Consider the following 139,378-nt stretch of genomic DNA (forward strand, 5'->3'; position numbering starts at 1 on the left):
GCCTTTCTGTTTATCCCGAGGTTTACTGTAGTCAACCGTATCCGGGCCATATTCAGGTGAGACCGAGGACCTGCGCCTTGACACGACCACAACGCAGCCCTGAAGTATCAGCAGAGATTGAGTCAACTAGATCATCCACTGTGAAGGCCTCATCAACACGACAGCCAGTGGCACAGATCCTCAACAAACCGTCCATACCGGCGTGATGAATACGATCCTCAACTGGATGGAACTGAAATAAATACTTTGAATGTTGCGATCCTATCGGACTTATGATAGCTGCCTGAATCATAACAAAGCATTGTTCGCCAGAGGAGAACTGGCCCCCGACTAAAGGTCCCGATATACTTCAAACAAAATCGAAGAACGAACTGATGTGACGTCATTTCGAACAAAATCAGGCCAAAACGAAGTTCGTTTGGTGTTCTTTTTGGAAGTTCGAAACGGCTTCCCAAAGCGAACTTTCAGGAAAACTTTGCTCCAGCTGCAAAACACCTTCGTACTACCATTGGTCAGTGACGATAACGTAACAGTAGGTGTGCGCCGAGGCTCCGCCTTCACTCGCGTGGGACGCGTCTTTGACTCATTTCGTGTGTTTGAGTTCGTGGAGGTAAGAGCTACGCGGGTGAAAACATGAACACCGTGGATAGCCGCTTTATAGTACAAAATGAAGTTGTACTTGTAAAAAATGAGGCACTAACACTATTTTTCATGTTTGATACTGTAAAGCTTTTGATTTTAAGCAATCTATTGAATAAAGTGCTATATAAATAAACGTGAAGTGACTGGAGTGCTAATTTGCAGAGCTCGTACTAACATTCTGTTATGATCAGACACTTTTCTTACAATTTCTATAATAAATGCTTGCTGTTTTCTCATTTTGTTGTGTTTATTTTGTTACTGAGAAGAAAGTGCATGGCACATATTTACATATTCATCTAAACGTCAATCTCAGCAGTGTGGGCGGCGTCAGATGTTCATTTACAGTATATCGCTGGTCACGCATTTCGAACTTCGTTTTACCCCTAAACGAAGAACGAAAAAGAACTTCATTTGAAGTATACCGGGGCCTTTAGCCTGGTTTCTCCCAAGTGTTTTTTCTCCTTCTTAACACCTATTTGCCACCAGTTTGCTACCTGATGTCACCTGTTGGTGTTTGGGTTCCTTGCCGCTGTCGCGTTTGATTTGCTTGGTTGGGGACAATTGACATTTGGCTTAAAAATTATTTACCAATTATCACTGTAAAGCTGCTTTGACACAATCTACATTGTAAAAAACGCTATATAAATAAAGGTGACTTGACTAGAAGAAAGTTGAATTATTTCGACATTTTATCTGGCGCGTTTTGTTCAGGTCAAATGGAATAACCCAGAGAAAACGTCTTGATATTTGTGATGCTCTAGCGTTCTAACTTACGCTTTTTAGAAAAAATATTGCGTTGTGTAGCTACTTTGACGTGCAAGACCATTTTAGCCTACCTGCTTGAAACACCATTTGAGATTTTTAGCGTCATTAAAATCAATTATTTGATTTAAATGACATCCTTAGTTCTTAATACAACCATGAAAAGTTCATAATATCGATGTTGAAAAAATTATTTAAATGACGAGACATTTCATTTCAATCAATAATTAATAACAACACAGTGCCATTACAGCAATGGCTTATAGTCTATCAGTTATCCCAATTAACCATCTTATTAATGAACCTTTCTTACAGCATGCAGCGCGATCAAGTCTGTTTGCGAGAGCTTCAAACAACAACCAATCGAGTGACGAGCCAAAGGTGCCCGTGAAATCTGCGCGCGAGGGGGAGGATGACACCAAATTCACATCCACGCAAAGTTTCCCAGCATTTCATCTCGACACTTTCTGCCCATCTGTACGCCTTAAGTCTCGTTCAGAGAATCAGACAGCTGCTGATGCTGTTACAGGGAGTTTCAGCATCCTCCTCCTCCGTCAGTAGTCGAGTTCGGGCTCTCCGCCGCACTGTGGGTATCAGCGCAGGAGAAAATACAGCATTACTGGTAAGATTGCTTTGTATGTCGTGGATATGTCGTGCTGTAGAGGTTCAGAAATAACAAAAACTCTGTTTTATGTATGATGTGTGTACATCTGAGCAGATTTGCGACATGGACACAGTTGAAAAACGTCTGGAATTTTTAGGATTCCTCGCATTTCTGTGTTGAGTAGTTATGCAACTGATTTTCATCATCTGAATCTTGGCATGTTATATGGAATGTGTGGTTTTTGACTTTTAGATAAAAAATAAGCCATGAATCTCTCAGAATCGATCAGTGATCCTTGAGGTATTTTAAAGAAACTTCTGCTTATGAAAAAAAAAGTCATTAAGAATGTAAGTGTCCAATAATCTAGTGAGCAATTTGCTCAAGTATCTGAGCATAATCTCAATTCAGGAAGCATTATGTGAAATGTTGATATCGGTTGATGGAAATTATAACTGAAAGGGGGTGAGAGCGTTTTCACCTTTTCCATCAAGTTGGAATTTGATAGAATGATCTGGTTGACAGCTGAACGTGATGGGGAAACAGTTGGAGCAAACAGTAATTCTGTGAAAGAATAATCACACAACCATACTAGAGATTTACACAAGTGGGATTTAAAATATAATATCTGGTATGTGCTTGTCAGGGTGCATTAAAAATCTATAATCTCAGAAAATAATGCTTTTTTTTTGTCAAGACTAGACACATGGATTGTTTTGGTTATGCAGCTTGAGAGATGTAAGATCATTGTGAGGATGAGAGGTATGTTATTGTACTTAATATAGACTAAGATTGCTTCCCGCCCTTGTGGAGTGTTTATTATGGTGTCTCCCTCACGGCGGTTTGATCGACAGGTGTGAAAGGATATCAAGGTGATGGTTATTACAGTGTCCTTTTCTCTTAAAATAGATCATTACCTTTTTCCTTGCAATATTCTCAAGACAATATCATGATTTAGACAGACCTTTCAGTCAAGACATTGTGTGGGGCAGCTGTGAGCAATAAGTCATGAGATTAGTTTTCAGACGGCACCACCCCTTGCATTATCCGGAGTTCAAGGGTTTGTACTTGACCATCGGGATTGTTCTGCTCGTAATCTTAGATGTCATTTCATATGAGCAGCACTTCACATTGAACTGCATTTCATAGATTATATGCACAAGATGGAAGAATGGTAATGGAAGAACATTATTTTAATCTCTTTTTGAATAAAAATCTGCACAGATAGAAACAATAACAGATGGTCATAGCAGTTTTAGTTCATGCAGCTTAAAAAGAAACCCTCATTTGGTGGGTTGACATAGAAATGGGGGGAAAATAATGCTAAACTCAAAAAATAAAATGCAACTAACCGTATAATCGTGTTTAGTTGGGGTAGCAAAATAAATAGACATGTCAACTTTTAAAAGGGAGAAGAAATGCCGCAAATATCTTTTGCTCAAAGGCTCAAATTTATGTCATTTGGTTTATGTTAAAGGTAATTAAGAAAATATAACATAGTAGAGTAAAATACATGTGGTGAAAGAAGTGATTTTGGGTTTGGTTCATACTTGATGTCCAGGGCCATAACTACCATAGTAATTAAGGGGGACAAGTCCCCCCAATAATTAGAAATGGCCAAATTGTCCCGCCTAATATTTAAAATTCTTGCACTGATCTGCTGCACTCCATTACACAGTATGTTGTTAGGATGACTTAAAAGTTTAAAACATTTTTAGTGTGGTCTGCCTCGGCGGTCTAACAGCGCTCGTCAACGTCAAACTGATTGTAATGGCCAATCAAATCAAAAGTAGGTTTACTGTTTACAGAAGCAGAGCATAAATTCCAGCGTTTAACATTGAAAGAGTGAGGTAAGATGTAAATGGCGAACGACAGAAATGTTAAACGACCGTCAGTAACATCAAGTGATGCAAACTACTCGATTTTTTTCTCAAATATGGCTGTTTTGAATTGAATTGTAATTCCCAACTGAGTGTTACGAGAAACCTTTTACATTTTTGACATATTAGGCATACAGATAAGTGCATGTGTGCATATTTTAATGCAAATTAATGCAAATATTATTTGCAAATAGTTCAAAATGATTATTTCTCACTTAGAATTTCCTTCACTGTTCTGTTTTATTTATGCTTTATAAAAAAAAAAAATTGTTTCCCCTAGTGTTCAAGGCATGGTTACGGCCTTGTTTATGTCCAATGTAAAATCTGCATCCTTCAGCAAAACCAGTTGAGAACCGGTGCAATGTACAATATAAGGTGTATTTCTATAGATCACTGATTGTTCATGTACCTTTCGTGTTTTTCTGCAGAGGACCAGGAGGTTCAAGGTTAAAAAAAAATAAAAGTCTTTACATGTGCTGTATTGAGGGTTTTCACAATGGGAAGAAATCATACATATGTCTGTCAGATGTGAAACCACATTAGCTAGTGAGGGGAAGCTTTCCCAACCTAAAAAGGTGCTGATGAAAATATTAAAGGTCAGTGAATGGATGTAATACATTTTGATGGATTGTCAAACTTCATCAGTCGAATGAAGATGAAGTGTCTAGAAAACACCATTCTTTTATGACACTTGTGTTATGCATAAGCCGTCCCCTGCTGCATTTTCAACACCCGTCTCTCAAGAACCAAGGTGACACCAGGAAATTCTTTAAAGGACACCCTGTGGCAATTAGTGGATGGGGTGAAGTTTGAGATAGTGGGTGGCCTGAGTTTTTACTACAGCCCGTGGCACAAAATCTGACATTTTAAGAAATGCTTGTCACAAATTTGGTTTTGTCACAATTTTTTGGCTAAAATGCATTTCAAAATGTAAAGGTTCAGTCAAAAATGAACGTCCAATTATTTACTCTTCCTCGTGTTGTTTAAAATCTGGAATATAATGGAATATTTATGTGCGTGTGTGTGCGTATATATATATATATATATATATTACTGTTCAAAAGTTTGGGGTCAGTAAAAGTTTTTCATGTTTTTGAAAGACTTTATTTGATCAAAAATATAGTAAATACAGTAATATTGTAAAATGTAAACTCACAATATTAAATATTTTTTCACAATTTAAAAGAATTGTTTTCTATTTTAACAAATTTTAAAATGTAATTTATTCCTGTGATCAAAGCTGAATTTTCAACATCATTACTCCAGCCTTCAGTGTCACTTGATCCTTCAGAAATCATTCTAATATGCCGATTTGCTGCTCAAGAAACATTTCTTGTTATTATCAATGTTGAAAACAGTTGTGCTGCTTAATAAATAATGGCATTTATAAGAAACATATTTTTTGTAACATTGTAAATGTGTTTACTGTTACTTCAATTTAATGTATTCTTCCTTGAATAAAAGTATTCACTTCTTTAACTGGTGCTGTTCGGTCTTTTTTGACCAAAAAACAATTTTTTACTTCATTGGAATGGTACAAATGTTTTGGCACTTGCTATGTGAACACACACACACACACACACACACACACACACACACACACACACACACACACACACATACACACACACACACACACACAAAAAATCATGGACATGATTCAAAAAGGTTAGATTGTCCTGAAAAAAATTAGTCACAATAGTCAAAAATGACCTCACTGGAAATGAATGGGAGACGAATTTCATCTAGTGAAAACTTTTGGTACTGCGGCCAAACAAAATCTTACTAAAAGCTCATTTTTTGAGATATTAAACTCAAATTTGTAACACAACTTGTTTAGATTTATGGCTTTGATTTTCTTGAAGTAAAACATGGTTTTGAAAATATATATTTCATATAAAAATTGAAAATTGTATTTTTGTGCATTTTCCATAACAAAAAATGTAAAATTCTGTAACTTTTTTAAGTTAACTTTTTAAAACTTTTTCACTTCAGCAATAATCTGCCAAGTGTCGTCCTTGAAAAGAGATCAAAATTAAAGGGATAGTTCACCCAAAAATGAAAATTATTCCATGATTTATTCACATTTTTTTTTGTCTTCAGAATTTGGGCAGCCATTCACAACCATTATAAACCTTGGAGGACTAAGGATATTTTTAAATATATCTCCGATTGTGTTCATTTGAAAAAAGATAGTCATATACACCTGGCTTGAGGGTGAGTAAATCATGGAATAATTTAATTTTTGTGTGAACTATCCCTTTAAGTCTGTGCTCTAAAGCGTTCAAGATTTATGACCATTTAAGATGGAAATTTAATTTTCAGGTCTGTGCTCAAAAAGTGAATACGGGGATTATAACTATAGCCTAAATATAATTTAGCACCATAAAATCCCCTAAAAATACAAATATTAAAATAAAAAAAACATTATTGGAAAAAATATTGCACATTAATTTCATTGAAAAATGTGCAACTCCGCCACGCGAAGAGCACCAGAGGGTTAAAAAAAATCGTACTGATCCCAAACTTATGAATGGTAGTGTTTGTGTGTATGCATGTACATAATATGCATATATACACATGTTTTGGGGATATATTGAAAGAGAATAGTGACCAGGTTTAAGTGTGAGTAAATTTCATCTTTGGGTGAACTGGAACTGTTCCTTTTTAAGGATTTTTGTCCCCCCCCCCACATAGCTTTATACTTTATATCCTGCTATTTTCATGTCCTCCCACATAATAGACTACGCTGGAGCTGTAGAGCTGCTGTTCTACAACCCTGATTTTCCGATAAATTGACTTGTCTCTGTGTAGTTGGCCTGCCCAGATGGATTTAAACCACATCGCCTCGGGCCACTGCGAGGTATTTCAGTAGGGTTATTGCCTTCAGTGTGCGTCCTATGTAGTAAATTGCCCTTCCACCATCCTATAGGGAGACTCATATTTATGGAAACTCAGCAGTGTTCCTCAGAACTGATGTAAATCCACTACAGCAGAGAGCCAGGCTCTTCCTCTTCAATCAGAGATGCTGAGGGCTGCTGAGGGCTTCTGTGGCCATGAACCCACATCCATAACACTGCTTTTCAGCTGCCATATGTGGCATGTCATTTTCCTTTTGCTGAAGGTCGAGAGAGCTCATTCCAAAGAAAGAGATAATATCCTGCTATCCAAGGTTGTTGAAATGTGTAATTGCCGTCTGTGTAAAGAACGTAATGAGTGGAAATGTGTTTGTATGTTTATCAGAATAGCTCAGGGATACACTTTTCAATCAAGATGTGATTCCATCCCTGACAGACTTTTTTTTTTTTTTTAAAGGTTTCTGCAAAGATTAGTTGAAAAAAAAAAAAAAAAAAAATACACACACACACACACACATATATATATATATATATATATATATATATATATATATATATATATATATATATATATATATACATATATATGCACACACATATATATATATATACACACACATATATGTATGTCTATATGTCTCTAGATATGATAGATATGATCTCTCCTTGAATGCAAATCTATGAATTTTGTTCATATATATCCCACATGTGAACATTGAAAACAAATTGCCAGATAATTTAGAAGCAATAGCACAATGTAGCTGTCATCAAACAAAAAAGTCAATATTTTTCTATGCTATTTGAGTGAATCAACCTAAATGGTTTACTTACGTTTGTCGGCCATGTCATTCCAAACCTCTCTGATTTTTTTCTTCTTCTGTGAAACACAAAAGAAGATATTTTCAAAGTCATTTGACATCACTGACATTGCAAAATAATAGCTGGTTTGGAACAACATAGACAGAATATTCATTTTTGGTGACATACTCCTTTAAGATTAGATAGGAGGAGAAAGTATTTTATCTGAGAAACATTTTAGACTGAAGGAATGGTTTGATTATGTTTGATCACTCCCATTACAATTTGTTGATTCAACAGTTCCATCAAGAGTCTGTTTAATCAGAGGTTGTGATAAGCCTGGCATAACTCAAGGTCATTATAAAGCTGTCAATTTCCCAAGTGACTCACAGCTGCTAATATGAGTCAAATATCTTTTTGATGCCGAGAGCACAATAAAGTACCAATAAAGGTTGGCGAAACAACATTAATGTTCCACTGGAGTTGGTCGTGCTGGAAGTAAAGGTAATGCTAGTTGTCTGACTAAAGTGTTTAATAGTGGTAGTTGTTGTTAAGCTTATTAGCTGCCCTTCATGAAAATAACAAGAAACATGCAGCTATGGTGAAAATGACAGGATTCAAATCATGAGGATTGGTCTAATGAACTACTAGTGCAGGGGTGTCCAATTCTTTTCCTGGAGATCTGCCTTCCTGCAGAATTCAGATCCAACCCTAATTCAACACACCTGTCTGTAATTATCAAGTGTCTTAATTAGCTGCATGGTTCAATTGCATTTGATCAGGGTTGGAGCTGAATTTTGCAGGAAGGTAGATGTTTGGAAACAGGATTGGACACCCCTGTAGAGCATCTGTCAAAATAGTCGAACTCTTCAAGGTTAATGGAAGCAGAAAGCACTTTGGCAAAATTCACTCTTTTGTTTTCTGACTGAATCTATTGGATCTGACCTTGTGGACAGTCAGCAGCTCACAAATAGTGATAAATGTCCTGTTGTGTTTTGGCTTCCTGTGAGAAGAGTTTTACATAAGCTTCAGTTAAATGGACAATTCATCATTTTCTCATGTTGTTTGGCTTTTTTTCTTGGAACACAAAAGGAGATTTTGTTGCCTTTAAAGGATTAGTTCACTTGTCCCCCATGTCATTCTAGATGTTTATGTCTTTCTTTCTTCAGTCAAAAAGAAATTAAGGTTTTTGAGGAAAACATTCCAGGATTTTTCTCCATATAGTGAACTTCAACAGTAACCAATGGGTTGAAGGTCCAAATTGCAGTTTCAGTGCAGCTTCAAAGGACTCCCAGACGATCCCAGATGAGGAATAAGGGTCTCGTCTAGCGAAACGATCGTCCCTTTGAAGCTGCACTGAAACTGCAATCTGGACCCTCAACCCGTTTGGTAACTGTTGAAGTCCACTATGTGGAGAAAAATCCTTTTTTCCTCAAAAACCATGGGGGTGAGTAAATTGTCAGGGTGTTATTTTAATTCTGAAGTGAACTAATCCTTTAATACAGTGAAAACGGATGGGCAGGGGCTATCAAGCTAATATATATATTAAAAATATATATCAACATAATAGTGCTTCATATGACTTTTATGCAATAATTCAGGTCTTCTTGTTTAGCAGTGGTGATCACCATTTACTTTCATTGTATGAAGCAGCTTTGTCATTCTGCTATAAATTTCTCCTTTTGTATTTAACAAAAGAAAGAAAGTCATACCGGTTTGGAAATGGCATGAGGGTGAATAAATAATGCCAAAATCTTCATTTTTGGGTGAATTATTCTCTTTAAAGTGTTATTTTTGACCTCAGCTTGATTTAGATAACTACTAATTTGCATTCACTTTTTGGTTTATTCATTTCTTCAATTCTTTTTCATCTCAAACGACAATGAGAATTTGATTTGCACAAGTAGCGAATCTCTGTGAGCGGTTATGAAAGCATGCCGCTCAGACTTGTCTGTGTGATATGAAAATTAGATGATTAATTTAGTTCTGCCTTATATAATTTCACACACTCCCTAAAATTCTTGAGTCACTCTCTCCACACACACAAACCTCCGATGCTGCTGCCTCTGATATATGCCATTATATTTCAGATAGACAGCATGTCAGTGCTGTGGAAAGACAATACTTTGTACCCTGTGAAGGACACATCTATCAGGGGTATCATATCACATATCAGATAAATGATATTGTCATATCTGACTTCCCGTCTTAGAATGTAGTGCTTTTCTGCTTGAAGGGATAGTTCACCCAAAAATGAAAATTTGATGTTTATCTGCTTACCCCCAGCGCATCCAAGATGTAGGTGTCTTTGTTTCTTCAGTAGAACACAATTGATGATTTTTAACTCCAACCGCTGCCGTCTGTCAGTGGTATAATGCAAGTCAGCGGGAACTTGGACTATAAGAGTAAATAAAACACGACAGACAAATCCAAATTAAACCCTGCGGCTCGTGACGACACATTGATGTCCTTAGACACGAAACGATCGGTTTGTGCGAGAAACCGAACAGTATTTATATAATTTTTAACCTCTAATACACCACTATGTCCAACTGCATTCATCACTCGATTCGTGAGGTCTGATCGCGCTCTGACAACGGCAGTGATGTCTCACGCACATACTTCAATGAGTGCGAGACATCACTGCCGTTGTCAGAGCGCGATCAGACCTCACGAATCGAGTGATGAATGCCGTTGGACATAGTGGTGTATAGAGGTAAAAAATTATATAAATACTGTTCCCGCTGACTTGCATTATACCACTGACAGACGGCAGCGGTTGCAGTTAAAAATCATCATTTGTGTTCTACTGAAGAAACAAAGACACCTACATCTTGGATGCGCTGGGGGTAAGCAGATAAACATCAAATTTTCATTTTTGGGTGAACTATCCCTTTAAGTGACTTAATTTTCATACACTGTATTTCAATATTTGCATAATGAATTGTGATGGTTTATTAATGTGAAACATTACTGAGGAGTATCAGTCCCATAGAGTGCAACAGTCATGTTCCGGAAGTAAAAAACTCAGACATTCAGTTTCTCCATAGGCAAACACATTTTTAATGACAGCTGGTAAACATTTAAAGACAGCCCTACTGTGAGCTACGAGGTTGTTAATAAACAGTATTTGCTTCCGTTAAAGCCGTTAGCAGGCATCTTCATTTGAAAATATTCTTGTTTAATAGCAGAATTTGTGGTGAAAACTACATTACCCATGATGCTGTACAGAAAATTCCACCAATCAGAGAGTTCCGCCCACTCCAAATGAAGCACTACAAATGACATAATCGAGTCGATCTCCCTACACACTCAGAAAACTTTAAATATTTGGATATATATGCATATTTTGAAATAAACTTAAAACATTGTTTTCATATATATATATAATCAACTTTAAATGAGTAGTTTTATATTTTTCCATCATTTTTAATTTGATTAGGCTGTTCGCAGTGCTTCATGGGATTATAGTTCTTTCAAGTCCGTACCTTTGTATTTTATCTGATTTTCAAATACTTTCTTGCTTCAGATCAAAGTTTGTAATATTGGGGTTCACCTCGTAGCTAGTTGGTTTGGTTCATGGTTTATAAAGCGAGGGTGTCCAAACTCGGTCCTGGAGGGCCACTGTCCTGCAGAGTTTAGCTCTAACTTACCACAACACACCTGTCTGGAAGTTTCTAATATGCCTAAAAATCTTGATTAGCTGGTTCAGGTGTGTTTAATTGGGGTCAGAGCTCAACTCTGCAGGACAGTGGCCCTCCAGGAGCAGGATTGGACACTCCTCTTATAAAGTTTTAACAAAGACTTTTATGAAATCTCTATGGGAGAAATTGATGGAAAAATACTTCCGGAACCAATGCCACTGAAAAAGTGGGCAGGCTCTAATGCACTCTATAGACTTGCATTGAAGGATAGATCTCATATATACAGAACAGAATAGAGATTTTTTAGACTAACCACCTAGCAACCACTGTGAGGACTTTAGCAACCACATAGCAATGCCCTGTCAACCCACTCTAGTAACCACCTGGCAAGCACCCAAAATATCTAGAAGCCACATAGCAACACCCTAGCAACCACTCAGGACTCCTTAGCTACCCCCCAATAATTAGAAATAGCCTAACTGTCCCCCTCAATATTTGATATTCTCGATGCTGCTCTGATGCACTCACTCTGTTTGTTGTTAGGATGACAAAAAGTTTTAAATGTTACATTTTTAGGCTTGTCTGCCTCAGCGGTCTAACAGCAATCGTCAATGTCAGAATGACTGAGATGACCAATCACATCAAGGCCGGGGCTTACTGTTCACAGAGGACCAGTGCGAATTACAACACAACACTTTAGTTTTAGTATTGAAAGAGTGCGTGGTGAGATGCAAGTAACTAATCATGTAGGCTAATATTTGACAGCCATTCGTTCACCGTTTTGAATTAAAAATATGCTATTATTTTCATGATTCATGTAACTGAATGTGTTGAGACAAGAAAGTTTTTGCATTTTTACATAAGCTATTAGACATACGAATAAGATCATTAAGGTTATTTTAAAAATATATATTATTTGCAAATAGTTTGAATTGATTACTTCATAACTTCAATAGACCTGAACCTTTTACCATTCTTATTTCTTTTTCTTTATTCCCTTAAATCCCTTTTAATCCTTTAATTATTTAATTCCTTTGAATAAAAAGACCAATATAACACCCCTCCCCTATGCAAAAAAAACAAACAAAAAAACTTTGGTCCCCCCAATGTTCAAGACATGGATACAGCCTTGCCCTAGTCTTGTGTTGGTTGGTTTTTATGGGTACCATAAAAAACTTATGGGTACTCATTTATTTTTCAAAATTGAAAAGTTTTTCCCAAAATTGAAGCACTCTTTTGCTGCCTTAAATGCATTGGTATTTCATTCGTGAAATGCAAATTTTAGAGTACTTCTAAAGATTATGTGTGATAAATTATGCTCTTTAGAGCTGTGAAGGATTGAAACTCTGGAGTAGATAATCTCAGTAAGGCATTCCCTGAATCAGCTTCCCACTCCATGTGAGATGAATGACGTAATAAGCTGGTGTGAAACTCCTGACAGTTGGTTTGGAGGAGAGAGAGGATATTAGCAGCAGCTTAATTACAACACTTACTCAATCCAGAAACTCAGAGTGGCCGGCGCAAGGAATAAATTAGCTAAAGTGACTGTGGGAGTAAAATATTTGATGCAATTGATACCAATCTATGCATTACAGAAGTCAAGTTAGATGCAGTGCTTATTCAAGTATGTGGAGTTATAGAATGAAGGAGGGAAGGGTGGAAATTTTTGTTTAGTGCTTTCGAGGAAGCATCCCTAATATGTACAATGCAAACATATTTAACAAAAACTGAATACTGTTTTAGGTAAAATATTGTAAATGAAGTACCATTTATAAAAACAAACCTTTTTGGTGTGTCCAAACAGCTAGGACAATGCAATAGAAAGATGTATTTTTTTTTATTTATGTCTGTATAATTTGACAGTGTCCAGTCTTTCTGGCTCATGTTCAATTCAGACTGCTAACTAAAGCTTAATTTCTTTTGCTCTGGCACTGTAGATTCAGTAGCATAGCTCAGACACATAAATATTCGGTTCTAGTATTTCACTGAAAAAGATTCTCTTATTCCAACCCTTCAGATTCACTGAGGTTGACAAGGTAAACCTGACAAATACTGTGTAGAAATGTGCTAATACATCGACAGCTTCTAAATCGGTAGTTCGTGATAAGATTATTTTTATCGCTTCATCACATAAAAGCAATATGAGGCCAAAGAAAAGAGAACTTGCAGATAAAAGGGATAAAGAGAGAATTCTCCTGAGAGAGACCTCCATCTGTCAGCTTAACAGACAGGATGACCTGTCAACATCCCGAGGGAGTTTTTGCAAAGAGTATTAGTTGAGTTTATGCCATTATTAGAGCAGAACGAATCATGTGTTTTGGTGTACATATGCATGAACTAATTTATGAAATGATAAGGTGAAAATACTTTAGAGAGATTTGCAGTGTTTTCTCCCTAAACAAGATATTTGTCCCCAGATTTCAAGTCCACAAACATCTGTTGGATTAAGGGGGCTTAACCTTTCCCAGAGATTCACTTGTTGAGTTAAATCCTTCCCCATTAAATCCCTCTCAACATATTGACCATTTTAATGTCAGCTAACGCTCTTTACATGCTCCTTTTCCTCCAGGTCAACCAATTGGCTACGAATACATGCAAGGATCTAAACAATGAGTCGACTTTCTTATGGTGTTTGAAGAGTGGACGCTTTTGTGAACTCCTAGCTGCTCCTCAACCAACTTTGAAACTTATGGAGGCCTCTCCGACCTCGTACAACATCAGCAACACCTCAACTGGGTTAGGCCAGAGAACATGGGTGGATTCCAATGTGTGCCCTCCCTCTGTGAGTGGCACGACCCTTCTGATCGTGGCCTACAGCACTGTTATGGCGGTGGGCTTGGTGGGCAACACTTGTCTGGTCTTCATCATATCCAGACAAAAAGAGATGAGAAACGTCACCAACATCCTCATCGCCAACCTCTCCTGCTCTGACATCCTCATGTGCGTGGTGTGCCTCCCTGTGACGGTCATCTACACGCTCATGGACCGCTGGATCTTGGGTGAGACGTTGTGCAAGGTCACGCCATTTGTGCAGTGCATGTCCGTCACGGTCTCCATCTTCTCGTTGGTCCTCATCGCGTTGGAGCGGCATCAACTCATCATCCACCCCACCGGCTGGACGCCCGCGCCTGGCCATTCGTACCTGGCCGTGGCCGTCACCTGGATGGTGGCCTGCTTCATTTCCCTACCCTTCCTGTCCTTTAATATCCTAACTAACGTCCCGTTCCAGAACCTCAGCCTGCCGTTCAACCCGTTCAGCGACCACGTCATTTGCATGGAGCTCTGGCCGTCCGAACGCAACCGTTTGGCGTACACCACCTCGCTTCTGCTTTTCCAGTACTGCCTACCCTTGCTTCTCATTTTAGTCTGTTACTTGCGCATATTCCTGCGTCTGCGCAGGCGGAAGGACATGGTGGAGCAGGCCACCGAGGCCCGGCAGAGAAAAGCGCGGAGCGCTCAGCGCATCAATGCCATGTTGGTCGTGATCGTAGTCGCTTTCGCTCTCTGCTGGCTCCCGCTCAATGTCTTCAACACCATCTTCGACTGGTACCACCAGGTGCTTCCTTCTTGCCAGCATGACGTCATCTTCTCCGCCTGCCACCTGACGGCCATGGCGTCTACCTGTGTGAACCCGGTGGTGTACGGCTTCCTCAACACCAACTTCCAGAAGGAGCTGAAGGCGACGCTTCAGCGTTGCCATTGTGGCTGGGGAGTTCCGGAGACCTATGAGAGCTTCCCGCTTTCGACGGTGGCCACCGATGTCACCAAGGTTTCGTCCATGCAGCAGGGCTCTCTGATCAGATCGGAACAGTGCGCTCACTGCTAAAGAGACTGCAGGAACTGAGAAGAGAACAAGGGAAGGGGTTGAGGATGAGCTGGCACTGTTTCCATGGAGATGTGGAATCGCTATGTGGGTTTCTACATCAGTTCATACCCAAGAGATCTAAAAACAACCTCTACCCACTGTTGCCGTGGTCCAGGTCTGCGTGTTCCTACGAGGAACGAGGCGTGATGTTTTGTTAAGGACAGCAAGGGTAGTCAGAGTGTCATTCCTGTCCTTGTATATGAGTTATATGGGATGAATATTCCATCAAGAATGTGATTATTCCTCTGATGACGCTTTCAAGCTGTCGTGTTATGAGAGGAAGGACTGATTTATGAGGCTGGATTGTTTTAGCGCTCATTGCGCGCCAGACGTTTCACATCAAACAGGAAGTTGTTATTGCTATAATGAAATCATGTATGATTCTTTCAGTTCTTTGTTAAAATCACTGTAGCAGTGAGTTGGTGCCCTCACCAAAGTATTTATTCTGTTCATGTCCAGTTTTGTTGTTGTAGTTGTTGTTGTTTAATGAAGTGTAACTATTACTATTTATTGTGTTGCTTTGGTGAGATCGCTTACGCTGCATTTGAACTATGAATTGTGCCTCTGTAATGTTGGGAAAAGTTTGAGCATCAGTGTTAACAACACACCCATCTTCTGCTACAATAGAAACATGACTGTGCCAATGCCAGTTTGGTATTACACATTTTCTTGATGATCAAAGCAAACAAAAGTGTTGTTTGTTGACGTTCTTGTTGCCTTATAAATGCTAGTTCTGAAAGTGCAAATAAATTTGGAAACATGACATCCATGTAATTCTCTTCTGTCACTTGTTGTTTCTCTTCGCCGGTAATTTAATTGAATGCTCATTCTTCTGCTCATTACTGAAGATGAAATCATTTGCATATATAGCAGGTGTGTCTGTATTTCCAATGCATGAGCCACTAAGTGCACATTTACAGTAATAAATCTTTTATGTAGGTAACATTCCACCTGAGGCATCGTCCTTTTGATGCCCGTCAAAGCACTAGTCGAGTTTGCCTCTTTGGAAACAGATTGCCATGTGAGAGGCAATTTGCCTGACTTGTAGTTTAAAAATGGCAACAACATAACAGCAGTTTCATCACAGATACAAGAGTAAACATTTTATAGCATTCCTGTGGTGATGAAAATATATGGGGAATATTAAATTTTATGATTTTCATTTTACAGATGCTTTAGTGACATTGCATTCAAGGTATAGCTTTTATCACCTCATCCATTCCCTGGGAAACAAACCCATGATTTTAGCATTGCTAGTGCCATGCTCTGTTCAAGCTACAGGTATGCTTTTCTATGAAGTTCACAGAAATGATTAAATGTCTTAAAAGTCATGGAAATGTAATCAAAATGTTCATAGTGAATATACAATTTGGTGGTATATATTTACTATCTAATAACGGTTATGTATGAGGAAGTCACACAAAATTGAGAAAAACTGGTCTTCCTCAAGGAGTCACATTCGAAACCTTATTTTGTCTTATTGGAGACAATTTCCAGTTTAAAAGTGTTTTGAATTCAGATGGTTGATTCTTAATTTATTCTCGATGATTCTCATTAAAGTCTTACTATTTCAATATTGTATATTTTAGGGGTGTAATGGTACACAATCAAGATGGTTTGGTAGGTACCTCAGTTTTGAAGTTTCGGTACAGGTTTGGTACAGCAGGGGGGAGAAAACTAAACATAAAATTGCTTCTTTTTTCACCTTTTTTCTCTTTAAATAAATCCAATTACAATTAACATTTTCTTAAGCAAAAAAAATCTATCTCAGCTAATGCTGTAAACTATATATAGGGAGCCCTTTCTTACACATTACTATAATAATAAAGGTTACAATTAACAACAGAGCCCAAACTATTAAATTCAGTTGCTATTTATTTGTATAAATAATAATTAACACTCAAATAAAAAAAGTAAATTGCACATAAGCCAGGTTTTGCCTTAACTAAAATCTAATTATAAAATTATTACTCCAATTCATTTTTGTAATATAATCATTTACACAGTTACTGTCATAACTTGTTTTTTATGACAACTTTATTTAAACATTAAATAATTAAAACATTACTAACAGGTAAAGTAAATATAATGAATATATAAGCTAATATACAGTAGTGCATATATTTAGTGAAACACTCCCCTCTAGAGTTCATTTCTCTAGTGAACTAACATGCTGTGGACACTGAATGACTTGCCTGAGGTAAATGTAATGCTACGTGAGATATTATTCTCAAGCTGTTTTATTGATGTCTTTCCGCAGATGAAACACTGGTTGAGAGATTACATGCATATCTAGAACATATGTTCTTCTTCTTCTGCTCTTTTTCCTGTTGTGTAGGTTAGCAAACAGCATTGCATTACCGCGCAAACCCCCTTCTGGATTGTGAATCGCCTGTGACTGACTATTCGTTGTCTGACTGCAGGAACAGAACTGTGATGTCCGTACCATCGGGACAAATGCATGTACTGTTACAAGCACCCCTACACTGCAAAAAATGCTGTTCTTACTTAGAGTTTTTGTCTTGTTTCTAGTCAAAATATCTTAAAGTTCTTGAATCAAGAAGCATTTTCTTGACAAGTAAAAATTATTTTCTTGTTTTCAGGAAAAATAAGTCAAAATTAAGTAAGTTTTTCCTTAAAACAAGCAAAATAATCTGTCAATGGGGTAAGCAAAATAATCTTATTTCAAACCAAGAATAAGATATATAATCTTGTTTTCAGTTTGGATTAAGATTATTTTACTTACTCCATTGGCAGATTATTTTACTTGTTTTAAGGAAAAACGTGCTTAATTTTGATTTATTTTTCCTGAAAACAAGAAAATAATTTGTTCTTGTCAAGAAAATGCTTCTTGATTTAAGAACTTTAAGATATTTTGACTAAAAACAAGACAACAATTCTAAGTAAGAACAGCATTTTTTTGCAGTGTATATATTTAAATAATTTAATTTTGTTTGTTTTTTATACTTTTGATTTTTTTTAGGTGAAATGTAACCTTAAGATGTTCATGCTGCTTAACGCACAAAATATTTTTTTGCAATCATAAACAGCTGTAAAAAACATATAAATGTCTTAGAAGTTCATTGGTCAAAACGACATCTTGCATTTTGTCATAGAGAGTTCAATTTATGCCAAATCATGCCGCTCTTCAATATGCTGTCCGTGACATGACATCCCAGGTGATAAAATCACAGCCATTCTTCCGTGAACGGTGTCCAGGTCAAGGAGTCCTGTTTAAAGGTGTTACTAATCTCAGGTCACTTGATTTGTTGTCTCACGTGTCCCATTTCTGTTTCACTGCTGCGCGCTTTCCTATTAGAGGAGATGAAACGTGTGGAACACAGATAAAAGCTTTTTGGCTAACCTTGTTTTCTCTTTCTTGATAAGATGCACTTATTTTAAATTGACATTGATTTCCAGCACGTCACTAACAATATCCGAAAGTGAAGTGTTTGAAGACAATCCTACATTGGTTCGTGTAGGATGTGTAGGCCGTAGCCTCAGGGGACGCACCAGCTAAAGAAAGCTTATAGAAAACGGATAATCATCACTTGTCCAGAGGGACTGTCACTTGCATCTCCTCTGTTTTATAATTCTCACCAGAGTTTATTAGCTCGCCGTGGGTTATCTGCAATACTCTAATCGAAAATGAGCCCCTCTTGTGTTATATTTATTCATACGCCACCTAAGGAAGCCCAGCAGCTTTGATGTGTACTGCTTGATATGACAGAATCTCCCCTATAGCCTTTCTGCAATCAGATTTACTTGCTAATGCAGCACATTTTGATAGTCTTTGATGTTTGAGGGCATTGCTCAAGCTATAGCACACTTTCTTGTTGTTGATTGGTTAAAATATTGAACTAAAAGTACCATTTTTTAAATTGGAAATCCTATTAACTTTTTTTTTTTTTTTATCATATTATCAGAGTTAGGTAAACATAGTGGGCAATCTATCCATTTAGTATCGTAATAACTAAAAAAACAATTCCTCAATGACATCATCCTTCAAGAAGTGACATCGTTTTGGTGGGAAAACAAAAGGCTTGTTCGACATGCATTTGGTGCTACGCTGACCGATCGATGTATGACTTCAAAGTACCGCAAGAGTGATGCATCTCGAACAAGCCTGGCTGGAGCCTACCTGGTGGCAGAAAATGACAGTTGTGCAGTAGCAGTCTGTGGAAGCCATGGAATAAAAGTATAAAAAAAGGTTAATTTCGAGTTTATGTCTCACAATTCTGACTTTTTTCCCCTCAGAATTGTGATATAAACTCACAATTCCGAGTTATTAAGTCGTAACTGTGAGATATAAACATGCAAATACAAGAAAAAAAGTCAGAATTGTGAGATAAAAATGTTATAGGCTATATTTAAAAGTTATCTATGTAAAATATTATTTCATGCTTTAACTGCTATGTATGTATGTCCCCTATGAACTGCAAATGTGAATATTACATATAGCCTACTTACTGTTTACATCACATTCATGCTTTAATAGTAGACTAATCATTGCAGGTTTCATCAGTCCAGTCTGTGACTTGCAATATAAACTTCTGCGTTTAGTTTCAAAGGGCGTCTTCAACATAAAGACATTTTTTGCATTCCGATTCTGACATCCAAAGGCACAACAAAACATTTTTCTCTTATTCTGTGGATTTTGCCCATTTTCCTCCACTTGTTACTGCTATTTTTCTGCCACCACGCGCACAGCTGTGAGTGACGTAACTGTGACGTCTGCTCCAAATTAATCTATTAGCAATGGATTTAATGAATTCTGCAATGAAAATGTAGGCCTATGTTATAATATCAAACCTGAAAAAAAGATAACACAAATCCTTATGCAACAGCTCTCAATCCCTGAGCATTGGCTAGCTGGATAAATGCCCATTCACAACAAGAATGATAACCATAAAGACATGCTAACTACATAGAGTACCTCAGAGATGACGTGTTTTTGTAGGCAAAACCTGGAAGCGAGTTAGCATTTAAGGACTTCCGGTTCCATCGCCCTAAAGTCAATGGGATTTTTGAATGGGTTTTTGCTAAATCGCCTGAAATAAGGTCTGTGGTTAACAAAGGCTCTAAATATTTTCACGTTTTGATCTATAACATAATGACGAGTTATAACCCGCTTGTGATTTTTTAACTTTTACTGTGTCTTAAAAATGGCGGTTGCTAACAAGTTGCTAAAAGGGATTACTTCCTTTGGCATCATCATGACAAACAGGACATTTGGACTGCATTTTTTCATGAAAAAGTGGATAAGTATTCATACAATCATAATCAGCGAGCATGTTTTTAAATACAGTTTGAGGAAGCTTGGTGGTGGTGATTTTGATCCATGGCCATGGTGTGCTGTAGTCCGTTTATAGCCTACTGTTAGCTTTTTATATCATCATATATCACCTTTATTTATATAATGCTTTTTACAATGTAGGTTGTGTCAAAGCAGCTTTACATTGATAACTGGTACATAATTTTAGCTGCTCTTAAAGAACAGTGTCAATGCAGGCAGATCAAAGCACTGTTGATTATCAAATGTCAAGTGTCCCCAACTAAGCAAGCCAAAGGCGACAGCGGCAAGGAACGATATATCGTTATATCTGACGACTTTATTTAGGCTTCAAAATGTATAAATGTTGTGTTAACTTGTAAAGATTATCTTGATAGACAAAACGTGTAAGTGTCATAACCCTTTGTTTAACACAGAGCTTATTTTTTGCGATTTTCCAAAAGTCTATGGGAAAAATGCATAGGCTTTCGATCGAGGGAACCCGTGCGCCACTAACTTCCGGGTTGGCCTACAAAAACACGTCATCTCGGAGGTACTCTATTAGCATCCACACCAACAAACGATATGGTTCTGTTTATAAGCACGCTGCAGTAAATGCTCGAGCTCTTTAAAGCAGGACGGATTCTGATTGGCTGTCAATGTTTTTATTGTTAACAGCTACAAAAAAATCATTCTGAAAGTGATTCCAATATCGTTCCTCTGTGTCATTATCATTATAGTTTTGGTATGGCTATTCTTTTACATTTAGAATGATTTTTAAAACTATAACATTATCGTTATAGCCTGGTTATCATCCTTGATGTGAATGGGCCTTTACTTTAGATTATTTCCATTCTGTTATTCTAGCAATTGTGTAAAATACCAAGCCATAAAATTCATAAAGTTTAAGTGACCAGAGCCTATTTCTGAAAGTAGCCTATGATATACTATTTTATAGAAATGCTTACTTAAAATACAACACAGGAATATGCTTTGAAAGTTACAGATTACAAAAGGTAGGCTACTGCAGAACAAAAATGATCCACTTATGAATTATAATGAGCCGTTGTTTTATAATACATTTTTTTGCTCTGGTTCTGCTGTTTATACATTTCCATTACCATAGACTACTATTTTATAAAGTAACATATGCCTATATTTCTATGATTCTAGTTTTGTTTTTGTTTTTTTAAGATCTAAATCTAAAGACACAGCCACATAATGTATTTCACAAAAAATTGTCTTTTATCTTTTTTTAATGTAGCAGCTGGATATTGCAGCACTATTTTATGCCATTCTTACAAATGGAGTGTCTCTTTTTATGTTCCTTTGCTCATTTTTATGTTCATTTTCTCACTTTTCATTATTGCTCAAAGTACATTTCTCTTCATCTGGAGCATGAAGATAAACCACTAAAATATATCAAAAAATAAAATGGTTTCTACTTCAAGGCTATGACATGAATTTCTGATGTAATTATGTTCTGCATTTTAGCCATCCAAATACTTTTATTTCATATTTGGCAAAAATACCTTAAAATTAAGGCATTTATTTACAGCTTTATGTAATGAAATAGGCTAATAATTGAAAACTTATTCGTAGTATTACATTGTAGCTCATGTTTATGGCCCGTACGTGACAGATGCATTGTGGGATTTAAGCTTTCCTGCGTCATGAACGATTACGTTCCACTGACTGTATTTTGGCAGCTATAACAAAGCCTGTCTGCCGTAGTAATACTTGGCAGAGATGTTTAAAAGTGGGCGAAAACAATCCCAGGGGACTGTTTTAGATGCCGTGCGCTGCTCCAGTTCTACAGCTCTGAGCAGGGGTGTATTTTTAAACCCAAATGAAGTCATCTTGGGTGAGCCGATTGCGCTCCCTCTGCTGTCTTTTCTCCCAGCCAGCCGTTTACCATCTGCAAACTTTTGCATTATTCATAGCTTTTTTTCTCCCCCGTTCTCGAAATAAAGAAATAAGAGATCAGAAGCAGAGCAGAATATTTATGGGGTGCCTTTCCTCAGCCTTGTCTTCACCCATTCCTTCAAAAGGGCTGCCGGAGTGCACACAGGAGGATGCGACGCCACTCGCTCTCAGCGTGAAGGGCTCTGCCCGCCAAACAGAGCGGCGGGGAGTGGGAAAATTCTGCACGTCACTTCGCCCCCCACAACTAGATAATTAAGACTCCTGTTTAAGATAAACATCATTATTCTGCGTTCCTTAAAATACACACGCATTTATTAGATCAACTCTGTATTTTCTTCTTATTTCAAAAGCAGTTTTCATGTGAATCTTATGAGCTCATGTCCAAGATTAGAGGTCATACTTTTTGACCACCAAATTAAGAGATTTTATATTTGGTTTATTGTGCACGCTTTTAAAAATTACTGTAAAAAATTTAAAGGTGCCATCGAATTGAAAATTGAATTTACCTCAGCATAGTTGAATAACAAGAGTTCAGTACATGGAAATGACATACAGTGAGTCTCAAACTCCATTGTTTCCTCCTTCTTATATAAATCTAATTTGTTTAAAAGACCTCCGAAGAACAGGCAAATGTCAACATAACACGCCCCCAATATTTGCATATGCCAGCTCATGTTCAAGGCATTAGACAAGGGCAGCCAGTATTAACATCTGGATCTGTGCACAGCTGAATCATCAGACTAGGTAAGTAAGCAAGAAAAATAGCAAAAAATGGCAGATGGAGCAATAATAACTGACATGATCCATGATATCATGATATTTTTTAGTGATATCTGTAAATTGTCTTTCTAAATGTTTCGTTAGCATGTTGCTAATGTATTGTTAAATGTGGTTAAAGTTACCATCGTTTCTTACTGTATTCACGGAGACAAGACTGTCGCTATTTTCATTTTTAAACACTTGCAGTCTGTATAATTCATAAACACAACTTCATTCTTTATAAATCTCTCCAACAGTGTAGCATTATAGCCACGGAGCACTATCAAACTCATTCAGAATCAAATGTAAACATCCAAATAAACACTGTACTTACGCGATTAGACATGCTGCATGACGAACACTTTGTAAAGATCCATTTTGAGGGTTATATTAGCTGTGTGAACTTTGTTTATGCTGGTTAAGGCAAGCGCGAGCTCCGTGGGCGGGGAGCGTGAGTATTTAAAGGGGCCGCAGCCTAAATCGGCTCATATTTAATGATGCCCCAAAATAGGCAGTTAAAAAAATGAATTCAAAAAAAATCTATGGTGTATTTTGAGCTGAAACTTCACAGACACATTCAGGGGACACCTTAGACTTATATTACATCTTTTAAAAAGACGTTCTACGGCACCTTTAAACAAAACATTGACACAGTAAAATACAGTTTTTCGTTGAAACAGTAATATACTATTAAAAAACAATGCATTCTGGGTAATATTTGTTGTTTTAAGAAAAGAGGCCTATGGGCTACTTTCTCGAAAACGACAAATAATATTACCCAGAATGCGTTGTAATATAAAGAAGTAATATACTGTAAAAACAATGCATTCTGGGTAATATTTGTCATTTTCAAGAAATTAGCCTAACGACTAATAATATTACCCATAGTGCATTGTTTTTACAGTATAGTACTGTTTCAATGGAAAGTTCAACTCTCTGTTTTTATCTTATTTCAAAAGCAGTTTTCATGTAAATCTTATGAGCTCATGTCCAAAAGCAGAGGTCATACTTCTTGACCCCAAAATCAAAAGAGATTTTATATTTGGTTTATATTGTGCACACTCTAAAAAATGACTGTAAAAAATGAAACAAATTGACACAGTAAAATACAGTTTTCCATTGAAACAGTAATATACCATAAAAACAATGCATTCTGGGTAATGTTTGTCGTTTTAAGAATAGAGGCCTATAGGCAAAGTCCCTTTAACACAAGTCATTTCACTCGGCGGCTTGTTTCTAAACACTTGAATCATGACAAAAAACTGTATTTTTCAGGCTGGATCAAGCTAATGCCATGCGCAGTCCTAATGGCGCGTCTCTATAGGAAGTGCTCGTCTGACTGTTTCTACAGGAACCGGAGCTTCTAACGGCCGCTGCAGTGACGCGATGACGTAACCAATCGGCGATTGGCTCTTATTTAGAAGGCGGCACTTATTCCGCCATATTGCGCGTTGCACTTTCTCCCATTCATAACAATACAAGTGACGTGTCTTGTGTTATTCTATAGTCTTTGCTATAGGCTACTTTCTCGAAAATGACAAATAATATTACAGAGAATGCATTGTAATATAAAGAAGTCATATATCGTAAAAGCAATGCATTCTGGGTAATATTTGTCATTTTTGAGAAAGTAGCCTATAGGTTACTTTCTTGAAAACGACTAATAATATTACCCAGAATGCATTGTTTTTACGGTATATTACTGTTTCAGTGGAAAACAGTATTTTACTGTGTGAATTTTTAGAGTGCATGTATTTTGCATAAAGAAAATAAAACCATTTTTTTAGGACCATTGAGACCATTATTTTCATGACAAAAATCTCATTCCACTGACAAATTCTCATTTTCACTACCGTAATGGTAAACTGTTTGAAATTTATTTCTGATTTAATATTGCATAGGCTACATCATCTTGTATACATCTTTTTTTACTACAGTTTTATTTGTATTGCAAAAATTGAATATTATCTTTCATTTAAATAAAAGGGCTTTTGTATTAACAGAATGAGAAACACTGAAAACCACAATTACAAAATATAATAATAATAATAATAATAATAATAGTAATAAAATCCAAGAGCACTACAGCTCATTTTAATTCAGGCAGAAAATACATTTATTTGTCATGAAAACAATGCCACAAATCAAATGCAAAGGGGAAAAAAATGCAATAGCCCTCTTTACGCAGAATATATATATATTTTTAACAATATATTTATTATTTTCACATCAGAATATAATTTCTTATTATTTCTTTCATTTTTGGAGTGAAATAAGCCAGATGTTTCTTTCCATGTTGTACCTCCTGGAAATAATGTAACAACACAATCAATCTTAATGGTCCTAAAATAGGTTTTATTTTCCTCATGCAAAATACATGCATAATATAAAACAAATATAAAATCTCTTTTGATTTTGGGGTCAAATATTATATTATCAAGATTTGCCCAGAATAGGCAAATTGATTTTTTTTTTTTCTCCAGGTTGTACCACCTTTATCGAAACCAATTACAGTAATGCATCAAAGTCAAAGTTTCTGGGTTTATTGTCCTTTATTTGTAATTACCTTTAAAGAGCAAGTGCGTATTGCCTTCAATTAGAATCAATCAACACATTCTCATTACATGACTCTGCTGGTACATTTGCAGCATAAATTATAATGTCTTTCTTCACAGACATCAGTGCACAGTGCAGTTTCCAGCTTTGCATTTGGCGCCATCCACAGGTGTATTTTGCTATTACAAGCACTTTAACACCCCAGCAAGACTTTCTCACAGATGAAAGAATTTCAGCCATCATTGCATTATAATAACACATAGCAAACGTGTTTGTGCTGAATTAGAGCCATGTGAAGCTGAAAAATTATGTCTTTAAACATCCGTAAATATGTATTTTTTATTCTGTGAATCCTATACTACAGTGCATTTGTTGATTTCCTCAAGTGCGTCATCTTCATTCATTGCCACCGTCACTGTCACCGTCCTCAACAGCGCCGTCTGCTCGTCCCTCGGCCTCAGGGTAATTCAGGATGTGTCTGTTGGCCTGGATGAGGTACTGCTGCTGTTTGAAATACACTTTCAGCACTCCTTTGATCACCACGAAGGCAATGCCACCCTGGAAGAGGAAAACACGGTTAGGCTTCGCACATGCTGATGTAATTCCAGGTCGTATGGTAGGCGCTCAGCCCTCTCGACTCTCACCAGGATGGTACGCTGCAGGTTTGATGTGACTCTGCGGAACAGGAGACGGCCCACCAGGCTGGCGATGGAGGGGAAGATGAGGGCACCGCACAGGGTGCGAGACACAGAGAGATGGTCTCCTCCGTAACTGCCTTCTGCTGGGACGCGGGGCAGAGAACGGCCCATCCCTGTGCAAACAAATGATATTTTGGGATTCAAAAATGGTTTATTATTATTAAAAGCTTATGGTATGATTATGACAGTAAATCATAAATTCTAAGATGCTTTAAAAGAACAGTTCACCCAAAAATTAGCTATCCACCACATGACAGGGTGAGTAAATGTCAAAATGTAAATTTTTGGACATTATTTTACTATTATGCATGTACTATTATGGTATTTATCAATATTTTGAATTAGCTTTTATTTAAAACAAAATTAGATTTTGCATTTTTTATTTCAGTTTAAGTCATTTTAGTACTTCAACAAATTAACTGAAAATATAAAAGTTAAAAGTGAAATTGTTGAAGTACCAAAATAACTAAAACTAATATAAAAAAGGGTAAATATAACTGATATATATATATATATAAGCAAATAAATCTCACAATATAAAAATAGCTTTCATTTTAATTTTAGTTAATGTTATGGTCATTTTGTTACAATTAAATTTAGCTTTAATTTATTTTTACATTACTTTTAATTTGATTAATTCAATGAATTAAGTGACAAATATAAAAATAAAAGTGAATTTGTTGAAGTGCTAAAAATACTAAACCTAAAAAATAAAGCAAAAAAAGTGACAAACTTCAACTAAAATAAATGAAAACTGAAAACTATCAATTTTAGTCATTTTGTTTTTTAAAAAACAATTATATTTAGCTTTAATTTATATAATTTCATTTTTGAGTAAGTTAAGTACTTCAAGTTAATTGAAAATATAAAATAAATTAAAGATAAATATAATTGTTTTTTAAAATAATAACAAAAGCAAATTTAAAAAATGACTAAAACAGAAGTAAAATCAAAATGAAAACATAAAAAATAAAATAATTTTAGCTTAGGTTTTAGTCATTTTATGTTTTTTTTAGTACTTCAAGGAATTAACTGAAAATATAAAAATAAATTAAAGCTAAATATAATTTTTATAAAACATAAAAATAAAAGCTTTATTTTTAATTGTACTTTAAGTTTATTCATTTTGTTATGTGCTTTTGTCTTTAATTTTAAAGTTAAATTTAGCTTTAAATTTCAATTAATGAAAATGATTTTTAATAGTTTTAAACAATGAAGCATTCCCCCGTTTAACCCCATCTTCCACATACCAGGTACAAGCCCGCTGAAGATCTGAAGCTTGGAAGAGTGTCGCTGCCAGAGCCGCACCACGTAATCCTCCCAGCGAATCATCTTCCCCAGTACCAGCATGACGGGGATGGTGGGTAAACCCATGAGCAAGAAGAGAGGATCCGCACGCTCCATCACATCCAGACCCTTCTTATGCCCCACCACCTAAAAACAGAGGAGAAAATGTGTTCAAAAGAGCCAAAAAGAGCCAAGCTCCTCTCTTCCTTCCGTCTTTAACGCACCTGCATAACGGTGACGGCACCATAGGTCACGGCTGACCAATAAACGGTGCCCACTACGACTCCAGCCGCAGCGAACGGACTGGCCCTGGACAGAGCTCGATCCACCTGCTGGAGGAAGTACACTAGAGGCCCTGGAAGAGAGACAAAACCACACATTTAACACTTCCCTGTTAAATCACCAAAATAACAGCCAAACAGAATGTCGGATTATTAGTCATTAGTAAGCCCACACAGCATCTGTGCACTATTGTCACATTCTCTGAGCTAATTTGTAAATTAAATACATGATAAAGTACTTAAATGGTAAGTGTAAATGAGCGCAAAACTGTTATAAAACAGTATTTAGTATTATTTATAAACTATTTAAATGCAGAGGACAAATTCAGAGTGTGGTTTATCATACTTGGCCTTCACGTCACATCACTTTTAAGAGTAATTTAATATCTAATTTATTTTGACAGTTTCAGTTTTAATTTCAGCTTGCTAATATTATGCCAAACTATATAAAATAATTTTGTTATGTGCTTGTGCCATTTATATGTTTGTTTTTTTATTTATTCTTTTTAGTTTTTTTTTTTTTTTTTTTAGTTTTTCAACTTACATTTATTTTATATTCAGTATTTTCATTTACATGCATTTTATTTGTTAAAAATTATTTGTAATTATTTTTAATAGTCTAGTTTTCATTTATTTTTATTTTATTTGAGTAAATTTAGTACTTCAACTTACACTTATTTTATTTCATATTTAAATTTTCATTTACATTTTTAAGTGTAAGTTTATCATCTTATATTTATATTTTAATTTATCTCAGCTTTTTTTCCAGTTAAAAATGATTTGTAATAGTTAAGTTTTAATTTATGTATATTTGAATTTTAGTAATTTTGGTATTTCAATTTACACTTATTTTAATTCAGTATTTCAATTTTTGTTTACATATTTAAATTTAAATTAATCTAATATTTACATTTCAATTGATCTCATCTTTATTTCAGTTAACAAAAATAATTATTAATAGTTTAATTTCTAACTTGTTTATTTGAACTTCAGTAATTTAGTATTTCAAATTACACTTATTTCAGTATTTCAATTTTCATTTTTTAAGTGTAAGTTTTTCATCTAATATTTATATTTGAATTTATCTCAGCTTTATTTCAGTTACCAAAAATTATTTTTGATAGTTTAGCTTTAATTTCTTTTTATTAGTAATTTTATTAGTAATTTTCAACTTACACTTTTTTATTTCAGTATTTCAATTTTCATTTGCATTTTTTTAACTTTAAGTTTTTCATCTAATATTATAATTTATCTCAGCTTTATTTCAATGTTTATTTGTGTTTTAGTTTTAGTAAATTTTTGTACTTCAACTTATACACTTATTACTTACTTATTTCAATTTCCATTTTTTGAGTTTGTTTTTCATTTAACATTTTTATTTTAATTCATTTTCTTTCAGTTAACAAAAATTATTTTTAAATATTTTAGTTTTAATTAATAACACTGGTGCAAAACAGAGCTGACAGTACTACACTTTTATCAGGAGAAAATGATCAAGAATATTAATAAACGTGCAGTGATTCGGTGCATTAAGAAAATTCATCAAAAATGTGAGGAATATTCATACACCAAAGAGGAAAAGTGTATCAGTAAGCCTCCCTTCAAAATAGGTGGTGCAAATACTTACCCATTTTGGGGAAAACTATATGATATTCAGTGCCACATTGCGGGCAGCTGACGGCTCCACCGCTGTTTCCCTTCTGTTTTTCGTCGAGCCATCGCTGTAAGCAAGACTGATGGATCCACTTAGTGCAGCCCTTACACCGGCACGGACTGACCCATTCTGCAGCTCGATCCTCCTTCTCCGTGGCAAAACACACCCAGCAATGCCTGTCGTTGGACGACATGTTAGTGAGCGCATAACTAAGAGTACCACTAACCGGTGCTGTGATTCACAACAGATGGAGAAACTCACTTCTCTGGAGGTTCATCACAGGCCATCTTGTGTCAGGTTTGATCCACGGTCTCCAGCTCAACCATGAGTGAGCCAGAGCAGGCTCAGTGTACAACACCTGTCAACTGAGGTCAATAGACTTTAGTGCAATACTTCAATACAAGAATATTTGCTATACTGCATTTTTATTCAATAAAACTTCTATTCAAAATAGATGGAGCTAAAAGCATTATATGATTGATCTTATATTAGGGTGGTCAGCACCATTTATATTACAGAAATGACAAAATAATTCAATAAAAATATAGTATAGGATATGGCACGATACATCCATGATAATTATTATATTATATTTAATCTTCTAACGTCTGTCTTCGTATGAAAGATGCGCTGTAAATATTTTTGTTATTACATTATCGTTCTTATTTGTGTTAATAAGGCCTTAATCACGTATGAATGTCAGGTCAGTGGACATTTCTCAATTTTAAATTCAACACAATTTTTATCAGTAATGACTCACTGTAAACCAACCTTAGCTCAACATTAGTTTTTACAGCTATAAACATACCAAAACTGGTCATTCAGCCAACATTGCTAACTGAATTCAAATGCAGATCCTCACCTGAAGATGTTTTGTAGATTTAATCTTTTCTAATAGGCGTTTAGTTTGGATCTCAGGCTGATTTGACACTTTCAATTTCTCGGAGGACAGAATAACAACCTTATGAAGAACAACTTCCGGATAAGCCACTTCCGTTTGTCAAAATAAAAGTCCCAAACGTGCTAAAATATCCGTTTGATGTTTATTTATAGTCTTACTTATTATAAGAGAATGCTTACAAATATGTATAATTGTTCAAAATGCAATATGCTAATTCAATATTTATTATGATTTTAAAATAGCTTCCATTCTGCTACTGCTGTAACGTTACGTTAGTGTCGGTTAGTCCTCTCCATTATTTTACACCTAAATAAATAAATTAAAGACAATGTATTTCCAATTACATATGAGCATAATATATAAATACATTTCTAAAAATACATACTTTCAAAAAAAATATATACATTATAATTTTTATTTTTGTGTACGTCTAGGAGGCAGCGCCTTCGGCTTCGAACAGAATGACTATTGGCTGAATTCGCTGTCAGGCATATCCTAGTTACGTGTGTTTGATTGGCTCCCTCCACACTGAGGTTCGGTTGACGCATCACTGCTCAGCCTGTGGTTTTACTGCCAAGCAGCGACGGTTATTTTTTATTTACATGAACAGAAAATCGTAATCGGTGCTTCTTGCGAAAGAGTTGACCGAAAAACGCACACAAGCGCAGGCTGAACATGGAGTCGTATGATATTATAGCCAACCAGCCGGTTGTGATTGATAATGTGAGTATGATGTCAGCAGCCCTCCACACCCAGTCTGTGCTAAGAGGCTAAAGCTAATGCCATTGTGCCGAAGCCTGCGCTAGCCGGCCAATGCTAAATGAGATGTGTTTACGATTTTATTTATTGTGCACAGTCTGAATCACATCTTAAGACTTCATCATGTAAGTCATAACAGTGTATCTGTCTTCATTGCGTTATCCTGAAGCATTCGCTGCTCTGTATGATGCATCGGTATAAAGCTGATTTGAATGGTGCTTTGAATTAATCTCTCAAATGTTTCATAAATGATTCCACGTTTTTCATTTTAATTAAATATTGCAAGATGCATGGTTGTCAAAGAATATCAATCAGATAAAAACCTATATTTTAGCTAGAGTTGTTATTGTTGCCAAGATGGCTGTCTGCGACCCCGCCTTGTATTTACAGCCACATTTCATAGTTTGAACTAATTTATATAAATTACAAAATTGATTATAGCAAAAGCCAAACGAGTGAAGCAATAGATGGAGAACTATTAAGCTTCAACTCTTAATCATATTTAAGGTGGGAGTTCTGTAACATCAAAGCCTGAATGTATGTCACTTTGACAGGTTGCTAAAATTATGAAAAGTTGGTAAATGTCAGTGATATTTAAGGGATGTTTTCTCACAGTGTGACTCTTTGCTGGTTGAGTTTCTTGTTGCTCCCTCCAGCTCTGTCTCATGACTCAAAATCAAACAAGGAAGGTTCAGTACATTAGATGATTCATTTTACAACACATCCACTGTTTGAGTTTTTATAGTTCAAGTTTATGTTGAACCACATCCCTGTAAAATTGTAGTTCATATTGTAGTTTCTTTTTCATTTTCTTCTTCTTCTCTTACAGGGGTCTGGAGTTATTAAGGCTGGCTTTGCTGGAGATCAGATCCCTAAATACTGTTTCCCAAATTAGTGAGTAACTTTATTGTATTATAGTAATTTTATTGGTATTACTACATTGAAATAACCTTCAAAGTTTTTGGGGTCGGTATTTTTTTTTTTTTTTTTTTTAAAGAAATTAATTTTATTCAGCAAAGTTGTGTTAAATTGATCAAATGTGACAGTAAAGACATTTATGAAGTTACAAAGAGTTCTATTTCAAATAAATGCTGTTCTTTTGAACTTTCTATTCATTAAATAATCGTGGAAATAAATGTATCAATGTTTCCACAAAAATATGAAGCAGCATAACTGTTTTCAACATTGATAATAAAAATAAATGTTTCTTGAGCATCAAATCAGCATATTAGAATGATTTCTGGAGGATCATGTGACACTGACGACTGGAGTAATGATCCTGAAAATTCAGCTTTGACATCACAGGAAAAAAATAATTTTTAAAATATATTCAAATAACAAACAGTTATTTTAAATTGTAAGAATATTTCACAATTTTGCTGTTTTTACTGGATTTTTGATCAAATAACTGCAACCTTGGTGAGCAAGAACAGACTTCTTAAAAGCATTTAAAAAATCTTGCCGACCCTAAACTTTTAAACTGCTGTTTGTGTGTGTGTGTCTGTGTGTGTGTTCGCGTGTGTGCGTGTGTGTGTGTGTGTATTATAATATAAATATATTTATCTGCATTATGTCATTGGCCATCCTGCTATAGATATTGCCACTGGTCATTAAAAATCCCTTATTATTATTTTTTTTATAAAGCTTTTAATAATGTAATGTGTTGTGAATGTGATGTTGTATTAACCAGAACGGTTTATTTCTAGTGTGGGGCGACCCAAGCATGTTCGGGTGATGGCTGGTGCCCTTGAGGGTGATCTCTTTATTGGACCCAAAGCTGAGGTAAAACTTTTTATTTTATTTGAAGTACATGTCTTTATTCAAAAAGGTGTTTTATCTTGATGTTCATTTTACATTCAGCTTCTGTAATGTGCAACAGTATTCAGTAAATGTTATATGGGGTGGGTCTTGATTTAATCCGTGATGCTACTGGTTAATAATTTTTGTCCATGTCATCAGAAGAGAAAAATTATTATAGCGTGCAAATTAGGCTACATCCACACGAAGCCAGAGCTTTCCTTATCCGAACTTTTTTTTTTCCTCGTCTCAAGAAATATCTGCGTACACATGAAACCACTGAAACCGACTCAAAACAATGTAGTGTACATGCCAGATCAGTATGTGGCTCTGTAATTCTGCCACAGAGATGACTTGGAGTATGTGCATAAACCTGCGCGCTGTATACAAACTTTAGTAAAGCTTAGTAATAAAGCTTTATTTTAATAAAGCTTTAGGCTCGGTAGCTTCTGCAGCACGAAAACAAGCATGTAGTACGCTGTTGTTGTTGCTGTTTTGTGCTGTTAGCGGTGTCTGACTAGGGTCGACACGTGGGGTGATGACATCATCGTTTCACAAAATATACGGATTGGCTGTCGAACGAAAACGCAAGGCCGTCGTTTTCAGATTTATCCACTCTGGGACCCGGTTTCAAAAAATAGAGGTTTCACCTTCTGAAAATGCCGGATCCGTGTGGACGAAAGGCCTATACGATACAAAATTTTTGCGCATACAGCTAAACTCGTCTCCGTGTGGACGGGCCCTTAAAGGGGCAGTTTTGATTTCTTGTTTTTTTTTAAGTTGCTTTTTAATAATGTAAAAATATAATGTGTTGTTTATATCTGTGGCGTATGCAGGAGCACAGGGGGCTGCTGTCTGTGCGCTATCCTATGGAACATGGTATTGTGAAAGACTGGAATGACATGGAGCGCATCTGGCAGTACGTGTACTCAAAGGAACAGCTGCAAACCTTCTCTGAGGAGGTGTGGATTGAATTTATCTTCATTTTATTGTATTAATCTTCACCAGAATTATTTATTTTTTTTAGTATTTATTAATTCTCTGAGGTATTTTTTATTTTATATTTCAGTTATCATATAAATTTTAGTTCTAGTAATTTTTTCAAATTTATTAGTTTTTGCTTATTAGAAATATTTCTATTTAGCTTTAATTTATTTTTATTTCAGTTTTAGTGATTTTCAACAACTTATTTGTAAGTTTAATTGTAAAGGAAACATCTTAAACTTTTTGATAAAATAATTAGGTTTGGATAATTAATAATTATTTTTTTTTAAAAATCATCTTTTTTCCCCTCATTTTTAAGTTGAACTTTTTCATCTAATATTTATATATTTTTAAACGGCTTTATTTTCTTATTTTTTTAAGTTTTAATTTTTTTAATCTATTTTTTATATTATTTTATATCAGCTTTTTTTCTCTAATTTTTAAGTTTTAACTTTTTACTTTATTTTATCTCAGCTTTTTTTTCCAGTTATTAAGTTTCATTTTTTTGGTCTAAATTTTTTAAATTGCTGGTTTATTTTCATTTTTTTATGCTTAACTTTTTCATCTAACATTTATATTTTTATCTCAGCTTTATTTTCTAGTATTTAAGTTTTAACTTTTTATTTCAGTTATCGAAAACAATTTTTATAGTTTGTTTTAGTTAACAACACTGTCTTGCGCTATATTTTTCATACGTTTATATTTTTTATGTATCTTTCAGCATCCTGTTCTGTTGACCGAAGCACCTCTGAACCCCAGTAAAAACCGTGAACGGGCGGCAGAGGTTTTCTTCGAGACCTTCAACGTGCCTGCGCTGTTCATCTCCATGCAGGCGGTGCTCAGTTTGTGAGTTCAGAGCTTTCAGTGTCCTTCTTCCTGATATCACGCCTCATATTCCCTCTCTCATGCAAACACATTTCCTGCCTGACAGATACGCCACAGGCCGAACCACAGGTGTGGTCCTGGATGCTGGTGATGGTGTGACACACGCTGTCCCCATATACGAGGGATTCGCCATTCCACATTCCATCATGCGTGTGGACATCGCCGGACGTGACGTCTCCCGATACCTCCGCCTCCTGCTGCGCAAGGAAGGCTACGATTTCCACACTTCTGCTGAGTTTGAGGTCGTTCGCACTATCAAGGAGGTACGAGACTCCACATCTGGATTTATTTGACATGTTCTTTGTGGTTCCTTCTTAATGACAATTATAATCTAGATGTTAGATGTTAAAGAATCTATGAAAAAATGCTGTTTTATTTGTTTTCCAGAGAGCCTGCTACCTTTCCCTCAACCCCCAGAAGGATGAAACTCTAGAAACTGAAAAAGCACAATACACCCTACCCGACGGAAGCACTCTAGATGTAAGAATGAAATTACTTGTAGATGTTAGTGTATGTTAAAATAGTCATAATATTATATATCATATCCTAGTTTTATTGAAATTGAGTGGAGGTTCAGTTCAGGTTCAAGTCAAAATTAAATGGTGTTCATAACCTTCCATTAATGTAGTTCACGTGCTCAACAGATATGTTTGTGATTGGCTACAATGATCAACGCTTCAAAAACATGTTGTAAATAGACATCTTTCAAACGCTCCCGTGTGTATCTGTGTAAGTGCTCTGTGAAGAGCATCAAAGATGTCTATTTACAACATGTTTTCGAAACGTTGATCATTGTAGCCAATCACAGACATATCTGCTGGGCACGTGAATACAATGGCCAATCAGAGGGGTTAAAGAATCCGCTCAACAGCCCGCAAAATGCTAGGGGGAACTGCTGGTATCGTCTTATTTTTAAAATGTAAGTACAAATTTGGTGCCAAAGTCAGTACTTTTGACAACCCTAGTATTAAGAAAGAAAATAGCATCAGTTTTAATTGACCCTTCGCTAAGCCACGCCCGAAAACCGCCACAGGCCAATCGTGGTTTAGCAACCGTTACTAGGCGCGGGAGGTCTGTCAAGCTTTCGAGCGAGGGAACATGCAGAAGCGTTGTGCTTATGCATTGTGTTAATCTGATACCCGGTATCCTAACAGTTTAAACGGGGTGGTGGATTTTTTTTTCCCTTCTCGAAACCTAAAACCCAAGGGGAGAAGTGCCGGTGTTCTGACAATTTGTGCTACCCTGTCAGATTTTACTAACGTTAACGTTACCTCGAATTGAAACAGTGGGTAACGTTAGCAAAATCTGAAAAATGCTAACGTTACCTATCAGATTGTGCTTCCAGCATGATATTAACGTGGTTTATGGCTTTATTAACATATACACCTACCCCAACCCTAAACCTACCCTTAACAATAATGCAAGTACAGTAATTGTGTGTTATTTATCATGACAACAATGATGTAATATTGATGTATGCATATGCAGTAAGCCCGGGTAACTAGCTAGCTAACTCAGCACATCATTGCTTGGAAATAATGACGGTTCTTTGTTCATAATGCATATATTTGAACGTGAAATAAAATGATTAAAGGCAAGACGGAGTTACGTTAGCCTGGCGTGCTAAAATTATAAGCGGGAGAATGTTATCATTGCAAAGTGGTCAGGCTAACATCTTGTGTTTATTCCACAAGACTTAAGGATAAGCTGTTTGATTTATAATTATTAGGTTATTTTCACAAATTTCACTTAACCTGCTGTGGATGAACAAAGCTTTTCCTCAAATTGTGTGTTTCCCATTTGAATGGTCAGCGTATGAGGCGGCTGCTGCTCGCGCTCGGAGCTTTAGCTTCAATTTTGATCAAATTATTTTCTAATCTGTTGCATATTATGTTGTGGATATATCGCTCGAATGCATACTGCAGTCCCTTTTGTCTTGCTCTCTCAGATATTTCACCTGTTCGCCAAAAATGACTAATTATCTCCTTGAAAATGTCTGACACCGGTGCATATGCACTGTAAATGACTAGCCAGGCTCGAAAGCTTGACAGGCGTAGCAACAGTAACTAAGGAGGGCGGGGCTTAGCGAAGGGTCCATTTCATATTGACTTTTACTAGTATTTACGTAAACCAATTGGTGTTACTCAAAGCCGTTTGTCTCTCACAGATCGGCCCAGCACGGTTCAGGGCTCCAGAGCTTCTCTTCAGGCCTGATCTGATTGGAGATGAGAGCGAGGGTATTCATGAAGTGCTGGCCTTCGCCATTCAGAAGTCAGATATGGATCTGCGACGCACCCTCTTCTCAAACATAGTGCTGTCTGGCGGCTCAACACTCCTCAAAGGTAGAGCAAACATATCAGTGGAGAGATTCTTTCAGTTCTCCATACAGTGACAAAACTGAAACTCTTGACTTTTTGTTCCTCGCAGGTTTTGGAGACCGGTTGTTAAGCGAAGTAAAGAAACTCGCACCCAAAGACGTTAAAATTAAGGTGACTCTTCCGCATCTAAGAAATGTTAGCTTGGTGTGAGAACTGTGTGTCACTTAATAATTTTTCTTCTTTTTTCAGATATCCGCACCACAGGAGAGACTTTATTCTACATGGATAGGGTAAGAACAAAGAATGTATTACTGTTCAAAATTTTGGGGTCAGTAAGATTTTTTTTTAATTAATACTTTTATTCAGTAAGGATGCATTAAATTTATCAAAAGTGACAGTAAAGACATGTATAATGTTACAAAAGATTCATATTGTGAATAAATGCTGTTCTTTTGAACTTTGTTCATCAAAGAATCATGAAAAAAGGATATCGGTTTCCACCAAAATATTAGCGGCTCAACTGTTGTTAACATTGATAATAAAAAGAAATGCAGTAAATCAGCATAATAGAATGATTTCTGAAGGATCATGTGACACTGAAGACTGGGGTAATGATGCTGACAATTCAGCTTTGCATCACAGGAATAAATTATATTTTAAATCAGGGCTGCACATTTAATCACATTTTTAATAGCGATTAGGATTACAGATTTCGTAATTGTTCAAAGGCGCGATTACAGCAAAAAATATCCATTTACATTATTCTGTGTGCTTAAGAGGTGTGTTTAGCGCATGTTACGTTGTGAAAGGCGAATCACGAGTGTAAAAGGTCTAACTCGGCACAAAAGGAACTACCAGTGATGTAAGTGTGCGCTGATTGGTCGAACGAACGCAAAACGCCAACACCCGCCGTGGACACACCCTATATCTTTATTCCACAAACTAACTCTACAATAATGGAAAACGGTGAGAGATGGACCTCTCAACCTTTACGCTAAGAAGAAAACCCAGCGCGACTGAGCGGACCAAGTGAAACATGATTATGTATTTCTGCTCAGCTAGTGACATTGGACCTCAACCACATGTCAAAATCCAATACTTGTTCTACTTGTCCAATACTGTCTAATTTCTTTGTAAAACAGTTCTATCTAATAACGTATTAGACAGGGCTGTTAAACATTTCGTAAACTAATGAAGACGGAGAATGTGAGCACTGTGTGCCGTCAAAATAAAAGTCAGTTTACATCACTCCAGAGAAATGGCCCTAGGGGAACATTAGTTCTCAGGGAACCACCCTGTTGGCTAGTTCCTATAACTAGTAAGTTCCTAGAACAACATGGTTCTATTATTATTACACACATATGTTTACTTTTTTTATTTAAAGAAGAATCCAAACCAATGTATAGTTGACGTTTGAGGTTTAATGCAATAGAAAAGCAATAAAAAAAAAATTCAGGAAGGAGTGTTTTCAGCTTGTTTTTTATTTTTACAGAAAAATATGGCATGCAGTTGCTTCAAACAGTGGTATAAAGCTATTCAAAGCATTATTCAGTGTAACTGTGATAATCGTAATTAATAATCACAATTACAGTTTCAAGGGAATAGTAGTTTAACAATTATGATTTTTGTCATTATCGTGCAGCCCTATTTTAAAATGTATTAAATTGTAATAATATTTCACAATATTACTGTTTTTACTGTACTTTTGATCAAACAAATACAGCCTTGGTGAGCATAGGAGATTTCTGTCAAAAGCATTAAAGGTGGTGGTTCTGTGTTTTTTTTTTTGTTTTTTTTTTTTTTTAGGCTTGATTGTGTTTTGGGGGCGCAGTTTAACATGTCTTAATGCTTCATTTTTTTTGAAAACGCTGTATTTTTCATATATTTTACGTTTATTCTACACCTCTGTTTCCACTCTCATATGAACAGCTCTTTTGACTTCCTGCTTCTATGAAGCCACTCCCTCCGAAATACGCAATGTGCTCAGATTGGTTGGCAGGTTGGCAGCTGGCCCAGTGTATCGTGATTCGCTGAAGCGTCCGGAAACGCCACGCCCCTTACCATTCGTAGTTACGCGCTAAGCTGGAAATGTAGATAATGGCGTCTATATTGCTGTATCAAATTGAGCCGAATCAGACCCAGATGAAGAGGGTCAAGCAGAACCTCTGCAATCGCAGCTTTTAAAGGACGTTTATGAATGGTATTTCATTTAGTATTTGTGTCAAAGTGTTTAGATGCTGTCCCTGCTGTTTGTTAGCTTTCAATATACAGTTGTATCCCGATTAAAGCTTTACTGTAGCCAAATACATGACTGAGTAGTCGCATTTTTGTAAAGGTAGCGTTTAATTTATAGCATGAACAACTGTTTGTCTATGAACATAGAAGTTTATTGGTGTTTGTTGCACTAGAACTTAGCTAACTGGCTAGCAAAAACGAGTTGCTCTTTGTATATGTCCTTGATGTATTAAAAATAGCAACAGAACTGTAAGTTTAAAAGACGTGTACAAACAATAAAACATACTTACAGTTTGAAGCCCATAAACAGCAGCTTCTGCTTTTAAAGTGGGACCTGCTTCATCTTTCAGTAATAGCTTTTGTGCAAATCCAGCATTGAACTTGTGTAGATTCCGGAAGCTGTCTTCAGCACCACATCCAGTGTAGAAAATATCACTCATTATAATGGGTTCGATTATCTTTTGACGCGTCGCGTCCGGTGTAAACAACTCTTCCACTTCCATTTTGCTGCGCCACATGGCCTCGCCCACTTTGTTGCGTGTTCCCGGGGGCATGTTTATGTTAAAGGTGCCCAAGAACGTTCTTTCACAAGATGTAATATAAGTCTAAGGTGTCTCCTGAATGTGTCTGTGAAGTTTCAGCTCTAAATACCCCATAGATTTTTTTTAATTAATTTTTTTTTAACTGCCTATTTTGGGGCTTCATTAACAATGCACTGATTTACACTCGGCGCCGCCCCCTTAAATGGCGTGCTCCCTGCCAGCTGTCGACTATATTACAGCGCATTTACAAAGTTCACACAGCTAATGTAACCCTCAAATGGATCTTTACAAGATGTTCGTCATGCATGCTGTATGCATGCTTCGAATTATGTGAGTAAAGTATTTATTTGGATGTTAAAGTTTTATTCTGAGTGAATTTGAGGCTGTTCTCCGTGGCTAACGGCTATTGCTACACTTTATAGAGAGATTTATAAAGAATGAAGTTGTGTTTATGGATTATACAGACTGCAAGTGTTTAAAAAATGAAAATAGCGACGGCTCTTGTCTCCGTGAATACAGTAAGAAACGATGGTAACTTTAACCTCATTTAACAGTACATTAGCAACATGCTAACGAAACTTTTAGAAAGACAATTTACAAATATCACTAAAAATAGCATGCTATCATGGATTATGTCAGTTATTATTGCTCCATCTGCCATTTTTCGCTGTTGTTCTTGCTTACCTAGTCTGATGATTCGGCTGTGTGCAGCTCCAGACGTTAACTGGCTGCCCTTGTCTAATGCCTTTTATATTGTTGGGAACATCATGGGCTGGTATATGCAAATATTGGGGCGTACACCCCGACTGTTACGTAACAGTCAGTGTTATGTTGAGATTCGCCTGTTCTTCGGAGGTCTTTTAAACAAATGAGATTTATATAAGAAGGAGGAAACAATGGAGTTTGAGACTCACTGTATGTCTTTTCCATGTACTGAACTCTTGTTATTTAACTATGCCGAGTTAAATTCAATTTTTGAATCAAGGGCACCTTTAATAGCAAGGGTTTATGATGTCACCAACCCAGGAAGAAACTCGTTGTAGTCCAAACCGCCCATTTTTGTGTGCAATAAACTGCCATAACTTTAAAAGACAATATCTCTGTTTGCATTAAACGTTCAGCGTTGTAACTTTGCAGATACTGTTTATGCTCAAGCAGCAACATTACACACTAAATAAAGTTAAAAAAAGTGAAATCGCATTGAACCACCCCTTTAAAAAAAATCTTACCAACCCCAAACTTTTGTATTTTTAAAATGTTTATTTATTTATTTTTTTTGTGTGTATTTTATGGTGTTTTCCCTTCTTGCTTTGTATAGGGGATCTATCCTGGCTTCACTCGACACCTTTAAGAAGATGTGGGTCTCCAAGAAAGAATACGAGGAAGATCGCGCCCGTGCCATCCACCGGAAGACTTTTTAATGGGGTTTAAGGCCACTAGCCTCCCTCATCTCTGCGGTTTCACATCCCTCTCCTCTCTCGCTTGGCCTCCCTCTGTTACCCTCCCTCCCTACCCACCCGTCCCGACAGGGAACCTGCCGGGCCTCCCATCTGCAGCTAAGGCATGCCTTCCGTGTCCCCTGCCCACAGCTCTTGTTCGGGACACCCGACAAGCGGGACTGGGGCAGGATGCGACCGGGCATCCCTTGCCCGTTCTGCACCCATCAAACACCCCGGCTTTTCAGGGCATCAGTCAATACTGTTAACTATTGTTTCATTTAAAGCCAATGCTTCAATCCCGCGCTTAGATATTTATTACACTATTTACCCTGCCCTGTATGATATTGTCATATCTATTCTAATGAAACATGAAGGTGAATGTTTTACTCTGTTGTAAGAATTTCATTCCAGAACCGAAGAGGTCGAAGTTGTCACAAAGTCAACATAGTATTTTTATTCTTTATTCATTTGACTGTTTTGCGGCGAAACGTATACGATAGAAAAGGCATCGCTCACCACTACAAGAATTCACTGTAATGGACACTACTGTGTTTCCTGTCTGTGTCCCTCCCCTTGACCGTCTCAAGGCTGAAACCACTCAAGGGAACTAAATAATGTATACTGAAATACATGTAAACGGTAGGTAGCTAAGTTTATCGCTGCTTGAAATGTCGACAAGTGTTATAGTTAGTATACAGCGCATTTTAATGTGGAATCATCGGTTTATGAAAAGGGGAGGCTGTAAAGAACCTTTTTGAGTTGTTTACTGTCTTTTTGTTGTTTTGCTCTCCGAATTATGTTTTTCAGCTTTAAGTTGTAGAGCATAATTGTCTCCGCACAGAAATTGACTTGATGCGAGCATTAGCCCTTTTCGAGTTGAGTTTTTCCATTTTCCATTTCCCACGATTCTCATATTGTTAACTCCAGAGCTGTTGACTGAAGCTTTAATGAAGTCGTCCAGTAAGTTTAATGTTGCCATAAGACGTCTCATCTTTGTGGCACGATTTCGATGTAAATTCAGACTCTCCCCGAATTCCAGATTAGTGCATGAATTCAACAGGACGATTGAGATTGTGTGTTATTTCATTGTAAATCTCATTGACGTGGATCTAGAAGGCAGAGGGTGGCCGAATGGATTTAGAAGCTCTTCTGGCACTAGTATTTCTGTAGTGTTTGTTGAAAGAGAGCTGCTCTCTATTGGGATGATGGGTAGCAGGGTTGCGTTTAAGTCCAGTTTGTCCAACCTAAGATTCGCCTTACTCCAGTGTCATCATTGGGAAGTCAGAGCATCTTGGTTGTTTTTCTTTTTAAAGATTTAGAAATATCATCATAAGCCTTGTGTACAGTGGATTGCTATTCAAAACTGTTAAAAAAAACAAAAAAATAAATGACAAAAAGGACTAAAATGTACAAACCTGTTTCTTCAATTGTTGCTTTTTTCTTTTAATTTTGTAAATTCAGTATGATAAATAAATTAATGATGTCTGAAATGAGCTTCTCTCCGTTCTGTAAACGAAACCACACACTTTTCCGCTTGTGCATTGTTGCTGATGTTGTTAACAGTGGTTTTCAAGACTGCTGACTTTTGTCACATTTGAGTGGTTTGACTTAGTATGACATTTTTAATGCACCCAAAACTCATCTTTCTTGAGGTCCCTAAATCTACAAGTCTAAAAGTATATAACATGACATTTTGGAGTTAGTTGCTGTTATTTATAGTCAACACTGAATTTGACTTGTTTTATAAAGGTGTAATTATCACAAGTTCTACATGATCAGGTCATCCATGTGTTGCTTCATCAGCAGCCTTGACAATATGTTTTTCTTGAATAACCGTACAAGAGAAAGGTAAGTAGTCACTGAAATGTGAATTTACAGTGTGAAACAAATGTTTAGACACATCGTACCTGGCCAATCAGAGACGTCGTTCGGCCCTCTAACCACGCCTACATTGATATGTATACGTGGGTTCTGAATGCAACCGCTCCAGACACGTCGGAGCGGCCGCCATCTTGGAACGGTCAGTGTGTTGTCACTCACCGTGAAATCAGAGATGCCACAACATTGCGCAGCTTCTGGTCGTGAATCCGCCGAGATTTAAGTTCCCGAATAAATGGAATAACCTCGCACAGGTGAGAATGTGTTGGTTTGAGTTTTTATAAGTATTAACTCAATATTACAGTTTTTTTAATGTTTAATTTTTTTATGTTTTTAATTTTACTATGGTAACGTCTTCTTCTTGTGTTACTTTAGCAAAATCATCTGCTGTCTATTGCAGATAGATATTCATACACAAGTCTAACCACGGACAAAGAATATACACTAACTATATACTATAACAATATAGCTGCTACGGACCAGCTTTGACCGTTCCAATATGGCGGACGGCTTACGTAGTGCGCAAAGAAACAGTTGATAATGTGCTTTCTATGTATATATATCTATGACTGCCCTGCCCTACTGCGGTCCGTTTTTAAGTCTCTGATTGGCTGCATTCATTACGGAAGTAAATAGTCTTCTGCAATAGTCGGAAATGCTTTGATGTTTTAAAGTAACGTGGAGTTTAAACAATATAAATAGACACTGAAGAGTCACATAACAACTTCAGATATGAGAAGAGTCACGCTGTTTGTAAATGGAACCTCACACAATGGGAAGGTGTGTATGCTTGCTTTGTTATCTATTGTCCTTTCAAATATATAATACAATACATTGCTGAATAAATAGCATGGTGTTGCTCCATTCATGGCTTTTATCAGGTGGTAGCCGTTTATGGATCTCTAGCTGATCTACTGTCAGTTGCAAGCACAAAATTTGGAATAAAAGCTGCAAACATTTACAATGGGAAAGGAGGACTTATTGATGATATAGCTCTCATCAGGTAAGAACAACCAATTCTCTTATTTATATTTACTAGTGCTGTCAAATCGATTAATACCATCTAACACAAATTATATATATTCAGTAAACATGATCAAATACTGGTAAAAACTGCTATGGGTGGGTTGGTACACTTTCCATGTCAGGTGGTACAACTACAATATATACATATACAACTATTTGCTTGAACCGCCTGACATAAAAACTCAAAAAATGAATTTAAACACTTCACAATGTCATTTAACAACTGAAACTTGTTTAAACACATTGTTCATGACACCTTTTTTGAAGCTTTATTTGTCAATGACCCATTTACAAACTTTTATATTAAATGTGATTAATCACGATTAAATGAATTGACAGCACTAATATTTACATGTGTACATTTTCATAAACATAAAACATTTGGTGTTACATCTGTTAACAGAGATGATGATGTCTTGTATATATCGGAGGGAGACTCTTTTGTTGGTGAGTTTTAAAATATAACATTGTTTTGGTCTTAGATCTGTTTGCAATTGGTTTAACCTGTCTTCATTTAATCATGTCCTACAGATCCACCAAATAACCCAGACAGTCCACATGAGTTTCATTCCTGGGCGCACACAGATTGGATCACCCTCAATGTGGGAGGCCGGCGGTTCACAACCACACGGTGATGTCACTCTACAAAACAGATCACACTAATGATCTCATTAACTGTAATCCATAATCCAAATCCATCTTTTTTGCATTATTTTCATGACAATTAACAAGCATTTTATTCTTGTTACAGTAATGTGAAATAAAATATATTGAAAGTATTGAAAATAATATTACTATTTTTAAATTAATAGCTATAAATAATATAAAGTTAATTATTCTGATTCAAATAAAAAGTAATTGTCTTTTAACTTTTATAGTGTTGAGCATAACTGCTTATAATCATCACTGAGAATAATGGAAATTAATATTTTATTTTTTATTTTTAAAAAAAAAAGGAAAATGTCTGAATGCATTACAGTAATGAGAGTTTAATCTGCTCTACAGCTGCTCTGAATAATGAATTGAACACTTTTACACTTTTCTTTAATCGTTAGGAGCACTTTGGTCAAAGAACCGGAGAGCATGTTGGCTCACATGTTCAGAGACAAGGGTAAGGAAGGACTGATGTTTTTTTTCTTCTTCTATGATTTCTAACATTCAATCTCATTTATTCATACTGCAGTTTTTTCGTTTCCTGGCAGATGTTTGGGGAAACAAACAGGACGAGCAAGGGGCGTATCTCATCGATCGGAGTCCAGACTACTTTGAGCCCATATTGAATTACCTGAGGCACGGACAGCTGATTATCAATGACGGCATCAATCTGCTGGGTAAGTAAGAGGCAGGAAAATGAAAGAAGAAACATTCTCCTCCCTTTTTATAGCATTTTATGTGTTTCCTGATGTCCACTTATAATGTTAGGCAAGGTTTCTTGTGGCAAACAACATAATTTCGTTTTCCATGAGCTTTTTCCACCCTCTTTCTGACCCTTACGCTGAGTCCGTTATCGAATACTTGTATATAGTGTCGTGGCAAATTCGATGTCTCAGCGTCTCTTCAGTTCTGGTTTCAAAGAAAGCTCTCAGAGTTGAAGTTCCAGGTCTCAGAAGATAAAATTTCACTGAAAAGCAACAAAGTGAGATTCCAGCTGTTCATCTGACTCATTTGATGCAGAATTCCATTTCTTATCTCTATACATCCAATGGGGAATCTCCCAGCTATCTTTTTCTTTTAGCTCCACTTTATAGTTCTGCCACATTTAGATACAAATCCTTATATGTCTTCTTTTTATTGGTGGAAAGTCCCCAACTGTATTATTTAAAAAAAAAAAAAAAAAAAAAAAAAAAAAAAAAAAACTTTATATAATGATATTTTTTGGCACTTTCCAGCATCTGTTTTATTCCCATACATCAAATGTACATCTTTTGGGTATTTTTCCAAGCAGCAGACCTGTTTTTTTCAATGCACTAACACACAGACTACTTTTACTGTTATTCTTCAAAGGATAAATAAGATTCTCCAATAATAGTAGGCAAAAGCTTACTTCTATTACTTCTGCCAAGATGTGCTTATTTAATAGATGCTTTACTATCCCATGAGGCCACAGGAGAGAATTTGTGAATGGTGGTAGTTCTGATGCTGGGAGGTCATATGACAGTAACAACATGGTGGATGTAGTATGTCCGAATTGCATTAATACTATACACATTCATACAATATAGAACATACTTTTTTAATGTTCAAATTCAAATGTAGCACCTACTCAGATAGTATGCAATTTTGGACGCAGCATTATATATAACCACACTGTTTTTGCTACTGTACCTTTAAGATTTTATGTAAACGTTATGTGACATTCTAAGATGTAAATGAGCTCCGTTATGATTGGCTAGCCTCTTTGCATGTTAAATGAGAACACTATATTTATACAGGTGTGCTTGAAGAAGCTCGTTTCTTTGGAATCGAACGTCTTGCTGAGCAGCTTGAAGGAGTTATTAAGGTAAAAAAAAAAAAAGAGAAATGCTAAAGAAAGTACATAAAGTTAAGCTGAATTAAATAACGAATAACTTTCCTCCTGCTTTAGAATTCCCAGCCTCCTGACGATCACTCGCCCATCTCCCGCAAAGAGTTTGTGCGATTTCTGCTTGCCACTCCAACGAAATCAGAGCTTCGATGTCAGGTAGGAAGCCACTGAATATTTGCACTGGTTTTATATTTTTATTCTGTGCATTATTTCAGTCTCTCAGATGTGTGAACTGTTTCTCCTAGGGTCTGAATTTCAGTGGGGCGGATCTCTCTCGTCTTGACCTACGTTACATCAACTTCAAGATGGCCAACCTCAGCCGCTGTAACCTCACACACGCCAACCTCTGTGGTACCAACCTGGAGAGGGCAGACCTCTCCAACGCCAATCTAGACGTAAGGATCTACCATGCCCGTGTCATATTTCACTCCAAAAACAAAAGAAAAAAGAAAATGAGGCCTATATTTTGAACCATTTTTTGCATTATTTTAATGACAATTTAGGACAGATTCATTACTGTAATAACTAAAATAAAATTTGATTTTTAAGTAATATTTAAAATATTTACACTACTGTTCATGTTTGGGGTTGGAAAGATTTTTTAAATGTTTTTAAAAGAAGTCTCTTTAAATTCACCAAGGCTGCATTTATCTGATCAAAAATACATAAAAACAATAATGAAATATTATTACAATTTACTGTTTTCTATATATTTCTAAGAAAACAAATAAAAAAAAGAAAATGAGGCCTATTATTTGGAATATTAAGATTTTTTTGCATTATTTTAATGACAATTTAGACTGTAATAACTGAAATAAAAGACTTAAAATTAGATTTTTAAATAATATATTTAATATTATAATATTTAAAGTATTTATACTACCATTCTACTGTTTTCTTTGTATTCTATACAGTTTAGTATATTATTAAAATATAATTTAATCCTGTGATGCAAAGCTGAATTTTCAGCATCATTACTCCAGTCTTCAGTGTCACATGATCCTTCAGAAATCATTCTGATATGCTGATTTGTTGCTCAAACGTTTATTATTATCAATGTTGAAAACAGTTGTGCTGCGTCATATTTTTGTGGAAACCATGATACATTTTTTCAGGATCAAAAGTATCATTAAAAGTAACATTTGTAACATGATAAATTCATTTACTGTCATGTAATCAATTTAATGCATTCATGCTGAATAGAAGTATTAATTAAAAATAATAATACTGACCCCAAACTTTTGAACAGTAGTGTATTTATCATGCTATTTGTTGTCATGCCTTTAATTGCTAACTTAAATCTTTTACTATATTACAGTGCTGAGAATCAAATCAAATGTATATAAACTATTGATAATCATCACAGAGAATAATGGAAACTATTAACCACGAAAGTGTCCAAATGCATTACAGTAATGAGAATTTTGAATGGAAATGCACTTAATTTCACAATTGTTCAATATAGCCTTTTTATTGATACAAAATATTGTTTATTTTAATGTATGTATTTTTGATGTTTTTGTGACATTCAGCCACTCTCACTCCCTCTCCTTTCACTGCAGTATTTATCCTGCCGTGTCTATCAGTGACTGATTTGGTCTTTTTTGCATGCATTCTTCCAGGGTGCCAATTTACAGGGCGTGAAAATGCTTTGCACCAATGCAGAAGGGGCGTCTCTTAAAGGCTGTAATTTTGAAGATCCCGCAGGACTCAAAGCAAATCTAGAGGGTAAAATGAGCACACTTGACTTCTGAACGGCTTCTCTTGGATCTCATATTCCTAGTATGTAATGTGTGTCATTTCCTCACAGGTGCCAATCTAAAGGGGGTGGATATGGAGGGCAGTCAAATGACGGGTATAAACCTCCGCGTGGCCACGCTGAAGAACGCCAAACTCAAGAACTGTAACTTGCGGGGCGCCACTTTGGCAGGAACCGACCTGGAGGTGAAAAACCATTAGGTTTCAGAATCATTCTGTAGTTTGGCACGATGTGTTTTTCACTTTGATGTTTTTGTCACACAGAACTGTGACCTGTCCGGCTGTGACCTTCAGGAGGCGAACCTGCGGGGCTCCAACGTGAAGGGGGCCATTTTTGAGGAGATGCTGACGCCACTGCACATGTCCCAGAGTGTCAGATAGCCAGCCGCTGATGTCCTCCTTCAGTAAGACTGCAGCCTCTTCACGGAGCAGCTTTAATTAAAAACCTACCTGCAAACCTAATGACTGTCATGTGACCTTAAGCCTGTTGATATTATTTGGTCATGTGTTGCCTCAAGAACATTTATTTTGCATTATTGTTGATGGTGTTTACTGTATTTCTCAATGCAAGATTTTTTTTTCATGTTGTGACTTTATGCATTACATTTGTCCAAAGCTTCTACATGTGTCACTGCTGGTCTGTGAACTGAACAACGGGAATTTGTGTTACTGCATTTGATTCAGATTTAGGAATGTGGCTTTTCTGTGAATGTGCAATTTTATACCTTTTCATACTTGCTGGTTTTACACTGTTTTGCTCGTTTCACTGTTTACATGGCTTTTTCTGGACTGTGTCTGCATGCAAAAAACGTAAACATCAGCCAGAAACCTGCTAGATTGATGTCACCAGCCCTGTCATGATCCAATAAAGTCAAACACTGGAGATTCAAAGAGAAGTTTGGCTTTTTAGTTTTTGCTAACTCTTACAGACACTTTATTTATTGCAAGAGAAAAATTATTTTCATTATATAAGATTATTAGCTGTAAGATTAGCAGATGCTGTGCAGCTGAAATACTAGAACATTTTGTTATAGATTGTTTTTTTACATTATTTTTATGACGAGCACAGAAATTTCAGTCTCATTTCTGTAATGTGAAATAAAAATTATATTATTTATATTTAATTTTTAAAACCAATATTATGGTATTTTTGTGATGCCTTTATGCTGATTTAAACAAAAAAATCGTTTTGCAAAAATCATTTACTATATACAAATATCCTGCTAAAGCATCAAGCCGCCAGCAGGGGCAGCAGTGTCTCTACAACACCTAAAAAGTTGGTTGATGGGACGTGTTGTCAGCTACACCTTCTGGGAAGAGCCTCAGCTCAGCCATGACGGTCAGTAGCTCATCACAACAGATGAGTGCAGATGAGCAGACCGTGAAATCTGTTCACCAGGATGCACTGCCAGAGTGATTGATTGGACCTGAGTGTGTGGGAAAACCATCTACAGGAGCACATGAGTCCCAGTAGTAATGAACATCTGCCCAGCACTTGGGTATAAATATTATGTACACATGTCCAACACAGGTGTCATTTATACAAATATTTGGTTTTAAATATTTTAGAGTTTTCGGAAAAATGTAAATAGTCCCGGATGGACAAGCCAAATCACTTCGAGTTCCATATTAATCCGCCAAAGTGCACCGCAACCCTAAAAAAAACCCTGATTATTTGGCGGAAGAATTGTTTATTGTGATTATTAGTGCGCATAAATGTTCATAAATCAAAAGTATTTTTGCTGTTGCTGCTGTTTTTAAAAGCAATATATGCTTATGATAGCATATAGTATCTAACAACACCACTTAAAGAAACAGTTCATCCAAAAATAAACATTCTGTAATACTGTCAATTCCAAAAGGACTAAAAACACACTAGCTAATCTATATAACTTGTATGCTATTCTGTGGTCATTTCCAGGTTTTTGGGCCTACAAAAATACATAATTCCTGCACTCTATTAACAGGGTACTTGAAAGAATACGGAATTAACATGGTACATATCTGATAAATCTAACCAAAATGTTGTTTTAATAATATCAAGGTTAAAATAGTAGGCCTATTTATTTAACGTTGTATGAGTTAGCATTTGAGCTATTCTGGTTCCATTTTTGTTTAAACATCTAAGCTTGTGGTTTCTTCACATTTTATTCTGTGACATAAAATACATCAGTAGTACCTCTTTGGGATTTTTTAAAAAGCTTTTACTTGTCTTGAAAAAGGTCCCTGTTGAAAAAAACAGTATATGCTAGTTAGGTATGTTTTGAAGCTGGTTTGAGCTGGTTAATGCTGGTCAAGTGCTGGTCCTCCTAAGCTGGTCCTGAGCTGGAGCTAGTTGCTTAGGACCAGCATAAACCAGCTCAAACCAGCTTCCATGCTTCAAAACATACCTAAACAGCATATGCTGTTTTTTCAAAGGGGTGGTTGTTAACAAGAGGCTAAATGGGACTACAGAGGTTGTCTGGGACATTAAACATCATCACACCTCATCTACTCACTAGTTGGTTTTACAGCCTCATTGTGTTTATATTTGCGCTCTTCCAATCTATTTTTGCTCAAACTTTCAGGGAAAATGTTTTTAAATAAAGACTGAAAGAGTTGACTGAAGTGTAAAGGTGGTGATGTTGAAGTCATGTGACAGAGGTGTAGTTTTTTTTTTTTTTTACTTCTGGCCATTGAATTATGCTTTAAAATTCCTAAAAGTTTTGTTTGTGAAAATTGTCATGATGAACAAAACGTGTAAGAATCATGAATTTTTGCTGGTCACAGAGATTATTTTCGGCAATATTCCAAAAGCCAATGGAAAAATCCTGTTGGGTTTTGTCAAGGAAACCAGGGTGATGCGAACGGGTTGTCCTGGAAAAATACATCATCGCTGCTGCTGCACACCATGGTATATGAATATGGTAATCATTCAGTCAGCACTGCTATTATTTCAGCAGGTGCTGGACTTTTGGGAAACTTGCTTGGTTTGGACAAGATAAGACGATATGGTGGTTTGAGGTTTGGGTTTGCATGTTTTCAAGTTATTTTAGCGCCATATTTCCAAGTAACTTCCAAGAGGTGAAAGGAATATCCTGCATTTTGCAGTTAAATCGTTTTTACAGTGCATCTCTTAGTAAAGTACAAGGCATGTTCAATAAGCAAAGTAAACTTGCATATCCTGTCACATTGCACTTGTGAAAGAGAAAAGCTCTTGATTCTTGAAGACTCACTTGCTGTTTAAATATTTTCTTTGGCTTTCCGACTAAAGTTGCGACCTCAGAAATTGTGCATGGCCAACCGTTCCTGTTTTAAAAAGCGCCCACACGTTGACCTCCTCTCTTCCATTCCCTCAGTGTCGTGTGTGAAGGTATGAGTGTGTGTTTGTCCTCCTCACATGGACGGTCCTCACAACTGGCTGCAGTAGCGTCCCACACTCGCCCACACACACATGTGGCCTTTCCACCCGCCCACTTCCTCTACCCACAGGCCCGCCAGCGTCCGGCCCAGGGACGTTCTGACCGAGAGCTCCCCACTCCTTTTCCTGTGAGCCCCAGCGGGGACGACCGCAAAGTTATTAGGCCTAATGGCCATCTGGGTTCCATTAAAGACGGCCTGTGTTGTATGTTGGCTGCAGAAAAGACCTACCACTGTTTCTGTTTTTAAGTCACCAGGGAGCATTTTCACAAACCCCAGAATGATGCAACAACACTTCATTTATCATCCATGTACAGTTGGGCTTTCTGTGGTATCAGAGCATTAGAAAATGTGTGAAATGCCAGCAGGAATTAAACGCAGGTCAGTTCATACTTGTGGTTGTGATGTTTGGTTATGCTAATACAGAAGTAAAGGTGCCTATTTAGTAGCACAAGAAAACCTTGATCTACATCCACTGCCCTTCTGTGTAAAACTAACTCCCCAAAGGTCACAATTTACCCAGTTTACACCATACTGTTCAAAAGTCTGGGATTGGTAAGATTTTAAAAAATGTTTTTGAAGGATGTCACGCTCACCGATGCTGCATTTATTTGATCAAATATACAGTAAAAACAGTAATAGTAGTAATAAGTTTAATACAACTGTTTTCTATTATTTATATATTTTAAAATGTATTTTATTCCTGTGATCAAATCTGAATTTTTAGCATCATTACTCTAGTCTTCAGTGTCACATGATCCTTCAGAAATCATTGATATGCTGATTTGCTCAATTTAAAAAAATCTTACTGACAGCAAATTTTGTTTAGTTTTGCAGCTATAAAAACTTTTTTTTTCCTTTAATGATAAAAAATTGAAAAATCAAAAATATTTTTTTATAAATAATGTTTTATTTATAAAAAATAATGTGCAAGCATTAATACTTAACCATTTAAATGTACAATTTTATGTTATATTAATATTTTATTAATTAATTATTTTAATAATTTATTATTGCAATTTTTTATTACAATAATAACATTTTATGTGCTTTTGCTTTATCATAATGATAATTTGGGGAGTAAAATGTGCTAATTTGTTAGGAAATGTTGCTGTGCAAATTATTTATTGTTCCTAAAAAAGGGGCTTCATTTTCTTTATGCAAAATTTCATTTTTTTTTTTTTCTTTTGATTGGCATACGACCTTGACATGTTTTTGGGTTTCATGAGATTCACCCACAAACTCTCACCAGCACACGAGGCCCGCGATGTGCCATTGGGCAAAATTACACAATCCTTGGTTTAATAAAAGAACATCATAAACCCACCCATTGTTTCTCTAACTGTGGCCACAGTTGCATAATTTGCTAAATATACACCTTCTTTTTGTTGTTTGGTTGTTTAAAAAGATTCTACACTAGAAAAACTGGCCAGTTAGGCCCTGCTGGTGTATGCTGTAGCTACATCATCCGGACCAAAAAGCATCTTTCTCTATTGGCATCCATTCAAATGTAGCTGTGTACTCTGACTACATAAATTTATGGCAAGATGTAAAGATACTTTTTCAGATCTTTCAGGTATTAATAAAAGTGCTGGAGAAAGTTACGGTTAAATTTAATGCCTCACAATATTGCGTTGCTCCCTAATCAAGTAACTAATTACATTACGTAGTTACTTTTAATGGAAAGTAATGCTTTTGCAAAACTTTGTTTTGTCTCTTCCAGGCCTTGCAGATTTTAAAATTATTATTATTTTTTTTTACTGAGAACAACTTCTTCTTTGCAAGTGTTTACACATTAAAGGTGCAATGTGTACATTTTAGCGGCATCTAGCAGTGAGGCTGCGAACGAACGGAGCTCACCCCTCCCTTTACGGAGAAGCTACGATGGCCGTCTGGCCAACACAAGTCAAAGATGTTGTCGTTTGAGACAGCAGAGATTACAAGCAATGAGGTTTCTTCTTACTTTTAACAAAGGATGGTCTCTGCTTCTAATAAACCAGACAACTACTACTAAGTGTGTATTCAATGTACTGATGATGCAAGCTGCCTTTAAAAACATGAATGATTTAGAAGAAGAACAACATGGTGACTAAACGCACTCTGTAGAGCAGTTTGTCCGTTTAGGTCTACTGTAGAAGCATGCAGGCGCAAAATGACGACTTGACATGGAGGGGTGTTTTTTTTTCTGTTCAAGCTTGAAAGAGAACTCAATGCGGCCAGTGTTAGTAGGTATCACAGCAGCTCCTCAACATACCGTCCATACTGGCGTGATGAATATGATCCTCAACTGGATGGAACTGAAATAAATACTTTGAATGTTGCGATCCTATCGGACCTATGATAGCAACATGAATCGTAACAAAGCACTGTTCGCCAGAGGAGAACTGGCCCCCCGACTAAGCCTGGTTTCTCCATTTTAACACCTATTTGCCACTTGTTTGCCACCTGATGTCACCTGTTGGAGTTTGGGTTCCTTGCCGCTGTCACCTTTGGCTTGCTTAGTTGGGGACACTTGACATTTGACTTGACATTTGATATTCAACAGTGCTTTGATCTGCCTGCATTGACACTATTCTTTTAGAGCTTCTGTGCAGCCAAAAATATATACCAGTTATCAATGTAAAGCTGCTTTAACAATCTGCATTGTAAAAAGCGCTATATAAATGAAGGTGACTTGACTTGACTATCACAGTAATCATATGATGTTACGCTAGCTAAAGGATGACAAAATGGATGCTGTGTTAAATATTTTTAATGTGTTAAACTGTTCATTTTGACAGCACTAGTAGCTTTATAAAGTAAAACATGAAAAAGTAATCTGATTACTTAATGCACATTGCTTGTAATGCACTACCTCTAGCACCAATTATGAATCTCACACATCAGAGCTGAAAAAAACCATGTAGAGAGTTGTATGTGTGTGTGTTCACTTTAATGGGTGAGACTGATCAATCTTGCTGAGGAAACCGCACACGTGTATCTTTTCAGATACAGAGGCGTGGTGGAACGCCGGCAGTCCTTTTGTTGGCACCTGGAGCCCATCCAGACGTGTGGTCGTGGGGGTACAGTGAGGAGAAAAGAAAGAAACACATCTGGAGCTCATGGCAGCCGGCGCCACATTGGGCCTCAGAGACGAGATGAGAGGGCAGGGCTTCTGAAACATGCTTTTATTAAAGAAACATTCATAAATCATCTCTGATTAATTCAGACAATGCTGAATTTAACATGCAATTCTTTTGCAGAGCAACAGCCTGATTGATGCCAGACTTTTCCTGGAAAACCTCATCACAGTCTCAAAGGGGCTTTATGGCATCTCTTATTATCAGAAATTAAGATCATGGATGAATATGGCAGAGTGGCTATATGGATGCTTTTGTTTATTCTTATACAGTCATGACCAAGTGTGTTCTGACAGTTAGTAAATGACAGTATATAACTTTGAATATGGCACAAAAGTCTTATGGACCACTTTTATGATGCATTTTTGTCCTTTATGGAGTTTGATAGCCACTTTCATTGAAAAACAGCATGAATATTATGCTAAAGTTTGAATTTCTTAGCCCAGGGAAAGTCATTTTATGTAATGAAATGCCACTCACCGGCAATCTTGGTGACAATCTGTTTTCTATAGTCATAGGCGTACAAGTACAGCTCATATCTACTTGAATAAAGAAAGAAACAAAGTTGTGATAGTCTTTTCTTCCCTATTCTGATGTAAGTGAAACGGCTTCTCAAATAAGAAAAAATGTTCGACGGGACTTGATTTTGTCCATGGGGAATTGATTGGATGGTTGTGGTTTGCTATTGCCGTGATGTCATGTGAGTTGGTATAGGGTTGCCCCACCTTATACAACACATTATCAAGATCACATTTTACATGAATACATTTGTCAGATGCTTTTATTCAAAGTGACTTTCTTTGCATTCAAGGTATGCACTTTATCATTTCATATTTTCCATGGAAATCAAACCCATGGCCTTGGCATTGCTAGCGCTAAAAATGAATTTTGACTGTCCTTCTGGCTATAATCGTGTTTATGACTGCATTATCCTAAAATGTTTCTTCGTAAGTTGAATATGGAAGGTGGACTGGTGGAAGCTAGATATTTTACTTTATAACTTGTTACATATGGATATTTTTCTTCCACAAATGCATCGATTCGCTTCAAAAGGCCTTTATTAACCCCCCGGAGCCGTGTGGAGTATGTTTGGCTTTGGATGGATGCACTTTCCTGAGCTTTATACTCGTTGGTCCTGTTCACTGCTATTATAAAGCTTAGATGCGTCAGGATATTTATTAATATAACTCCAATTGTGATCATCTGACAGAAGAAATTCATATACTCCTAGGATGGCTTGAGGGTGAGTAAAGCTTGGGGTAATTTTCATTTTAAAGTGAACTAATCCTTTAAATGCATGAATGTTTCATTATTACATATTTGGGTCTTTAGAGACCCGGATCTAACATGGATGGATCTCTACCTGTCACGATAATATAAAACTACTCTATTTGAGTAACAATTACGGAAGAATAAAATAAAGCATATTTTGTTACCTTTTGGAGCTTGGAAGGGTTCAGTTTAAGTAGATGTTTTATATCATCATCACTGTCCTCATCAGAGCTCATTTCTCAGTACATATTCGCAATCTCAAACATTTTCTCAAAACTATAATTTTCAACATCTTCAAAATCAATATTTTGATTGCTGACAGCTTCTTCACCATCTAGTGACAGTAACACTAATATTTGATTGTGTTTGGTATTTGCTCTGCAATAAATCGCTGAGCCATTTCAAGTTTTGCTAATGATACTTCCTATTCTTTTGTTTTCTGCCTGCGGTAACTATGAGTGAAACGTCACTTCATCATTGTGAATCAGACATTGCGGAATAAAGGTGAATTGCACTTAGTCATCAAAGATTCAATTATTGTTGTGCAGAAAAAATATACTTACACTGTTACACACCTCGGGCCGTTAGCGACCCTATACTTTTTTTTTTTTACAAAAAATGAAAGGGAAAACAGGAATTCTTTTATAATGAATTTTTTTTTTCTTGTTATATTGTTTATAATGAATTGAATGAGGAAGGTTGATGTCTAAATTTAAAAAAATGAATTAGGAGGGTTGTGAATGATGTCCCGGGTCACAAAAGACCCAAGGTATACATTTAAGGGTTAAATGTGCAGAAATCTTACTGGTTTGTTTCATTTATGTATGACTGGCAAATGTGCATGTTGAGGAAATGAAGTCCACCACTTCGGATATCCTGAATTTGACACATATATGTGGCTGTGAGTGTTGACGTTGCGTGGCATGTGTGTTTTCAGCTGTCCCATCAGGAGAGGGAGAGCTGCTTCCTGTGTGGAGGGCGAGGGGGGCTGCCAGTGTTTATGCCCTGCGGCGTATTTGTTTGCTCCAGGATCCCGCAGAGCATTCGCTCACTCCTTGAACAATAAACATTGTTGATTGCTGACGAAGGCACTGGTCCCTGTTTCTCCGAACTCCGGTGATTTAGAGGTGCCCGGCGGTTTACCCATGTATCCCCGGGGCCCTGCCTGTGCCACAGAGACCGTAAGTGTAAATACTCTCGGTTAGGACTTCATATACACACACGTCGTAACATCAAACTGGATGCGAGCGGCGGTGAACGGAGCTTGATTTGTGTCGGGTGATCACAGGCGCCGTTATGACCTGTTTGCACACAGATGAATCATATGGGGCGTCCCACAGTGGAGAAAACACCCACATAATGGATTTATTTGATCAGCGAGCCTTAGTGTTTAAAACAGGATGCTCTGTAATATATAGTGTGTGTATATAGTTGTGTTGCTTTCAAACTGCATTAATAAAAAATAAACAATTAACTGACAGCAAAAATTTGTTGTTGTTGTTGTTTTTAGGAAAGATGGGAAAGAAATTGACAAATAAGTTATGTTTAATATCTCAAATGTTTCTTCTAGAGCAAATTGAGACTTTCCATCTCAAAAAAGACTTGAATTTCTCATCTAAAGTTGTAGAAGAAATCTCAGCGATGTCTCTCAAACTGAACTCAGATTTGAAAAAAATGCAATCAAAATTGAGACATTTTAATATGATCTCAAAAAATGTCTTCTTTCAAGACGAAACTATCTGACCTGCTATCCACATCAACATCTGCAGTAAATTTGATACTTAACCCTCTGGCTGCATTCCGGTCATTCTGACCTGGAGGGGATTTTCTGTTCCCCCCAAAAGTGCAAGATGTTATCGCATTTGACAAAAACTTACTGATTTGCTCGCGCCAGGTATAACAACACAAATTTTTGTGTTTTTTTGGGGGGTTACTTTTGACCTTATTACACTTGTGGTGTCAAAAATGACTGGCCTACAAACAACTGCTTATAAATTGCTTTCGTTTTGCTATATGTTATTGCCAAATATTGGATTCAATCTTTTTATCAACTTGTTTTCTTTCAGTTAGGACAGGTTTTGTATTTCTTTTTTGAAGTGATTGATCATAGGCCCATGGATCTGAATGTCAATTTGTTTGGTGAGAAGACTGAATCCAATATTTGGTGATAACAGGCTGGCAATTTTTGACTGGGGAACACCAATTGGGTAAAGAGTGAAAAACACAAAATAGTTTCCACTTGTTAATCAAATTAACCAGTGCTATTACTGTTTTTATTGATGTGCAACCTGTATATATCTGTTAACATCTAACCTAAAATCAGTGTTTAGGTTATCATAACCCTTTAAATAAAACTCAACTGAGAACTTTTAGTCTCCTGAGCATTGAAAGCAACCTCTATACAATAATATTTTCCTCTGGGGATTTTCAGAATGAGTCATGCTTTCTTTTCTTTAACTAATCTAAACTTTCACTTCTTCAGCTCAAATCCCACTAAAACCATGTTTTCAGGCTTTCTTTAACTAATCTACACTTCTTTGACAGATTTTCCACTCCATCAGCAGCGGTTGAGCTCATGTGTGCAGTGCACAGCAGCCTCGGGATGTGACCGATGGCACTCGCCACAGAATGGGGCAAGGTTAAAAATAAGGAAATGCGGACGGCTCCACGGCAAGCAGCCCGCACGCCAGCTGCTCTCCCAGCAAAGCAGCGTCTCCAAACCTCAGCCCCAGACCCTGCCACGAACTCCAGCGGCAGCCCAGAAACACCCCCCGACCGGCCTGTGTTATTCACAACAACTCCTGTCTGCCTGTTACCATCCATCTCATGATCAAAAATGACTGGGAGCTGAAAAATACAGAGGCAGATTACAGCAATCTTCCCTCACACCACAAGGAACTCCTGAATGGCTATAGGACGAAGAACATGTGCTAAAGAAATATCATGATCTTCATGTAACCTAAATCTGGGTAAACCAAAATTATGTGCTTTGTCACTATTTGCGATCTGGCTCAATATGACTGCCGTCGCATCATCGAGGAGGATGCTGCAACATTGGTGGTTGAAGGTTGAGGAGATTCCCCCTTCCATATGTAAAGTGCTTTGAGTGCCCAGAAAAGCACTATATAAATGTAATGAATTATTATTATTTTTATTATAAACTATGAACACTACAAAAATGGCTGTTACTAATGAGTTTTTTTAACTAATGAGTCTAATTTTCTTGTTTCAAGGATTTTATATACATTTTAACTATTTTGTAAAAAATAAATCTATCTATCTATCTATCTATCTATCTATCTATCTATCTATCTATCTATCTATCTATCTATCTATCTATCTATCTATCTGTCTGTCTGTCTGTCTGTCTGTCTGTCAAAATGTGTATTTGCTAATATAGCCAGGAGAAATTGGAAGCACAGAAGTTGGTTTAATTTTCCAGTTAAGATATCTAAAAATTCTTGAAACAGGGTAAATTTACTTGTGAAGCAACACTGCATAAGATATCAAAGGTGCCATAGAATGGAAAATCGAATTGACCTCGGCATAGTTGAATAACAAGAGTTATGTGCATGGAAATGACATACAGTGAGTTTCCTCCTTCTTGTGTAATTCTCATTTGTTTAAAAGACAAAATCTCAACGTAACACCGACTGTTACGTAACAGTCGGGATCATTAATATGTACGCCCCCAATATTTGCATATGCCAGCTCATGTTCAAGGCATTACACAAGGGCAGCCAGTATTAACGTCTGGATCTGTGCACAGCTGAATCATCAGACTAGGTAAGCAAGCAAAGACAATAGCGAAAAAAGGCAGAAGGAGCAACTGACATGATCCATGATAACATGATATTTTTAGTGATATTTGTGAATTGTCTTTCTAAATGTTTCGTTAGCATGTTGCTAATGTACTGTTAAATGTGGTTAAAGTTACCATCGTTTCTTACTGTATTCACGGAGACAAGAGCCGTCGCTATTTTCATTTTTAAACACTTGCAGTCTGTATAATTCATAAACACAACTTCATTCTTTATAAATCTCTCCAACAGTGTAGAATTAGCCTGTTAGTCACGGAACACCATCAAACTTATTCAGAATCAAACGTAAACATCCAAATAAATACAATACTCACATGATCCGAAGCATGCATGCAGCATGCATGACGAACACTTTGTAAAGAGGGTTATATTAGCTGTGTGAACTTTGTTTATGCAATGTATATAGAGTCGAGAGCTCGGGGGCGGGGAGCGCGAGCAATTAAAGGGGCAGCAGCCTGAATCGGCACATTTCTAATGATGCCCCAAAATAGCCAGTTAAAAAAATTAATTAAAAAAAAAAAAAAAACTATGTGGTATTTTGAACTGAAACTTCACAGACACATTCAGGGGACACCTTAGACTTATATTACATCTTGTAAAAAAAACGTTCTAGGGCACCTCTAAGGCTTGTTTAAGTATATACAAGTTTATACACTGCAGAGCCAGTAGATGGAGCTTCACGTCCAGCTCCCCCTTTATGGAACGTAATAGGTGGAGCTTGAAGGTCCAGCCACACCCTAACCCTACCCATTACCCATAATTAGGTCAAGCTCCACCCATTAGGTGCACAGAGGGGCTGGACATCATTTAGCTCTGCAGTGAGTTCCACTTGTATTTTTAGACTCCTGTGAATCTCTCAGCATGACTGAATGCAAGGTCAGAGAAAGAACTAGGCAACCTAAACCATAGAGAGCACAAAGCCACACTTTGGCCATGGTCAGAAAGTACCAAAACAGGCTGGTTTTGGTTGAACCGTGTCTCGTCTGTGCTGAATTCACAGCGCGACCGCAAACCTAGGTATTCCTTCTCCCTTTGTTCTTTAAGGTCCTCGTTTCATTTGTTGGTGCACCACAGAGGGTTGTGAATATGCAATGATGCTAAACCACGCAAGCATGTAATTTTCAGAAAATCTGCAACCCTTGTGAACTTTGCAAGTAATGACAGGCTCTCAGATACTGAAAATACTGGATGCATTTCCCATTTAATGGACAATCCTGACAGAAGTGGCAACCGTTTACCACATGACCTCACCATTACTGCATTTCTAGCTGTGTGGCCGCACACTGTGACCTCAAATGTTTGCAGTGATCATGCATCTACATTAATCTTCATGCAGATTGGTTTACTGTAAATAATAGCATCTTGCACCATTCTGTGCTTTCCGTTGGAATTGCCTGTCTCTCGCAGCTCTTTGCCGAATTGCTCCTTGTGGCGATCTGGGTGTGGCGATGCTCGGCCCGACAAAACCGCATTTTGCTTTCCTCGGCATCCATCACTGCCACTGTGGCATAAAGTTGGGCTAACACTTCCTAAATGCTGAAAGGACTAAACCAGACACATTTATACAGTTCTCTTCTCTTCAGAACATCCAGATTCGTTCAAAATACAAAAGAATAAAACAGCTAACAGACACCACAAACCTTGGAATTTGGATGTCATGTTGCGAAAGGAATGTCGCAGTAGCTTCCAAAACCATGTTTCCTCCATAAAGAAAGAAAAGTTTAGAAGAACCTGATGGTCTAGCGGTGAGCGTGAAATGGTTGCTGAACTTTCAAAAATACATTTTGTTTGCAAAGAACAACATAAAGCTCTAAGTCTCCAAGCGCTAATCATTCACAGGTGATAAAGTCTTTGATCAGTTTCATGCAATACCACCAACACTTCTTTCTCTGGCCAGCACTGCTAACATGTGTGATGCACATTGTGCCTGATTAAAAACAAATTTATTTGAGGCTTTTTATTAAACTCTACTCTAATTCTGATTCTGATTGATTGTGAATGTGATTCAGCATACTGGCCATGTGTAAATCACTCACACATCTGTATGTCAAGATGACTTCCACAGATCTGCTCTGATCAAAGCAGCAGCTGGCGCCAGCGCATCTGTTCACTTTCATTAGAAATTAAAGATAACTCGGACAATATATATAAATGCAGCTGTATCAATAAACAGAACACCTCCTCATCCATACAGAATATCATCCCTATTAGAAATGATGACAGGTCATTTAAGGTCAAATGAGAAGATTCTTATGTGAGTCATTCTATGGAACAATGTTTCCCTCATATATATTCTAAATGTAAAAATGAATTTAATGAACAATAAATAGCCAATGTCAGCTTTTACAATATGTTAAGGTAGTCATTTATTTAATTATTATTTTGTACATTTTAATAATATATCTGTAATTCTGTATTATATTTTAATAATATTTTTACTTTATAATAATATTGTAAAGAATATTTTTTAGATTTTAAAAATATTTGTTCTATTATTATTATTTGCAATTTAACATAAAAATGGAAGAGAAGTCTCTTCTCACTAAGGCTGCAATTATTTTGTCAAATATAAAACAATATTTCAAAATATTACTACAATTTTAAAGAACTGTTTTCTGTTAGAATATATTTAAAAATGTAATTTATTCCTGTGATCAAATCTGAATTTTCAGCATTATTACTCCAGTCTTTAGTGTCACATGATCCTTCAGAAATCATTCTAATATGCTGATTTGCTGCTCAAGAAACATTATTATTATTATTATCAATTTTGTTCTGCTTAATAGTTTTGTGTAATACATATATTACCAGTCAAGTTTGGAATAATTATGTTTTATATATATATATATATATATCTATTATGATATATTTTTATAATAAATATTATATATATATTATATTATATTATATTATATTATATTATATTATATTATATTATATATAGCAATTTGTTTTCTAGGAAGTAAAGAACTCTTCCATAAAATAAACAAATATTTGTTTTAATGACAGAATTACATCAGCAAGTGAACTTATATTCATATGTATATATTTTGCTTAATGTTTGCCAGTAGGGGGCGATCTTAAAATGTCAACACTGTTACCATGATTTTGTATAGTAAACAAAGTTTATATTTGTGGAAATATCAGCATTCAGTTCTCTGATAAGCACCTTGTAGTTTCATAACATTGAGAGGTCAGTGTTGGTGGCAAAACAGGGACAGAAGCGATAGCAAAAACAAGTCCATGAAGACCATAAACCATGAAGACTCTGTGTCATTATGAAAAATCTTAGGGTGGCAACCCACTCCCAGCCTGTCATTTTCACCATAATGATTGCCTGTTATTATGGATGAGCAGAGCAAAATGACCATAGTTTCCAGGAGAAATTATGCCAATAAACAAACTGCCTAACCTTTTTGTATTCTAATTCTAATGTACTTGGCAAACTATATTATTAAAGTACAATAGTGTACAGTGTATCATCTGCTAAAACTACAAAGTGCCAACAGTTTCATTTTTTAACCTGTAATGCACAACTTGAACCCCAACCCCAAAATTACGGTTTTAGCCTTGTGTAAAAGTAAAATGCAGTGGGGTTAAACAAATGTTGCAAAAAAATTCAAATTTGACAGACCTGAGGCAATCTGGACTTTTTTAACTACTTAAAGAATATCTGAATCTTTCTCCAGGGTTAAAGTCAGCATGAAACGGAAGTTGTGGCAGTCTTTTCTTCCCTATTTTAACGTATATCTAAGTGAAACGGCTCTCAGACAAGAAAAATGTAGGGCGGGACTTGATTTTGTTAATCAGCAATTGATTGGATGGTTGTGGTTTGCTATTGGTGGATCTCATGTGAGTGACAGGTTGCCCCGCCCTCACGCCAGTAAACACATCATCAGAGAAGGATGTCGCTGAAGAGGGAGGGGAAGTTATTTTGATTAATGAATTTTAAAAAATGATATGCACTGATAAATCATTTATAATAAACAGTGATTTTATGGTGACTTTTAACAACAGTGTCACCATATAAATACTGCTGCACTCTGAAACAATAACCAAACCTCTTGGGCTTGGACGTTAGTTTGGTACAAATGTTATTACCTAATGTCTATAGAATTATACTGTCACTTTTTGGAGTCAATATAAAGATATCTTTCCTTATTGAGCATGCCTTAATCCGAACTCTCGAGGTCATTCCAGGGGATGCCCAGTAAAACTGCCACATTTAAAACTTTGGAGTGTTTACTGAGAGCAGCGTGTTCCTGTCCGGCTGCGGTGTGAGAGTACAGACACAGACGGCCTGTTTTAGAGGGTAACAGTGGTTGAATTTAAATGCTGGAATCTAGTGAGAGGAATGTGTCTAATGTGCCAATAGCTAAATAAATGTTTAAAAATCAAATTTTTTTTTTTTTTTTAAATTGACCCTATTTACTTTTTAAATGTATTCTGTACTTATTCTGTACTATTCCTGTACTTATTGTGCACCATACTATGGAAGCTTGTATCCACCATGGAATTAAAAAATAAAAAAGTTAATTGCAACTTTATAACGCAGCTCGTAAGTATGTTTACAAGCTGCTTAATTAAAAAAAAAAAAAAGATAAAAAATAAATTAAAACAAAATCAATTAATTGAAATTAAATTGATAAATTATGATCCCATAAAATGATCCCATGATGGAACCCAAAGGTTTGTATCATATGCCTGACAGCACCCTTTAAAGGGATAGTTCACCCAAAAATGAAAATTTGTTGTTTATCTGCTTACCCCCAGGGCATCCGAGATGTAGGTGACTTTGTTTCTTCAGTAGAACACAAATGATGATTTTTAACTCCAACCGTTGCAGTTTGTCAGTCTTATAATGCATGGCAATGGTAACAAAATCTATGAGAGTAAAAAAAACATGCACAGACAAATCCAAATTAAACCCTGTGGATCGTGACGACACATTGATGTCCTAAGACACGAAACGATCGGTTTGTGCAAGAAGTTTGAAAAATGTTTTTACCTCTAATACACCACTATGTCCAACTGCCTTGGGCGTGCACACGCCATCCGGTGCGTGAGGTGTGTACGCGCTCTGGCGTAGTTTACGCAAGCGCCGGAAGTGATCTCTCACACGTATACATCACTCATTGTTTACACATAGCACAAACATTGTAGGTACGATGGCTAATCAAAATGGTACTTACTTGCACTTATCTGGATTGTTCAAACCGACTTAAACTAAAAGATTACGCTCTCTCGTGGAACTCATTCAGGAGTGGTGACTTTCCACGTATTCCCAACTTCTGAGCCTGCTCGCCTGAAGTTATGGTTGATTGCTCTTCGGCTGGATATCAACACACCCATTAATGTACTAAAGTTGTTAAGGGTCTGCAGATTATTTTACATACCCAGGAGAGGATCACATACGACTTAAACCATCAGCTGTGCCTTTTTCCACATCCAACTGAGGTATGTGAACAAAATCTTTGTATGTAAAGTAAAGTAACAAAATAAAATGTTTTGATGTAAGTTTTGATGTAATAAAACCATGTTTTTAGTGGTTTAGTTCCATTTGTATAAAAACTGTTGTACTACAGGCGCCATGTTTAAACTACGCCAGAAGCCATACACACCTCACGCACCAGATGGCGTAGTTGTTGGACACAGTGGTGTATCAGAGTTAAAAAATGATATAAATACTGTTCGGTTTCTTGCACAAACCGATCGTTTCGTGTCTTAGGACATCAATGTGTCATCACGAGCCGCAGGGTTTAATTTGGATTTGTCTGTGCATATTTTTTTTTACTCTCATAGATTTTGTTACCATTGCCATGCATTATAAGACTGACAGACCGCAACGGTTGGAGTTAAAAATCATCATTTGTGTTCTACTGAAGAAACAAAGTCACCTACATCTTGGATGCGCTGGGGGTAAGCAGATAAACATCAGACTTTCATTTTTGGGTGAACTATCCCTTTAAAGGGATTAATTACTTACCCTCATGCCATTCCACACCTGTGAGACCTTCCTTAATCTTCTGAACACTAATTAAGATATTTTAGTTGAAATCCGATGGCTCCGTGAGGCCTCCATAGGGAGCAATGGACACTTCCTCTCTCAAGATCCATAAAGGTACTAAAAACATATTTAAATCGGTTCATGTGAGTACAGTGGTTCAATATTAATATTATAAAGCGACGAGAGTATTTTTGGTGCGCCAAAAAAAACCCAAATTACGACTTATATAGAGATGGCCGATTTCAAAACACTGCTTCATGAAGCATCGGAGCGTTATGAATCAGTCTATCGAATCATGATTCAGATCGCGTGTCAAACTGCCAACGGCTGAAATCACGTGACTTTGGCGCTCCGAACAGCAGATTCGATACACGGATTCATTTATGCACCGACTCTTCCTGAAGCAGTGTTTTGAAATCGGCCATCACTTTATAAGTCATTATTTTGTTTTTTTTGGCGCACCAAAAATATTCTTGTTGCTTTATAATATTAATATTGAACCACTGTACTCACATTAACCGATTTAAAAATGTTTTTAGTACCTTAATGCATCTTCAGAGAGGAAATGCATGGCCTCACGGAGCCATCGGATTTCAACTAAAATATCTTAATTTGTGTTCCGAAGATGAACGAAGGTCTTACAGGTGTGGAACGGCATGAGGGTAAGTAATAAATGACAGAATTTTCATTTTTGGGTGAACTAACCCTTTAAGGTTCTATATAGAACCTTTTCTTCTAGTGTGTGTATGCCAGAGAAACAAGTGTGCAGCCATCTTTAGAATTTTGTGTTTGAACTTCCGTTTTTGCGTTAGCTCTTTGACATCGCTGACAAAGAGTAATTAGACGGTTAGAAGTGGATTTACTTATTGTAGAGTTAACGAAAGCTATCACGAGCATTGTAATGTTTGAAGCAGATGTCATAACAAATATCAGCAGACAGAGAAGTTTTTAAAACGAGTTGTTCACTCATAAATCTATTAGCTCTTATGCTAAATGTCTAAATGACAACACGTGACGTTATATTCAGAGCTGTTCACGTCCTTTTGGTCCTTGGACTGGGAATTATGCGTTTCCATGGCACCACTATCAACGCCTAAATTAATCTACAGCGGCCAGGTGGTACAGCGGCCACGTGGTACATTTGGGAAACTCCCAGCTTACAAGCTGTAATTATGAGCTCTGGGAGGACGTGAGCGCTTCTTACAAGCTAGAATCTACAGGAATTACGAGGCCGCGTGAACGCACCTTTACCTTCATGCTGTGGAAATACAATCCGGAAGACTCAGCATAACGAGCGCGCCGCGCTGAAAAGGGGCGGGGCTACATACGGTCTAGTATTGTCTTTCGCACAAATTTGCTGCTATTGTTCACCACTTTCTGAAAGGTCAGATAAAAATTTTTAGATACAAAATACAATTCCAGCCACTCCCTGATAAATGAGATGAAAATAAGCAAATGAGACCACTGTTGTGAGGAAATCAATACTTCTGACAAAATGGTAGCATCTCCCTCCAGCGTCATTTTGAGACGAATGACCTTCTCATTTAGTCCTGTGTACTATTCATATTGCAGGGGGAAAAAAGTTTAAAATATCACTTTTGTTGCAATACTCATTTCCACGGTTTGTGACAAACATTCAAAGACTTACGTTCATTGTGGATATCTACTGTTAGATTGATGAAAACTGTATATATCGATTGTTTTAACAATCTACTATCAATCACTCCCCAAATTATTCCAAATCCCTCTCAATTATGGCATCAATCAATGTGTTAGTGTGAGCAGAACAGCTGAAATGATAGTTCTAGCATTCCAGATTGTACTGCATTGATTCTGCTGCCAGTTACAGTGATACTGTGGAAATGTCACCTCATTGTTTGTGATTTAACCAATGTTTGACCCTTCCAGTTACAGCAGTAATCATCCATCCACTTGAGTGCTTATAATGTAATGCAGGACCGTGTCCAAACAAAATGGAAGTGTTGCTCGGGTTATTGATTGGAACAAATTAAAATCTGAATATTGCACTTTTATTTTATAAAAAATAATTCATATTTTAGCTGTTGGAATGCCAATGATGATCGTTCCTTTTGTGTTCAGCAGAACAAAGAAATGTATACAGGTTTGGAACAACTTGAGTAAATAATGGCAGAGTTTTAATTTTTTGGTGAACTATCCTTTTAAAGGGGTCCTTGATTATGATTTCACTTTTTGAACTTTAGTTAGTGTGTAATGTTGCTGTTTGAGCATAAACAACATCTGCAAAGTTACGACGCTTGAAGTTCAGTGCAAAGGGAGATATTTTCTTTTACAGAAATCGCTTTTTAAGGACTACAACAAATGGCTGGTAGGGACTACAACATGCTTCTTCCCGGGTTGGTGACATCACAAACCCCAAAATTTACATAAACCCTGCCCCTGAGAACACACAACAAAGAGCAATGTTGGGCTGCTTTAGAGAAGAGGAAGAGTTGTTGTAGAGTGTTGTTGCCATGCCGTCATTTTACACCGGACTGCTTCACAAACGAGGGTCAATTCAACACTGGATTTGCACAAAAGATTAACATGACGGCACATCCTAGTCGATTAGTTGAATCAACTCCACAGCAACTACATAAATTTATCATCTAACCATTCAGAAACATCCAGTTTCATTCTAAAAGTTGTAACTTCTTCCTGAGTCTCTCCATCAGTGTCGACTCCGGTTTGAACAATGTAAGGCTGAACACAGTTACTGACAATCATCATTTTGGCTGCGTGAGATTCTCCAGCTTTGTTGTTGTTGAGCAACTGAAGCACCCACTGTTAAAGCTCCGCCCTCTTCTGGGAAGGGGGCCGGGAGCAGCAGCTCATTTGCATTTAAAGGGACACACATAAAAACGATGTGTTTTTGCTCATACCCAAATAGAGGCAAATTTGACAAGCTATAATAAATGATCTGTGGGGTATTTTGAGCTAAAACTTCATATACATTCTGTTAGGGACACCAGAGACTTTTGAAAAGGGGCATTATAGGTCTCCTTTAAGTACATGCAGTCATATATTGGTGTGGGGGAAACAATTCCATTAGATTGAATTTATTTATTTTGCTTTGTTGAAGTACAAAATCCATACCCAAACCTTTTGGAATATTTTTTTTTTATCTCTGAGTATAGACAGACGTATCGGACATCTCTCTTCATTTTTCCCTATAGAAATCAATGTGGTAACCAATAAGCTATATCACACCCCACAGTATATGACATGTATCTGACTCTATCTATGTTTGTATCAATGTCACTTCAATGACGAGTCATTTTTTTTCATACACATTGAACACAAAACATGTAATTGTAACCAATAACCTGTTTCTTGAGTTCAGACTTCTAAAACACAGCACACATACACGCTGCTTTGGAAAACCCTGTAAATGGATCTCCAGATGTTAATGCTGTGAGACCTAGTCCCGAACTAGGTGGTTTTTCTATGATCCACGTCGTCCGCTTACCACATCAGACGTTCATAAATAAAGCAGGTGGCTCTTGCGATGTGGTGTGTGTATTGAGAGAGTTGGATTGTTTCACCAGATGGAGATACATTCACTCTGAAAGGAAGTGAGCAAATGGACTTGAATGTTGATGTAAAGCACTTCATGGGGAGCTGTTTGAAAAATACAACACTGTTGAGGTAAAAAGGTAATTAATCTGTTAATTGTAATCAGATTTTCTGTTTTACTTCTTGGTTTATCATCAGAGATTTTGTGTGACCAAATCGTAAATGCTCACTCTAATGTTTAAAAAAATGACCATAAAAAAGTAAGAGATTCTTTACCACCATGATGCTAAGAAGCTGTGACAAAACACAAACTCACACAAAAAGGACAAAACATTGCTTTAAAAGATCTCTACGAAAGTATTGCTTAGAGACAATACTTGAAGTAGGCTATTGAATACAAGAAACAATGTATAAATGTCCATTATCAAATTACGGACTTCACGGGACACTGATGAATACAGTTGACTGGGTAATTATTGACTTTAACAGTAAATGGAGTCTTTATTTGTTTTTGCAGTTCATATTTTCAACCAACTCTGACATTAAGTGCTGCTGTTGACCACATCTGTGATCAACTGCTCCAAAGAATCCAATTAGGAGCTGAGACTGATACAATGACCAACTCATTGTCTATCTATCTATCTATCTATCTATCTATCTATCTATCTATCTATCTATCTATCTATCTATCTATCTATCTATCTATCTATCTATCTATCTATCTATCTATCTATCTATCTATCTATCTGTCTGTCTGTCTGTCTGTCTGTCTGTCTGTCTGTGTGTCTATATATTTATCTAAATATCTGTCTGTCTATCTATCTATCTATCTATCTATCTATCTATCTATCTATCTATGTCTGTCTGTCTGTCTGTCTGTCTGTCTGTCTGTCTGTCTGTCTGTCTATCTATCTATCTGTTTGTCTCTATCTATCTATCTATCTATCTATCTATCGTCTATCTATCTATCTATCGTCTGTCTGTCTGTCTATCTATCTGTTTGTCTCTATCTATCTATCTATATATCTGTCTGTCTGTATCTATCTGTCTGTCTGTCTGTCTATCTGTTTGTTTCTGTCTATCTATCTATCTGTTTGTCTCTGTCTATCTATCTATCTATCTGTCTGTCTGTCTGTCTGTCTGTCTGTCTGTCTGTCTGTCTATCTATCTATCTATCGTCTGTTTATCTATCTATCTATCTATCTATCTATCTATCTATCTATCTATCTATCTATATCTATCTATCTATCTATCTATCTATCTATCTATCTATCTATCTATCTATCTATCTATCTATCTATCTATCTATCTATCTATCTGTCTGTCTGTCTGTCTGTCTGTCTGTCTGTCTGTCTATCTGTTTGTCTGTCTATCTATCTATCGTCTGTTTATCTATCTATCTATCTATCTATCTATCTATCTATCTATCTATCTATCGTCTGTTTATCTATCTATCTATCTATCTATCTATCTATCTATCTGTCTGTCTGTCTGTCTGTCTGTCTGTCTGTCTGTCTGTCTGTCTATCTGTCTATCTGTTTGTCTCTGTCTATCTATCTACCGTCTGTTTATCTATCTATCTATCTATCTATCTATCTATCTATCTATCTATCTATCTATCTATCTATCTATCTATCTATCTATCTATCTATCTATCTATCTATCTATCTATCTATCTATCTATCTATCTAAAATAGTAAGTGAATTGGTAACGAGCAGCAGTGTATCTGCATTGAGTTTCAGAGGTGAATGGGAGGGGGGGTTGGTGAAGGGGGCAGTGGAATTCTTGAATCCTCAAATCCTGGAAGTGGGAGGTACGAAGAAAAAAACCTCCTTCATATTCCTTTCGAGAGGAAGAAGCGCTGCTGTGAGCGACAGAGAAAGCGCAAGACAAACACGCACATTTGCAGCAGTTTACTTCGCTGTGACTCGTAAATCTTCGTATGCCGCGAGACTCCTGCAACGAGTTTATGAATGAAAAACTTCACAAACAGCAAAGTCGTGGACATTTTCTCACGGTTCCTCTGCTCACCTGGACCAAAACCTTTTGTTTGGTTCAACTGGTTTAAACGTGACTCTGTTTTCCCCTCGCTACTTTTGCAAAAACAGACGCGTCGCACGAGAGAAATCTGGCTGAGTGGCTTGTTTTGATTCACTTCAGCGTGGGACATTTTCTTCGGAGATCGCTTGTTGTGGAGTAATGCTTTACAACCCTAAATAACTCCCACAAGAAGTGCACTTCAACACAACCCAGTGCTCAGAATAACATCCAGAGGTGAGTGTTTTTAACTTTGGGAAGAACATCTTAGGCTACGTGTTACCTGATGCTTGTAATGTTATTTTTTGTGTATATGAATGATAACATAGTTTGCAAGCCATAGTTATAGAAAAAAAAAGACTACAGAAGACTCTTATATCTGAATAAGACGTGTTTTGCAAATTTTAAATAGAGATGTGAATACAGAAGTATTCTTATAGCCTATGTATAGGAAGAAACCTCATATACATATATGTATAGTTGTATTTTTTTTTAAGTAAATCATTCTCATTTCCATTGTGTTTGCACATTCATGAAGAAACAAACCTTGAATAGGTGCTCACAGCAGGAGTAGAATAAGAATGCTACATTGTGTTCCCTTCATTTGCATATCAATGAATATGAAAAGTGACCTATTTTGAGCTGTAAAACCCTAGGTGGCATTGTCTGTCCAGTGTTTATTATGGATGAATTGTGTTCCTTGAGGAAACAAACCTTTCCAGGGTGATCTGTTTCTGTGTTCATGATAAATCAGGGGTTTTTGTGACACTTGAGGGAGTAAGATACATCCATTGAGTCAGTCTAAACATCTTAGTCAGAAACCCAAATGAGTCAGTCCCATCCTCTACATGTTATGCTAATTAACCTTTAGGGCCACTTTCTGATCAAGAGTGAATCATTGAATTGGTTTTCTAACATGTGTCAGCATTTCTGAGGATGACTACAAGCATTTGTTTCAGAGATGATTCATAAATTAAACTGTTATTTTCTAAAACCACAACCCCCCTCCCCTAGCATCCCATCTTGACTTATCGTGGCACTCATGCTGAGTTACAACCGAATCTCACAGTCGACCGTGTCAGCTGGAGTCCATCCAAATTGAATGTGTAATATTGGATGCGCTGAAAGACAAGCTGCGTCCATGCACCTGGTCAGAGCGCTTCTGAATCACCCACTGTGACTGGTTTCGTCTTAGTAATCTTCTCAATATCACTTTCAGCATAACTGCAGCTGAAGCTTTATATTCAGAGTTTTAGATATTCCACGATTCCATCTCATTTGCTGCACAGCACATAGCCTTTATCGTCATTCTCATTTTTTGGGGGAGTTTTTGGTGTGCGTCAGGGATTATGCAAAACGAAGGCAACGGAGGTGTGGATAGGAAGGGAAATGGGGAAAATAATTCACTTGGATTTCCTTTCCTAATCTATACAATTACAGGTGTAAAGCCTGATAACTACCCAGGCGGTCGAGAGCAGGGGGTTGGTCCCGGTTGGTGGGGTCCTGGGGTGGATTGCATGACTATCTCCCAAAACAAATACAGAGTCCAGGAATGTCATGCATGGATGAAGCAGCATAGTAATTAAGGGTCCGGGCTGGACTCTCAGGGGGGTAGGGAACACAGCAAACCCCAACCTTTAATTATCACAATGGGCTTTTCAAATGCTTCTCATGCATTACTGTGGAGAGCTCTGAAAGGACTGATGGTTTCAATGCTGTTTTCCACTTTTGGTAGTGATAGTTGAGTAGAAGTTTCTTCATTTGCTTTTGTCCATTTAGAAGATGCTTTTGTCTAAAGCAGCTTGCAAAAGAGAATAGTACAAGTATAAGCAGTTACTCCAAGGTTATTTAGGGCCAAATATGAAAAGAAATAAAACTGTTTATCATTTTATTATATAGATATATTTTATTATATACAATATATATTTATTGTTTATTACATTTATATTATAGTTTTTTTTTTCAGAATATACATTTAAACTTTCCATTTATTTATTTGCTTATATGTAATTTGCATGCGTTATTTTTTTATTTAACATTTTTTACATGTTATTTTTAATTTTAGTTTCATAAGTATGGAAGTTTGTTTCTTTTTTTTCGCAATTGCAAGTTATCATCTCAATTCTGACTTTATAACGTGCAATTCCGAGTTTATATCTCACAATTCTGAGAAAAAAGTCAGATTTGCAAGATAAAAACTCGCAATTCAGACGTTTTTCTCGCAATTGAGTTTATGTCCCGGAATTCTGACTTTCTTTCTAGCAATTGCGAGTTTACATAAACTCAGAATTGTGATATAAATTTGCAATTCTGATGTTTTTCTCACAATTGAAAGTTTATATCCCGCAATTCTGACTTACTTTCTAGCAATTGCGAGTTTGCATATAAACTCAGAATTGTGATATAAACTCGCAATTCTGAGAAAAAAGTTTTTTTTGTGAGATATGAATTCAGAATTGCAAGAAAAATTTGTAAAATTGCACTATAGTTGCAATTAGCTTTTTTTAAAAAAAAAAAAAATTATTACAAGGTGGAAATAAGTTTCCATACATTAGAGAGTAGTAGGGCTCTTTCTTTCTTTCTTTTTCTTTTTGTGTGGTGGTAGAAATTGGAAATTGCTTGTTTCCTGTACATCAAGTATCAAAAAGCACAAGCAATGAAGCGTGAGCAGCACTTTTTGCAAAGTCCTTCAGACTGCTGGTAGAACTGTGTAACGTGTTAGCTATTATCCCTCTAGAACTTCACACGTTTTTTATACGGTTTCGTGACTGTTGTTGCAAAACACTTTTATAGCTTATCCAATAACATTTCTTTGAATCTCGCCAGCGTGCCACAGTTTCATGTGTGAAAAGTACCACAAATAACTCTACATTCTCATCAGTTTAAGAGATTCTTAAATTTTACTACTTTGACATGGTTATGGACAGCGCCTGTGAGGTAAATGAACTGCGTTTATGGGCTTATCATAAACCCGCTGCACACCAGCATTTAGGATTTTTCATTCAGGTTCGCCACCCACCACAGAGCGACCGTCTCTTCATGTAGCCAAGAGGTCGCACTTTAGCTGAATTACTTTGGCATGAAGACCATAGGACAGCTCTTAGTAATGGATGGACATCCCTCGTTTATCATTCTAATGAGGTGATCACAATTAACACAATGGGATGTTGCTGTATTGTAACTCCTCCTAGATGAAAACGGATCATGGTCTGGTATTCTAAACGCCGAAAGCTGAGCCATGCGACGAAGGTGCTAATGCTGCCACGCTGCAAATCTATCACTTGAAACAACTTTGTCTTTGTTTGCATTCACTAATACTCTAATTCCCCTCACTCTTATAGTAATGAGAGCAGAACATATGGCAACAAATTGTGTTGTATCAGATTGGAAATTGTGGGTAGAGTTGAAGGTGTGAGAGCAAATGGTTTGCCGTGTGATTATTGGAGGAGGGGATACAAAAACAACCGCCAGATTACGGGGCTTTTGTTGGGTAATGTTTGGCAGGGATAGAGGCGTGACTGGGGTCCCGAGGAAAGCCAAGTGTCAAGTGGTGAGTCTTAGGGGGGCATAGCATTAACAGATGTGTTTCACACCACCGGGATGGCCTCTCTACATGTACTCAGGGGGGCAGCTGCTGTCGGGTGAGGGGTCGAGAGGTTTTGGGGCCTCTGTTTTCTTCATACTTGTGGGAAAAAACTATGTTTAAATTAGTTTTTGATTTGCGATGTTCTCTTGTCTGAAAGTTAGAGTCTTACCTAGTCTAGCGTCTTTTCCTTACAGCTAAATTAACTTTTTATGTCAACAGATGCTTGTTGCATTAAAATAAGGAGAATTGTTTTTAATTGTTTATCTGCTGGTGTTGGTCAGTTGTTGCATAAACAGTTGTCAGTGCTAATCAAACTTAATATTTAAGAGCAATGAAGGAGCCTTAGAAGTCAAATGAATGACTGCCAGATGGGCTTTATGGCCAGGTGACGTATTATTTCAGTAAATGAAATGGGTCTGGTCTTTGTAAGCAGATTGTGAGTGTAGTTGGCTTATGTTTTTTTTTGTGGTTCTTTGATATAGTTATAAGTGGAAACTTAAAATGGTGTTCAAAAGATTGGGGTCAGTAAGATTTTTTTTAAATTAGTCTCTTATGTTTACAAAGGCTGCATTTATTTGGTCTTACTGACCCTCAAACTTTTGAATGCTCTTTCTTGTATGTTGCTTCAAGTCCTTCTGGATAGAGTTTGTAAATCATAATTGTGATGTGATGTGTGTTCAATTGATCTTGGTCAGAATAAAATGGATCAATTCACAAAATTAAGAATATAGACTAAAATAAGCAGTCAGCTTATGTACCATTACAAATTTGATTGCTACAATTATTTAGTGATTACTTCCCCAAAATTAAATTTTCCCAGTGGTATTTACATTGTGTTGGTGTACATATGCACTCAACTCCTAAATATCATTCCAACTTTCCAAATCTAATCATATCTAGGGACCAGAATAAGAGACTTCGGGGTGGCCAGTACACTTTTAAAAATAAAGGTTCCAATAGCGAAGAATCATTTTGGGTTCCATAAAGAACCTTTCAGTGAACAGTTCTTAAAAGAACCATTTTTCCAGAACATTTAGCAATCCAAAGAACCCCTTTTCCACTATAAAGAACCTTTTGTGCAATGGAAAGTTTCCATGGATGTTAAAGTTCCTTCATGGAATCATAGATGCCAATAAAGAACCTTTATTTTTAAGAGTGTGAGCAACCATCCTGACCAACCAGAACTCTCTAGCAATTATTTAATGGAGAAAAAAAGTCCAAAAGCCAGATCATTCCTATGAAAAGTTTTTTTTCCTCCTTTGCATCCATGCATACCATGTTGGACTATTTCCTGTACACATTCTCTTTCACTTTTTTGGCAGGTAGCTCTATGCTGCTGGTGTTGATGGCCCAGTGTTGCCCACAGCTGTGTGAATGAGCTGTTTCGGCCCACCCTCTTCGCCCAGCTGCCGTGGCATGGCTTCTCTCAGGATGATGAAGTCATGGCATTTGCTTCTCCTGTGGGTTATTCTAGCTCACCTCCCCTTGGCCCACTCACGTCCCGCAGTAACCGAACAAGGTAAGTTTTTCCTTTTCCAGTGTTCACTTCCAGGATGTTCATAATCAAAGGTGGCGCAAATCGAGCAAACGGTTAAAAGCAGCATATATTTTACTTGTGTGACTTATGAATGGACAACATTTATTTGATGTTCAGTTTACACTAGGCTCCACCTCATGTAGCAGCAGAGTTCTGGTCACGGCTCCGTTTTTGATGTGGAGTTAACTAGTGGAGCTGGAACTCATTAGGGTCTGGTGTGCTGTAGGAGTACAGATGCTTTTCCTTTATGAATCCATGGAGCTTTGGGCTCTTTCGCTCTTTCTTGAAACCTTAGAGGTTCAGATGGATTGTGGTGAAAAAACTCCTTATTGTGCTAAAATATCCAAACACAATGCTCTCTCTCTCTCTCTCTCTCTCTATATCTATATATCCATGACCATGACCATATTCTACATCCCTTAACAACTACTTTACTAACTGTTAATAAGCAGTAATTAGGAGTTTGAGACAAAAGTCATAGTTAATAGTGATAAATGGACCCTAATATAATATAATATATATATATATATATATATATATATATATATATATATATATATATATATATATATTATTTCTCCACCGATAACCGATTATTCAGAGTTATATCTGCCTACTGATACTATACTATATACTGATAACGATACTGATGGTTTGGGGGTTCTGCCTTTTATACCTTCTTTTAAATTAATGATAATTTCATTATAATTAATCATCATATTTTTAATTATTATATTTTGAAAGAAATGCAAATAAAAACTTTATTCTCTCCATTTTATCAACTTGTTTCAGATTAAATGGTATCAGTTATACACATTACTCAAATTAATATTAACGCACATGAACTAAATTCTGAAGATTAAATTAATATTTCTTAACTTTCTGAATGTTATTAATTCATATAATTACTATTAATATTGAACATTAAACTGGTTTCTTAGCATTTTCCTGCGCTCTTTTGATTGACAAAATTTATCGGCCCTGACTATCGGCTGTTTTTAAACTATCAGCTGATAGTGTGAAAATTTGCTTTTATTGGCTGATACCGATTATTGGCCGATATATCGGTACATCTCTAATATATATTTCATACTGTGCATTATAATGTTGATACTTTTTTTAACATTTGAAACAATTTATTTAACTTTTTATTGTTGCATTTCATATTTATTTAGTATAAAATTTGTTAAAATGTTAAATAGTATAACATTTTTATATCTGTCTGTTGTTATCCATATCATAAAAATTATTATCAGCTTTTCTACCTGAATTTGTCAATGCATCCCTATAGTTGTGGTATCAAGAGGTTTGATAATTTGCCTATTAGTGTATAAGGGAAATGACAGCCTGACACCAACACACTTACACTACAGTCTTAATTGTCTGCATAATTATTGGTGATGCATGTGTGCATACAAGTCGACAGTGTCCATTCACAGTTGCTTAACACACTAATATGTTGTACATTGTGGGCCACAGAGCTCATCTGCATGTGAGAACAGCCATCCATCGCACATATCCTGTTGCTTTATAAACTCTTGGTCTGTTGTTTGTGAGCCTTGATCGAACTGTCTGTTTGCCTTCTTGCCTGAATTGACTTGTTGTAGTGACTCGGTGCCCAGCAGTATTACTAGCCAAGCAGGAAATCCCAGCAGCAATCCATTCAGACTAGGACTTCCTCTATTGATTCCCAGCCAAGTCCAGAGCTTAGCAGCAATACTGGCTGATGCGTAGAGATTCGAGGATTGTTTTATTGAAGCTTTACTTCATTAAAAGGGTTGTAATGATCTGAAATGGAATGACTTTTCGGCTTTTAAAGATGTCGTTGGATGAATGATGAGGTGATGACAGATGTTGTACACTTCAGCCTGGACTGACTGACCAAGACAAATGGGTCAGGCCTCCGCCTCCCTCTGAAAAAACACATTCTCTTCGGTTCTCCAAGAAGCCAGTCCGGAGTGGTCTGATTGTGAGCACACAGATGTGCGTTGGTACAGCTTACGATGAAATCATGCTTGTGTTTTTGGGTCGGTCAGACTGGGACAAATGACGTAGGGACATATCATGATTCTTTCTGTTCTGTGGAAAGCGTTCAGTTTAATTCAGTAAGATTGTTTCCTAGCAGTCATAAAGAAGTACGTTTTTTTTTTTTCGTTTTTTTTTTTCCCCACAGAATTTCTTCCATAAACAAAATGTGCTTCCAATTTCACAGTTTCCCCATTTCGGCCATTTAGGTGGTGCGCCCCTCCTTTTGTTGTTGACTGCTTCCAATTTCACTAGAGGAATGGTTCAAATTCCCACATGATGAGGACCAAATCGTCTGCATTTTTATTCACTGTGCTGTTTTATGTGCAAAAAGGTGAAGCTTGTGCAATTGCTTTGTAAGATATTCTGATTTTATATTCACTACATTAGCCTTTTGAAAGGAAGTGTGCATGTGATTGCTTCGGTTTTCAACCCCATAAATGGGTTACTGATCTGTTCTGAAAGGGCTGTGGAGAACAGAGGAAAAAAACAATACTACACTCAAAAAATGCAGCATTAAAAACAAAGTTGGGTTGAAAATGGACAAACCCAGCCATTGGGTTGTTTTAACCCAGTGGTTGGGTTAAATGTTTGCCCGACGTGCTGGGCAGTTTTATTTAACTCAACTATTGTTTAAAAATTACTTTATGGCTGGATTAAAATGAACCCAAAATATGTTGGAAATTAAAATCAGACATAATTACTAGAGGCAACAATAATCAAAAGTAATGTTTGTTTAATTATGAATCATTAAACTTATTGATAAATGTTCATTTATAAAACATATTAATAAATGTTAATTTCCAACATACTTTGGGTTCATTTTAAGCAATAAATAGTCATTTTTAAACAATAGTTGAGTTGAATAAAACTGCCAACGAGTTTGGGCAAACATTTAACCCAACCGCTGGGTTAAAGCAACACAACCACTTTGTTAAAACAACCCAATTGCTGTGTTTGTCCATTTTCAACCCAACTTGGATTGTTTTTAACCCAGCATTTTTTGGGTTCATTTTAGGCAAGCAATGTAGTAATTTTTAAACAATAGTTGAGTTAAATAAAACTACTCAGCAGGTTGGGTCAAAACAACCCAATCGCTGGGTTTTGTCCATATTTAACTCAACATTTTTTAGAGTGTAGTAAATACAAATCATAAATAGCAACTAAAAAAAGTACTACCAAGACTACATTAAATACTAGTTCACTTGCTGAAACCATTGAAAGTCAAGAGCAATTTAATAACAACCCTCTCAGTCATTTCATATAATCATTTGGCCAATAAATGTTCATGGTTACATTGATGTTTTTATGGATATTTCTGTTAATTTTTGTCACCACTTGAAGCAGAACCAGTAGACTCCTAAAAATATCTTTGCTGGATTAATCACAACAATAGTAACAACCAGACGTTTAGTTTGAACAACAAAGGCATCGAAAGGCATGCTGGGAGTTGACAACCCTTTTAACTCCAGTTATGAGTGCTGTTTTTCTTGTCATGTTTCTGCTCTAGTAAGTGATTGGAATAATTGGAAATAAAGTGAATGGAAGGAATACGATAAGATATCAGTCCTCATTTTATCTTTAAGACCAGCAGATCCCCAGCCTCTACTTTTCAGCTCGGCATGCTTTTTTTTGTTGTTAAATTGGGCTGAAGCGAAAGTTGATCCCACCCCCCTCTCGTCCCGTTTCCTTGCTGGGATTAAGGGGCCTGTGATCCAGGAAATACCTCCACTTGGCTCAAGTGAGATCTCCATGACAACTAGCCGAGGAACCTGCTGTTACAGGCTCTTCTCCGTCTCTCCAAACAGGCTCTCTTTCCCCCTTCCGTCTCCTTATGGATCCGCTCGCATTGTCAGGAAACATAGCGGAGGACAATAGGGATGGATTAGTTTGTTTGACAATTAAGGTGACTTTAGTTTGGTGGGGGGTCTCTTTGAATAGGAACGGCTGTATGCTCTGGCGTCAGGATTTTTTTGGGCTTTTGTTTGTATGTTCTGAAACTCAGTCATAATAAGTGCAGTGGGTCACAGGAGGTTAATCTTTAAACTGTTTCATTTTTTTTATCTTCAGAACTTCCCACTCTTTTGTATAGGAAGTGTTCCATCTCTTCCTAATAGGCTTGTGTTTTAGATTCAAAGTGTTTGAAAGCAATATTGAATTCATGGGTGAATCTCATGATAAATATTCTTGGGCCACATTTCACCTCAAAAACAAAATGGAAAAAGAAAGAAAGAAAGAGAATTATATTTTATAATAATTATATTTTGCTGTGATTATATTTTTTAAAAATAATAAATATTTAAGACTATTTACATTATTTTCTTATGAAAATCGAGCACATTTTCCCAACAAAATATGTTCAGAATCAGATATTTTACTTTTTATTTTTTTTTTTTTTTTTTTTTGTGAAATTGTCATACGTTTTAATTTTATTTTTATTATTATATTTTACGCTATCAAACAAATACTCTCTTGGTACAAATACTTCACATTCTTAATGTAAATCATGATTTTTTTTTTTTTTTCAAATTCCAGTCAAAAGAAAGCTATTGTAATTTTGGCATTACTGGAATTTGCTTAATTGAAATGTGCTAAATTGCTTAAGGCTTAATTTCCTTTATCCAAAATATAATCATAATTATTTTCTTTTAATTTTAGGATAAATATTCCCCAGTGATTTTGAACGAGTTGGAGTTATTTCTGAATACCTGTCTTGTGCCTCACTTTTTCATCGTCTTTGACATTTTGGCATCACCATTTTCTTTAAATGGTTTTTGTTGGTGGTGATCCTGTCATATTTTTATAGTTTCATTAGTTTGTTTTTTATGTTTTTTGAGGCATCCCTTACATATTTTTCTTTCTCCATAGTGCTTTACAAACTCATCCCTCTTTTGTTAGTCATGGCTCTTATTTAACTTTAGTGGTTCTTCAATTTCCTTTGGACAAGCTTTGTCTCTTGTCTCACACTTTGTTTTCGAAATGCCAATTTTAATCCAGTACCCCTTTGCCAAACATTCCATGCTGGTCTTCTGTTCCACCACTAGTCCGAACAGAGGTGAAAATGGAGCTGTACACATTGTTCCCTGGGGAGCGTTTGGTGCTGCAGTGCTTGGCTCAAGACGAGACCCCGGTTGTAGGCCTAGGGGTCATCTGGAATAGAGACCACGCTGCATTGCTGAATGGAGACCGCATGCGGGTGAACGGGGGCCAGCTGGAGATCGGGTCAGTGGAGCCAGCAGACTCTGGGCTTTACTCCTGCACTGTCCAGAGCTTTCTGGGCAACCACTCTGCCTATTTCATCATTAATGTGACAGGTACGTCTTGTAGGAGCTTAGAGAGGATGGGGGTGGGGTTCATAACGAAGAAACAATTTTCTCTGCAAATGACTCGTTTTGTTTCATTTTTGTGGTATAGCTGAAAGTGTATTTTTTTTAAAACCCCTGACTTATCCCTCAGCACCAAACTAGGCACACCTATGTAAGAGCTCATTCTGTGGTCACGTGAAAAAGTGACTGGCCACTTGGTGGCACTATAACAGGAAAAAACATGAAAATGGCTATAACTACTTCACCGTTAGTTAGATCAACTTGAAAATTGGCATGTGGTGTCTTTGTCAAGGTGCCATGATTGTATATGAGGACATTGACGCATATCAAAAAACATGTCTGCCATCGGCCACTGAAGCTTGAGCAGTTATCAGACAAGGTTAACGGAGGCCGATCGTAACAAAACTCGCTGGACTTGTTTGACTCATGGCCCGAGAGGCTTGTGAGAAATTCACGTGTTTTTCACGTGCGTGTATCTTGCAATTTTTTGCACACTCCCATGACATGGTACAACTCCTCATTCTGAGCAACAATGCGGCCCGCCACTGTCCATCAAATCATTTGTTAAATATTGGAGATTATTTCAAAAAACAACATTAGCAAAGTCCTAGGTTTTTGGCTCAACCTTGATAACTTTAAAAACGATATATTTGCAATGGTAAATTGCCTGTATTTGCTGTAAATGGTCTTTTACATCTATGATCGAGATGGTTACAGGCTTGCTAATTAAACCATAATACGCATATGCTTTAAGGCCTTAAAGTGCTTGAACCCCAATAATTGCTGCTTGCAGCTATATTTTACGTTGCTTTTTGAGGTCGTATATTGTTGTCAACTGAGGTTTTGTGAAGTCTTTTCTCCCTGTTCAGCTGTGGAATGTGTCAGGCATTGAGTGGTGAATTTGTTAGACGGCTCCCCAGAGAGATAGAGAGAGAGTGTGTGTGTGTTTGTGTCTGTGTGATTCGAGCGTGGGCACGGCTCTGGAGCAGAGCCTGCAGTGACTCATGCGCTCTCACTGTCCGGCACTCTGTGAAGGGCGGATGCGTTTGCTTCGTCCACTATCTGATGAAGAAAGAATACAAAATGTGGCATAATATTGTGAATAAATAATTAAAAGCATTGCAAACCTCTTCTTTCTTAATTTGCTGCTATTCTGTGTTTCCTGGCCAGGATGCTAGTGGACATATAGACAAATAAATAACCACATCTGTGTGTTTTTTGTGACGTCTGAAATTGCGCATGGTGAAATAGCTACATTCTGACCTTTATGGGCGGCTGTATGAATTTATTCTCTGACACACATCCTGTCGACTTTGTCACAGGTCATGCAGTAGCGTCTTCTGAGGATGAGGATGACGATGAGTCATCGTCAGAAGAGAACAAGCCGTCAAGTAGCCAAGAGCTCTTACGTAAGCATGCACTTTCTTTTTCGGGAAGAAAATCAAATGATGAATTGGTTGTTGTTTTAAAATGCCATATTTTCTCTCTAGCGATGGCACCTCACTGGGCTCAACCTGAAAAGATGGAAAAAAAGCTTCATGCCGTACCGGCCAGCAAAACGGTGAAATTCCGATGTCAGGCCGAGGGAAACCCAACTCCGAAACTACGCTGGTTAAAGAATGGAAAAGAGTTCAAAAGAGACCAGCGCATCGGGGGCTACAAGGTATGTTTGCACATGTGCAGACTTCTGTTGTGATATCACTGTTGTGTAGGACATATAGCCCTCATTTACTCTGCACCTGAGCCGAGAGAAGGAAAGCTGAAACCTCAGCTCACAATAGGCCAAAATCACAGCCTGAATCTCTACACCCTGAACCCGACACCTAAATACACACACCCTGATTTAAACATGCAGGAAACATCAGACATCTCATTACAAGTAGATAGCCGTAGTGATTAGGGCTCGGGGATATACTGAAAATGCACATCATATTTGTGATTATATTGCTGCCAATTTCAAGATTCAAGATTGTCACACCAGGCATATAAAATTATACGGTGTACTGTTCCTTTAAGGCCCCATGGGGCAACTTTTTAATTGACACGCATAGAAACAAAGTGCAAATATCAAGAAAACAAGTACCATAAGGTGCTAAAACAAGTAAGTTATAACAGTTTTAATGCAATTTCATTAAAATAGATGTTAGAAAGTGTCTACTAAAACATCATTAGCAAAAATGGCAATTAGTAAGTTTGATTCTTCCCTATGAATCAGTTTCAAAATCATGATCCATTTCAAAATCAGTATGTTTCAATGAACTGACTTCAAAGGCGGTACTGAAATTTTAAAAATTTGAAGATACCAGCATATCCCCCTATCATTTTGAGCGCCATTGAACGGATTCTTAAACACCTCTGATTGGCCATTGTGTTCACACGTTCAACAGATATGTCTGTGATTGGCTACAATGACCAACGTTTCAAAAACATGTTGTAAATAGACATCAATGACGCTCTTCAACGAGCGCTTACACAGATACACACGGGAGCATTTGAAAGCAGGCGTCTATCAACCGATAGACACCTGCTCGCAAACGCTCCCATGTGAAGAGCATCAAAGATGTCTATTTACAACATGTTTTTGAAGCGTTGATCATTGTAGCCAATCACAGACATATCTGTTGAGTGCGTGAACACAATGGCCAATCAGAGATGTTTAAGAATCTGCTCAGAATGCTAGGGGGAAATGCTGGTATTGTCAAAATTTCATTACCGACTTGGTACTAAAGTCGATACTTTGAAAACACTAGATTCAAACACACACATATAAATGTATATATTTCGAGTAAACATTTTGTGAATACATTTGAAAAAATATTTATTTTCTTCTATTCTCAGCTGCGGGAACACATGTGGACCATAATCATGGAGTCTGTGGTGCCCTCAGACAAGGGCAACTACACCTGCCTGGTGGAGAATGAATACGGAAGCATCAATCACACCTATCAGCTGGATGTCGTGGGTCAGTAACGTCTCGATCTCGACCAGTGGCAGTTCAGGAATAAATTCTGCAATTATATCCAAGTCTTACAAAGCCCCTTGTGTATGTTGCAGAGCGATCACCTCACAGGCCCATCCTGTATGCTGGTCTCCCTGCAAACCGAACGGCTGTGGTTGGCAGCGACGTAGAGTTTGAATGCAAGGTTTTCAGCGATCCCCAGCCTCACATCCAGTGGCTCAAACACATATTGGTGAACGGAAGCCAACTGGGACCTGATGGACACCCTTACGTACGCGTCCTAAAGGTAAAGGTTTTACGGTGAAATGCAGCCATTTTGCTCAAGTCCGAATTGTATCATGCAGCGGTTTCACATAAGTGATCCACACGTTTTAGGATGTGGTGGATTGGGATTGGATGTCATGAATTTGGTTTCTTGTTGTCTCCAGCACTCGGGGGTCAATAGCTCGGACACCCAGGTGCTGACACTCTACAATATCACAGAAGAAGAGGGCGGCGAGTATATATGCAAAGTGTCCAATTATATAGGAGAAGCCAATCAGTCAGCCTGGTTAACTGTCCTTAGACAAGGTAACTTGACCACAGGCTAGTCTGAAATGATCTCCTTAGAGGTTTTTGCCTTGGGTTTCTCTCATGCTTTGGGTTTTCCTATTCAATAATGCCATGGAAACTACCAGTTGACCCAAACAATGGCAATAATTCCCTCGCTATGGATTGGGTCTTACTGGAGAGAGTCTCCATGTGGCTTGCCTGATTTTAGGTGGAGGTAGACTTGAGGGTGATGGTGCTGGGCAGCGATATTTTGTCTCTCTACAGGTGATGGAAAGGTTTCAGGTGGCTTTCTGAGCTTTGGGAGCATCTAACTGGTTTTTAAAACAACCAAAAGCAACAACTCCCCAAGCTCAATGTGGTCCCGCTTCCTCCTCCTTTCCCCTCACGTCTTGGGCCTCGGGTCTGCTTTTCTCGTTCTCTTCCAGACGGCTGGCCTCAACACCACCGACAAGGAGATGGAGGTGCTCCAGTTGAGGAATGTGTCCTTTGAGGATGCTGGGGTGTATACTTGCTTGGCGGGCAATTCTATCGGGATCTCCCATCATTCAGCATGGTTGACCGTTGTCAAAGGTATCCGGCGACTCTTTCCTGTCCTCTCCAGACCTTTCCTTCTCATCCATCTCTCCCAACAGTGCCCATTTGTTTGTGTCAATCGCCAGTTTCAGGTGAACCACATTTAAGTCAAAGAGCTCTTACTCAACTGTCACTTTAGCCGGTGTATCTTTTGCACCATTGACAAAGGGCGAGGTGTTTCATGGGAACGTGTGTGGCCGTCCACAGGTGCAAAACCACCCATGCGTGGCACCAGCATGAAGAGTAGACCAAACATTTGGATTTTAGTGACATCTTCCCCTATAGAAGTATTATCTTACTAAGGTTCCCTCAGTAGTTTTCACTTCCCATTGACCTGGCAAATGACACCAGTTATGGCACTGTTTCACCTCCTCTGCTTTTCTTCCTCTAAATTCCTTGTTTTCTCTGTCTGTCCTGCTATCTTTGTTGTTTTAATGAGCGGTTAGTGCACACCAAGTCACCTTTACTCCAATTAAATCAGTTATGCTTGTTCTGAGAGTAAGCAGACTATGATATGAGAACATTTTGCAGACATAAAGCTCTGTTCCAAACAAAACTAGTGGGTGATCTTGTTGTTCTAAGGCAGCATCATAGACTTTTTATTAATTTACATGACTTTTCCAGGTCTACAAATCACAAATTAGGCTACCTCATGTATCAAGACCATGGGGAACCCTGGTTCTTCAAAGGAAAAAAGTTGTTGAGGGGGTGAATTAAATTAACATATATATGCTTATGCCTTATTTTAATAATTTTAAGTCATCTTGAGGACCCCTTTTGGAAGTTTTCTGAGGCCCTCTTGTTGAAAACCTCTGCTCTAATAGGCATTAAATTATATAGCTCAAAAAATATTGGGTAAAATAGTCAATTAAACTGTTTTTATTGATACTTTCTTTTAGTATTTAATGAAATAACAGCATATTAATAACATTTTCCTCAACTTGCGCACCATCTTGCATTATTTTTTTGCACCAATCTAGTCGAAATGCATAATGAGATGTGATGCAGCCTTAGAATTTATCCAAAATTGTCCAAATCTTATAAGGCAGCATAATTTTTGAACCACCTTTGTGTGTGGAGCATGATTATGATGCCTTAAAAATGCCATATGGGTAACAGTATCATTTTGGAAGAGCGTTATAGTTTTTTTTTACTATAATCTGAATTTATTGTGACTTGGTGCTGCATTATCACTGCATCATTAAAATATTTATTACTAATATATGAAATAGTTAATAATCAAGCACCACAAAAATGTTGTCCTTATCTTCTGGACACTTTGTTTTATTTCAACCATTGCATACTTTTGCAGAACAGCTCAACTCTATACGATGCTCTAATTTAATAACAACCCATCAGGTATAGTTATGTGTCTCTTTGGCCTCCCAGGACAATTTGGCCACGATGGTTTTATTTCATACTTGTGCATGGGACGACTGCAGCCTCACGTCGGTGGAGAATGTGGGGCGAAATACTACTCCACAAAGGAGCCATTATGCAGCAACAAAGGGAGCTTGTGCTCTCTTCTCGGTGCCAATAGTGTCAAATGCACTGGTTGAAATAAAACAGAGCTCGGTGTGTGTGTGTATGTGTGGATATGTGTGCGTGTGTGCCTGTCACCAGGATCTACCAGTGTGTGTCAGTCCAAAGCACTGTTTAATGCTGTAGTCACAGTAACAGAGGTGTTTTTGATGTCGGTTGAAACCATGTAAGTGGATTCGACCTTATTAGTGCTGCCAAGCATCGCTGTTATATACATTTTTTTTCACTTTTTCAGAAATAATACCACCTACTAGCATCCATATAGCAACAGACGTTTAGAGCCCCACAACAACATTCTCAATTGTCAGAAGCTGTATGAATCTAGTTTTGGTTACTGACCCTAGCGTTGTGTTTGCCCCATAAGCACCCACCGCTCCCTCTGCAGTCCCCAGTCAGTCCTACCTGGAGGTGTTGATCTACTGCGTGGGATTCTTCCTCATCTTCCTCATGGTAGGAATCGCCACTATCGTCAAAGTCCGCAGCTCCTCCAAGAAGAGCGACTTCAACAGCCAGCTGGCCGTCCATAAGCTGGCCAAAAGCATTCCTCTCCGCAGACAGGTAACAAATAAGGGATTTGACGCACTGGTATCCTAAAGAAAGACCCTCGTGTCCATCTAAAGGCCTTTAAAAACACCCCTGCTGCTTCCTCGGCCTACAGGTGTCTGTGGAATCTAGTTCATCTCTGAACTCTGGTGTGATGTTGGTCCGACCTTCACGACTCTCCTCAAGCGGGACCCCCATGTTGTCAGGGGTCTCTGAGTACGAGCTGCCCCAGGACCCGTGCTGGGAGGTGCATCGAGAGAGGTACGACCACTGCTTATTTAAAATTTAAACTTCTTTTTCTGTGTACAAGGGGCAACTTAGAAATCATTTTGTTCATCTGTATGTTTGTTACAGGCTAGTACTTGGGAAACCTCTGGGAGAGGGCTGCTTTGGCCAGGTGGTGATGGGCGAAGCCATTGGACTGGACAAAGACAAGCCCAACCGCATAACTAAAGTCGCTGTGAAGATGCTGAAATGTAAGTGGTTTTGCAAATTAACACCCTAAAAGACCTCATGAAATGGTTTGATGCTGTTTCGAAGTGATCTGACTGTTTTTTTGATATCAAAAACCTTGTATACTTACATTAAAGGAGGAACCAGAATATCTTACTCTGCAAAAAAATTGCCGTCTTTCTGTAAACATTCTTAAAATAAGATACATTTACTTGATCAGCAAAACTGTGTACATTTTCATTATATATACTCTTATTTGAAATGCATATTGAATTAAGTTTATTGTTTATATGCCATTTGCAAATTGTTTTTATTTAATTTATATTTTTACTATTTATTTATTTTATATGTCCAGAATAATATATAAAATATATATATATATATATATATATATATATATATATATAATTTATTTATCATGTTTAATAATAATAAATAGTAATAAAATATATTCTCTTAAATATAATAATAATAATAAATAGTAATAAAATATGTTCTTACACCAAGAACGATAACTAAGAAAATAACTATAACAGTAACTATATTAGCGTCCACATCAACAAACAACATTGTTCTGTTTATTATAAGCATGCTGCAGTTTTGTAGTCTGTCACTTTAAATTCTTGACTTCTTTAAAGCAGGATGGATTCTGATTGGCCGTCAATGTTTTTATCGTTCAGCTGGAAACAAAATAATTCTGAAAGTGATTCCAGCAATATCATTTCTCTTTGCCGATATAGTTGTGGTGTTGACTTTCTTTCTTTTTCTTATAAATTTCTGTATTTATTTCCTGGAAAATCAGACAAAAATACTGATTGAGAAAGTGACTTTTTTGCATTGTAGAGCCAACAGACATTAACTAAAATCCACAAAATACCCATTTTGGTTTCATGTGGGCTTTAGGACCAAACCACGTTATTGATCAGATTTACTTGTGTAGACCTGACCTCATCAACATTTTGCCTGTTTTGATTAGCTGACGCCACTGAGAAGGACCTGTCTGACCTCATCTCAGAGATGGAGATGATGAAGATGATTGGAAAACACAAGAACATCATCAACCTGCTCGGAGCTTGTACCCAGGATGGTAAGACCCCATCTGAGGATTCTTACAATCATGTGGCATTTGAAGATGCTGGAACATCTGGAAATGTTAGTTTCATATCTTCTTCCTCCAGGCCCTCTTTATGTCATTGTGGAATATGCCTCTAAAGGAAACCTGCGGGAATACCTGCGTGCCCGCCGGCCGCATGGCATGGAGTACTGTTACAATCCTGACCAGGTGCCTGTTGAAAGCATGTCCATTAAAGACTTGGTCTCCTGTGCCTACCAGGTGGCTCGTGGCATGGAGTACCTGGCATCCAAAAAGGTATTGTTGATATTTTGTGATTTTTATGAAAAAAATAACACTTTTGATGCACAATTTCTTCAAAAAGGTGGGCTAAAAAACTTTTTTGGTCTGTGTGCGCTCCTCAACAGTGTATCCATAGAGACTTGGCAGCACGCAATGTACTTGTAACAGAGGATAACGTAATGAAGATAGCAGACTTCGGTCTGGCCCGGGACGTTCATCACATAGATTACTACAAGAAGACTACAAATGTAAGCAGTCAGTTCTTCAAACAGTCGTATTTATAGTCCAAATATTCAATTTATGACAAGTGAACATCTTTATTTCTTCTTCAGGGCCGGCTGCCTGTCAAGTGGATGGCACCTGAGGCTTTGTTTGACAGGATTTACACACATCAAAGTGACGTGTAAGATGGCTCATATGTTTTCCATTCTAGTATATCCTCACAGCAATGCTTTTACTTAATAAAAGTGCAGTTTCTTGGTTATGGCTTGGTCCTGATGAAGTGCTCTTGGGTTGTAGGTGGTCTTTTGGGGTCCTTCTGTGGGAGATCTTCACTCTGGGGGGCTCGCCGTATCCCGGAGTCCCTGTGGAAGAGCTCTTCAAGCTTCTGCGAGAAGGTCATCGCATGGACAGACCCTCAGCCTGCACTCAGGAGCTGTACGGCCCTTTCACATATTTGAATTAGTGACTAAGGCCGTGTGTCGACCAAAGCTAGCGTATTTTTCCAGTTGTTTTCAATAGAAGTGCCGTGTTTTTTAAAACGGCAGCAGCGCGACGAGGCACGTTTTTAGCTGATCGTTTTTTTTTTAGCTGAATGTTCAACTTCTTTTGGGTAAAACGCAGCACTCATTACTGTCACTTTGGTCGAGCCATCCAATCACAGTGGAGGAGGTGCGGGACAAATACAACATTGAGCAGCAACAGATGACAACAACAAGCGGACAATAGAACAAAATCATTGAAAACAAGAAACAGAGCAAATACTTTACCTTTTCTGAAGAGCGCTGGCATTTTCAGCTGGCTACAAACGCTTTGGTGGACACACGGCCTAAAATAGGCTTTTTTAAAAATTTGATTAAATAGAATTTTTAAAAACGACATTAACAAAACTTTTAACTTTCGTAATGTGACACATTTTTGAGTGAAAATCTATATATTATATATTAAATTAATGTTATATAATTTATTTGTTAGTTTGTTTTTATAATAATAATAATAATAATAATAATATTTTTTTCCACTCTTGGTTACCTTAGTAGAAATTAAAGCTTTTCTCTTTAGAATAAAATGGCCCATTCAGATATTTTGATTTGCAACTAAAAATGCTTCTGAATTTCATTTAAATAAAAACTTTTTCAAACTTGTATTAAAATGTCATTCACAAGACATTTAACTTCCGTGATGATACATTTTTGAGTGAAATAGTTAATTTTATTTATTTATTTTAATATTTATTTATTTTAGGAGCAATATTATTATTAAAATAAATACATAAAATTGTTATTATTAAATAAAACAAATATTGAGTTTGAAATATTGAAAAAAAAATATTTTTATAAATAATTATAATAATTTATAATTATCATCATTATAATAATGATGATAATTATAAATTATTATAATTATTTAAATCAATTATTATCTATTATTTAAATAAATACATCTTTCAAAAATATGTCGCACATCATTTTTGTGCAAGTTTTAAAAGTTTATATTTTTTCCACTCTAGGTTATTTTAGCAGAAATTAAAACACTTTTCTTTGAACTGAAATGCACTAATGCATTGTGCACAATAAGATTTAATAAGAAAAAAATATTTTATGTTGTCTTTACATAATGACTCAGTTATGAAAACATTTTTCCTTTCAGATACCTGATGATGAAAGACTGCTGGCATGCGGTTCCCACACAGAGGCCAACTTTTAAACAGCTGGTAGAAGACCTTGATCGCACCCTGTCCATGATATCCAATCAGGTAAGGCCAGCAGACTGTGTAGGTAGCTACTTTTTAAGTCAGCATCCTACTCAAAATGAACCCTCATAACAAGTGACTGATTTGAAATGCACATCATGGTCAACTCTGGCCCAAAACGCAAGCATGCAACTCCCCCGCAAGCTTGGATGAAAATGTTCTCATTCCAATGCATATTGAGGATTGCCTATTAACGTATGTGTTTCCCTTTCAGGAGTATCTGGACCTCTCTGTGCCCCTGGAGCCCATGTACTCTCAGGTCATCCTGAATGAAAGAAGTTCCACCTGCTCCTCCGAGCCGGACTCAGTCTTCTTAAGAGATTCTGGACCTGAAGAACCCTGCATCCCCCCAACAGTTCCCCCACAACAAACTGTTCGGTCCTTCAAAAAACGCTGAAAGTAGAGGATCTCTATTTTTCTGCTTCCTTTGACTCATAAACTCTGCAGGCTCAGAGACTGAGGAGTTCAGCCTGGGCCGTTCTAGCACAGAAACGCAAGCAGGGGGAAACGTTTCAAACCAGCAGACTCGCAAAGTCAAGACTGATCAAAACAGAGAGGCTTGTGTGGGAAACGACCAAACTTTTTGCCCACCAATTGTCCTTCAGAGGGATCGATCCTCACAAATAAGATGTTCAAAAAGCATCACATAAGGAAAGAATGCTTGTAATCGCCAACAAAGTCAATGGGTTGGACAAGTGTGCTGGCTTTATAAATGCGGTTAAATTGTACAAATATGAAATTATATAAACACTATTGTTTTATATTACTATTATAATTATTATTATTTTTGTATGAGCTTGTTTATGCCTTTTTTTTGTTCAAGAAACATGACCGCAACACCGTTGGGGTTCTGGATAGCCCCGCCCACAATGAAATCTCATTGGTCCAAAATCATGCTACTCATAAAATTGTAAAAGTGTGTAATTTAAGAATGTTCAGATACTTTTTTTGTAAGTTGGTTTCCTTGGAAAGTCTAGCTTGACATAGGAACATTGGCTACATCAACCAATAGCTTGAATTGGGGGCGGGACTATCTGGTTGTTCAACCAATGGCAGATGAAGTGAATGTTTAGGAAACCTGTTTGAAAATAGTTATTTTATAGTAATTTTTGCCGTTTGGCAATGCTAGTCGTGCAGAAATTACACACTTCACCTTTTAAACGTCAAATATGTTCTGACTGACCGTGATTGTGTTATGTCACAGCATTTTCTCTTTCAATGTGGAAAAATTAACTTATGGTTACAAATTTAATGTAGCGCCTGGTTAGATGATGGTGTCACACAGATTTATGTTTAAATAAGCTACAAATGAAATCTGTTACTCATCGCTTGCTGTTGTGGTCTTAAAGTGCGATTACCATTTGTTTGGTGTCCTGCAACACTAAATTCCAGTAGTGTGAATGAATGTTTAGTAACTATTAATATGAAACAGCTGGAATATGTATGTCTGTTTAGCGTCAGCATGGTGATTGACAATCTGTTTGCACCAGTTTCAAAGCATAGCATGTCTACATTATTTTAAGCTAGACTCTCAAATGACAGGGTTTATATGACAGGACTGGCAACTTGTTGTGAGGAATGGTGTAAATTAGTTCTCAGAAAAAGTTTTGATGCTTGTGTGATTATGTATGTCCTGATGTGAATTTTAAGGCAGTGGCCATGCACTTATATTCAGGCTGTCAATAAGCTGACTGATATTGCCTTTCCTGTGGGAATATAAATAAAAAAAAAATGTTATATATAAAATTAAAACGATCTGAAGCTCGCATTTGTTTATATAGCCCCTGCACGTAGGAAATAAATGACAGGCGAACCAACATCTCTACTTGCAAGCTGGTCCAGAGGTTGTCTGAAGGGCAGATGTGCGTAAGTTGCTGACTTCAATGCGATCCACTCGTGCTGAAAGCATGAGCGAGAGCTAAGCAAATGATTAACGGTGAGAAGAAAGCGCTTTTCCCCTCCGCCGGCACCTCATTGATTAACCACGGCAACACCAAGAGCAAACACCGCAGCATCAGGCTGTATATCAGGAGGAAAAACTCTCACAGCAGTGAAACAAGACAGCTGAAGCACTTTGGCGAGTCTTTAGATCTTTTATTAATGCTGAGCGGTTTTTCAGACTGAATCCAATATGACAATTGATCTACACTCCAAGTGATAGATAGATAGATAGATAGATAGATAGATAGATAGATAGATAGATAGATAGATAGATAGATAGATAGATAGATAGATAGATAGATAGATAGATAGATAGATAGATAGATAGATAGATAGATAGATAGATAGACGGACGGACGGACGGACGGATAGATTGATGGATGGATGGATGGATGGATGGATGGATAGATAGATAGATAGATAGATAGATAGATAGATAGATAGATAGATAGATGGACGGACGGACGGACAGATAGATAGATAGATAGATAGATAGATAGATAGATAGATAGATAGATAGATAGATAGATAGATGGATGATAGACGGATGGATAGATGGATGGATAGATAGATAGACGGATGGATAGATGGATGGATGGATGGATGGATGGATAGATAGACGGATGGATAGATGGATGGATGGATAGATAGACGGATGGATAGATAGATAGATAGATAGATAGATAGATAGATAGATAGATGATAGACGGATGGATAGATGGATGGATAGATAGATAGACGGATGGATAGATAGATAGATAGATAGATAGATGAAAAGACGGATAGATAGACGGAAGGATAGATGGATAGATAGATAGATAGATAGATAGATACATAGATAGATAGATAGACGAAAAGACGGATGATGAAGAGATAGATAGATAGATAGATAGATAGATAGATAGATAGATAGATAGATAGATAGATAGATAGATAGATAGACGGATAGATAGACGGATAGACGGATAGATAGATAGATAGATAGATAGATAGATAGATAGATAGATAGATAGATAGATAGATGAAAAGACGGATGAATAGATAGATAGATAGATAGATAGATAGATAGATAGATAGATAGATGAAAAGACGGATAGATAGACGGATGGATAGACGGATAGATAGATAGATAGATAGATAGATAGATAGATAGATAGATAGATAGATAGATGGATAGATAGATGGATAGATGAAAAGACGGATGAATAGATAGATAGATAGATAGATAGATAGATAGATAGATAGATAGATAGATAGATAGATAGATAATGGATGGATGGATGGACATACATACATATATACATATACATGGATAGACATGGATCCCTAGCACTGTATAAGTGAGTTACACTGCCATTGAATGTAAATTTTATGTGTCATTTTCAAAATTATTATTAGTATGAAACGCTTTGCTACAGTGACTTGCAAATCAGCATGTGTTTAATTTGCTTGATCCATCAGAACACTTTTAGCATCTTTGTCTTTTCACTCTCAGTAATCTTGTTGCTTTTGGCAGGAAAGGGTCATAATTGTATTAATGCCTGGAAATAGGAGCCGTTACGAGTCACATCTGCCAGTGTGTTTGTGCCATTGCACCCCTGTAAAAGCTATCTATGGACTACACACCTGCCTTTATGAGCAGCTAATGGGCCATGAGGTGCAATTAACCGTCAGCCATTATCACCTTTGACAGATGGTACAGGAAAGTCTTGGATAAACGACTCAAGTGCTCTTATAGTGACAGTGCTGTCATTACAACCAACGGCCTCTAGACAAACATTTGAGCAAACAAATGTAATTATTTGGGCTCAATAAAGGTGTTATGTTACCAAGCTGAAGGCCAAAGGCTTAGCACAGCATATCGAATGCCACTTCCATGATTGTTGTGCTTGTGTGATCTAGATCTGTTCAGTTCAGTAAGCCACATGGGTTCCTTTGGAAATATCTTAAATAGCAGTTTTAGATTTAAGCACAATAAGTTCTGTAGTTAGCATTACTTAAAGAGACTTTCACGTTTTGTTCTACAACATTTTGAATTATGTGTTTAAAGTCGGCATTAAAGCAGAAGTTGTGTTAGTCATTCAGTGCTTTGACACCATGTCAGAATTACCATAATTATGAGATTCTGACTTGTAAAAAGAATTCACGTCCTTGTAGAACTCATAATCTCAGAATTTTCTGAGAGCTCCAACTTGTATCACATGATCGCTGTGTCACCTGACCACTGTGGATTTATTTTGCCATTGATGGTGTTGCCATATAAACGCATAATTTTGAGTTTGCGGACGCAAACAGCTTAGAGTCGAACATTACAGGTTGTTATCTCACATTTAAGAGATGGCGTGAGCGCAGCATTTTCTTCTCTATTGTGACATATATACAAGTGAAATGGCTTCTCGAACAAGAAAAAAATGTAAGACGGGACTTGATTTTGTCCTCCGGAATTGATTGGATCGTTGTGGTTTGCTATTCCTGTGATCTCGTGAGTGACCAGTTGTCCCGCCCTTGCTCCAGTGAACACATGATCAGAAAAAGGGTGTCCTTGCAATGGGGGTGGAAGGTTAGAGGAATTGGGGGGGGGGGGGATTGGGTTGTCAATTTTGATTTTCCAATTGAAATGACTGGATTTCGCTGAACGAAGGTAAATGTGACCGCACCTTTAAAGGGTTAATTCACCCAAAAATGTAGTACATATTTTCTGAGGAGACACGATTGCTTTATATGATGAAGAGATTAATTTTAGGCTTTTATTACACAAACAGAAGCTCAACCGAACCTGACGCACGAGAACAAACCTCATTGGTGCTCAAACGTGATGCGTAACGCGAGAATGAACCTCATTAGTTCTCGTACGTCAAGCCAACATAATTGAGCTTCCGTTTACCACAAGTGATGTGTGCGTTGATGAATATTTATATGTGAATAAAAGCCTCAATTAAATCTGTTCATTATATGAAGCAATTGAGTCTCTTCAGAAAATTTGGACTAAATTGCTCAATTCACATGGATTAGTTTTACGATCTCTTTATGAACTTTTTGAAGATTCAAAATGGTAGTCGCGTAGCTGTCAATGGAGGGACAGAAATTGCTCAGATTTTATTAAAAATATCTTCATGTGTTCCAAAATGAATGAAAGTCTTACAGGTTTGGAATGACTTGAGGGTGAGTAAATGATGATAAAATTTTCATTTTTGGGTGAACTAGCCTAACCCTTTAATTCTAGAAAGATTTCCTGCGGGTTTTTAAGAAAAGCAATTGTCAATTTATGAGTAAAATAAGACCTTCACGGCTTTTTCAACATAAATTACACACATTCATACCTCAAAAGTGAATTCTGAAGCCTACAAATGTACGTCACGACTGAACAGTTCAGTTGTGTAGATGATAATGCTTGAACTCTCAGGCCTGGTTCCACAAACAGGGCTTAGATTAAGCCAGGATTAGGCCTAAATTCAATCAGAATATTTAAGAAGCTTTTATAAACATGCCTTATAGAAAAAAAAAAATGTCAGTAAGTCGCTTTCAGTTAAAACATGCATTTTAGTCTGATGTGCTTTTTTAGTCTTTTAGTGATTAATTTAGTGATAATGCACTTCTTCTACATTCTCTGCACACGCTCAGTGTTTTGAGAGCTGTCTGATACGTCGCTGCCTTCAGGTGCCGGCGATGACACCGTCATTCATTGTGTTTATTTCTCTAAGCTCTCTTGGTTTCGGTGCCAAGGTGTCATGACATCTGCTTAGCTGCGTGTCTGTGTGTGTTTGCGATAGGGCTGATGCGCTGACACGTTTTGAGGCAGGAAATGCAGATAAACAGAGGAGAACAATTCTTCAACCAAGACGTTAGGGAAGAAAAATATGAAGATAGACCTAGCGCTGGCAGTTTATAAATGCTCTAGGCAGATTATTTGCAGTTTACAAAGTACAGATGAAAATGTAAAAGTGGCTATTAGAGCAGACAGCAAGTAATACATTTCAATGTATATTCATCTAAGAAAATAAGAGCTTACTAAACTATTTAGACTATAATACAACATTCATGGAATAATAAATCACATTTTATTGAGTGTTCATGTCCAAGGCCCAATGAGATGACCTCAGAATGAGAGGGTGTTCATATTTTATAGCTTTAAAACAGACTTTATTCTTTTTTTAATGTCTCATAAACACTCTCACAACTGTAACTTTATCCGTCTGTTTGGCCTTTTCCCCATCATCATTTATGCAGGAAGGACTAAATTTAAAAGGCTTTGTGATGTAACTTTATAGGATAATAACAGTATCGTCTGTCTGTTTATACCAGTCGTTCCCCTCGTGTTCCTTTTGCCCGCAAAACACCCAAGAGCAAATAAAGAAACTTTGCTTTCTAGATCACTTGATTAGATGTTTATTTGTTCGGTCTCAGTTCGGCATCAGAACCACACCACTTTTGTCTTCTTAGGCAATGATTCTGGGAATTTTAGAAACGGGCTTTTTGTTTTAAAAAAGTGTGCGGTTACAATCATCTCTTGTCAATGATGTAATTCAAAGGTTGAAGGTCAAGATAATTGAATTGTGTTTTCACCCACTCCTCACTATGGAAGCCAATTTCCGCTACATAAGAAAAAAAAATCATGTTTTGGTAAATTATAATTCTGACATAAAAAGTCATAGGCTAATTATGTGAAAATTAGTAAGATAGTAAGCTAGTAAATCATTACTATGAGATAAAAAAGTCCTACTTATGACAAAAAAAAATACTTTTTGGCATCATTTAGACTGCCATAAGTCATTGACTAATTATATTTAGTATGTCATTCGAATGTCATAATTATGATTTTTACCTTTATGTCATAATTATATGACTTTTTATGTTATAATAATGATTTACCAAAACATTATCCTTTTTCTTATGTGGTGGAAATAGGACACAACTTGAACACAACTAATGTTTTTAATTTATGTCCATTTGGATTTGATTCTATGGACACTTGTGTCTCCTGTGGAGAAATGAATCTTTCTTAAAACACTTGAAAATGAATAAATAATATCTTCAAATCCTAGGCTAATTTAATTGCTAGCATTATATGTATCGTAAACACAGGCTACTGAATAATATTTCCACACTTTTTGCACAATTTTACCAAAACAAAAATGAAAATTCTGTCATTTATTACTTACCCTCATGCCGTTCCACACCCGTAAGACCTTCGTTAATCTTCGGAACACAAATTTTAGTTGAAATCCGATGGCTCCGTCAGGCCTCCATAGGGAGCAATGACACTTCCTCTCTCAAGATCCATAAAGGTACTAAAAACATATTTAAATCGGTTCATGTGAGTACAGTGGCTCAATATTAATATTATAAAGCGACAAGAATATTTTTGGTGCGCCAAAAAACAAAAACAAAATAACGACTTATTTAGTGATGGCCGATTTCAAAACACTGCTTCAGGAAGATTCGGAGCACAAATGAATCAGTGTATCGAATCATGATTCAGATCGATCTGCCAACGGCTGAAATCACGTGACTTTGGCGCTCCGAACAGCAGATTCGATACACTGATTCATTTATGCACCGAATCTTCCTGAAGCAGTGTTTTGAAATCGGCCATCACTAAATAAGTCGTTATTTAGCTTTTTTTTGGCGCACCAAAAATATCTCGTCACTTTATAATATTAATATTGAACCACTGTACTCACATGAACTGATTTAAATATGTTTTTAGTACCTTTATGGATCTTGAGAGAGGAAGTGTCGCTCTCTGTGAAGGCCTCACTGAGCCATCGGATTTCAACTAAAATATCTTAATTTGTATTCCGAAGATTAACGAAGGTCTTACGGGTGTGGAACGGCATGAGGGTAAGTAATAAATGACATAATTTTCATTTTTGGTGAACTAACCCTTTAAACGCTTTATTTAGTCTAGTAGCACATTGATTCAGATCAAATAATGAGTAACATTATGTGAAAACATAACCAACACCACCTGATCATCTTTTCTCTGTGCTTGTATGGTTGTTACAACTCAGTTACAGCAGCCAAGCAAATTCTAATATTAAAAAGTAAAGAGCTCAACTAAAGCAAATCCTGATTTCTGTGATGGTGACTTTGTCAGATTTCCCATTTCTAATATGAGATGATTTCCTGCTGTGACATGTAAAAATATACGAATATGTAAATACACTTAGCTCACAGCTCATTAGAAATGTGTGGGTATCAACTTCTTATCCAGGAAAATTGTTTTGTCTGGTAAAAATTGTAAGAACGTAATGTGTTTGAAAGCAGCGCCCTCTTGTGAGTACAGCTAACATTACAATTCGATGTTTTCATTAGATTCTATTGTAACAGTGTTTGTATGGATCCTACTGGCCACAAGATGGACAAATTTCAGACCGTAAAGCAATGAAAAAAGAGAAAGATATGAAACTATTTAGTATATCAGGCAGTTTTCAATTTTTATTTCTATCCAAGCACATTCAACTACACAATATCACCAACATGAACAAAGTATGCCCTTCTTAATCATAGTATAATATTTCCCATGGCCAGCATAGGAAACATATCTGAAACATATCCAGAAATATGTAGTCTCACTTTCTCTTAATGAATAAAGACTTTTTTTCAGACTCAGATCATAATAAACAATAATAAACTATATAAATTACAAAATTTGGTAGGAAAAATAAATATAAATTATTTTCAGTGTACACTAATAAATATTTCTGTCCTGCCACTACAAGTTGGTCAAGGTGACAGTTTTCCTTTTTCCATGATTATATCCTGCGTAATTGCAATTTAGCTTAAACCAATAGGCCATAAACCAAAAATGAAATAAGTCTAAAACATGACATTGGCAAGTATATTCAATGTAATGCAGTTAAAATATCAAGTAGTTGTTGGTTTTTGTGAACTAAGCAAAGGTTTCTGTTGTGTCCCATTAATAAAACTAAATTTTTAATGCACTAATCACTAATAACCATCTTCCACTTATACACTTCAGCGTGATGCATGATGCAAATGGAGAGCCGTGTGCTACTCTAAGAGCTTCCTTCAACTGAACGCTTCCTGGCGATGATGTTAGTGGGGTCCCTGTTGGGCAGGTTGGCCTGGACCTTGAATATGGGCCAGCGGAAGCCATTGTGGCCCTTCATCCCAGAAGGCCCGGCGGCAGCAGGTTCGGATGGGCAGGGCTTGTTCTGAAGCAGCTGGAAAAGCGTGGTCATGTCAGGTCCCAGTCTGGACAGCAGCCCGGCTCGCACCACCTCCACGGTGTCTTCGTTGCACTCCATTAAGCTCTGCAGAAGTGTGCTGTAGTACCTGTGACACAAAAGTATGAGGAATTAGTTTGCTCAGTTGAGTGAGCTTATTTTGGAAGCATTTTATAGCTCTTTAACTGTTCGTGACCATGCTGATTAAGCTCAAGAAGGTACAACAAGAAGAAGCACAACAACAAAAAATCACTTACATTTTGGTCTTTTCCTGACACAAATTTTTCATATGGCTTCAGAAGACTTGTAGTAACTGATTACATGTAATCTGGATTACATTATCAGATTCTAAAAATTAAGTAGGCTACTTGTAAATAGTAATCAAATTACAGTTACTTTTCTATTGATTACATGATTACATGTTATTCAAGTGCACATAATTTCATATTCATTTATTTAATATTTATTTATTCCCCAACTTTTTTGTCTGCTGAACCTCTTTCCCCTAATATATTTACTTGATGATGACCCTGAGAATTTAAAATTAAGACAATAATAATAAAAAGTTTAAATATTTGTAAACAAATTGGAATATATTTTCTTTCTCTTTGTATTTTATATCAATATGGTACAAGAATATCCGATTCAAATCAATGTGATAAACGAGTCAGGTCAAAAGTAATTTAAAAAGTAATCAAAAAGTAATCCAAATGCATTACCTAAACTGAGTAATCTAGTTTACGTAACTAGCTACAATTTTTGTCATGTAATTTGTAATCAGTAACAGACTACAATTTGTAACACCGTGTCTACACCGGACACGACTGTTGTCATTCGCATCACAAGAGCTAAAAGCTGTCTACACTGGATGCAACAAAGTGCCCGTTACAAAGTGTAAGTATAAGTAATCTACCCAGCACCGAATATAGTACAAAATGGCATTTTATTATTTCATTTTGCATTAAGTTCATACGCTATATTACCTGTTTGGGAAGTGGCTGGGCACCTGGACCACGGCACCAATGGCCTCAGGGTTGGATTGGGCCACTTTGCAGATGTGAAGCTTCTTATAGCATTCCTCCTGCACTTCAGCAATCATCTTCTGGAAGGTGGAACAGTGTTTGATGGTCTGGAAGACCTTAGAGGTGATACCGTTGGCGATGCACGTGATGCTCTCTTTCACAAATGTCTGACCCTGGAAAAAAATGGAAAATGACTTACATTGCAAAGAAAACGAGAAAAAAGGCATGATGTTAATTTGAGGAGTAAATGGTTCTGATTAATGGTGTTTTGTACCTCTGTGTTGAACACTGCAGCTGTGTGGAAGAACATGTTACAGATCTCGTGCATTCCGTCAGTGTCGCAGGTTGAGTTTTCCAGACATGCAAAGGTGGAGCAGCCCACCTGCAGAGCACCCTTCAGGCAGCGGACAACCTCAGCTGGAGGAAGAAGAAAAAAATACTTATTTGAGAGACACTTTTATTCAAAGCAGACCTTTTTTCTACAGAGACAGTTCTGAAGCGACCTAAGGTTTTGCTCAAAGGTGAAAGCTCTTCTGGAATTGAACCTACAACCTTTAGTCTGTAACCACTAAGGATTTCTGAACATTTGCCCATGCATACTCTTAAAAAAATAACAAAGTAACCAAGAAAAAAATACTTACTAGGGCTGTTGGCTGAGAATCGTGCTCGTCTTGGTTGTGCAGGTTCTTGATCTGTTCCAAATGCAGATGCAGCCAAAACGAAGAGCAAAAGAAATCCGTTTTTCAGAAGCATGTCTGCAATTATACCAAACACAAGAGATCAAAACAGGAGACGTCTGCTGATTCTGTGGGGTTGTGTTTCAGGTTGATGACAGCCTCGGCTTTATACAGATCTTCAGCTGAGCTTGACGGCTCATAAATCCCCACCACCACCAATCAGAACGCAGGATCTGAAAGCTCAAACTTTCCATCTCTTCATAAATATTCATTGACTGATATTAATGCAGACCCACCTGCTATGATTCTCCAGTTAGATTAATTTCTTGCTACAACATAGTTTGAATGCTGTCATCTATGATGTGGATCAAAAAACTTTTAGATGCTTAAAGGGATAGTTCACCCAAAAATGAAAATTATCCCATGATTTACTCACCCTCAAGTCATCCTAGATGTATATGAATATCTTCTTTCAGACGAACACAATCGGAGATATACTTAAAAAATATCCTTAGTCCTCAAAGCTTTATAATGGTAGTGAATGGGGGGCCACATTTTGAAGCAAAAATAAAATGCATCCATCCATCCATAATAAAAGTAATCCATACAGCTCCAGTGGGTTAATGAAGGCCTTTTGAAGTGAATCAATGCGTTTCTGTAAGAAAAATATCCATATTGAAAGAAGATAGTCATATATACCTAGGATGGCTTGAGGTTGAGTAAACCAAGGGATCATTTTCATTTTTGCGTGAACTAACCCTTTAAAGTCACCAATCATCGGTGACAATTACAGTTATCAATTATAGAATTTATCATGAATGATTTATCTGTGCATATCATTTTTTTTTTGTTCATGTGCCCTCGAAATCTTTAATCAAAATAACTTTCCCTCTGTCTTATACATTTCTACTCTTCTCTGATGACATTTACTGGTGTGAGGGCAGGGCAACTTGTCACTCACATGACAAGTTCTGCCCTACATTTTTCCCTACAGAATCCATTTCACTCAGTTATATGTCACAATAGGGAAGAAAAGACTATCACAACTTCCATTTCCATTTCATGATGAAAAAAAAAAAGATTTATTATTCCGAATACTGTCCATTTTAAAGTTGCACCTTAGCATATCTAAATCATTAAACACCCAACTATCATAAAATACAAACTCAGATTTCTGTTATGATCCTAAATGATGTTTGGTTCATATTCTCATCTGGAGGATCTGTTGATTTACCTTGTTCTGTAACAATATAGAAGATAAATGATATTCTCAATGAAATCCCCCTCAGGTAAGTCACGCTTAATGGCTTCTTTGTGGAAAACAACTCTGTTTAGTTTGGATTTAATATCACTGTGATTTAGTTTATGGACATCTCTCTTATTTGATGCTCTTGGCTGTAGTTCTAAAAGAGGGTTTAGGGAGTTTTTCGACACCTGGCACAGGTAATTGTGCTAAAAGTACGAGCTTCATCAAAACAGTCAAATCTAACTTGTCAGTACTGGTCATGTGGTTGACTAAACATCCGTTCCCACCGGATCGGAAGGAGAAGCGTTTGTCAGTGTCTAATCAGTGGATCTTGCAAAGGCTTTAGAGGAAGTGATGTGTTTTCCATGATGAATTTCATTAGCCTAAAGAAATTTCCTCCCCTAAAGGGTTAATTACACTGATAATGATCAAAGCACTGGCTGGTTTCTTAGAGGGGGGCTGGAGACACAGCTATTTTGGTTTTATTACCTTTGTTCACACGGATGCCTGCAAATACCTGTTTGTTACGGCTGAAGTATGGCAGGAAAACTTTACTGAATAACATGAATGAGTAGGAACACACACATACATAGCCTTTAATTTCCCAATAATCCATTGACTCCCAGGTGAAAAAAAAGTACTTTTCTATAATATACTTGAAGTGCTCTATTTTTGTGTGCTAATTTTGTACTTAATATACTAAAAATTCTTCTTTAGTACTTTTTAAGATAATCATAAGAACATCTACTCAACTGTGCTATTTTGAGACAGCATGAAATATGAACTAAAATGTGCTTTTAATATACTATCTCTATACTATCATCAATAAAGCCTGCTAAATGGATCCCATGTTGAGTGATCAAGCATTACAGAAGACTTCGCCATTACAAGATCCAACATGGCTGCTCAGGCAAGTCAGATTGCTGCCAATCAACACCAGCTAAACCGTTTGACTTCTATAACAGAGGAGTTGGTTAAGGCCGTTCAAGGTCTCCACAGCACGGCCGCCAGCACTGCCGCTAGCACCGCCGCTGCGACGCCACCACCCGCGGCAGTCGCCATTACCCACGCGGCAGAGACGCCATCACACGTTAACCCTCGCTTGGCTTTCCCATCGAAGTTCGATGGTGACGCCACCAAATGTAAAGGCTTTCTACTTCAATGCTCTCTGTTCGTTGAACAACAACCCACTCTTTACAACACCGAGACTGGTAATCGCCTTTGTATGCTCACTATTGACAGGAAGGGCTTTGGATTGGATTACCGCTGTATGGTGCGCTGATGGGACAGCGTTCGCTTCATTTCATGAATTTCTCAGACAATTCCGTGAGGTCTTTGATCACCCCAGAGAGGGTAAAGGAGCTGGTGAACGCTTATTGGAATTATCCCAGGGGAGATTAACGGCAGCGGAATACGCCATGAACTTTCGCACACTGGCAGCACAGACTGATTGGGTGAGTGACACGCTAAAAACCCTGTTTCGAAAGGGTCTTAGTCATGAACTGCAGACTGAGCTAGCATGCCGTGATGAGGGCAGAGACCTTAACAGTTTCATCGATTTGGCTATTACCATCGATAATCTGCAGCGTGCTCGTCGTGTGGGCTCACATCGTCTCTCATCGGCCAGATCAACGGCTCTCGAGGAATCCTCTGAACCTATGCAAGTTAACGCCTACCGCCTGTCCGCGGAGGAAAGAAATCGTCTCACTCATCGTTTGTGTTTGTACTGCGGATTACCTGGTCATCAGCGGATCTCTTGCCCCTCACGTCCATCATCTGCAGCTAATAAGTCGGTGAGTGCTACCTTAAGCTCTGTCAGTTCCATAAACTGTGTAACTGTCCCGATCACATTATGGATTAATGGAGTTCATGTGGTTACCGCTGCCCTGGTAGATTCCGGCACAGCTGGTAATTTCATATCAGAGGAGTTCGCCAAAACTCATAAAGTGTCTCTCATTCCATGTTCCACTTCTCTTTCTGTAGCCACGATAGATGGTCGCCCTCTGGGGACTGGACTGATTGATCAGCTGTCCCAGGAACTTCCGATGTCAACTGGTTTACTTCACAATTAACGCATTCAATTCTACGTCCTACCTGTGTCAAACACTCCCATCATACTAGGATTACCCTGGCTTCGGCTCCACGACCCACAGATCTCGTGGAGAGAGAGACAAATTACCAAGTGGAGCTCCCAATGTCAGAAAACATGTCTGTCCACCATCACACCCATGCCTGTTCACGCTGTCCTGTTCAACCCGGATCTCCCAGTCATCTCCAACCTGCCCGAAGAATACCTTGACCTCGCCACTGCATTCAGTAAGGAGCAAGCAAACACCCTACCACCACACCGCACTCACGACTGTGCCATTGATCTCCTCCCAGGCCACACGCCACCCAGGGGCCGCATCTTCCCTCTATCCCAACCTGAATCGGAGGCCATGTCTAGCTATATAGAGGAGGAGTTGGAGAAGGGGTTCATTCGACCATCTACCTCACCCGCATCCGCTGGTTTCTTCTTCGTGCGGAAGAAAGATGGGGGTCTTCGTCCATGCATCGACTATAGAGGTCTCAACGAGATCACCGTAAAATTCAGGTACCCACTTCCTCTAGTGCCATCCGCCCTTGAACAATTGCGTACTGCCCAATACTTCACCAAGCTGGATCTACGCTGCGCATACAATCTTATTCGCATCAAGGAGGGTGATGAATGGAAGATGGCTTTCTCCACAACCAATGGGCACTATGAATACCGGGTTATGCCGTTCGGCCTGGTCAACAGTCCCTCAATCTTCCAATCATTCATCAACGACGTATTCAGGGACATGCTGAACAGGGGTGAGTTTCCCGAAAGCATCGTTAGTGAACCATGGTCGTTAGTCCCATTGAACTCTATTGGTAACGACGGAACTTGCGACCATAGTTCGCTTTGGGAAACGCACCCCAGAACTGTAATCGTATACATCGACGACATCCTTATCTATTCCAACACTCTTGAGGAACATATTCACCATGTTAGAGCTGTACTACAACGCCTAATCGACCACCAGCTTTATGCCAAGGCAGAGAAGTGCGAGTTCCACACCACATCAACCACCTTTCTGGGATACATCATCAGCTCAGAGGGGATTGCCATGGATGAGAGCAAAGTCAACGCTGTGCTCAAATGGCCCGAACCCCACACCTTGAAGGAACTACAACGTTTCCTGGGGTTCGCCAACTTCTATCGCCGGTTCATCCGGAACTTCAGCACCATGGTGAGTCCTCTTACATCCATGGTCAAGAAAGGCACCCATCGTCTCAGCTGGTCAGACGCAGCCCACCAAGCCTTCCAGGAACTCAAGCAGCGCTTTGTCACTGCGCCTATACTCCGCCACCCGGACCCTTCGATCCCCTTCATCGTAGAAGTGGATGCTTCAAATACGGGAGTGGGGGCCGTTCTCTCTCAGCGACAGGGCCCCTTATCGAAGTTCCATCCCTGTGCCTTCTACTCCCGGAAACTCAACTCGGCTGAGCGCAACTACGATGTGGGAGATCCTGATCCTCGCCATGAAAACTGCCTTCGAGGAGTGGAGGCACTGGCTAGAGGGCGCTAACTACCCCTTCACCGTCTTCACCGATCATAAGAATCTGTAGTACTTACGTACAGCCAAACGACTCAATCCACGCCAGGCAAGATGGTCCCTTTTCTTCTCTCGTTTCGACTTCACGGTGACCTACCATCCCGCATCCAAGAACACGAAGGCCGATGCTCTATCTCGCTTATTTGAGGAGGAACAGACATCTAATGAGACCATGCCTGCCTGAAACCATTCTCCCCTTTCAGGTGGTGGTAGCACCCATTCAGTGGGACATTATGACCCTTATACAGCAACATAACGCTCAACAAGAGACCCCGGCAGCATGTCCGCCTGACAAAGTGTATGTACCACCCAACCTCCGTGATCAGGTCTTAAACTTCACTCACTGTCTGCCTTCGTCAGGTCACCCAGGTATCACAGCCACCATTCATGTACTACAGAACCGTTTCTGGTGGGAGACCCTCGCCAAGGATGCCACAACCTTCATCCAGCAGTGCCAAACCTGTAGCATGCAAAAGAGCCCAAGACAACTACCAGCCGGATTACTCCAACCCCTTCCCATTCCACAACGTCCCTGGTCTCATATAGCCATCGATTACATCACAGATCTTCCCATATCCCAAGGTAACACCGTCATACTCACTGTCATAGATCGATTCTCCAAAGCCTGTCGTCTAATTCCTCAGCCCAAGCTCCCCACTGCCATGCAGACTGCCGAGCTACTGTGCAACTGGGTCTTCCGCCTCTACGGGTTGCCCGAGGACATCGTCTCGGATCGTGGTCCCCAGTTCACGTCCCGACTATGGAAAGCCTTCTTTCAAGCCCTGGGTGTCAACGTAAGTCTGACCTCTGGCTACCATCCCCAGGCCAACGGGCAAGCCGAGAGGTTGAATCAAGAGCTCACTCGCTTCCTCAGATCATATTGCAGCCAGAATCAGGAGGATTGGGCCCAGTATCTTCTGTGGGCAGAGTACGCCCAGAATTCCCTGGTTAAACCTTCCACCGGCATCACGCCGTTCAAGTGCATCCTGGGCTTTCAACCACCCATGTTCCCGTGGTCCGGGGAACCCACCGATGTGCCGTCCGTTACGGATTGGCTCAACAGAAGTGAGGAGACCAGGAATCAGGCCCACGTTCATCTACAACAAGCTGTCCGCCGCCAGAGAGAACAGGCCGACCATCGGCGTCGCCCCGGACCTGAGTATCACCCAGGCCAGTGGGTCTGGTTGTCCACCCGGGACCTCCGCCTGAGGCGTCCCTGTAAAAAGTTGAGTCCAAGGTACGTGGGTCCCTTCCAAATAACACGTCAAATTACACCAGTATCTTTTCGTCTTGCATTACCTAACACCTATCGTATTTCTCCTACCTTTCATGTCTCTGCTGACCCCAGTGAGGAGGGAGAGGGGAGGTCCCGTGAGCAGAGTCCCCAGCCCGTGCTTGTGGAAGGCGAGGAAACGTACCAGGTGCGAGAACTGCTCAACTCCAGACGTCGGGGACGCATCCTCCAATATCTGGTCGATTGGGAGGGGTACGGTCCAGAGGAGCAATCCTGGGTCAGTGCCGAGGATATACTTGACCCCAACCTGATCAACGAATTCCACCGCAACCACCCAGAGAGACCGGCCCCTCGACCACGTGGTAGACCCCGACGTCGTGCACCACCTCGCGCCAGGAGTCGCTCACAGGGAGGGGGCTCTGTCACGGAGACGAACCCCGTGATTCCTCCCACTGGCCAGCAGAGGGCTCCATCACCGGAATACTGACATTCACGCATCCACTCACTCACCTATACTGACTCACACTACATTTCCCACAAACCCCATCCCTTGGACTCTGATCCTCCTCCAGCTGCAGCTTGTTAGGACTGCCATTTAAGCTGCCATCTCACACAGACCTACGCAAAGTCTTGATCATTGCCCCGGCTGTCATTTCTGAGCGTTTATACCCTGTTTGTTTTCCCGTTGCCTTTCCTGTCTGTTTACCGTTTATTGACCCATTGCTGCCTGCCTTTTGACCCATTGCCTGTTTCCTGGACTGTGATTCTTGCTTGTGACCCCGATCTATTGCCTGTCTCTGACTACGAGTCTGCCTGTTCTCCTTTGCTGTGTTTGCCGGTTCTGACCCCTGCCTGTACGACCGTGAGTGCATCAATAAAGCCTGCTAAATGGATCCCATGTCGAGTGATCAAGCATTACAAATCCAGAGAAATAAGCAATTAACTTAAGAATAAATATCTTCAATACATTAGCTCCTCCACGAATATTATTTCTGCCCGAGTCCTATCAGATTTTTTTCTGCCGGCTGTAGATGTGAAGACAACCTCCCATGATTCTGCGAAATCAATGTTCAATGTTTTAAATAAGGAACCTCTAGAGGCGAAAAACTACATAGTGTGCCTTAAAGCAAAAGATGTAAATGTTTGTACTACAACCTCAGTAAATTCGATCTGCATGAGGGTTAGGGTCCAAATACCATTCAATAATCCCCCCCCCCCCCCTCCCTTCTTTCAGAAAATGAGGAAGAAAAATCTTTATCTAAGAAAGTGGGCTCCAAAGGTCTAAAGTATGAAATCTGGGATATTTTTCTCCAATTTAAACCTGGAAATAAGCAGAAGTTCTTGGATTTTGAAGAGTATAACTAGGCTATTACTATACTATTAAGAAAATTAGTGACACTGAGCATGTGAACTTCCTGTCTTCCATAGAAGCACATGAAGCTTTGTTGGATGACATGGATCATCATCATTTGAATCACATGCTGTCATCAAAACAAAAGGGATAACTGGCTTAATGATTATGAACTGTAAAAAATTAGGAATAGAAATGCTGATATTATAATCATATTATAATGCAAATGCTAAGATTATAATGTTGTTATAACAGCATGTTGTATTAAACAATATATAATTGATTAATTTTGCTCAGACTTCTGGACTTCATTGCTTTAAAGATCAACACAAAACAACAAATACATCATGACACTGCAGGTTTATCTAATAATATCCAATGTTCAGTCTCATTATAAGTAGTAGTATCTAAATTACTCTTCATAACTCCAATTACAATAATGCATTGTGTCGATTATATATATACCATGTTGTGTAAAACAGTCCAAGTAATTTTTATGTTTGAATAATTAAGATTTCTGTGCCACTCCAGAATGGTTCTGGCCACACATACACACACAAATAAAATCCAGCCTCCACCACTGCCTCCTCACACAATATTAGTTTGTTTACCTAATCAACAGACCCAAATTCAGAGTACAACACAAAAAAAAAAAAGAGAAAAAGAACCTGAGTTTACTTTAACCAATAGAGGGCGCTAGGCAGGCGTCAAAGGAAACGAAAACCAACAGGTGAAGAGAAATGTAAAAATTTGCCAAACATTAATGAAATACCAACAGGGTTTCAAAACAAGTGAGACTGAATGACGACAGGGTCATACTTAAATGTGTCATGATGACAAAGTGAAGGATGGAGTTTATGTTCACACAGGTGAGTAAATGATAGCTGGAATGGGGCTCTCCATTCATGTATCATTGTTTATGAAGCTCATGTCATATGCTGTATATGACACTGCTCGATGTGTTCAGTGGTGCTTATAATCAAAATTATACCTCTTTATGAGGCTATTTTAACTTATTGGGGGTGACAAACTTTATTTGTCCTGATCAATATTGATTTAGCATCAGCATCCCTCAAAATGGAGGTTCACCCACCAAACACACTAAACCTCTGTTAATTCTCTATGAGAACTTCAGTAGATGTCTGACAGAAATAAAATCCATCTGGTTAGTAATAAGTGAAGCTGGTAATGCTGTTTGAAGAGTTGTTTAATCCTCATCTGCTGAGATCTTGAGAGATTTAATGTCTTTTATCTTCAGCTGATTTCATCTAAGGCTGTGGCTGAAAGTCAATTGTAGTTCTTGTGTTTCTCTTGTTTCTCTTTCCTTCAGTAATTCTGCTTGTTAGCAGCAGCCCAGGATACACTGCACGCTTTTTGGCTGTCCCAGACGAAAGATTGCCATTGTGAAACAAATGTGGCGATTTCTGTGATCGTGGCTCTTGATCGGTGGTCCTATGTCGTACAGTGAGAGAGGTTCAAAGACAGCCGTTTTCCCAGTCTTGTGACCAAAGATAGCCATGAAAATTTTCTGACAGTGTTAGAAATTCAGAATGATCACAGTGACCAGCTAAAAAATGTGACATGAAATCAATGAGACATGGCGCTAAAATTTTAAAACTGCTTACCTCAAGTTCTTTTTTTTCTTCTTCTTTTGCCGCTATCTTTGTTTTCAGCACACATAAAAACTACAGCTGCTAAGGTGTGATTCAACATGGTCTTTTTGTTTACCACTAGCGCATGCTGATGACGTTTTATTCTACTATAGAAACTTGCATTGTAGTCTACGAGTCAATCGTACAGTCTACATGCATGTCATACCCATGTGATCTGTCATGATCTTATAGGATTGCTAAAATTGTGCAGTGTATCCCGGGCTTAAGTTCTGTTCAAGAACTTTTACGGTGTGTTCCAAACGGGATATATCGCCCTCTGAAGGGCACTTCAGAGTGAAATTAATCATGGCCGCCATGTTGAAGGGTCGTTCCAAACCGAAGTGCTCAAAACTGGCCACTTAAGGGCCCTTCGAAATGAAGGATTTCGAAGGGTACAACTGATGGACACTTCGGGCCCCCATGATCCTTTGCACAGGGAAGTTGTTTGATGTCACAGAATGGGTACAGGAGGCTCGGAGTTCGAATTTACCTATAAATGTATGTATATTATTTTTCTATACTACTGTAATATTTACACAAGTTAGATTTGGTAGGCTACATTATTATGGCCAAAACGACATTGTACTTCAACAAAAATACTTTACAGCTCCCTTTTTCAGTCCATTCAAATGTTTCAAATACATAGATACAATATACATGGTGCGATAAACCTTAAATAAATAAATAAATAAATAAATTAACATTAAACAAAGGGCGCATTTTACACAATCACTCCTCTTTGATTGTCTCTTGAAGATGACGCTGAAGTGCGTTCCAAAAGAAGAGTTCTTTTGACTCCTACACCCTTCATCCCTTCGAAGCTCTCACTCCGGAGGGTAAACCCTCTAAAGGGATTAGGGCATAGGGATGAGCCCTTCCGACTGGAACGCAGGGTTAGTTTTGTACTTCATCAGTTCATCCCTTCATATGTTTGATTTCCCGGCACTCTTTAGTTGCTATGGACCCAATCATTATGAGTTCTGTGTTTCAGCTGTGTTTGATTTAATCATCTTGTTTGTGTTGGCTTTATAAATTGTACCTTCTCAGTCATTCTTTGTCTGGTTGCGGTTATGTTAAACTGTTTGCTACTGCCTGCCTGCCTTTTGGAATTACAACTTTGTATTTTCACAGCATATATTTGATGAAAGTAATACTGAGAGGCTTACAGGGGAAAACTATGCATACCATGAATGATGCAAGTGCACCTGGTGTCAAACATAACTCTTGCCTAAATAGTCTACAGTATTTCCAGGTAACTGAAAATATTGGCGTGGACATCATGAGCTCTTGAGGTCAAATTGGTGCTGTAACATTTCATTTACTAGGAGAAAAGGTTTTCTCTAGAACACCTAGATGAAAGAATAGCAGGGTTTGACTGTGGCTATATGAAAAAAATAAACCCAGTGTAATTGTTAATCTAAAGACTATAAAAAACTACAAATATTATTTGGCAAACTGCATCACTGTGGTGTTTACTGCTAGTGTTGCCTTTTCTATTAGAGGTGTGCGATACCGCTAGATTTGGTATCGATCCGATACCAAGTAAATACAGGGCCAGTATCGCCGATACCGATACCGATACCAATACCGATACTTTTTAATAATTAAGGTGGATGGATATTCTCTGCCAAACTGAAATGCCTCTGGCAGTGACTTCTATGGGAAGCCAAACACACCAAAAGTGGTACGAGGCAGCGGGGTGTTACAAAGCTCGCGCCGCGCTGACATGTCATCTGCGCGGATCAATGGACCGAGCCGCGCGACCGACTCGTCAGCGCAGCGCGGACGTGTTTTCTAGCGCCACCCAATGGGCAGCGCGGCGCGAGCTAATCTCATCCAATAGTATCCAGCTGCAGACCCGCAGTACCACAGTTTCAGAACCGCAGTTTCATGATGTCTACAGTATTTAACAACAATACTTTTAAATAAAGTCATTTTTCTGTTCATATAGGCCTAATATGCATAAGATATCATGATGTACAAAGAGGAGTTTTAATTACCAAGTTAATCGATAATGCAAACTATGTTTTGTTAAGGCATGAACTAATTTGTATAAACTGTGAACAAATACTTTTAACCATATAATTTTGAAAATATATTAATAAATGTGTAACCATATAGTAAAATGTCTCCCTTGACTGTATGTGATATTATTTCCTTATGTTCATGTTGTGAACTTCTGACAAATAATATAAAGACACAGAGGCATTTAAGGGCATTTAATGTCAAAATATAAGCCTACATGTATTTAATCATTCCAAATCCTTGAACAAGTGAAACATGCATTTAAGCCAATGAGACATCAGAAGGTGTATATGGTGAGTGTATGATATTTCTGTCATGATGTGGTGAACGAATTTATATTTATATATTTATATTACTAAGTATTTGTATTACTAAGTGTCTGCTAGGCTATTGAATCATTTACATTTTATCATTAAAGATTTTTTTGCATTTGTCAAAGATATGTATCGTGTTAATATTAAATAAATATTAATAAAACTTATTCGTTTTGTTTTCAGGGATGAAAAGACAGGGTTTTCTGCAGAAATGCCATGATATGGGCTTATAATCTTTAAGTGTTTTAAGATGATTATTTGTTTTTTGCTTGTTTTTATTTTATTATGAGCAGTTTAAATATGTTTTAATCCTATTATTTTAGAAATGTTTTATATCCTATTTGTTTTCAACACACGTTTTACTTGTTCAAGGCTTTTTTTTTTAAATGGTTATTTTTATTTGACATTAAATAGCCTACGTTACATAATGTAAGTATTATGTGTAACAATTTGAACATGAAGGAAATAATACGATCAAATATACAGTCAGATGTTACACATGTTGTTATATCTTTGCTCATACCAGCTAAAGACATCGAATTAAATCAGAATGGAGACAGACCGATGGTGAACTCAACTTGTTGTCTTTACTCGTACCCATTCACAACGTCATGACATCACCCGCATCACACGTGATACACGACATCTCCCCTTCGCTTGGAATTAAACATATCCTTGAAGATTACATAGAAAACATTGTAAACTTATTCAACTGTCATAAACAATATGACATATCAAAATGCCATAACATAAATCTCTTCTTTTTCAATGGTAAACTTCCTCTTACATATCTCTTTTAACCGAGGACATATTGATTTCAATATGTTTTAAATGTACCCTTTATGTACCTAACGTGAACACAATTGAAAGAAATATATATACATTACAACTGAGTATGTGTTATTTCCTCAACAGGATCACTCAATAATAAAGTCTTTAAATTTCTCTGGCAGTTTGATTAGCCTCTGTGGTCTCTCACGAGGAGTCACTACACCACCTAGTGGCGTACTCTGGGTATGCATTTTGTTAGAAGTCATTTGCCCAGTTTTCTCTGTCTCTAATTTTACTGGTTCTGACTCTGCTTGGTTTTCCATTTCAACAGGACTGTCTTTTGCATTCTCGCTGAAGAATTTTTTCACGAACGTTGTGTTCCTTTTGTATTGTGCTCCCTTTGAATCTTCAATGGTCACGGAATTTCCCTTTCTGGACACGATGGTGTAAGGAACTTGGCTGAATGCAGTTGTCAGTTTGTCTATCTTTTCTTGTCTCACCAGAACCTGATCTCCCACATCCAGCTGTGAGTGCTTTGCCCCGCGGCGGTGGTCTGCATAAAGTTTAGCTTTACCTTTTTGCTCAGCATCATGATCCCTTACTTCCTGATCATTTCGCGGCATGGTAAAATCAGGAAGTTTCCCCCTGATTTTCCTCTTGAAAAGCAATTCAGCAGGACTCTTCCCCGTAGTGTTATGTTCAATAGCTCTGTAGGTGGCCACATATCTGCGGAGCTCCTTTTTCCAGTCTAGGCCTTCCGCCTGAGCAATCCGTATGCGTTTCAGAATAGACGCATTCTGTCTCTCCACCTCACCATTTGCTTGTGCCCACCTTGGTGTTGTCTTCACATGCTGAATGCCATTTGTCTCACAGAATTGTTGAAATTGATTAGACATAAATTGTGGACCACAATCTGATCTGAGGGTGCACGGCAGACCGTGACGGCTAAACACCTCCTCCAAACAGTCAATGATTTTATCAGCTGTGGTAGACTTGAGTATTGCATACTCATAATAGCGGCTATAGTAATCCACTGTCACTAGTATGGACTCTCCTGTTGGCAGAGGACCTAATATGTCTGTGGCTAGATCCTGCCAAGGGCCTTCAGGTAGACAGGTCATTCTCAGAGGCTCTGGATTATCAGGTCTCATCACAAGTTGGCATGCATGGCATGACCTAACATGCCTTTCTGCGTCTTTATCCATGGCAGGCCACCATAATTTGCTTCGAAGGTTCTGTTTGGTGCCTACTATACCCAAATGTCCTTCGTGAGCTAAGTTTAAAGCTCTTGCTCTGAGCGACTGTGGTAGTACAATGCGTGTACCTCTTAAAACCAATTGTCCAATCACACTTAACTCATTGGCAATGTGGGCATACAATTTGCATTCGTCAAAACAACCAGTTTGTATGGCATGTCTGACCTTTCTTAACTCTTCATCAACTCCTGATGTTTTTTCCACAGTTTGTGTCGTGAGTGCACTTGGAGTAGCATTTACGGCCACGAATCGCACATACTCCTCAGCTCCATGCATATGTGCCTGTTTTCCTATTTGTCTACAGACCAAACGCGAAAGTGAATCTGCTATGTTTTGCTTGCCGGGGATGTGGACTACACGAAAGTCATATGGTTGTAGTCTTAACACCCATCTCTCGATGCGAGCACATGGTTTTGACCGCAGTCCATAGATAGTTTCAAGTGGCTTATGGTCAGTGACCAGGTCAAACGTTTGCCCATATATGTATGGATGGAGTCTCTCACACGCCCATACTAAGGACAACGCTTCACGTTCCGTCTGTGAGTATCTTTGTTCACATTCAGTTAAGCTGCGACTGACATAACATATGGGGACACTTTCTCCGTTTTGTTCCTGAATCAACACCGCCCCAATGCCTACCGGACTGGCATCTGCAATGACCTTGGTCGGTGCTTTCTTATCGAAGTAAGCCAGGGTTCCGGCCTCAGCTAGCCTCTGCTTTAAGACTTGAAACGCCCATTTTTGTTCAGCACCAAACTTGAATGGAGTATCCTTTTTTGTTAATCTCCTTAGTGGTTCAGTGATGGATGCAAATTGTGGGATGAAACGACTACTATATCCCACCAATCCTAAGAAGCTTCGTACTTCTGATGCATTCTCTGGTTCTCTGGCCTCGACCACGGCACGAACCCTCTCAGCTGTTGGGCCAATCCCTTTTTCCGAAAGAAGCATTCCCATGAACACAAGCTTATTCATATTGTACTGACACTTTTCCTCATTGAGTGTCAGTCCACAATTCACCAAGCCTCTGTAAGACAGCATGTAGTCTCTGATCATGTGTCTGCTGGGTTGGAGCATGTACAATAATGTCGTCAGAGATATTCTCCACTCCCTCTATACCGGCGAGAGCTGATGCAACTTCATGCTGATATTGCTCACTGGCTGATGACACTCCGAAGATAAGTCTCTTGTATCGATATGTGCCATTATGAATGGCAAACGTGGTAATACCTCTGGACTGTGGCGTAAGCTCTAGTTGGTGGTAACCCCATTTGAGGTCAAGCTTACTAAAAATGGAGGAGCCATTCATACTCTGTAGAAGCTCATCCACGGTTGGAATCGAGTATCGGCCTCGAATTATGGCTTTATTTGCCTGCCTCATATCCAAGCATAGCCTAATGTCTTTGTCAGGTTTAGGTACAATCACCACCGGATTTACCCATGGGGTGGCGTCAGAAACTGGTTCAATAATGTCCATCTCTAGAAGCTGCTGAATCTTACGTTCCACTGCTTCTCTCAAGTGAAATGGAGTTCGGCGTAATGGTTGAGCTATTGGTGTCACGGTGTTATCGATGTGTAAGCTTATCTGTTTGGTGTTAAGTTTTCCAACTCCCTTAAACAGAGCTGGATACTGTTCTCGAATTCGGCTTGCCACATCACTGATTGTAGCTACATTGACCCCGACTTTCAGTACTCCTAGTTTAGTAGCAGTCTCTTTACCCAGTAGTGGCTCTCCCTTTCCTTCAATTACTGTGAATTCAGCCTTGGTGCTCCGTTTTCCACATTTTATTTCACATGTGAAAGCTCCTTTTATGGGTAGGGGGTCTTTGGACGCATAGGCATATAGCTTTTTATCAGACTTGTATGAGTTGCACTCAATTCTTCTGTTTTTCAACACCTCCCATGTAGCTTCATCTATGATATTGCTGGTGGCCCCGGAATCAATCAACATGTCCAACTCAACTCCACCCACAGCAAATGTATGTCTGTTTGAGTCACAGTCTTTCACCACAAATGCATATTGGTTATCAGCCATTTTGTTAGTTTCTCCACTGACATATTTTGCTGTCTGTTTAGTTGCATTTTTGGTTTTGCACATTTTAGCAAAGTGATTGACGCCTTTGCATTTTCTGCATTCTTGGCCCCTTGCCGGACAGGTTGGGTCTTTGGCCAAATGATCCAGTCTACCGCATCTATAACACTGTCTTTCTCTCTTTTCTGCCCTTTGTTTTGGAATTCTCTTTTGGTATTTTCCCCCTTTTTTCACAATCCGATGTATTGATTCTTTTTCACCTTCTGGCTGACTGACATGCATGGCAGACATTTGTAACTCCACACGTTCACATCGCAGTGCAATTTCGAGTGTAAGCATTAATGTTAGTTCTGTCCCTTCTTCTAACAGTTTTCTCCGGATGTAATCCGAACTGCATTTGCTCAAAACTGCATCGCGCAGCTGATTATCTCTGTCTACACCAAAATCACAGTCTTTTGCAGCTTGTCTGAGTCTCGTGACGAACTGCTGCACAGTCTCACCTTGTTTTTGCGTGATCTGATAGAAGGACTGTCTCGCCAATGCCGTGTTTACTCGGGGCACAAAGTACGCATTTAAAGCGGCCACAGCAGCGTCATAATCTGTCGCGGTTCCCGTGTCCTCCAATGTTGAAAATATATCTTGCAAATCTGTGCCTGCGTGATGAAGTAACAGTGCCCTTCTCCGTTGTTTCGTCGCGTCATTTGCGTCTTCTCCTAACAGCAATCCTTTTCCGTCCGCAAACAGTTCAAATGCCGACAGCCATCTCTTCCAGCGTGGTCCCAGTGTCGCGGGTTCACTGTAGCAATCGAACTTCGGCACCGATGCGGCAGAATCCATTTTCTGGTTTAAATTAACTCGCAATCAGATTTAACTTGGTAGTCATCTACTTTCTGTCCTCGTCGCCATTGTTATATCTTTGCTCATACCAGCTAAAGACATCGAATTAAATCAGAATGGAGACAGACCGATGGTGAACTCAACTTGTTGTCTTTACTCGTACCCATTCACAACGTCATGACATCACCCGCATCACACGTGATACACGACACATGTATTAATATATGTTTGAATTAATAAAAAAAATAATAAATAAATCTTCTCAAACTCTGTGTCATTGTATTAGCCTATTTAAAACGTGGAGAAAATAATTTAAAAATAAAAACGGCGTAGTTGTAGCCTATTCTCGCAGTAGCCTATACACGACTGTGTTTGTATCCATTCATTGACATTAAGCATATAGGCTGTTTTAAAATTTTGCTCTTTGTACATCATGATATCTTATGCATATTATGCCTATATGAACAGAAAAATGACTTTATTTAAAAGTATTGTTGTTAAATACTGTAGACATCATGAAACTGCGGTTCTGAAACTGTGGTACTGCGGGTCTGCAGCTGGATACTATTGGATGAGATTAGCTCGCGCCGCGCTGCCCATTGGGTGGCGCTAGAAAACACGTCCGCGCTGCGCTGACGAGTTGGTCGCGCGGCTCGGTCCATTGATCCGCGCAGATGACATGTCAGCGCGGCGCGAGCTTTGTAACACCCCGCTGCCTCGTACCACTTTTGGTGTGTTTGGCTTCCCATAGACTTCTGCCTCTGAGTCGCGGGTCTGTCGGGGCCAGGGGGTGGGATAGGGGGATTTTTCTCCTCCTTTCTCCGTTTCTGCAGCTCTGCATTTTCTGGTCCGTGATTTTTCATATGTTTGTACAAATTAGTTGTATTGCCACTGTATTTTAAAGACTTTCTACAAATGGTACAAGTCGCTGTTGTCTCATTTTCGGCCTGAAAATACAGCCATACAACGCTCCTCTTTCTCTCTGCTGCCATTCTCCGCCTCTGACTGACTGCTGTTAGAAATGCGCGGCTGAGCGGCGCGCGCGCCTGACTGCTGGTGGTAGCGCTAGTGGTGAGTCACGTGACGGTACAACACAGGAGAGGGGGAGGAGAGCAGTGTCGAGCACGAGCAGCACTCTTGAGAGCTTGCTCTGCTCTGTGACAGCAGCAGCATTTTGACAAACACGGTCAGGTCGCAAAACGAGAGAAACTGAAACTTAAGTATCGATATTTTCACGTTGGTATCGATCAATACCGATACCAACGTTGGTATCGATATTATCGATATTAGTATCGATCTACCCACCTCTATTTTCTATTGGGTGATTTAATTGATCCCAACAGCCCACATTGGCATCTTTACCTTTTGTTGAGGGAATTTGTGACATAATTATTGCACCTGTTGTGACAAAAGGGCTTGCAATCTAATTCCTAAACACCATTTTATGACACATTACCCGAGTATTATGATCTTGATTTGGACTGTGGTGCATGAAGTTTGAAGTAAAACATGACCCTCTTAAGTGACAGGCCAAAGTGCTATGCCACTTCAGAAATATTTCAAAGACTCTGTCTCATAAACATCAGATTCAACAAATGTACCACTGGAAATTGAGCTCACCACTCAATTTTGAAATGACTGTACCCAATGCATTACCAGATCAGATTACCTCTTTGTACAAGGGTGACCAATTACTTGACAAACTGAAGACAGACTCTAATTTTGAAATGTTCATTTACACAGTTCAGTTTGTGTGACCAACAATATCAGCTTCTTGGGGACAACACACAGGACAGGATGCATAATGCCTTTAAAAGCAGATAAGAGCAGAAAGATTTATTTGGTGAAGTTATACACATAATATACACTGAAAGAATGTGCACTTATATTCCTGAGAGGTATAAAAATAAAATATTTTGATGAGCACCTTTTTTCTTATAATGTCATCAAAACCAAAGAATTTGATTTGCCAAAGCTGCCTGGTGATTTAGATATTGATCAGCAATATTTTAGTACAACATTTTTTGTTAATTTGTTAGGGATGTTTTTGGTTAATAATGAACTGAATGTGAGCAGGTCAACATCTTAGGTAAATGTATGAACTATGTTTATGGTTATTATTTCTTTGACTACAATTTTCAAGGTTATCAGTATATTTCTGTTTGTTGGTAAATTTGAGAACAAGTTGAGAAAGTTTAGTCTTATGTCGGAAATGGTTTCAGACATTGTTTTATTTGACATTGTATTTGACAGTACGTAACAGATATGAGTTTTATTATATTTAATGAATGTTGTTTAAAGATGTGTTTGAATGCTTTGTATGATGAATGTTTTGAAATGCTTATTTTTCTATTAACAGTATTTTTTATTTTTTTTAACAATATTCCATGTTAAAAAAAAAACAGAAAAATGCAAAATAAACAAAGTATGAGAACAGTATTTAATGCTTCAGTGCGATTTTGATCTAGCATTTTTTATATTAAAATGGTAAATAATTACTCAGTAACACAGTTGTGTTATATGTATACAAAAAAATCAAACTAATGTGTTTACTAAAGTATAATATTGTTTAATAAAGTACATATCCTGTGTTAAATTTAACGTGTTGTCCCTGAGCACACTCAGAACGTTAAACTATTGTATTGTTTTCAACACATTTGTTTTAAGAATGTAAACTGTATACTGTTTTTTGATTAGATATTATTTTGGAGATTAAATGGGAAAGTTTTACAAAAAATAAAAATACATTAAAAACTTTAATGTTAGGTGTGATTGATCATGATTAATTATAGAAAAATGTTTAATTAATTATAATAAGTTATAGCAGAGGTCTCCAAACTCTGTCCTGGAGGGCCGATGTCCTGCAAAGTTTAGCTCCAACCCCAATTAAACACACGTGAATTAAGGTCTGATACTTTCAAACAGGTTTGTCAGAGCTGGTTGGAGCAAAACTCTGCAGGACAGTGGCCCTCCAGGACCAAGTTTGAAGACCCCTGAGTTATAGAGTTAATTTTTTAATTAATTTATTTACAGAGAGGAAGATCATCCTTATTGGAAAAACAGGAGATGGCTTAAGCAATGTTAGGAAAACAATTCTTAGAACAAAGTATTCATCCCTGTTGCTTCAGCTAATTCTGATACAGCTAAATCTGTGTCAAAATTGATGGAATGGTGGATGGAAGAAAGATTGGGACACCTGGACTCTCACACATATTGTGACCTGCTGTTCATGCCTTTGCCATTGTTATAAATGTTAGAAGAAACACAAGACACGAAAAAAAAAGTTGGTACAACAATTTCTGAACACACACTGACCGAGGAACATGTCCGGAAACACACAATGTCAGTGATCTTATTCATTCATTGTGAGCAACTAAAAGGACAGACCATTGAAAGATTTAAGGCTAGAGCTTGTCAATAACTGTGGAGGTCGCTGTCACGTCCCATTGGGTGGGGTTAGAAGAGAAACAGCATTCAGATGAAACATTTGCTGGACACCATTGCCAAGATGTTGAAAGAGAAATGCTACAACAGTGAGCTGCTTCAAAAGGTGGAGAAAGAAATTCGAGAAAGATAAAGAGGGACAATTTGACAACTCTGACATGCTGACTGGTGCTTTTTTGGGTGTAGGAGTTGAATTAGCTGCAGTTGGGAGAAATTGTAATTTTGTTAAAAACATTTTGCTCATTACATGCAGTGCTAAGATCTAAGCTATCAGCCACAGCTGGGGTTGCAGTGTCAGCAGTTGCGGCTGTGGATGCAGGAGGAGAAGCTCCAGAAGTTAAGGATGTTGCTGATGGAGGAGAAGCTGCACAAGTTGAGGCAGCAGGAAGAGCAGGTACAGCAGTTGAGACTGCAAATACAGAAGGAGAAAACGCAGAATTTAAAGATGTGGCTGATGGAGGAAAAGCTGCAGCAGTTGGGGTAGCAGGAGAAGCAGCTGGAGGTGCCGGAGCAGTGACAGGTCCTGTGATTCTCAGAGCTGCAGCTCTTACAAGAGCCGTTGAAGGAGCAGCCACTGGATGGAAAGATGCTGAAGAAGCTGATTCAGTGTATAATGCTATAAAATATCTGCAAAACTTAACTATGAGAATGCAAATGTTATGGTTGAGAAGGTACAAGGCTTTTCTAAAATCCGAGATGACAACTGTAGCTGGGGGTATAGTATCAGCGGCGGCAGCAGGAGGAGCAGCAGCAGCATTTGAGGCAGCGGCAGCAGGAAGAGCAGCAGGATTTGAGGCAGCGGCAGCAGCATTTGAGGCAGCTGCAGCAGGAACAGCAGCAGCATTTGAGGCAGCTGCAGCATGAGGAGCAGCTGCAGCATGAGGAGCAGCTACAGCATGAGGAGCAGCTGCAGCATGGGGAGCAGCTCCCGCAGCATGGAGAGCAGCTCCCGCAGCATGGGGAGCAGCTGCCGCAGCATGGGGAGCAGCTCCCGCAGCATGGCGAGCAGCTCCCGCAGCATGGGGAGCAGCTGCCGCAGCATGGGGAGGAGCTGCCGCTGCATGGTGAGGAGATGCCGCTTGATGGGTCGGAGATGCCGCTTGATGGGTTGGAGCTGCCGCTGCATGGGTCGGAGCTGCCGCAGGATGGCGAGCAGTTGCCGCAGCATGGGGAGCAGTTGCCGCAGCATGGGGAGCAGCTCCCGCAGCATGGGGAGCAGTTAAGGCAGCAGGAGGAGCAGCTGCAGCAGTTAAGGCAGCAGGAGGAGCAGCTGCAGCAGTTAAGGCAGCAGGAGGAGCAGCTGCAGCAGTTAAGGCAGCAGGAGGAGCAGCTGCAGCAGTTAAGGCAGCAGGAGGAGCATTTGCAGCAGCAACAGGTCCTGCGATTCCGTGAGCTGTTCTTGGAGCTTCTGCTCTTGCGGGAGTCATTGGAGGGGTCGTCACTGGATGGAAAGATACAGAAGAAGCTGATTTAGTGTATGACGCAATTAAAAAAGCTGCAAAAGTTAACTATGAAAATGCAAAAGTTATGGTTGAGAAAGTAAAATCCCCAGTGGTAAATTAACAATGCTATGTGTCTTAGCATGGGGTCCACTCTAGAGAATGTTAAACACTAACATTGAAGCAATGTTGCAGTTAATTAGATAATGATGATTAACGATTTGTGATGCTTAACTGAACAAATGACTCAAACCCGAAGACTCGAGAGGTGAACTAGTCAATTCTCTTTCTAGTACAGTCTGCATTATAGCCTATGGGACTGTCAGGGGATGAACGAATGACTTGAACCCAAAGATTCAAGAGGTGAACTAATCAATTCTGTTTCCGGTACAGACTGCATAGCTTCAGCTTATGGAGATATGACGTGACTAAAGAATGAACGACAGATCGGGATGTGAGGTAATCTAACAGACATAGCCTGAAGCAATGAATTAATCGTTTCTCTTTGTCATAATTTGGCCTAGGATGCATAATAGATTTTTTTTTTTTTTTTCTTATTCGAAATATGATTAACATTGTGTAATTTTGTGTTGGGGAATTTGGCTATTAATATGTAACATTTTAATGATATTATGCTGAAATGAATGAAATAAATTGAAAAAAAGATTCATTCGTTTTGATGAACGAGATTCGAACTTCTCTCACCACCTTGAGTCCTTTTTGACGTCATCAATGGCTGATTGGTTTAATCTCTTTAACAGTGTTTGTCACCTTTGTTGAGATTAAGGGGCATGACGCCGCTTTCAACTAAAAACAGAAAACTTTTTATGCTTTTTCGCTGTTTATTTACACGACAACAGCATTTTGGGTTTCAATTTGGAAGTTTTTTAAAAGGATACCGCTGTCATCTCCATGTAAACTGCAAAAATGTGAATCTGTGAAAACGGTGACCTCATGCACATGCTTATTAAGTGTTTAGTCCATCCACCTTATTTTTCAACAAGGAAATAGGGTGTTTTCTGTCAATGTGCAAGACTTCCAACTTAAAACTGCTTACCTTTTTTTCAGCACACATAAAATCTACAACTGCCAAAGTGTGATTCAACATGTTTTGTTTTCCACTAGCACACGCGGATGACATTTTATTCTTCTATAGAAACTTGCATCGTAGCCTACGAGTCAACGCTCATCATGTATGTTGTACCCAAGTTTAATAGATTCATGTTGCACAGTGTGATAAAGTAATGATCTTATAGGATTGCTAAAATCGTGCAGTGTATCCAGGGCTTAAGGCTGTGGCTGAAGTCAGTTGTAGTTCTTGTGTTTCTCTTGTTCACCTTTTCTTCAATGATTCTGCTGTTATCATCACTAATGTTCAATCCTCACTTAATTAATGACTTAATTATCTAATTAACTGCAACACTGCTTCAATGTTAGCTTTTAACACTCTGACCCCATGAGACACTGAGCAGTGTTAATTTAACAACAGGAATTTATACTTTTATACCTTTTTTGGGGGAGGGATACACTTCATATTCACTAATGACAATTTCCAGTTTAATTAAATATTGGCCACATTTAAAGTGGAAAACTGTAAACAAACAAACAAACAAAACATTTATCATGCAGATATAGGCTGTTTTTTTTTCATCATTAGTGCTAAACTTACAGATTTTTATTCATTTCTACCCCATTTTATCAGAGACAAATGGGCATACTACAGATAACAATACTGCATTATTATTTCTGTATGTGTAATTGAGCGTGTTTGATTATTGCAAAGTAGGCCTAAATGATGAGTGAAAATAAAAAATGTTTTAAAAATGACACTTCTGCAATCTGTGCTTGACATGTCCGCTTGGATATTTCATAGGTTATATAGAAATGCTTACATAAACATAACTCAGAAATACTTATATAAACATTAAACATAAATATTTGCTGAGTGAATCCCCAAAATTAACAGTTCTTTGTATGTAAAAAAAAGAAAAAAGGAAACATTGCTGTAACTGTTCCTTGCTGGTGGAATAATCTTCCTGCCTTCATCCGGAATACAGAGTCCCTGGCAATATTCAAAAGACAGCTGAAAACTCATCTCTTTCGTGAGCACTTAACCTCCTCCTCCTCCTCCTCCAAAAAAGAAAAATCCTATACCTATCCTTTCACTTCCTTTAATCCCTCTCTATTGTAGCTTATGATACTCTGAGCACTGCCTAAAACTTTTATTGTGAGCACTTCTTGTATCTATTTGCCTCATGACGACTCGCTTATTGTATTCCTCACTTGTAAGTCGCTTTGGATAAAAGTGTCTGCCAAATGAATAAATGTAAATGATAACCTACCTTACATTACAATGATCTTGTGTTTTGTAACAAAGATTATATGAAAAAAACTACATTAATAGATTCTCCAGAAAGCAGATTTCTGATAAAATATTGTCTTTTAGAATAACCTGCAGTCATGGATGATGCATTAGCACAAGTAAAGTCAGTGTCAGTATTGAGCTCATGTGGTCTTTGAGGTCATTTTCACAGAGAGTAACTCACAGGATTTCCCTGAGCTCCACCACCTGTTTGTCCACCACCTGTCTCTTTTTCACAAGATCTTCAACAACACTGTAAAAAGAGAATGAATTGTTTCAGATGGACATTTGACAGTTTAAATGAAATGAGAGAATCAGCTATTAGAAAACATTAAAATGAAAGCTGAAGACACACCTGTGGTCTTGAAGCACCTGCTGCTGGAGTTCAGAAAGCAGCCCTCGAATGTCCTCCTGTCGATTCACTACATGAACCCAAACAAAAACCTCTTTAACTGAAGCTCCATCACACTGCCATTGGTCTGCAGACAGTTTCTGTTAAAGAGATCTAAAATGGCACTGAATCTTACCTATATCAGTCAGAACTTGACTTTTCAGCTGTTCTATGTTCTGAAACGGCCCTTCCATCTTATAATGAAGAGAGGGAAAGAGGTCAAGATTAATCTACTACATTCATGTCACTCGCTAGTATTAGTAAACGCAACACTTTTGTTTTTGCCCCCATTTTTCATGAGCTGAACTCAAAGGTCTAAGACTTTTTCTATGTACACAAAAGGCCTATTTCTCTCAAATACCAAAAACCAGTCAGTATCTGGTGTGACCACCATTTGCCTCACGTGATTATGTGCAAATGCAACCAGGAAAACTGACCTAGGGGAACTATTAGTTCTCTGAGAACCCTGGTTGCTAGTTCCTAGAAATAAGTTCCTACAACTACCCAGAGCAAAAGCCCCTTTTCACTGTTTTCCATGTTCGTAGAGTTAGTTTGTAGACTATAAACTGTGTGTACACGGCTTTTTGGTTCCCCAAAAGGAGTTCCTCGAAGGAGTTCCTTCTAAAATCGTTCCTATTTCATGCGGTGATATCACTGCAAAATCCTGGCACTTCTCGCAATAATTCTACGAACTATGAAAAGGTTCCTCCGGTGCGAAAGCCTCTTATGTGCCAGTGTACTTCTGAAATTTGACTTGGTAAAATTAGTGCTGTCAAATCGATTAATCGTGATCAATAGCAGTCAAAGTCAACTGTGTCCCAAATCACAACCAATACCCTCATTCACTATTTCCTACATTAGTTTACTAATACAGTCCACTTGAGAGAGTGAATGAAACAAATGAGTGAATTTAGACACCAGAAACACTGAAGGACAGAGAAGAACAGAAAAAAAGATGAAATCAATTGAAGTTAAAAGAAGACATAGAATCTCTCAAGATCTCAGCTGAGGAGGATTAAACAACTCCACAAACAGCATTACCAACTTATTAGTCAGAAAGTCAGAAGTCAGAAAGAGCTTTATTGGCAAAATATGCATGCTCATGACGTCACTGTTTTTACAGATTCACTTTTTTGTTGTTTACATGAAGAGTTACCAAAATGAGCGACCAAAATGGATAAAAAGTTTTCCATTTTTATTTGAAAACAATGTTGTGTAAACAGCCCCTTAATCTGTATAGTGTGCACACACAACACAAGGCAGAACAACATGGGCATTTTTCTGTGTAGGCCTACTATTACAGAAATCTATTTCATTTACGTATGACTGACAAATGTAAATCACATTAAGTATATTAGTTTGTTTATGTTAAAACTATGTAATCCAAATTTATGGAAAATTTGAATGTAATTACATAATACATAAAACTTAAGTTTAGACTGAAATATTTTGACGCTTAATCCAGTCCTTAACCTGATGGTGCAAACTATCATAGTGGTGCCCATCGCGTGTTATTCATTGGCTAACATGATCATTATAAATGTTTGTAATAATATAATAATAATAATAATAATAATAAGGTGATACGTTCTAAAATAACGGTCACCTTAAAAACTCACACTGGGGCTCCGCTAGAATTTTTAAAAACTTATCGCCGATGTTTAACGCCTTGTGACTAAACAAAGAGCGCCAATGTGAGTGTGCACACCAACACGAAAAACGCGAGGCATAAAAGCGTCAGGGTTTGTTTTTTTGGTTTGACGCGGCGCGTTAAAAACTGGCCGACCAATGAGATTGGTGCTTTTGTTCATGTGCCTGGAGCTGCTGAAGTTACAGTAAAACACGACTTGGTGGCGCTCAAGCACAAAACGGACTTGCCGAGCACACACTGATACCAAGACGACGAAGAGGAAGTAAGTAGACGAGGAAGACCCCTACAAACTATCCCTGCGTCTCAAACAGCTCTAGCTTCCTAGGTCGTGTATCAGTATGCCATTTAAATGAATGTAGCCGACTCCCTGACCAGTGCCCTGACTAGTGAACTAGGGAGCTGATTGAGATCCACGCCATGGGTGCTCTGCCACTTCTTGGCCACACCAATAGATGTGTATTATTTCTGTATTTTTACTGTATTTTTTTTTTTTTCTTCTTTTACATTCAAGAAATATAGTTGAGAATGTCTATTTCTTAAATATGTTTATTTGCACTACCGTTTCTGACTACCATCTCTCATATGTCATATATATGCCATTTAAAGGTGCTAAAGAGGATCTTTTCGTCGACTGAGAAACCAAAGACCGTTAGTGAATTTTTGAAATGAGCGCATGCGTAAGAACAACCCCCCTCCTTCACAGCTCATTTCGCGGGAACGCCTCCCAAAACTCGTGCACGAGTATTGGAACACGAGTGTTTGTTTACCACCGGCATTCGCTGTGTCGTGTTAGTGGATTCATTATGTCGGACTCACCTTAGGTAACTCATAATCTGCAGTTGTTACTCCTGTCTCCAGACAAAAACTTTGCATGCGGCGCCTGTGGAGTGTGGAAAATTACTGGAGCGCGCAGCCGCGCACGTCTCGCACAAGGAACGTCACGGCAGTGATTGACAAGCCAGAGGGCCAATCGGTTGATGTTTTTAAAGCCCTACCTCGCGCACAGATGATGTATATTAATATTATTCCTTTCAGTGCGCCTAATAAATAGTCTTTTATCAGTTAGTAAAGACAGTTTCAAGTAATATTGCAAAAATGTATAAAACAAAACATCCTCTTTAGCACCTTTAATATCTGCATTTTTATCTTCTTTAACTTTATTAACATCATAAATATGTTTATTTGCATTACCGTTAAGCACAAGCACCACATACTGGCAGGGAGTGAATTTGCACGTTCACTCTGCGCATCGACAGTGAAAATCTCTTGGGTATGAACACAAAAAACGTCTCGAAAAATGCTGGCGATAAACGCGTGCGATATTCGTCCCAGTGTGTACAGGCCTTTAGCTTGCAGGTAACTGAGTTCATTGTTTTGCAGATGACTGGAGATGCCGTGGAATAGGACCATAGAGGAAGACTGTGGGAGGCTGGTGGAGGACGACGGAAGAAGACAGGTCAGTATCTCAAGTGAGTAGAGCAGGTAGTCGGGTTAGCGATGGTTAGCAACGACGAGACCAGACAACTGGCCTTCTTGTGCTTTTAAGGGATAGGACAGTGGAGACTGACAGGAAAGTATTTGGTTGAGAGAGGGGAATGGGATCAGCAAACAACACTCGTGTCGGGATTCAAAACCAAGCCAGCCAGAGGCGCAGTTGCGCAATATGTCAGTGCGCTAACCACTAGGCTATCAGCACCAACAGTGAAGGCTGATTTTAATGCAACTTCTCTCCATTTCTGTTTGTTATGCCTTTTCCCCCCACATGCTATCAAAGATCAAAAAGATGGAATTTGAAGAGAATTGGAAGAGACAAAATTTTTCATTTCAAATAAAATTAAAGCAGGTTTATTAGCCTGCTGTCACTTTAAGAGCTGCACGGATCCAATATATTGTTTCATGTTTGCTCTTATTCTGTTTACTCCACTTAAGTCTTAAGTCATAACTGGGAGTATTTACATGAATACTCACCAAGACAGGCATTTTTACATAAGGGCGTGTATAATTAATTAATTAATTAACTTATTAATTAAGGTTTTTGAGGAAAACATTCCATTTTTCTCTACATAGTGGACTTCACTGGGATACAATGAATGTCCTATTTGGCAGAAGTCTTATTTCATTTTCTCCTCCAACTTCAAAATCATCCGACATCGTTGTTTTACCTTTTTTTTGTAAAGGGCGTTTGACTTAGTCTTTGCACATTTGCTTTGTAAACACTTGCTCGGTACTTTCGCATGGCACATCACAGAGCTAGTGCAATTTGTGGTTAAAAAGTATATAATATTTTTTTTTCTTTCAAACCGATCTCACCCCCCATTAACTACAGTAGTATTTTTTTTCCTACTATGGTAGTCAATGGGGGCGAGATCTGTTTGGTTACTGACATTCTTCCAAATATCTTTCTTTGTGGTCAGCAGAGCAAAGAAATTTATGCAGGTTTGGAACTACTTGAGGGTGAGTAAATGATGACAGAATTTACATTTTTGGGTGAACTATCCCTTTAAGCGCAAATCTCACCACATCCTGCTGGATCTTTACTCTGACTTGATTGGCTCTTCGTCTGGAACTTTCTATTCTCTTCTCTAGTGAAGGGGAGGAGTTTCGAGACCGTTCCTCCAGAAGGTTCTGCACAGTGAGGGCAGTGTCATTTATGATGTGTTTAAATTTGACATGACAGCACACACATGTTACAGGAACACTGAACTCATACCTGTAGCTCTGCCTCCTCCTGCTCCAGCATCTTTCTAAGGATATCTGTGGCGTGTTTCTGCACCTTGGGGTCCTGAGAATGATGGCGAACAACATTAAAGTGATGACGGAATTTACTAATGAAGGGATCTGTAGGGCCCTATAAAACTAATCTGAACAGCCAATCAGAGTTCTCTTTCTCTCGCTCTAAGGCCCAATGCAGATTGTACATACTGAATCAGTCCAAAAAACCCAACCGCATCCGACTAGAGCCAACGGTGTGGACACACCAGAAAAACTAAGTTGGCGTGTCACGTAATAAAACAGAAATAGAGAAAGCTACATGCTTCCCGCTTGTTCTGCAAACATTTGAGAGAGTTACTGTTATCATAACAGGGACCCGACACATACTGTATCACTGAGAGCTGTTATGAGTTGTTTCTGGTTCACCTACAGCAGATGGAGGAGGGTGAGGGCCCAGGCATCGTGGCAGCGGCTGGAGAACTATCACAGGAGGAGAGTGAGTGCAAGCTGGGTTCACAGGCTTTGGTTGTTGCGGACCTTGCCGTTTTTTGGTTGATATCTGCGGGCTTGCAACAACAGTTGAGCTCTGTGGCAATGGCTGGAGAACTATCACAGGAGGAGAGTGAGTGCAAGCTGGGTTCACAGGCTTTGGTGGTTGCGGGGCTTGCCGTTTTTTGGTTGATATCTGCGGGCTTGCAGCAACAGCCTGAGGTGAGCACTCAGTGGAGATTGTGTCCATGACCGGTGGTTTTTGTGGCTGCATGGTGGAAATAAACAATCAAAAAGGATGAATAAACAATATATTTCATATATTCTTTAACAGTTTAACCAATTGTTAAGTTTTTTTTTTTTTTTTACAATAAAAATGCACATTTTTGTCAAATTGCTGCACAATTGAGGTTTACCATTTAAATTTAAACATGAACAAAACATTGTGTGATGCTGCTTACAAAATAATGTTTAATAAGTCCTATTATTATTTTCATAATTACATTCTACTGTACATTAATATACTTCTGTCATAATTTCTTAACTTTAAAAAATTTCAGACCTCTCCAACTTAAAATTTTCTAGTGACTGTTCACATCTAAAGTTTTCAATTGGCCTAATTGAATTTGTGTGAATTGAATTTTATCAATTGTGGCAACAGTCTGTTAACATTGGCTCAATCAGAAATATATTGAGTCAACGCTATCTCATGACTAATTCGATACATTACGATTTGTCTAAACCTCAGTGATGGGTATTTTTAGGGGTGGGGTTAGGGGTCATTCATACAAATTCTCACGAATTTGGCAACTTGTAGAATTAGTATACGTTTTAGCATAAAACGTATGACATTGTATGAGTCATGTCGTGCGAATTTGTACGAATTAGCCACCTTATAAAATATGTACTAATTGCCATGAGATCGGAGTGGAGTGCCAAACCATGTTATTGGTTCAATTAAATATTGTTAATTTGTAGTAGCAATTGTTTATCATTGTCCCAAAAGAAAAAAAAAAGTATGAAAAACATAAATCCATTGAACAAAATACATAATACAGAAAACAGGGTTGTCATTTTATTACATCACTTTATTAACAAATCAGTTCCAACACAGGATATCTGGTGAAATACCTTAAACAAGGAAAAACAGAATCTATTCAAGATGTCTTCTGCATCTTTATATGTTGAAGTAAACTTTCAGAAGCTGCAACGCATAAGACAAAAACCTGCAAATGAATAGTAGGAAAAAAATAACATTAATGACATGCATCACATTTAGTGACAGAACAGAGGTTACAATATAACGAGGATGAGACTGTCAGTCGATATAGCTTTTTCTTTCTCATTTATTTCAAATTTTAAGGCAACCAGGTAAATTACTTTAAGTTAACCAACAATTCTTTTTACAGTGTGTGATTCACTTCTCGTGAGATAGACAGCAATATCCAAAACTCTTTTGCCGAAGATTAAGAGACAAGAATATTTTATTTAGCTCCGGTGCCTCCCATTTCCCTTGATCGTTGCTGAGATGTTTCTACACCTTGTTTGGCATCCACCTGTGATAGACAGGTACACAAGAAAGGCACACACCTCTCTATAAAAGGCTTCACAACTGGAAATGCAAATCAGAGCAAAAACTAAGCCACAAGGTCAAGGAGCTGCCCCGCAAAGAAGCTACACCCTTCATAATTCTCAAATGGAAGAAGTTTGGCACAACCAAGGCTCTTCCAAGAGCAGGTCGCTTGGCCAAACTGAGCAATTGGGGGAGAAGGGCCTTAATAAGAGTGGTGACCAAGAACCCGATGGGACAAAGTTCCAGAAGAACAAACATCACTGCAGCCCTCCACCAATCTGACGGACGTCTAAACATGTGAAAGCCCAGAGAATCTTTTTCCTCACAGTCTGAGAGTCCTTCAGGTGCTTTTTTTTTCTCCAAGTAGGCTTTCACATGTTTAGACTTCCATCTAGCCACTCTGCCATAATTGGTGGAGGGCTGCAGTGATGTTTGTCCTTCTGGAACTTTGTCCCATCTCCACACAGGTTCTCTGGAGCTCAGTCAAAGTGATCATCGGGTTCTTTGTCGCCTCTCTTACTAAGGCCCTTCTTCTCCAATTGCTCAGTCTGGCCAGGCGACCAGCTCTTGGAAGAGTCCTGGTTGTGCTAAACTTCTTTCATTTGAGATTTAATGTCTCAGAAAACCCTATTGAAATTTTTCAATTTTGTTATAAGTTTTATTAGAATTTGTACAAATCTAAACTGAATATAGATGATACTGTAAGCACCTTAGTAATGTTAATTATATTAAACATAATAAAGGTTTTGTGTAACTCACTGTCGTTGAGGTTAAGGAAGCTCTCAGTTTAAAAATAACAAGTTGCCTGTAATGATGGGTTTAACAGCTGAATTTTTAAGTTATATTCTGAGTTTCTAATTTCTTTCCTTCTCCAAGTGTATATAGAGAGTTTAAATTGCTCTGAGATTACTGTTAGTGTGAAACAAGGTGCCGTTCGGTTAATACCGAAGCCTAAAAAGAACACTCTTTTCTAAGAAAATAGACCTATAAGCCTTCATAATGATGAATATAAATTGTTTGTCCTTATTTTCTCTAGGCAAGTTGGTTTTGATCTTCATTATTAATGAAAATCAGTTTGGTTTTATGAAAAACTGTCATATTTTTAATGATATTAGACTTGTCTTCGACCTTATTGATTTCTCTGATCTTATTGTGGATGATAGTTTAATTTTTTTTCTTTTTTCCTTTGACACTTGGGCATCCTTTCACTTCTCTTTTTATGTGAGTGTGAGCATTTCAGTCCTTATTTTTGTAATTCTATGAAAACTTTGTGAAGGATGTGAAATCTAAGTGAAATTAGGTCATGGTACAACACAGAGATTTCTTTTAGAAAGAGGAATTCGGCAAGGCTATCGTCCAGAATTCATATTGCTGATAGAAGTATTTTAACTAGTCAGCTAGTTTTTCAAATGCTTTAGGTTTGAATATCGAAAAGTGTAGAAATTGATAGAGTTTCTTTGAATTGTAATCCTGCCTTTGAAAAAAGAGAGTTCTTCTGTCAAAAGCAGAAGGAATTTCTAGCCCTTGTGCATTCAAAAAAAAAAGTTACACATAGATGCAAAATGGACAAAAATGTCCATGCCAAAAAACTGTAATAGAAATATGATTTATTAATATTTTTTTCCACTTTCACTGATGTCAATTTTTTAACCAGCATCTGTTCTTTCCATAGATACCAATCATTCATTAATTTTAAGAACTTTAACCCTTCAAATGCTGGTTTGTTTACATAATGCCATAGGTGTTTTTTTATGAAAAAATTAAAAATAGTAGTTTATTTTCATAAACTAAATGCTAAGCAGAATTTTTTTTCTTTGCTTATTAGATTCTTGGGTGGGTCAATGAAGAACAACAACATTAATTTTGAGGCATTTATATTTTTTATGTAGTGTCAGATTTTTAAAAAAACTAACACTTTGTCCATAATGGACAAAAATGTCCATGCCAAAAAACTGTCATAGAAATATTATATATTAATATTTTTTTCCACTTTCACTGATGTCAATTTTTTAACCAGCATCTGTTCTATCCATAGATACAAAACATTCATTCATTTTCAGAATTTTAACGCTTTACAAATCGGTTTCTTTACATCCTCGGCTTCTAATGCACCTGTGTGCCTCACTGTCAGTGGGCAACACTAGCTTCAGAGCTTCCTCTGCTGAGTAACGTCTCTTCAAACAATGAAATGATCAACCCCTCAAGCACCACATATTTATAGGTTTGGCTGTGAGGACACCTGTGTGAACTCAAACTTTGTATAAAATCTACCAGACTAAAAAATCAGCATTTTTTTGTGGTGAAAACTAAAACAATGTGTTTAGAGGCTTCTGAACTTCTACTTCAAATTCAAGCGTACCTTTTATCTCTGTACAAAAACAATAACAAGTGAAAAAGTGCAATCAAGGGTTAAGATGCGTGTTTGGGTGAAAAAGAAAAACATCAAAGCTCATTAACCTTCTTTGACCTTTTTCATAGTTTTCACATGGCCCTATGACCCTGCCAAGGGTGTGACTCATACATGGAGTGGGATTTTTGATTGCCAGTACGATATAATTTCTTTCAAACTAATTACACACATTAAAACGACTACAGCCCCATTGACTCCCTGTGCCAATGCATTGATGAAATTAAAAATTGGATGTGCCTAAACTTCCTTCAGTTAAACAAAGACAAAACTGAAGTCATTGCATTTGGAAACAAAGACGAAGTTCTCAAAGTGAACACGTACCTTCACTCTAGGGGTCAAACAACTAAAAATCAAGTCAGGAATCTTGGTGTGATTCTGGAGTCAGACCTGAGTTTCAGTAGCCATGTAAAGACAATAACTATATCAGCATATTATCATCTCAAAAATATTGCAAGAATTAGATGCTTTGTCTCCAGTCAAGACTTAGAGAAACTTGTTCATGCTTTCATCACCAGCAGGGTGGATTACTGTAATGGGCTCCTCACTGGCCTTCCCAAAAAGACCATAAGACAACTGCAGCTCGTACAGAACGCTGCTGCCAGGATACTGAGCAGAACCCGAAAACATGAACACATCACACCAGTCCTCAGGTCCTTGCACTGGCTTCCAGTTGCATTTAGAATTGATTTTAAAGTACTGTTACTCGTTTATAAATCACTCAATGGTCTAGGACCCCAATACATTGCAGATATGCTCATAGAATATAAACCTAACAGATCACTCAGATCATCAGGATCAACACACTTAAAAATATCAAGGGTTCACTCAAAGCAGGGAGAGTCTGCTTTTAGCTGTTACGCCAGCCGCAGCTGGAACCAGCTTCCAGAAGAGATCAGGTGTGCTCCTACAGTAGCCACATTCAAATCCAGACTCAAAACACATCTTTTTATCTATGCATTTGCTGATTGAGCACTGTGCTATGTCCGAACTGTTTGCACTTTATTTTATACGTATTATCTTTTTATTCTTTAAATTCCTTTTCCTGTTTTTATTTCATTTTTAATGTATTTTATCATCTTGATTCTGACTTTTAAAGCATTTTAAATATTGCGGTAAAATTCTCTGTTTTTACTGTTATTTCTATTCCTTATGTTCTATTTTTATTATTATTCTTTATGTAAAGCACTTTGAATTACCATTGTGTATGAAATGTGCTATACAAATAAAATTGCCTTGCCTTGCCTTGCCTAAATTTTCAGTAAACACATGCAAACTACACTCTGACATCCTTACCAATATACCCACACAATTATAGCTGCATTATTTTTCAAATTGACTCTATAATAGACTATAATATGCATAAGCAGAAAACACAAATAAAGCGAGTATTTCTTTTATATGCCAAATTTTAAAATATGGCACAATCTAGTAAAAAATGGTAAAAATGTAAAATTTGAAGCCTTGCCGATAGAATGAATGCCTATTTGCAAATATTGTATCATTTTATAGTCAAATGGCACTGGGTTAAAAAATTGCAATGGTTTTCAATGTGGACATTTTTGTCCATAAGGTGCTGAGTGTGAGTATTTTTTGTACGGAGGGTAAATTTTTTTTTTTTTTTAAGGAAATGAGGGTAAAATATTAAAATTCCAATAAAAATAAACACCTGAGCCAAAATTCATGTAGTTGGCATTAACAAAGGCACACTTATAACAAAAAACAAAACTGAAATGAACAAAAATGTCCATAAGGTTGCACAAGGGCTAGACTAACCTATATTTCTTTATCTACATTTAGACGATAAAACTGTTAAAACGATTGAACAGATTTTTTTTTTTTTTTTTTTTTTTTTTTTAATCTTAGAATGGTCTACATTCATAAATCTGTTGTTATAAATGTAATAAAAAATGGCGGCCTTGATTTTCTAGACTTCTCTAAATAATACATTGTGACTAAAAGATTGACAAATTGCCCACTGTCTGCCCTTCAGCATTTTTAGCTTGGAAACATGATCTACAAGCGCAACATTTCTCTGCAGAGTTATTTTTATTTGGAATAACCGTTATATTTTGTATGAGCACAAAAGTCTTTTTTAAAATGCTGATTTGATATGGGTATTGTTTTAGTTTGATATACTGTTTTGTTTATCACTCAATGTTATCTTATGACACATGACTTTCTTGTGTACTTTAATTTTCCTGTGACTCCCAAGGAATTCTCTCTTGTATACTCTGCGATTAATTCTGGTGTCATTTCTTTGAGCCCCTTTCCCCCAGAGATTCCGGGAAACACACTGATAATGTGTTTGAATTCAGTTTACTGCCAGTGATTTTGTAGGCCTACGTGCGTTCACACACTGATAAGCTACGCAATATCGCGTTCATATCGCAGATGAATCGCCTTCGATAATGAATGCAATATTGCGTAGCTTATCAGTGAACTACGGCTCTGTTTATTAAATGCCGCTCCATTTGAAAGCAGGTGATGGCGATTTAGCGGTAATCAGGGTACCGGCTTTACTGACGAAATGCGCGTGAGAATCGCATGCGATATATCGCCCAGCCCTACTTTATATCACGCAATTGCGAGTTTATATCTTGCAATTCAGACTTTATATCACGCAATAGCGAGTTTATATCTCGCAATTCTGACTTTATAACTCGCAATTACGAGTTTATATCTCAGAATTCTGACTGTATCACGCAATTGCGAGTTTATATCTCACAATTCTGACTTTATATCATGCAATTGCGAGTTTATATCTCACAATTCTGACTTTATATCACGCAATTGCGAGTTTATATCTCAGAATTCTGACTTTATATCACGCAATTGCGAGTTTATATCTTGCAATTCAGACTTTATATCACGCAATAGCGAGTTTATATCTCGCAATTCTGACTTTATAACTCGCAATTACGAGTTTATATCTCAGAATTCTGACTGTATCACGCAATTGCGAGTTTATATCTCACAATTCTGACTTTATATCATGCAATTGCGAGTTTATATCTCACAATTCTGACTTTATATCACGCAATTGCGAGTTTATATCTCACAATTCTGACTTTATATCATGCAATTGCGAGTTTATATCTCACAATTCTGACTTTATATCACGCAATTGCGAGTTTATATCTCAGAATTCTGACTTTATATCACGCAATTGCAAGTTTATATCTCACAATTCTGACTGTATCACGCAATTGCGAGTTTATATCTCACAATTCTGACTTTATATCACGCAATTGCGAGTTTATATCTCAGAATTCTGACTTTATATCACGCAATTGTGAGTTTATATCTCGCAATTCTGACTTTATAACTCACAATTGCGAGTTTATATCTCAGAATTCTGACTTTATAACTCGCAATTGCGAGTTTATATCTCAGAATTCTGACTTTATATCACGCAATTGCGAGTTTATATCTCAGAATTCTGACTTTATATCTCGCAATTGCAAGTTTATATCTTGCAATTCTGACTTTATAACTCGCAATTGCGAGTTTATATCTCAGAATTCTGACTTTATATCACGCAATTGCGAGTTTATATCTTGCAATTCTGACTTTATAACTCGCAATTGCGAGTTTATAT

At 37.8% G+C, this 139,378-nt stretch overlaps 7 protein-coding genes across 10 annotated transcripts; 4 read left to right on the plus strand and 3 right to left on the minus strand.

Moving 5' to 3' along the window:
- Positions 1-1,650: 1,650 nt before the first annotated feature.
- npy8ar (neuropeptide Y receptor Y8a) lies at positions 1,651-15,824 on the plus strand. The gene is made up of 2 exons (XM_048181062.1): positions 1,651-2,026; positions 13,755-15,824. The coding sequence occupies exons 1-2, from the start codon at positions 1,817-1,819 to the stop codon at positions 15,009-15,011; spliced, it is 1,467 nt and encodes a 488-aa protein (XP_048037019.1). The 5' UTR covers positions 1,651-1,816; the 3' UTR covers positions 15,012-15,824.
- Positions 15,825-25,540: 9,716 nt separating this feature from the next.
- On the minus strand, positions 25,541-30,499 carry marchf5l (membrane-associated ring finger (C3HC4) 5, like). The gene is made up of 7 exons (XM_048181065.1): positions 30,346-30,499; positions 29,745-29,848; positions 29,457-29,659; positions 27,773-27,903; positions 27,512-27,695; positions 26,208-26,374; positions 25,541-26,121 (listed from the first exon to the last, which is right to left on the minus strand). Exons 2-7 carry the CDS (start codon positions 29,768-29,770, stop codon positions 25,960-25,962), a joined length of 873 nt encoding a protein of 290 aa, XP_048037022.1. The 5' UTR covers positions 29,771-29,848; positions 30,346-30,499; the 3' UTR covers positions 25,541-25,959.
- A 396-nt stretch (positions 30,500-30,895) lies between these two features.
- Positions 30,896-42,833, plus strand: actr1b (actin related protein 1B). Its single transcript, XM_048181064.1, has 11 exons — positions 30,896-31,107; positions 31,973-32,037; positions 32,850-32,925; positions 33,777-33,902; positions 34,646-34,770; positions 34,856-35,072; positions 35,197-35,289; positions 36,977-37,151; positions 37,237-37,298; positions 37,377-37,417; positions 41,223-42,833. The coding sequence occupies exons 1-11, from the start codon at positions 31,060-31,062 to the stop codon at positions 41,323-41,325; spliced, it is 1,131 nt and encodes a 376-aa protein (XP_048037021.1). The 5' UTR covers positions 30,896-31,059; the 3' UTR covers positions 41,326-42,833.
- Positions 42,834-43,775: 942 nt separating this feature from the next.
- kctd9b (potassium channel tetramerization domain containing 9b) lies at positions 43,776-49,420 on the plus strand. The gene is made up of 12 exons (XM_048181063.1): positions 43,776-44,001; positions 44,103-44,224; positions 44,651-44,694; positions 44,779-44,878; positions 45,303-45,358; positions 45,450-45,578; positions 46,680-46,747; positions 46,832-46,927; positions 47,017-47,166; positions 48,394-48,499; positions 48,582-48,715; positions 48,794-49,420. The coding sequence occupies exons 1-12, from the start codon at positions 43,954-43,956 to the stop codon at positions 48,908-48,910; spliced, it is 1,170 nt and encodes a 389-aa protein (XP_048037020.1). The 5' UTR covers positions 43,776-43,953; the 3' UTR covers positions 48,911-49,420.
- A 22,077-nt stretch (positions 49,421-71,497) lies between these two features.
- fgfr1b (fibroblast growth factor receptor 1b) lies at positions 71,498-93,893 on the plus strand. 4 transcript variants are annotated; one of them, XM_048181070.1, is made up of 17 exons: positions 71,498-71,956; positions 76,632-76,824; positions 83,516-83,602; positions 83,684-83,856; positions 85,032-85,155; positions 85,248-85,438; positions 86,130-86,274; positions 88,184-88,377; positions 88,478-88,623; positions 88,717-88,838; positions 89,792-89,902; positions 89,994-90,184; positions 90,295-90,417; positions 90,502-90,572; positions 90,689-90,826; positions 92,039-92,144; positions 92,356-93,893. In XM_048181070.1, the coding sequence occupies exons 2-17, from the start codon at positions 76,680-76,682 to the stop codon at positions 92,536-92,538; spliced, it is 2,250 nt and encodes a 749-aa protein (XP_048037027.1). In that variant the 5' UTR covers positions 71,498-71,956; positions 76,632-76,679; the 3' UTR covers positions 92,539-93,893. The 4 variants fall into 4 exon arrangements, with proteins under 4 accessions (XP_048037027.1, XP_048037026.1, XP_048037025.1 ...); XM_048181069.1 differs by having other exon boundaries at positions 71,499-71,956; positions 76,628-76,824; XM_048181068.1 differs by lacking the exons at positions 71,498-71,956; positions 76,632-76,824; positions 86,130-86,274 and adding exons at positions 81,335-82,181; positions 85,581-85,722.
- A 6,479-nt stretch (positions 93,894-100,372) lies between these two features.
- stc1l (stanniocalcin 1, like) lies at positions 100,373-103,327 on the minus strand. Its single transcript, XM_048181824.1, has 4 exons — positions 102,936-103,327; positions 102,569-102,711; positions 102,256-102,467; positions 100,373-101,381 (listed from the first exon to the last, which is right to left on the minus strand). Exons 1-4 carry the CDS (start codon positions 103,045-103,047, stop codon positions 101,102-101,104), a joined length of 747 nt encoding a protein of 248 aa, XP_048037781.1. The 5' UTR covers positions 103,048-103,327; the 3' UTR covers positions 100,373-101,101.
- Positions 103,328-123,047: 19,720 nt separating this feature from the next.
- LOC125262704 lies at positions 123,048-132,649 on the minus strand. The gene is made up of 9 exons (XM_048181519.1): positions 131,739-132,649; positions 131,307-131,378; positions 131,114-131,221; positions 127,082-127,139; positions 126,910-126,976; positions 126,739-126,807; positions 123,647-124,194; positions 123,429-123,573; positions 123,048-123,162 (listed from the first exon to the last, which is right to left on the minus strand). Exons 1-9 carry the CDS (start codon positions 132,069-132,071, stop codon positions 123,048-123,050), a joined length of 1,515 nt encoding a protein of 504 aa, XP_048037476.1. The 5' UTR covers positions 132,072-132,649.
- Positions 132,650-139,378: the final 6,729 nt, after the last annotated feature.

This window comes from Megalobrama amblycephala, linkage group LG2, assembly GCF_018812025.1.
Source record: "Megalobrama amblycephala isolate DHTTF-2021 linkage group LG2, ASM1881202v1, whole genome shotgun sequence".
NCBI lineage: Eukaryota > Metazoa > Chordata > Actinopteri > Cypriniformes > Xenocyprididae > Megalobrama > Megalobrama amblycephala.

Coding starts and splice junctions, on each gene's coding strand:
- npy8ar (XM_048181062.1), top strand. CDS start 1,817: ATGACACCAAATTCACATCCACGCAAAGTTTCCCAGCATTTCATCTCG. Junction 2,027..13,754: donor GAGAAAATACAGCATTACTG/GTAAGATTGCTT, acceptor CTTTTCCTCCAG/GTCAACCAATTGGCTACGAA.
- kctd9b (XM_048181063.1), top strand. CDS start 43,954: ATGAGAAGAGTCACGCTGTTTGTAAATGGAACCTCACACAATGGGAAG. Junction 44,225..44,650: donor GATGATATAGCTCTCATCAG/GTAAGAACAACC, acceptor ATCTGTTAACAG/AGATGATGATGTCTTGTATA. Junction 46,928..47,016: donor AATCAGAGCTTCGATGTCAG/GTAGGAAGCCAC, acceptor TGTTTCTCCTAG/GGTCTGAATTTCAGTGGGGC.
- stc1l (XM_048181824.1), bottom strand. CDS start 103,047: ATGCTTCTGAAAAACGGATTTCTTTTGCTCTTCGTTTTGGCTGCATCT. Junction 102,468..102,568: donor CTGCAGTGTTCAACACAGAG/GTACAAAACACC, acceptor ATTTTTTTCCAG/GGTCAGACATTTGTGAAAGA. Junction 101,382..102,255: donor CCCAGCCACTTCCCAAACAG/GTAATATAGCGT, acceptor TTTGTGTCACAG/GTACTACAGCACACTTCTGC.
- marchf5l (XM_048181065.1), bottom strand. CDS start 29,770: ATGGCCTGTGATGAACCTCCAGAGAA. Junction 27,904..29,456: donor TATAGTTTTCCCCAAAATGG/GTAAGTATTTGC, acceptor TCTCTCTTCCAG/GGCCTCTAGTGTACTTCCTC. Junction 26,122..26,207: donor ACCTGCAGCGTACCATCCTG/GTGAGAGTCGAG, acceptor TTCCTCTTCCAG/GGTGGCATTGCCTTCGTGGT.
- fgfr1b (XM_048181067.1), top strand. CDS start 81,929: ATGGAGCTGTACACATTGTTCCCTGGGGAGCGTTTGGTGCTGCAGTGC. Junction 88,624..88,716: donor TGGGAGGTGCATCGAGAGAG/GTACGACCACTG, acceptor TGTTTGTTACAG/GCTAGTACTTGGGAAACCTC. Junction 90,185..90,294: donor AGTACCTGGCATCCAAAAAG/GTATTGTTGATA, acceptor GCTCCTCAACAG/TGTATCCATAGAGACTTGGC.
- actr1b (XM_048181064.1), top strand. CDS start 31,060: ATGGAGTCGTATGATATTATAGCCAACCAGCCGGTTGTGATTGATAAT. Junction 35,073..35,196: donor TCGTTCGCACTATCAAGGAG/GTACGAGACTCC, acceptor TTTGTTTTCCAG/AGAGCCTGCTACCTTTCCCT. Junction 37,299..37,376: donor CCAAAGACGTTAAAATTAAG/GTGACTCTTCCG, acceptor TTCTTTTTTCAG/ATATCCGCACCACAGGAGAG.
- LOC125262704 (XM_048181519.1), bottom strand. CDS start 132,071: ATGCAGCCACAAAAACCACCGGTCATGGACACAATCTCCACTGAGTGC. Junction 131,222..131,306: donor AGGAGGAGGCAGAGCTACAG/GTATGAGTTCAG, acceptor CTCACTGTGCAG/AACCTTCTGGAGGAACGGTC. Junction 123,163..123,428: donor TCGGATTTTAGAAAAGCCTT/GTACCTTCTCAA, acceptor CTGTATTTGCAG/TCTCAACTGCTGTACCTGCT.